This window comes from Miniopterus natalensis, chromosome 1 (assembly GCF_054644295.1).
Source record: "Miniopterus natalensis isolate mMinNat1 chromosome 1, mMinNat1.hap1, whole genome shotgun sequence".
Classification (NCBI taxonomy): domain Eukaryota; kingdom Metazoa; phylum Chordata; class Mammalia; order Chiroptera; family Miniopteridae; genus Miniopterus; species Miniopterus natalensis.
In genome coordinates, this window is record NC_142081.1 from 9,179,174 (window position 1) to 9,289,697 (window position 110,524).

General features: G+C 39.4%; 3 protein-coding genes and 1 pseudogene across 6 annotated transcripts; 3 read left to right on the forward strand and 1 right to left on the reverse strand.

The window, feature by feature from the left end:
• The first annotated feature begins 5,453 nt into the window (after window positions 1-5,453).
• On the forward strand, window positions 5,454-6,602 carry NDUFB1 (NADH:ubiquinone oxidoreductase subunit B1). The gene is made up of 2 exons (XM_016205717.2): window positions 5,454-5,598; window positions 6,493-6,602. The coding sequence occupies exons 1-2, from the start codon at window positions 5,462-5,464 to the stop codon at window positions 6,527-6,529; spliced, it is 174 nt and encodes a 57-aa protein (XP_016061203.1). The 5' UTR covers window positions 5,454-5,461; the 3' UTR covers window positions 6,530-6,602.
• A 4,487-nt stretch (window positions 6,603-11,089) lies between these two features.
• ATXN3 (ataxin 3) lies at window positions 11,090-41,225 on the forward strand. Of its 2 annotated transcripts, XM_087818520.1 has the most exons (11): window positions 11,090-11,136; window positions 17,099-17,263; window positions 17,598-17,642; window positions 18,812-18,897; window positions 19,601-19,667; window positions 22,255-22,342; window positions 25,393-25,525; window positions 25,906-26,069; window positions 27,501-27,597; window positions 32,797-32,897; window positions 36,895-41,225. In XM_087818520.1, the coding sequence occupies exons 1-11, from the start codon at window positions 11,113-11,115 to the stop codon at window positions 36,984-36,986; spliced, it is 1,062 nt and encodes a 353-aa protein (XP_087674646.1). In that variant the 5' UTR covers window positions 11,090-11,112; the 3' UTR covers window positions 36,987-41,225. The 2 variants fall into 2 exon arrangements, with proteins under 2 accessions (XP_087674646.1, XP_016061202.1); XM_016205716.2 differs by lacking the exons at window positions 11,090-11,136; window positions 17,099-17,263; window positions 17,598-17,642; window positions 18,812-18,897; window positions 19,601-19,667 and having other exon boundaries at window positions 22,277-22,342; window positions 25,416-25,525.
• A 3,285-nt stretch (window positions 41,226-44,510) lies between these two features.
• Window positions 44,511-99,489, forward strand: TRIP11 (thyroid hormone receptor interactor 11). 3 transcript variants are annotated; one of them, XM_016205711.2, is made up of 21 exons: window positions 44,511-44,928; window positions 48,889-48,950; window positions 53,972-54,082; window positions 56,708-56,986; window positions 58,923-58,991; window positions 60,701-60,866; window positions 62,502-62,864; window positions 66,459-66,499; window positions 67,092-67,175; window positions 67,752-67,964; window positions 68,558-71,575; window positions 74,340-74,480; window positions 75,093-75,286; window positions 78,646-78,809; window positions 79,915-80,018; window positions 81,852-81,951; window positions 92,381-92,462; window positions 93,516-93,630; window positions 94,067-94,183; window positions 95,257-95,401; window positions 97,450-99,489. In XM_016205711.2, the coding sequence occupies exons 1-21, from the start codon at window positions 44,790-44,792 to the stop codon at window positions 97,668-97,670; spliced, it is 5,928 nt and encodes a 1,975-aa protein (XP_016061197.2). In that variant the 5' UTR covers window positions 44,511-44,789; the 3' UTR covers window positions 97,671-99,489. The 3 variants fall into 3 exon arrangements, with proteins under 3 accessions (XP_016061197.2, XP_016061198.2, XP_087674663.1); XM_016205712.2 differs by having other exon boundaries at window positions 48,892-48,950; XM_087818537.1 differs by lacking the exons at window positions 79,915-80,018; window positions 81,852-81,951; window positions 92,381-92,462; ... (2 more) ...; window positions 95,257-95,401; window positions 97,450-99,489 and having other exon boundaries at window positions 44,512-44,928; window positions 78,619-78,735.
• LOC148094013 (dCTP pyrophosphatase 1 pseudogene) lies at window positions 64,780-65,935 on the reverse strand (annotated as a pseudogene).
• Window positions 99,490-110,524: the final 11,035 nt, after the last annotated feature.

The window sequence follows — 110,524 nt, forward strand, 5'->3', positions numbered from 1 at the left end:
GCGTCAGGGCGAAGGAGACGGGAAAAGGAACGGGAAGCGGGGTTCTGGCGGGCGGCGGGGCCGCGTTTCCCGTCCGGTGGCGGGTGGAAAGGGGACTCGGAGGCTCTCAGAGTGGAAAGCGTGTTACTGATCTCGGGGGGCCGCCCCCCCGGCCGGGCGGTGACGGTAAAGGAAAGCGCCTGGGACCCGGAGCTGGGCTGCAGCGGGGAGGGAGCCTCAGGCTCGTCCCGGTTCCAGCGTCCGTCCTCGTTACGGTTGGAAGCTGACCTCGCGCTCTCTCGTAAATCCCAGACCAGCTTGAGCCGACCATTCCACAAAATGTGCGCTTTAAAAAACCGTAATATTTACTTTGTGCTTGGTTCCTGGGCTGCATGTGTCGTTATGTCAGGTGACTTCAAGGAGGTCAGTTTCTCCGTGCATCCAGCGCTCCTTTTCCATCGGTTAAAATCGACACTTTTTGGTCAATACATATAAAATGCTGTGGAGACCAATTCGAAAATAGAAATGTATATATGCTGGAATGTGTGATCTTTATTTTTCCATGTGAATTCAGAGTGACTTGCAAAAAAATATACACACCAGATAGTTTTCATTTTAGAAGTTAAGTGGGAAAAATTGGGTTGAAGAAAAAGTAATGCGTACTAGGAAAAATAAGATAAAGTGAGGAATGATATAAATATAAATATGTACCTCTACACTTACTGTAAGAGACAGTAAGGCAGAAATAAAGAGCTTGGATCAAGCAGCCAGACCGCCTGACTATAATCCCAGCTCTGCCACTTACTGCAGCTGTGCCCTTTGGCAAGTTGATTGTACCTGGATTTCCTCATCTGAAAAAAATACGTCTACTGCATTGGGGATATGTATTAATTACTATTTGTATAGTACTGTGAGGATTACTTGAGTTGGTGACTGAAAAGCAGAAAGAATAGTCCCTTACACAGACTGCTATGAGAGTCAGCTCTTTCTAGAAGTAGGTCAAAAAATTGATCGGTGATATGATTCCTTGAGTCCATAAGATAAAAACCAACTAGTTTTGGGTTTTTTTCCAGGAATACCATAGGTACCCCAGTTCTCAAGAGCAAAACTTTTCTTAAGGGAGTCTTCATATAAAGACGACATTGATACAGGGTGGGTAAAAGTAGGTTTATAGTTTGCATAGAAAATAATTCAGTAATTAAAAAATAATATAAGAATAAACTCTGTGTTTCGCATACTCACAACTGTAAACTTACTTTTGCTCACCCCTATATGTTCAGTGCCCTCATGGGCACCCATCCAAACCTAGGCTTATCTCATTGGAGCCTGTCCCAGGTCCTCACTGCCCATCCCTTATGGTCTTGGACCCATGACCAAGAGCCTGAAAGCCTGTCTATTCTCCCTCTCCTATCCATTCTCCAAGGAATCATTCTGGCTCAGTTTTTATGTCCATAAATCTGACTTCCCTGGGCATCCACTCGAAGTGAAATGAACAGGAAAAATTATGTTCAGTGCTACTGCTTCTGAAGTCTATTAAATTGTAGATTTTACACTTGTAATATGAAATACCTCTGGGACTAAGATTTGCCATTTCCTTCTTAGGGATGAAATCAGGCTTCCTTCATGGTGGTTGACTCCAATTCTGGATTTTAAATGTACAGAATCCTTTTATCTATCAGTCCCCCTATCTTTACCTGTAGAATTTCATGAGACCTTTATTCAGCAAGAGCCTCCTCAGAGTAGAACCAGACAAAAGTTAACTTCTGGCCATGTTGAAAGAATGCCAGTAATAAGTGGTTGACAGCACACAGGTGGCCGTGGGCTTATTTAAAACAGTTTTGGGCTGAGAGTCACATTACGTTTTTGGTGTTGGTTAAATACAAACAGTATCTAACAGTTATGTTAAGAGTTAGAATTGACACCTGTTAAGAAATTTAAGGAACTTTATAAGGACAGGTGGCAGAAAAAATACCACTGGACTTTTATAGAGTCCTATATTGTCTAGTATTTTTGCAGCATAGTGTTTTCAAAGTTTCATTTTCCTGCTTGACTAAGCATGCATTGTTATTCCCATACCTGACTGGCTCAAGTTTATAAAACAAGTGGCTAACTTGGTGGCCAATGGTCATAATCACACAAAGTACCTAAGCATTTATCAAAAAGTACTTACGGATCTAAATGCAAAAAATGTTAAGAGAACCACCATCTTCTAGGAAATAAGATTAGTTAACATTTATATTCATATGTCCAAGAACTATCTGTAGCAGATCAGCTAGAGAGTTCTTTCAACTGTACAGATTTTTCCAGCCCACCCCAAAGGTAGGTAGGACCAAGGAGTAGTTAGTTTTGAAAAAGACTCCCTAGGTGATTTTGATGTATAGTCGAGCTTGAGGATTCCACCTGTACACAATAGACTAAAACGTAAAATTAGTTGATAACTAAAGTGTAAATTATATATTTTAAACACCTTATTTACTTACACCCTAATTTTCTAGATCAGTGACATTCAGACTGGAACCTTCTGTAATATTACACTTTATGAAAGACAGTATATAGTATAGCTATACCTAGCTTCACTTTATTGCGCTTCACTGGTGTTGTGTTTTTTACAAATTGAAGACTAGACCCTCCACCAGCAAAAAGATTATGACTCACTTTATTGGGATACTCACATTATTGCCTGGTCTGGAACCAAACCTGTAATATCGTCAAGGTATGCATGTAATTGTGCAATTTTTAACTTCATGCGCATTTCCTAACCCAGTGCCTTTAAATAGGAGTGATTCAGGTTTGAGAAATGAAGAATTGGAATGTGTGTGAGAACCAGAATCTTAGAAGGAGGGGCAGAAATCCAGTCTACATAATCCTAGCACAGTTCAGTGCTAAGCACTTTTGTTAGCAGTAGTGTATAGTCATGCACCATATTAATGACATTTCAGTCAGTGACATACCGTATATAGGATGGTGGAACCATAAGATTGTGATGAAACTGAATTTCCTGTAAGAAATGGAAAGAGATGTGGTTCAGAAGGAATTTTCTTTCTCTGCTGGAGTATAATTGTAGGTCTTGGCAGTAGGTTCCCTCACGGACAGCAGTTCGAGTGCAGAGATGACATCCCAGTCCGTGAGCCACTGACCTGTTTCAGCACAGAGGAGCCTGTCCCCCCCAGCACTACACGTTCAGAGGGTGCTGCTGCCCTCCCAGATCTAGCCTGATGAGAGTCTTCAGAGAACATTGTTATAAATTCTTTGTTGAGGACCTAAGACCCTGTATGAGGACATAGGTCCACAGGAGCTATCTAACAAGTATTAAGTGCCACTGCGACTTTAGTAAAAGCTTTCTGTGGTAGTGTGGGACCAGCCTGCCCCTGGACTTTGGAAATATTTTCAGGTTGTAATGATATAAAGCATAGATAAGTTATTTCTTCCCTCAGCTCAATGCCAGAGAAAGCCCTTTGTGCCAGATAGGGTCAATGGAACCAAAAACAAATTTCCAAATTCAAACTGTTGTGTCCTCAGTTCTACACCCTGTCCATGTTAAGTGCCCTTTCCATGAATACCACAAAGTTCCTTAATCTGACCACTGCTCCAGCGTGCAGTAGCCAAAACCACGTTTCCATGACAGTCCCTTGTGTTCCTTTATCCTTCCATCTTGATTTCTTTTTTTTATATATGTTTTTATTGATTTTGGAGGACGAGGGAAAGAGAGAAACATAGATGAGAGAGAAACATTATCAGCTGCCTCCTGCATGCCCCCTATGGGGATTGAACCCACAACCCGGGCATGTGCCCTGACCGGGAATCGAACCAGCAACCTCTCGGTGTACAGGATGACGCTCAACAAACTGAGCCACACTGGCCAGGGCCCATCTTGATTTCTCATTCCTGCTGATCTCAGGCAACCTTTCACTCCCTCCTGACAGTCTCTGTCACGGTGATCTGTGCCTTTCCCAGCCAGTTTCTCCTCGGTATTTCCAATCAGTCCAGCCCACCTCCCTGTTCTTGGAGCAGCATTGACAGCTTCGGGGTTCTATTTCTGACCCTGTCGGAAGGAAGCAGGGGGAAGGCTTGTAGGACAGTGTTTATAAAGCCCACAGTAGTGTCCTAGCCTTCACAGTCACTCACCACTCACCACTGACTCACCTAGAGCGACTTCCAGTCCTGCAGGCTCCATTCATGGTCAGTGCCCTCTACAGGTGCACCATTTTTTATCTTACCGTTGTGTGACAATTGCCTACTATTCAGTAGAGCAACATGCTGTGCAGGTTTGTAGCCTCGGAGCAGGAGGCTGTACCGTGTACCCTGGGTGTGTAGTAGGCACAAGGACGAAACTGACTAAGGATGCGTTTCTCAGAATGTGTGACTGTCACATGACTGAATTCTTTCTAGGGTGTCATCAATGTGTTCTCAGCCATTCTCTGTGATTTATTCATTTTAGATTCTTGCACACAGGGGTGTATTTTGAGTTCATCTTTATGTGCAAATTTTTACAGGAAATTGACAGTTCACCTATGTTTTTATTGAATTAGTGTAAACTTATTTTCCGTATGATGATTTCTAGTTCTCATATTCCTCCTCTGTCTTTGGGAACTCTTAGAACTTAAAAGCTCTTAAGTACCATAAGTATCAGTTCAGGGAGTTGTCTCTTAGAGGCACTGTGATAATAATTGAAGGCATCCAGAGCTTTGGAGTGAACCTAAGTTTGAATTCCAGCTCTGCACTTAATACCTATTTGAGTTAAGCTGCTTTCTTATTTATAAGGAGGATATAGTTATTTCATGTTAAGCATAGGACTGTATACTATGATGTCTTTGGTACCTAATAGTCATTTTATAAAAGTTCCCTTCTCTCTATGTCTTTTATAGAGTCATTTAATTGACATTCAGATCTACTGTGACATTATTGAATATGGTTTTTTAAAAATTTCAGATATTTTCATTTCCTTTCAAAAATTAGTTTTCGGCTTTGCACAGTAGCGGTATCATAGCCAATGAGATTTATCCAAGACAAGATTATTGCTGATTTAAAAATTAGTATTCAGTAATTACAGCTTTATCTAAAGAATTCTGCTTCTGGCAAAATGGTATTAGTCTATATTTTAGCATTGTGAGAGGTTCTAAAAGCTTTACACATGTAAAAGTTTTAAGTCAATACTAGGTGGGTACAGATACTCAGCTTTTGCAGGTAGAATTTATACTCTCTGCATTATATCAGCAGATCACTGATGAAACTAAGGGAAAAGTTAATAAATTGACTTTAGTGCATTATAATTCTTATACTAATCATTGCCATCTATATAATATTTATCAAGTAGATTTTATGTAGTATACTACATTCTGATGCCATGCAACTTTAGAGAGGCTTATGCTTTTAATACCTGTTCCTATATTCAGGGCTATATTCCTGTTTCAGGTTCAGTTTGAAAAGATATTTCAAAGACAGTTATATTTCTGACAATCTTCTTTTTTTTTAAGCATTCAGGATGAATTTAATTCAGCTTGTGCGGGACCACTGGGTACATGTTCTTGTCCCTATGGGATTTGTCATTGGATGTTACCTAGACAGAAAGAATGACGAAAAGCTAACTGCCTTCCGGAACAAGAGTTTGTTATTTAAAAGGTTCGTTTGGGCATTTTGAAACCAACAATTAGCCAGCTTTTGGAAGTACTCTTAATATCATATATGCCAAAAATAAATAGAAGGGCTAAATCCCCCTACCTCAAGGCCTTAGATTTAAGTGATATTATTTTGTAGTCTTGTTTGTTGTTTAGTACTTGCATAACACTGTATGGTTACATTTGGAATGTAAACAAGTCTTCAGTTTATGAACAGGCTATTTCAGATCTGTGAAAAATCCCCCTTTTTTTGGAATTCAGGGTGCATTTTAATATAGAAACAATGTTTGAAATTAAACCATTCCCACCAAAGCCTACGTTACATACAGCTTTCACATATATTATTATATACCCTGTTACTTAAGCCATGGGGTAGCTGAAATAAATGGTGCTAGTTGTGACTTGTTGCTTTGTTCTCAGCAACACAGCCTGAGAGCTTTAAGCGTGGTGGTTGAGTGACCAAGTGGCACTGGTAGCCGCCATTGTGTCTCTGTAGATGGCAGGGTGTCTGCTGCTGGATGTGCATCTGGGTAGGAGGAAGCTCAAGAGACAAGAGAACTGAGCAGCAGTCACTGTAGAGGAAGTTCACAGTCAAGGATTTCAGGAAAGATAAAATGAACAGGAAAGTGTCTAGAAACGTTCAATAAACTCATTGAGCTTTCATAGGAAGATAGGCTAAGAAATTACAGTTTAATCTGGAAAAATATAATTTAAAAAAGGGTAAAGGTTTAAAACCAGGAGAGAATAGAAGGAATATGTTGAATGAAAATAAACTTTTAAATGGGTTAATTTAATAGAATATAAAGTATTGAATTCATATTATTCTGACTTTCCCTTTTATCCCCTCATAAGTTTTATTTATACTTTTTCCTTTCCTTCCTTTTTTCTTTCCACACAGGGAATTGAGACCCAATGAAGAAGTTACCTGGAAGTAAAGGCTGTGGCTGAATTACAGAATGTTCACATTTTTTAAATTATGAGAAAAATAAAAACACTTAATTTGAACAATTTGGAATGTGGTCCTTTTAATGCTGGAGTAATCTTTCACATTTCAAGTAATAGGCACACTAGCTTTAAAAATAATTACTGAGTGCCTGATTGTGTACTTTGATGTTAACTTTACAATTAGCATTTAATTTTCTGGTCTTTTATTTTTAATAGAATTAAAATATATATATATGTATATATTTTTAATTTTAGAGGGAGAGAGAGATAGAAACATGGATGAGACAGAAAACATCAATTGGCTGCCTTCTGCACGCCCCCTACTGGGGCTCCAGCCTATAACCTGGTCATGTGCCCTGACCAGGAATTGATGGAACTGGTGACCTCTTGGTGCGTGGGACAGTGCTCTACCAACTGAGCCACACTGTCTAGACTCTTGTTACTTCTTTTAGATCACAATAATATTAACTCATGTAGCCAATTTTTTCCTCAGATGTTTTTTAGAAAAAAATTTTAAACCACGTGCTCAAAGGAGCTTTAAAAGGATGATGCTAAGATTTTATTTGCAATAAAAAGAAATGATCTATTGATACAAGAGTTGAATTTCAGGTTAATTATCCTGAATGAAAGAAGGCAAACAAAAAGAGCACACACACTACATGATTTCACTTATATAACAGAAACTGCAAACTAATCTGTAGTAACAAAGATCAGTGGTTGTCTGGAGGACCAGGGTGCAGAGAGAGGTCAGAAGGAAGAATGACAAAGGGAAACATTGAAACTTGGGTGTAGTATATTTTCTTGATTGTCATGATGTTTTCATGAATGGATATATATGTCATCTGTTATATTCAGCTACCTCTTGGGAAATTAATTTGTTTTAGGTAAGACTGAGTATAGGAGTCAAATTACAATGAAATAATACTTCCTGATTATCATTGATTCTTGTCATAACTCGACAAAAACTGACCCATTTTAGCTTTTAAAATGTCAAATGTTAAAATTCCTAAGCTACTTGGCTTTTAGTAACAAAATGCCAGTTTAAAAGGTATAGTGTTCAAGAAGACATATCTGTTCAATCTCACTTGTTAACAGTTTCAATGAAGTGGATTAGAGAAAAGCTGAGTTGTCCAAAGTGACATAGGAAGTCCCAGAAGTCCATGTATTCCACCTACCCTCTCCAGGAACTCTCCTGATTAGCTCAGTAACCTCTCTCTCCTACTGAATTGTGATACTTTTTTTACCAATCAGTGAAAAAGAATTCATGCATTTATTCACTGTTTTGTACCAACCCTTGATATACATAAGGAGCAAAACTCCTTTGACTCAAAAGCTAAGACTAGTAGCATATAAAGTAATAATTCCAGCATGATGTAATGCTTTAGTACAGGCATGTGCAAGGTGTGGTGGCGCAAAGGACTTTTCATCACAGGACTTTCTGGAAGTCAAGGGGAACAGCTGGTGCGACTAGCAGAGGGAATTCAGGGAGAAAGCCAGACAGGTGGTTGGTCCAGATCACAGTGCTTTTTAAGCCAGCAATGGGAAGTCACTGAGGGATTTTTAATAGAATATGATTTGTGCAATTAAAGGTCCCTCCCAGTATAAGCTCCATGAGGATGGGACTGTTTGTCTCTCTCATGGTTGTCATCCTAGTATTTGACATGGTAGCACTTCATTTAAGTGAAAGAAATGCTGGGGAAATTTGCATGTTTGAGAGAACACTGAGCACTATGAATGGAACATATTGAGACTGGAAGCAGAAGACCAGAGATCCTGGGACTGGAGTGCACAAGATATCAAGAGGGCTTGAACTGAGTAGCGGCAATGAAAAGGGGAATGAGTGGCTACACAGCAAGCATTTGAGGACTGACTACAACGGGTGGGGTGGAAGAGTTTGGGGAAAAAATCAAGAAATGATTTCCAGACACCTGGCTTCATTAATTCATTTGAAAGACATCAACTACCAGATAAAGTCAAATAAGACATTTATAGGGTAATGGTGAAGATGTACGATTAAACGAACTACTATGGTACTGTATGCAAGGCACCATGTATGAGAGAAGCACATGCTGGAGCTCAGAGGAGGCACAGGGACTTCTAAATCAGTTGGACAGCAGGCAATGCTTCCTGGAGGGTGTGGTCATTGGGTTTGAAGGTCAATATGCATTATCTTACAAAGTTAAAGTGTAGGACGTGCCAAATATCAAATTTGATTATCAGAATAGGAAATGCAACAAATCTAATAGCCAAATCATACATGGCTTCAGAGGCAAAGCCAAGACCAGAACCTGTATTCTGACTCCCAGGCATTGATCTTTTCACTTTACTATGCTTGCTATTAATCACATGCTCAACAGGTCGGGAAGGCCTAACAAAAGGGCTGCTATTAATTCAACATTCCTAAATATTGCCAGGCAGTGTTCTAGCTGATAAGGATTTAACAGTGAACTAAACAATAAGGTCCTCTGGGTAGCATATATCCTAGTAAGCAATCACTGTAGAAAATTGAATCATGTCCCTCCAAAATTCAGGTCCACCCAGAACCAAAGACCTTATTTGAAAATAAGGTCTTTGCCAATGTAATTAGTTAAAGATCTCAATATAAAATCACCCTGGATTTAGGGTGATTAATTCAATGAGAGGACACAGAAGAGGCACAAAGGGAAGAAGGCCATGTGACAACACTAGTAGAGATTGGAGTTATGTGGCCACAAGCCAACTAACCCCAGGAGCCTCCAGAAGCTGAAAAGCAAGGAAGAATTCTCCCCTTGAGACTTCGGAGCATGGCCCAACTGACACTTTGGGTTCAGATATCTGGCCTGAAGAATAATGAGAGAATTAATGTCTGTTGATTGAAGTCACCAAGTTGGTGGCAATTTGCTTCAGCAGCCCTGGGACATGAATACAGTCATTTTTTTTTTTTTTTTCTGAATAATACACTAATAGTTCAAAAATCAAGAATAAAACTGTATACAGTGAAAAGTCTCCTTCCCACCTATATACTCAGTGCCTTTTTACCTGTTTCCTATTTACCTAGTTCCTTTCCCAACTCAAACAGGTGACCTTTGGGTTCCCTGTATATTCTTCCAGAAATTTGTAACACACACACACACACACACACCACAATACATGTTTCTCTACACAGACACACTTTAAAAAAATCAGAAAAGATGTTTTGCATATTTTTTCACTTCATGAGACCATGATTTGTTTCCCCAGTTAGGCCACAGTTCCTTAAAAAGAACACGGACTGTTTCCCCAATACCATACAGGACTGTGGACTGCAGCAGAGGCCTCCAGTAAGTGGTAACCCAACCCTCCCCTGAGCAGCTGGTCCTCACTAGCAGTGTCCATTACCTTACCTCCCGCTGCCCATTCTGTTCCTCTGAACCCACTCACCAAAGTCACCAGTGGTCTCCATAGCAACAAAATTTAGTGGGCGCTTCTCCTTATGTGGCTGGACCTCTTGGCTGGACCTCTTGGAAGCCTCCTTATGTGGCTGATCCGTGAAACATTCCCTTTTCAGGGCCTTCATAATATTACTGCTTTTCCTCCCTTCTGAGCCAGTCTTCCTCTACTCTAAGGGTTCTAGAACCTTCTCAATCTCTTGCTTTCCCCCCTTGATGATTTCATTCACACCTGCGGTGTCAGTTGCCCTTTTTATGTCAACGATTCCCAGTTCTACAGCCAAACCAGCCTCCTGCATTCCAGACCATGTATATATCCAACCATTACTCAACATAATTACTTAGCCTGGTTTTCAAGGTGCAAGATCCCCTCCTATTCTAGGGGTCAGCTTCACCAAACTCTTCTGCCCTCCCGCCCCCAACTTTCCTGGACTTTTCAGGTCCCTCAACTAACACGACCTCTTCCGGCCCCAACACCTGTGCCAATACAAGGTGTCTGCATAGGACACTGCTGTTCATATCCTCTCTGTGCCTCAGTTTCCTCATGTGTAAAATAGGGATAACAACGCCTGCATCAAACGTTGCTGTATTAAATTCATTAATATATGCAAAGGTCTTAGAAGAGTGCCTACCCTACAGTAAACCCTGTACCTGTATAAACATTAACGACCATTTTTACACAAGGGCTAGGTATTGGGGGGCGTGCAATGATGCCTGTTTCTTAATGAGGCTTTCAGTGGGGGCGGAGGAAAAATATATTAAATAATTATAATCAGATATGATAAGTAGAAAGTACAAAGTAAAGTGGAAAACAAAAAGAACATAGAAGCCTGGAGAGCCTTAAGAATCCACAGCAATGGGTGGGAAGTGGAGAAGATCCTCCAGACCGTAGGTGGCGCTGCAGCACCGCCCCAGCCGGCCAGCTAACAGAGGATAGGAGGACGCGCTACAAAGGTCACGTGCCCCTGCGTTGAACGCCCCCGCTTTCACTGGGCTCTTCGCGCCACGTGACTCTCATCCTCGGGGGTGATTGGTCCACGCGAGACACGTGCTAGGGGCGGGCCGGGGTGGGGCGGGGCCGAGGTGGGCGGAGGGGTGGGGGCGGGGTGGGGGCGGAGCAGTAGGGGTGGTCTGTCGCGGGGGCTGTTGGCTCCAGACAAATAAACATGGAGTCCATCTTCCACGAGAAAGTGAGTGTCCGCGTTCGGGCGGAGGGGGGGGGGGGCGGCACGTGTGTGCGGCGCCGCGGCCGACTTGGGGCGCGGTATCGCCACCTTCCAAAGAGCTGGGTGGGGCCCGTGGCGCCCGCATCGCGGTCTCGCGGGGCAGGAAGCGCTTCACCGAGGGAGGGAGGGAGGGAGGGGGGAGTTTCATCGCCCCCCCCCCACCCCGCGGTGCGCACCCTTTGCCCCTGATGCCCGTGCCCGAGGTGCCCGGGTCGCCGGGGGCCTGGGACGTCCCGGGAGCTGGGAGGGAGGACGGGCAGGGCCGGGGGTGCCGCGGGCCCCGGAGCCCAGGGGGTTTGCGTCTGCGCTGCCCCTCCACTTTCCGTGGGGTTCCTCCCCCGGCCCCTTCCCTCCTCCATCCGTGGGTTCTCGCTGGTCGCCTCTCGGGCACCTCCCTCGACCCTCTCCAGCTCTCCCGGCCCTACCCGGGCGGAATTAACTTTCCCGGCGCCGGGCCGCGCCGTCTCTCCCGGGACCCGCCGCCCGCCGAGCTCCCTGCGGGCGTTTCCCTGCCCTGCCGCGCCGGGTCCGCGGGTCCGAGACGGGGAGCTTGGCTCCGTCCCGGGGAGGGCCTGCCCCGCGGGAACGCCGGGTGGGAAGCCCTGGGCCGGGAAGTCGTCACCGGCGGCTCGTCACGACAGGTGTCGGCTTCCTTTTTTTCGGGGGCCCCATCCTTCCGGGCCAGGGAGCCGGCTTTCCCTGCGGGTTCTGGGCTGCCCCGGGGCGGCCGTGCGGTCCGCCGGGCTGGGCCGGGCCGGGCCGGGCCGGGCCTGCTCCGGTCCTCCGAGGACCACGAGCTGCAGAGAAGATGCTGTTGGTGGCGTGTAGAGAAACTCTTTCCCCGCCTGCAATCAGTGATCCAGCGGGTTGGGTTTGAAACCACCTTCCTCAGGATGGATAACTTGTTTCACAAGAGTTTCGTGTTGCGAAAGGGTTGCTGGTGGGAAGCTCTTATTTGAGTAGGAGAAAAGAGAGGTTTTGATTTGTTACATACCTGTAAGGGATCGTTTATCTGTTTTAAAAGAGTCACGCACATGGCCGTCAAATAAAGCGACCAGAGACTGAAGGGGCCACAGCAATAAATCTCAACAAATTGTTCGATGGATGCGCTTCTCTGTTTGGCGCTGGGTAGGCCGATTTGCACGTGCGGGGAGGAAGGACCCCGCCGCGTCGTCAGCACTGGTCTTGATGCTTGTGATCTGTGAAACTTGGACGGGAGAAATTTAGTGGATTGGCTAAGGAGCTTGGATAAAGAGAACCCTGTGTGTACATATTTTTGTTGCTAATTTTCAGGAGCTTTGTTATAAGACCGAATGTTTCAAAATGGGAGATTAAACGTTTTTCACACCATTCCTTGAGGATTGTGCAGTGTCTGTTTTGACAATATGGATTGTTACCTGTTTTAGATAGATTTCAGTGAAGGTAACTTACTAAGCCGTGGGATCAAAAGAAGCTGGGCAATAGCCTAAGGAAAATCTATTTACGTGAAAGACGTCACCCTCAACTACCAGTGTGTTTGTCGACTTAAAGATGCTTCAGGAATATATTTACCCGTATAAAGTTATATGTTCTTAGCAAGTGAAGGCTCTTGAATTAAAGTTCTTCAGGCATATTTCAAGAGTATGTTGTTAATCTCATCACAGACCTTTCTGGGAATGTTTAATATACCGTTTTCCAGCCCACTCTCTCCCCCTTCACCACATACATTTAATCCTGGCTAGGTCCTGGGTCTGGAGAACCAGGGAACCAGCTCTGGCTCTAAGGAAGCTGTGCAGGTAGATACCTGCCTACAAAGGGACCTGCAAGCGCTTCCCCTTGGAATGTTGGCTTCCCCATGTTTAGAGTTGTCACTGTGAGTGTCCTTTTATTAAGTAAAAATGTAAACTCAACAAGTTTGTTTACTGATATACCCCCCCAGTACCTAAGACAGTGCCTGACTGGTGCACAGTAGGTGCTCAGTAAATATTTGAATAAATTGAGTTCTTTGAGCATCTAAGATGTATATAGTGCTGTTTACCTAAACAGTTTTTCTGTAACTCTTAGGCTTTGCAGGTCACATATGGTCTCACATATTCTTGTTTAGGTGTGTTTTCCCAACCATCTGAAAATAGAAAAACCATTTTTAGCTACTGGTGCAGGTTGAATTTGGCTCAAGAGCCAGAGTTTTGCCAATCCCTCACTTAAACTCTAATATTAAATGGCCACTAACTGCTTTTTTGTTTTGATTTTTTTTTTTTTTTTTTAATTCTGTTGCCTGCTTCTGTCATTTTTGTTATCACTTCAATTGCTGACTGCTCTTGGTGAGGTCACTGTGCCATCTGAATTGGTACATTTCTGCAAAGTAAACTGAGAATGGTAACCAAACTTGTTGGGATTATATTTAAAATTAGTGGAAATACTGAAAAGATGCTGAGCATTGACTTTATGACATCTGTTATGCCCTTTTGTGATTGCTAGTTCTTAGCCATTCGGGGCATATTTGAGGGTTAGTAACAACCAAATTCCACGTAAGGGGCTTTGGGAAGTGGTAATAATACAGACTTGAAGCCTCTGCCTGGGTTTGGAGCCCCGCTTTGCCATTTACTACCTGTGTGATCTGGGTAAGTTCCTTACTGTCTTTGTGTTCCAGTTTCCTCCTCCGTGGTGTGAGGATAACCCAGAGCCTGCCTCAGAGTCACACGTGCTTACAATGCTGCCCACACCTTGTGTTGTAGAACTGCTGGCCTTTGTTATTCGGGTGCATGTGTTTGCTGAACCTCATAAGGGGTGGGACCTTATTAGCCCTCTGATGAGGTGAAGTGCTGCTTGGGTGATCATGTGGCGCCAGTTGGTCAATTTCAGAGCACACCCAAGTCAGTAGAGTGTCTGGGAATCTGAGCTAGTTTGGGGTTGGTCCTGGAGACCCTGAGGGCAGTGAGGGAATGGTTTGGTGCTGTTCCCTTTTGTGGTTTTAGAAGATAGCTTGGTAAAACTGGAGATGCAGTTTCCTCATCTTCTGATCCCTAGACTATAAAGTTTGGGCCCAAAATGGAATTTCAGTACCTCTGAACTTTGACTTTAGCAGAGTGAACTTCTCTTCAGCTTTAGTTAAAGCTTGAAAAGGAAGAAGTGGCTGGGGATCGTTTATGAGGAGAGGGGGATGCCTAATCTTAAGAGGGGCCAATTGGACAATTTTTTCGGTCTATGTAGAATTTGATTCATCTTGTGACTTTAAAAAAGTGATTTTAAATTTGGACTGGACTGTGTGTTCCTTCCTTCCATTAAATCGTAGGAGAAGTACAGAATGATATTATTTCCTACAGCGATACAGTTTTACTTAGACAAGGTTTGATTTCAAGTGCTTATTTTTCATTTTTTTATATGAAATACTTGGATGTCACTATTTCTATATATAGTATTAAATATGGTAACCATAGTTTGAGAGCCCCAGACTGAGACATGTAGCTTGACAGCAGGACAGAAAGCTTGCATTAGGACTGTTCCCAGAACCTTTATTGTCTGGTCACCATATTAGGTAGCTCTTGCTGTGTGCAATAGCTGTATCTTGGCAGAGGCTTTTTGTTGTTGTTAGAATTTTTTAATTAAATGTAACTCATGTAGGGGCACACAATCATAAGAGTGCAACTCAGTGAATTCTCACTAGGTAAACGTGTAAACAAACCGAGATTGAATAACATCTGCATTTCCCTGCATTCTCTAAGTCCCCTTATTCCCTCTCCCACCCCTGCCTCCACCCCCTGCAAGGATAACCACTGTCCTGAACTCTGACATCATAGCATCAGAGACTAGTTTTGCCTGTTTTTGAACTTTTGTAAATGGAATCATGTAGTGTGTACTCTTTTGAATCTGTCTTTTGTTTAACATTGTCGGAGAGATTCATCTATATTGTTACAGATAGTTGTAGTTAATTCATTCTCATTGTTTATGTACCATTCCTTTGTGAATGTAATACAATGAATGAATCCATTTTACTGTGATGGGGTTTCCAGTTTGGGGGCGATTATGAATAAGTAGTGCTTTTTTGAACATTCTTATATGTGTTTTTTGATGAACATAGTGTTTGCATTTCTTTTGTTTGCATTCTGTACCTAGTAGTGGAATTGCTAGATCATAGGGTATGTATATGTTCAGCTTTAGTAGGTACTGCAAATAGTTTTCCAAAGTTATAATAATTTACACTGTCACTAGTAGCAAATAATAGTTTCATTGTCTCTAGTCCGGTCCAACATTTTAGCCATTTGGGAGTGTGTGTAGTAAGTAGTAACACATTGTGGTTTTAATAGACATTTCCCTAATGGTAAAGAAGTTGAGCGCCTTTTTGTGTTTGTTAGCCATTTGGCTCTCCTCTTGGGAATGCTGTTTGCCTTCTCATTTTCAGCAGACTCTAAGTAGGACCTCTATATACCCTTCAGTTTGCATTGCAGTAGTCAGTGGGAGTTGCTCTCTGGTGGTAGGAATACAGTAGAAGGGAAAGGAGGTGGAGACAAGTCCTCTCTCAGGTTATGAAGATAAACATGTCTCAGCCCCCATCTCAGACCCAGACTGTCTCAATGCTGCCTTCCTATTCCATTTTATATGTGTTTTTATATCTTTTTTTAATCCCCACCCAAGGATATGTTTATTGATTTCTTTTTTAAAGGGAGTAAGGGAGAGAGAGAGAAAGAGAAACATCAGTGTGAGAGAGAAACATTGATTGGTTGCCTCCGGTACACGCCCTGACTAGGGATCAAACCTATAACCTAGGTATGTACCCTGACCAGGGAATCGAACCCTGCAGCCTTTTGGTGCACAGGACGATGCTCCAACCAACTGAACCACCTGGCCAGGGCTCCTTATATCTTTTACAGGAAGAATGTGTGTCTTGCAAGGTGTTGTTCTTTGGGGTCAGCATCTATTGTGTACCATAGCTTAGAACAAATTGCAGGACTTCAGACAGGCTGGTTTGTGGGCTGGGACTTTACTGGGGAAAGGAGAACTTGGAGGGCCAGGGTTAACAGGAGAGGAACATGTTCTCCCGTCTGCCATCGTCCCACAGAGAGGCGAACCCCATGTCTCTGTTCACAGGAGGACTCTCATTCACCCTTGAATGTCTCTCCTTAAAAGGCAAGCTTGGGAAAGTAACATTGTCTCAGGGAGGGGGCATGAGAAGCAGGCTTCTCAGTGCCAGGCAGTCTGGATTAGATTTGGGTTGTCATATGTGTAAGAAAGCCGGCTGCCCAGCACCCGAAGGCCCGTGGGAAGTTGTACTCCCTACCCGCGTAACAGGAAGTCAGTGGTCCCATAGGGAGCTGAGCTTGGACGCAGTCCCCCTTGTCGGCTTGTCCAGAGTGAGCTCCAGGAGTGCTTTTTGTAGTTTTCCTCATTGCACCACACTGTGTGTATATTATCTTCAGATTTCCCTGAAGAAAACCTCAGCTCTGTAGCTGTAAGGCTTCATTCACATGGGACAGAATTTTTCTTACCTGTACTAGTTCTTGAGATATGAAATGACATGAACAAGCATTTAGATCAAGTAGAGATTCTCTTGTTAAAAGAACAAATGTTCTAGGGGTTAATTCCCTTTCAGCATTAGTAATTTGCTGTGGAATTGCTAATGAATTTATTTTAGTCTCTGAAAGTGAGGGAAGCTAAATGCTTAGGGAGTAATTTTTAGTAAAATAGGAGATTTGGTGTGTTTCATAGATGTTTGTTTCATGTAAATCATTCTTAGGTTTTTATCATATAGCTAAATTATTGTAATGGTAGAATTGCAAAATAAATGTTAAGTAAAAATGCTTTACCTTATGTTAGTCCTGTTTGTCTAAAGCTAGAGAGGTTCCGTTTTGACAGTGTTAAGAAGTTAATGATGAAATTCCTCTTTAAGGAAAGACACTGTACAAATCTGTTGAACAAATCACATTTGAATTTCTTCTTCTGGAAATCTTAGCAAGAAGGCTCCCTGTGCGCCCAGCATTGCCTGAATAACCTCCTGCAAGGAGAGTATTTTAGCCCTGTGGAGCTGTCTTCCATCGCGCAGCAGCTGGATGAAGAGGAGAGAATGAGGATGGCCGAGGGGGGCGTGACGAGCGAGGACTACCGCACCTTTTTACAGGTACCCCTGCAGCTCAGGAGATGCGGGTGGGACTCACAGGCGGGGCGGAGCAGGCAGGCAGCTCTGGTGGGCGGGTGCGCTGGGGATGTGGAAGAATTGAGCAAAAAAGAAAATACAGATATGGGTATTAAAAGAAAAAGAAGAAGAAAGTGGGTATTGTTTAGAAAAGAACAAGCCGTCCTTCCTGTAGAACTCTGACTCCTTAATTATGCTCTGCGCTCGACCTTGCAAATGGGAATGCGCAAGATGTTGTTTTAGATACGCACACTAATGACAGCTTTCCCCTCTCTCTCCACCCTCAACCCCGCCTCAACTACCGATCCAAATTAAACAGCAGCCTTCTGGAAATATGGATGATAGTGGGTTTTTCTCTATTCAAGTAAGTTGTCACAGCAAGTACTAAGTGTTGTTTTCATCTGTGTAGGCTCAGAGTATGGTTGATAAAAGAGTATCTTTTCACAGTGTTTTATAGCCACTATAATGGTGGGACCTTCAGAAGTTCCTCCAATAGGTTGTGTCTAAGAGTTGTACTCTAGAGGACTCAATTTTTAAATAGATTAACATGGAAATTAGGATTGTAGAATCTTCATTTTAGAGTAGGGCTTTTTTGAAAGATTATTTAACTTGCATCTGGATACTAATAACCTTAATTCCAACAAGCCTCAGTCTTTTAAACTTACTATCTCTTGTGTATATTTGAGGAAATGAAACACCTTGCTACCTTCCCTTTAAATCAGCCTACGGGGACTGGGTTCTTTTATCGTGGTCTGTGGCTTTTTTCTTTTTTAAAACATATAAATTCAAAGGAAGCTGTATTACTTGTGAGATTCTTTTATCTGTGGGTCTTTCATTGTGTGTCTAACACCTGGGAGGTGCATCCAGAGAGAGAATTCTTTCGGAACCTCTCTTGAGGGACCTACTTCTGAAGATATTTTTGTTTGCACTCCCCTTGTACTGTCCTTGACTCGTCAGCATTTCCTTTCTGTGCCTCCTTGTGAACTGTTCCGGGGAACAGCTGCTGCAGGGCTAGGAGGGAGATCTGAGGGGTCCAGTACTTGCCATTTCCTCTGTGTGTGGCGCTGCCCTTGGTGCTGATTCTCATTTGCCCGCTACGTTGCGTTCCCTTTCTGTTTGCTAGTACCAGGTTCATTTCCTTCTTTGTCAGCTACCTTGGAGGATAGGTAGTGAATTTTCAGAAATCTCCCATTTTTTTCCAGACAGTTTAAAATAATTAGGTTTACCTTTTGTTTTTTTTTTCTAAAATTATAAACCTATTATATAATCTGGATTTTTGAGGCAGTTTATCTAGGAATTGTGTGGTTCTCTAGAATACCCCAGAAACCTAGTGTTAAAAAGCATTTTTTAAATGCTATGTTTGTATGTTATAAATTTAGTATTATATCTTATACACGCATACTTTTAAAACCATAGCCTTCTGGGGAAATTGCTGTATGAAATACAAGTGTTTGCACAACTAATATGGCTTTTCCTACTTAAATCTGGAATTGAATGGTCTAGCTCATGAGAAATTGCTATTTTTTTAAACAGGTTATAAGCAATGCCTTGAAAGTTTGGGGTTTAGAACTAATCCTGTTCAACAGTCCAGAGTATCAGAGGCTCAGGATCGATCCCATGTAAGATTTTATTTTGCTTTTCCTACATCTCTTTCCCTAAATTTGATTTTTTAAAAAATTTATCTTTATTGTTGAAAGTATTATAGATGTCTCTCTTTCCGCCCCCCCCATTGGTCCTCTCCACCCCACATCTGCCCTCCCCCCCAAGGCCTTCCCTGTACTATTGTCTGTGTCCATGGGTTATGCATTTATGCATATAAATTATTTGATTCATCTCTCCCCACCACTCCCCCACCCCCACCTTCCCTCTGAGATTTGTCAGTCTGTTCCATGCTTCTGTGTCTCTGGATCTATTTTTTCATCAGTTTATTTTGAACAAAATAAACTAAATTTGATTTTTAAAGTTATAATTTCTTAAGAAAAATATATTTTGAATGTCTTTGTTTTGATGTGCCCTGTTTCATTCCCTATTTCACCCTTTTGGGGCTGTCTATGAACATGTGCCCTGTAAGCCTTCCTGGCAGCTCAGTGTCTGGCAACACAGCTGATCCTTGAATGGTGTGTGCTGCCATCATTTTACAGTGTCCAAAATCTCTAGAGAGATTCTTCTGTTTGTAGTTTAAAAAAGTCAGTGATACTTAATTGTAAGCATAACATTAAATTATCATAAGTTTTATGTAACACTTGCCAGTAGACAGACTAAATGAATGTGAACTTGAATATTTCAACTTAATATTGGGTCTGTATTTTTTTCCTTTTCTAGAAATGAAAGATCATTTATATGCAATTATAAAGAACACTGGTTTACAGTTAGAAAATTAGGAAAACAGGTAATGTTTCTCCTCCTTCCTTTTTTCTCATTTTGCATTCCATTTGCAACTAAAATGTAAAGGATTAGATGGAGAACCTCACCAGTAATGTGGCTACTATCAGTCTTAGTAGATAAAAGTTTGCTATTTTAAAAGACAGTGCCAGTTTCCCTTATAGATTTATTTGTGGCAACCATATATAGTTTAGCTGTATCATAAGAAGAATTCTTCAGGACAGTGGCAAACGTGGTTACCTTTAAGTGGGTTTTATTTGATTAATATTTTGTCTGTTAACTTTTATTCCATAAATAGATTTGTATTTAGGACAGTAGTGTCACAATGCCTGAAACAGCAGCAAGCAGGAATAAAAGTTTTCAACCATGTTTGCTTCAGCACAAGATTATTCACATTCCAAAATGTCACATCATACATATATCCACATAAAGTCATTTCTAGTTTAAAAAAAAAAATGGGATGTGTCTTTAGCAAGCCTTTTTAAAATAAGAAATGTACCTAAAATGTTGTTTTTAAAAATAATTACCAATGATCTTTGCGTACACAGTTCCATTTTTGAAACAGAAATTATTTTAAAGTCTGTTTTTAGAATTTTGAATCTTTGAATGAGTGTTATTGAAAGCAGGCTAATAAAAAGGAATTAACTAGCCAGGCTGGTGTTGCTCAGTGGTTGAGCATCGCCCCATGAACTAAGAGATCCCCAGTTCGATTCCCAGTCAGGCCACATGCCGGGGTTTTGGCTTGATCCACTGCGGGGGGCCTGCAGGAGGCAGCCGATCAATGCTTCTCTCACATCAGTGCTTCTCTCTCTCTATTCTTCTCCCTTCCTCTCTAAAAATTAATAAAAACAAACTCATTAAAAAAAGGAACTAACTATTGATACATACAACAATATGGTGAATCTTCAAATAATTATGCTGAGTGAAAGAAGGTAGATACAAAATACTACATACTATGGTGCTGTTTCTATAAAAGTGTAGAAAGTGTGAACTAATCTGTAGGGACAGAAAGCCTGTCACCTAGTGGTTGCCTGGGGATGAGGGGGGGCAAGAAAGAGTGAAAAAGGAGGGTTACGGGACCCAGGAACTTGGCACTGACGGGTGCGTTCACTCTTTCGGTTGTGGCGCTGTTTCATGGGTGTATACATATATTATCTCAAATTATACACTTTAAATACGTGCAGATCATTGCATGTCTGTTATACCTCAATAAAGCTGTTTTTTAAAAATAAGATAATACAAAAAAGAAAATGAAGAAAGTGCATTGAATTTATTCAATAAATAAACAAAAAGCATTGCTATCCTTTTTTAAGTCAGAGATGATTCAACCACTAGGTTTCATTTATATCTTTGAAAACTATGACCAGGTATTCTTTACTTTTTGTGTATAAAGTAATCCATGGACCTTTTTTTTTTCTTTTTAGATCTGAAGGCTTAGATTCCAGAAGTTCCTTTGTGTTGTTTTGCATGTAAACTTATATCATTATTTGGGGGTTTTAAAAATTTCAGTTTTTCAAAATGGAATTTTCACATTTTAAATTACTTTATCTTTGACAAATACAGAAAATGTCAAATTTTGGTTTGTTACTTTTAACTGTAATTTATATCTTTGTAAAATTGTATTTTTCACTACAGACTCTTGTCTGAGGTTCGTTATGGGTTCAGATTAGGACCCCTGTGAAGTAGTAACTAAATGATGTTAATTACATCAGTAGTGGCTTAGAGAGGAAGGGAGAGAGAGAGAGAGAAACCTCGATTGGCTGCCTCCTGCAGGCTCCCTAGTAGGGGCATCGAGTCTGCTTGTGCCCTCACCAGGAATGGAACCTGTGACCTGGTGCATGGGTCAGTGCTCAACCACTTAGCCACACCAGCAGGGCCGCTTACTGATCTTTTTAAAATAAGCTGGTGATTACAGATTCTCTTCCTGGAATAGACTAGCTTTCTCACAGTTGAAATCTTTGACCAATATTATCAGTAGTAGGAAACTGTGTAGTTGTCATTTTTCTTCCACAGCAATGTAATGTGATTAGATTAGGGTTTTGTTAGGCATACTTTGACAAAAGATTTAATTATAGCTGTCAAAGACACTTTAAAGTACTATCAGTTTCTCTTTTCTTTTGGGGGATTTAAAGTTTATGGCTTAAAGCAGACTTTTATTTTAAAAAAACATTTAATAGTGATAAATCTTCAACATTCTATTTTAAAAGGTTTTTAAAATTACATTTAATTACTTTAAATAAAAATCTCTGTTTGACATGTTTTCACTGTTTAGACAGTCATACTAAGTTTAGGTGGGTTATATCCTCTCTTTTTTTAAGATTTTTTTTTAAAGAGGAAGGGGAGGGAGAGAGAAACATCGACGTGAGAGCGAATCATTGATCGGCTGGCTGCCTCCTGCACACCTCTTCCCCTACTGGGGATCAAGTCCGCATGTGCCCTGACTGGGAATGGAACTGACAACCTTTCATTGCACAGGATGGTGCCTAACCAACTGAGCCACACCAGCCAGGGCAGTTATATCTATTCTTAACTTGGGAAACTTCCTTTTTAATTATAATGTACACTAACTTAAATGTTGGCAATTTTTTTTCTAGTGGTTCAACTTGAATTCTCTCTTGACGGGTCCAGAATTAATATCAGACACATACCTTGCACTTTTCTTGGCTCAATTACAACAGGAAGGTAAATAAAAATGGAAATTTTTATAATGTTATCTTTCAAAGAAGCTAAATAGTACTAACTCATTAGGTGTGAGTATACCAATACTATTTTTATGGCAGTGGCAGCGAAATAATCTTTGTTTTACATGGTGAACTTGAGGTTGTGATTTGACTGACACTGTTCAGGCAGCGTTCTCACTGACACATGGCCCTCCCCTGAGGGTGCTGCTGCTTTGCAGCCTCTCTAAGTAATGGCTCTCCTTTCATCCATACCCCCCATACCACAGGGCCAAGGGGAAGCCAAGTACTTCTCTTGTTCCTCCTTGCGCCTTCTAGGCCACATTCTTCCCTGAAATCTCCAGCTCCTTTCAAGCATGTCTCGCTAGATTAAACTTTATCCCCTGATTTTTTGCAGTCATCTGTGGTCCAGCTCCTTTTCCATTGAAGATTTTAGGATCGGACTCACTGTCTTCTTTCTGCTTGAACTCCTTTCATCATTCTTAGTGATTTCTATATCAGAAATCAGTCCAGTACCTTGCTGCTTACTTTCAAAGATCATTTTTTTCACTCTTGCCTTGCCAGTACCAATAATTGTACCACCTTTAAACCCTAATTGCAAGCATTGTATTCCTTGACTATTGCCTCCTGTCTCTGTATCATATTTTCTCTGCTTTGTCCATTGCAACAATTCTTTAAACCCCACCACAAGGTCCAAACATTCCCCTTACAGTCTTACCTCCTTTCTTACCCTGCTGCTTTTCCATCAGCTGTCATAATCACTCTGCATCCCTCAGTCCCTTTCTCCTCTCCCTCCATGACACTTCCATAACAAAATCCCAGGCCTGGTTAAAACCAAATCTTGGTCTTGTCCATTCCTGCACCAGAGCAGCTGGCTAAATAACATCAAGTTATGATGATCGATTTTACTTTAAATCTATGAGCACAAATTTCAAATGAGCCTTTGGGGCTCCTTGCCATTCCTACTGTTTTCTCAGTAAGTTCACTTACTCTCCATGGTGGTTATTTCACAGCTTATCTCTTCAAACCTCTAACCACTTCCCTCTCCCTTCTTGCATTTATTAGCTGTAAGTTCATTTGATAGTATCTTTCCTCCAAAGGAACTAACTGGTTGGTTGTTGTTTTCTGAAGTGTCATTGTAAACTAATGCATTAAAACATAATTCATGCATTTCAGTTCATTATAATAGTCATATGATACTCAAATTATTTCATCTTGGGCCAGTGGGAACCTTTTGAACTTGACTCCAAATTTCTGAAATGACCACTGTAGCCTTTTGAAGCCTTTCTCATATCATCAGAATTTTTGGGCTTATCTTGTATATTCCCTGCCTTTTAGTAATGTTTACAGTCTGAGAACTGGCCTTATTGCTGCTGGGTTGGTCCGCATATGGTGCTTTCCAGTTCACGTGTCAGATTATAGTATTGTAACTTCTTTGATTTTATATATGTGTATCTCTTTTCTTTTATGCCTAAAACTGTAGTTTTTAACTATTCTTCCTTTCTTGAAATGCTGTCTACACTTGGGTTCCAGGCCCCAGTGCTCTGATTTTCCTTGTATTTCCTTGAATGCTTCCTTCAGATTCCTTTTGTGGATTACTCTTTCCAATTCCTAACTATTGAAGTGGCCAAGAGTTCAATCCTTGGACAACTTCTTGACCATGTGCTGTCCTATTATTTTAAATAGCATTTCTAAGTAAGATGTATATGCCAGTAATCCCCAAACTTTTAGCTGCTGTCTCAGTAGCCACCCTGTACACCTAATTCCTAACTTTGACATCTCCACTTGGAAGTCCAGAAAGCATTTCAAGCTGAACATGTTGAAAAAGACTGATTTTTTTTTTTTTTCTCCCCACACATGCCATCCCTCAGGTTTTCCATTTCAGTAAGGATCACTTTATTGCACTCTGGTTCCCATATATTAATAAACCTCACCCATCACATTCAGTGGCTTCCCAGCACACGTAGAATGAAATCTGACATAGTTCTTCTAAATCTAGGGAGAGTTTACTTGCATAAACCATGTTAAAACATTGAATTCTGAAAACACTTGTCCTTGTAAAACAAAGTTAAACGTATTAACTTAATACTGTTCGGAGTTTTTCTGTTAATATGCCGTTGGATCCTTGTTAGTTTCATGATCTGTTTTTATTTTTTGTTATTATTTCATTATCTGATAATGCTCACAAAGGATATCCAGTAATAAGCACCATAGTTTAAGAAAATTTTAGGGTAGAAAAATGTAAACTGATTGCATAAATAGAATGACTTAGGTATAGCCCACCCTTATCAGTTTTTATGTGGAGTATCCAGGTGGGGGAGCCCTGGCTTTCTAGAATCATATTTATAAAAAATTATACAGGATCAGTGTAATTCTTCCAAAAGACAAGCCACACCTTGCATAACTTGACTAGATTTTACGTATTGCTTCTCAGTCCTTGTTTTCAGTTGTGGGTCGGGGATAGGGGTGAGGGGGCAACTCCTTCCACAAATGACTTACTTTACACATATTACACATTATTATTTATATTATATGATTGTCCTCACAGCAGTCCTCTGAGGAAGGTACCAGTACTATCTATTTAACAATTGAAGGAACCAGGACATAGATGGGCAGAGTGATTTACCAGAACCATGCAGCTAGGAAATGGAAGAGCTTGAATTAAAACCCAGGTGGTGTGCTTCCAGATTCCTTGCTCTTGCCCATCCTTGACCGCCCCTCTTTCACCATGTAGGGCGTAGCCTGCATGGTCAAACACTGCTTTAGGAGGGCTCTTTACAGATATTATTTCATTTATTTCTGATACTTCGTGAAATGACTGTTCCCATCTTACAGATGAGGAAAGTCAGCCTCAAAGACTTAAAGTAAGTAATTTGTCCTGGCTCACCCTGCCAGTACGTACAAGAATCATGATTTGAACTCAGGTTTTTCTGACTCCTCAATTTATCTTCTTTCCACTGCTGTATACCATGCTGCCTCTCTAACTGCTCTCATTTTTCATCGGTTTTTGAATCTCTTACTGGCTGGTTTAGTTTATTTTTGCCTTTTTTTTAGGTTATTCTATATTTGTTGTTAAGGGTGATCTGCCAGATTGTGAAGCTGACCAACTCCTACAGATGATCAGGGTCCAACAGATGCATCGACCAAAACTTATTGGGGAGGAATTGGCACAGCTGAAGGAGCAGAGGTAACTGAACTCTGCAGTACGGGTGGTGTGACCATGTTTCGTTGCAGGAATTAAAGTGTCATGCTGATGTTGAAGGGGTGGCCCGTTTGTTGCTGGTGATTTCTTTTAGACCCATATATTTTAGTGAAGTTTATTGGTTCAAACTTGAATCAATTCTTTGAATTACTTAAATGTATTAACTTAGAGTCACGTCGCAACACAAACTTTATATTATTAGACTTTATCTGCAAGAAAATGTGTAAGTTTCTTTAATTTTATTTTTCAATTACAGTTGACTAAACGTGTAGTTATGACTTATATGAATTCTTCAGTTTATAGATGTCTTTATATCTAAAGTGCAAGACTGATCCGCAGTTGTTACTGGTGCTTTCGTTCCTTAGAGGCCAGAAGGCTGATCCGGAGCAGGACTCGGGCCCGGACGACGGGCCGGGGGCGGCGCTGGAGGAGGAGGAGCTGCAGCGGGCGCTGGCGCTCAGCCGCCGGCAGGCGGACGCCGAGGACGAGGAGGCCGACCTCCGCCGGGCCATCCAGCTCAGCATGCGTGGTACGGCCTCGTGCGGGGGCCTCGGTTTCCTGGGGCCAGCTGTGGGGGGCCCCGCCGGAGCACTTGTGCAGGGAGCCCTGGGTTCCCTGGGGGCTAATGAGCAGTTGGAGGTTCTTTGACAGTTACTGCAGAAGCGATAGCTATGTAGTCAGCTGTTCTTTTAGTTTTCTCATAAATAACTTTTACATCCTATGTTATATTAGGAATAAATGTATATATGTGTATATATTTTTAATCCTCACCTGAGGACATTTTCACTGATTTTTTGAGAGAGGGAGGGAGTAAGGGGGAGGGAGAGAAAACATCAGTGTGAGAGAGAAAATTGGTTGGCCGCCTCCGGGGCCAGGGATCAAACCTGCAACCCTTTGGTGGCACAGGACAACGCTCCCACCAGCCCAGCTGCACTGGCCAGGACACTAGCTGTGTTTTTATTTCTGGTTATTCCATGTGGTTATAATATTGTACTAACACAGCAATAAACTGAGGCTAATCTTTGTGGGCAAAAGTGGGGGACTCTTACCCAGGCTGACTGTTTCATAAATGTATATGCTGTTGGACACAAAGGAAGGCCTGGACAGAGAGTAGAAATTGGTTTTACAAAAACCTAACATTGGTGTCTGTGCAGCTAATAGTGTAAGTCCACTGCAATGGGCCTGCTTTTATAGTGATATAAGCCCATCAACAGAGGAGAGTGAAGACACATCCCCTAGGGAGCCCAGGTGGAGGGAGATGTCTGGTTTCTAGCTCAAAGTGGCTCACATAGGAGTGTGAGGAGTTTCTTGTGGTAGTTTTGTTTTCCTCTAATTAATACGGTTTTCCTTCTACTTTCTAATGAAATTATTGATTGAGTTCCTGAAATATCTCAATAAAATTGAGGTAATGGCAGGCACCAGCTTTTATAACTTTAGATATTTTTGTGTAATTCCCTCTTCTTACCACTTTATTTCACAATTTGTACAAAATCTCGTTAGTGCAATAAATGAGACCATGGAAACATACTTAAGTTGTTGTAGGACCCAAACTTTTGAGGAGAAAGGAACACCAAGAATGGGTTTGATTTATGATCATCCACTTTAAGTTGGTTCTGAGGAATTCTGTGCCTTTGAAAGTATAGACTGATGTCTAGTAAGTTAAAGAGAGCACACAAGAGTGGTGTTAATGGCTCTTCCCACCAGCTTGGTTGTTGGACTTAAATCCTCGCATCTGCTACCACAGTTGGGTAAGAGCTTTGCTATAGTGGACACAGGTTGGATTTGAACTGCCTTATGCAGACTCCCCCAAGGCTCTTAGAGCCTTTCTTATGTTTACAGAATAGTAGCAGAATATGTTTAAGAAGAAAATTTTTTAAAAGCTTGCTCACATAAGTATAAACATATTGTTCCTTTACCTGGTAAATAAAACGTTTTTTGTCCCATTTTCATTTGTTTTCAGGTAGTTCCAGAAATGCATCTCAAGATAGTCCACAGACATCAGGTACACATCTTACTTCAGAAGAGCTACGAAAGAGAAGAGAAGCCTACTTTGAAAAGTAAAGTAGTTGGTACAATATTAAAATTGCATATTCAGTATTTACTGTGGCTATTCTCTCTATTTGTGAACTTACAGCTTTGGCTTAAACTATTTATTTTATTTAGGATCCTCTTTTGTAAAAGACTGGTTACTGCCTGACCCTGGGAACATTGGGATGGGTTTTTTTTTAATTTACATCAAATAAACTGTGAAATGAATTGTTGCTTTAGGGAAAAACTTTGCCCCAATACTAATTGAATTTACATGAAATAGGGTGAAGGCAACCCTGCAAAATTTCAGTCATCAAAAGGAAAATGGAATTGGGTCAAGGCAAGAATAGTGCCTAACAATCCTGTGAATGTGCTTCTCAGTTACCTAACCCTGCAACATCTGTCAGTTCATAGGAAACAGCATTTGTGGTAGGGGGAGCACACTCCCAGGTAGAGGTGGTGGCCGAGAGCTCTGCTCGTTGCCATTCTGCGGGAGTACTGCAGGTCCGTCAACATCAGGGATATGCGGGCAGACCATAAATCTGAATCATCAGCCCCTAAAACCTAACTTTGTGCCCAGCTTTATAAACAGTGCTCTTAAAATAGAAATTTTACCCCAGAAAAATACCATTCTTTCTAGTGACTGTCATTCACAGGTCGTCTTCCCTTTTTCTTAATGATGAAAATCCATCTTAAAGATTACAAGATCTATAATAGATATTCAGATACACTGGTCCCAGTTCAAAAACCAAAAGGCCAGCAGCTGAATCTGGCCTGTTAACTTACTGTATTTCATTCATTCTAAGATTTATAGATCTTTACACTTCAACATCTCTGCAGTGCACCTCAGAAGCATCTCACAGTCATAATTGGCAGGATTTTAGTGGTGCCTAAAATATTGGAGCATTTTACATTTGATGGTGTTATGAAGATAATATTTACCTTGTTTTCTGTGTTTGTTTGTTTTTAAGTCACAACTCAGAAGTATATGAAGGAAAGTTCTGATCAGCTGACATCCTCTTAATGTGAGATATTTCTAGTCTTTATTCAGTGATAGATTAATGGATTTAATTATATGTGACATTTCAAACTAGTGCTTATTAATACTTTTTACTTTTAAATTTTAAAATCAACTTTTATATTTTAAATATGATAAACTTCAAGTTTATATAAAAGTAGAGAAACCAGCATAATGAATCCCTGTTGCCCAGATTTAACAAATATTAGCACATGACCAGTCTTGTGTTTTTATGCCCCCATCTCTTCCACCCCTAAGCTGGGATTATTTTGTAATAAATATAAATCATCATATCATTTCACCCATATTTATTTCAATGCATGTCTCTAAAATATATGGGCTTTTTCTTTTAACATAGCCAAATGCTATTGTCACACAATAATGTTAATAATTATCATGTGATAATTATTAATGGTAATTTTATAATATCAAATATCTAGTGTTAAAAATAACTTAAAACTACTTAATTAGATACAAACTAATACCCTAGAAAATTTATTTTTAGACATCAAAATGAAAACATAGTCCTAACTTTCCTTTAATTACTGATGTTAGTATTTTGGCACATTTTCTTCTAGTCATACAGACTCACATATATATTAGTTATACCATTTTCCCGTGATGGTAAGTATTCTTTGTAAATAGGCTATATGATATTTCATAAAATGAAAGTATATATCCTCATTTACATATGAACATTTTGATTTTTGCTGTTGTAATTCATAGTGCAGCGAGTTATCCTTGTACTTTATGCCTCAAATCTCTCATCGTGTCTTCTAATTATTCTGAGGATGTCAGATTTTAGTGTTAAAGGACATGACCATTTTTAAGGCCTTGTTACAGATTTCTAAACTGCTTTCCAGAACAATTTCCAAGTGATACTTTTACCGTGTTTTTTTCAGACTTTGTTTTTTTTGCCAGAATAAAATTGTCCAAACAGACATACTTTATAGAGAATCTACAAAATTCACACATATATCTAAGAAAAGGAAAACATCTTTAAAGTGTAAAAACAAATTCCTTTTTTATTTAAAATTTTTTTTAGATTTTTTGGGTTAGAAATGTGGAACTTCCAATGCATGAAACTTTTTAGAATAACGCAGTAACATTCCGTAATGGCTAAGGGAATTCTAACAAGCGCAGTGCCGGTGATAACTAACGCGCCGTTTTGTCACCCTGCCCCCTTATGGCGGCTGCGCATCGGTGTGGCTCCTTCCTGGTTGGAGGGCGTTGGTGGGAGGAAGGTGCGCAGTGAAGGCTTCCAGCTCTAGGTCCTCATCCTCTGCTCCTGGCTCCACCTTAGAAGTACTGGTGGGAACTTGAGAACTAGAGAAGATTTGGAGTCACATGTTGCTGAGAAGACTTAAGAGCTAACTTCTTGGTATTTCTTTGTAACATTGGCTAACATTCAGAATCGTGTAGGGCTCCTTAATAAAGGAGCTGAGAAACGAATATTCTCCTTTTCACTAGAATTTCTGACTATTAAGCCTAGGTGGGTCCTTGTCTTCCACCTTTGGGAACGTGGCTATAAGGTTATTGAACTATTTCTTTCTTCTGACATTCTCCCAACTGACCCTGGTGCTAACTTGTTACTCATTCATATTTATAAGTTTGGTTATTTTTTGTGTGTGTGGAGCATTCAAAGCTTCATACTTAATGTAACCACAGTATTCATGCATGAAGCATAAAAAATACTGTTAAAAATTTACCTGTTATAAACTCATACGTGTGAGTAAGAGTTGTTAAATATTTTCACAGCCATATTTTTTTCAGTAATAATCTCTGAATCCATTTTACTTACCATAAAACCCCCAAGCAAAACTATTATTATCAGCTTTGTCATTGCAAAACCTGCCTTCACTCACATTTTATGAACATCAAATCAAGTGAGGTGTATAAAGCTATTTTATAAATGGTAAAGTGTTCACAGACACACAGCATGATTAACATCTTCTCACAGGTGTTATTCTGAAATGATGCAGATTCTTTTTTTCTGTTACCTAAAAAGTGTTTCCCAACAGGGCAGATAACAAGTACTGTTTTCATGGTCATGGATTGCTGTGATAGTTTGATTGCCTAATACTTAAGCCATACCTTTAGTGGCATGGCTTAGTCAGGGTTCAGTTTAAGAAACGTAAACTACTAGAGGTGCTTTAAGCAGCAAAGTGTTTAATATAGAAATTATGGCCTTATACAATATTAGGAAGAGCCAGAATGCAGGCTGTGGGCCAGGCCTCCAGAATTCCAACTTGTTTGAAGAACTGCGACCACTGCCCAAGTTGAGATGACGGGGAATCAGGGTATCAAGTTTAAGAACACACTGCCCAAGCTGTGATCCTGGGATCAGGAAACTGCCACCACTGTTGCTTAGACATCAGGAAACTGTCACCACGGTTGCCTAGACATGAAGACCTGGGAACATGAAATCTGGCCCCCACTGCAGAATTCTGGGCCTGCCACCTTCATGACTTGACTTGCTAGCAGAGAACAGCCAAAGCAGCAGGAAGATGGCTGTGCCTCATTTCTCATCCCTGCCTTTTGAAGCTCCTGCGAGTGCTTCATTGGTTTCCAGGTCTAAAGCAATTTAAGACATGTCGTTTTTAGCTTTCCAGACTCTGAGACAGAAGGCACATTAGAAGGCACAGTGGGAATGGATAATGCGTGCTATTCGAGTACATTCTGTCTTACAGTGTTATCACGTATTAAAGGTGTCAGAAGTGTTTCAAGGTTGGCAGCTCATTTACTTCTCACTTTTCATGAATTTAAAGTAGAATGGAAGTTACGCCTCTGAAGTCACTGCCTCACCTATCACTCCCTGGCATTATTACCTGTTTTCTTGAGTGTAGGAGGAAGAGGGCATGCAGAGATATCTGATGTGCCAGATATCACAGCCTGTCTTTCTTGTGCCATGTTCCAGAATGGAGTATGGAGTGTGCTAGTGGGAGTACATGGCCCACGATCCATCATTAGCCATGCACACCAGAGTCTCTTAAACGTGTGCAAATGTCAGTATGCTGGCTCAAAGACCAACAGGGGGAAAGGGCGATTCCCCACTGGTTGAATTTTCTTTGTTGCTCATATTTGAAACACAAGATTAAGGGGGACCCTAGAAAAATTATGCTATTAATAGTGTTATTGGTAATTTAAAAATTCTGGTTCCTTTAAAAATCCTATGCATTTTTTGAAAGCTTTGGCTTCTCAGATTGTTGTCGTTTTTAAGTTTTTTAAATTTTAGCATATATATGTATATACAAAATCATTTGAAATATACATAAAAGCAGAAATAGTTCACAGAGCTCCTGTCCCTGTCATTCAGATTTCCCAGTTGTTGACATTTCTAAACCATTTGAGAATAAATTACAGACATGATTTCTCATTGTGTCTCAGCACTTCGGTGTATATTTTCCAAGTATAAGGACCTACATATTACATCATAACCATCATGTTTAAATGTTTTATGACATTGTTTTTCCTGCTTAAAAAAATTCAGGGAGAACTTATTTTGATGCAATAGATATTACCAAACTTGATAAGGTATGTTAAATAGTTTTCATTTCTTACATTCATCAAGTTTTTGGTGAATGCCTACTTTGTGCCTGGCACAGTTTTATGCACTGGGGGACAACAAGGTGTGTACTCTTGTTAGCTTATACTCTAAAGAAGAAGACAGAAGATTCCAGATGGTGATAAGTGTATGCTGAAAATGAAAATGAAGTAATGAGATAGTGAGAATTCCAGGTGGCGACTTTAGGAGGGTGGGCAGGAAAGGTACCTCGAAGGAGGTATTTAAGCTCTGATCTGAATGACAGGAAGGATGCAGCTGGAGAGATCATGTTAACTTGCATGTTAATTGGACATGCTTTATTTTTCTTGAAGGTGCTTATTTTCAGTGACCTCCCACAACATTAAGGATCTGTAACCAACACACTTGCATAAAAATAGCTGCCAGTGAATCTTTTTGTATGATGTGTTATTTTGTGGTAAAAATACCTGCCTACTAATTTCTCTAATTCAAATTTTACATCTAGGTTGCCTAGGATTGCACTGTGATACTTTAACAAGTATCAGACTGATGCTCTTGCATTCTTCTGAGGTTCATGCCAGTGACTTTTGTTTTGTGGAACCATTTATTTTCCATGTGAATAGTGTTTCTCATGGCATATTCTTAGGTTTTGTTTTTTTAATGTGTATTCTCTTTTGCATGTTTCAGGCAGCAGCAGCAGCATCAACAACAGCAGGATCCACCAGGACAGCTTTCACCGCCGTGTGAAACACCGACCCCAAATTCAGAAGCACTTGGCAGTGATCTAGGTACACCTCTGACCGTGTATCACACTCATTACCTGCACACTGTGACACACGGGCTCTGTGTGATTTTGGCTTTATAGGCTGTTTTCTTCTCTCTTTAATTGTATTGAAATTTTGAATGAACCTATAATCTAAATTTCCCTGGATTAAGGAGCAGGAGGACTAGAGCACTCAAGGAATGGTTTGCTTTAAAATCATAAATGATACTTGCAGCTTCACAGTAATGAGTACATTCTATGCAAGTTCCTCAGAGGTAATGAATATTAATAGGTGGAAAATAAATACATCTTCCCCCTGGAAAACTAAAACCTCCTGGGTATAGTCTAAAAAACAACAGGAAGTCTAGAGTTATATGTCAGGCCTTGGTTTAATAAGTCTTACACTTTCACCAGTTACTGGGAATAGAAGTTGAGTGAGAACTGGATGACAGGACTTCCAAGCAGAATGTGTAAAGAACTCTCAAAACCGAGATAAGAAAACAGCTCAAAAAATGGACTTCACCAAATAAAATATATGGGTGACAAGCACATGAAAATATGCCCAACGTTACTCATCATTAGGGAAATGCAGATTGAGACCACAGTGAGCTACCATCACACACCTGTGAGAATGGTTTAATAAAGAAAATGGACAGTGCCAAAGGCTGACAAGGATCAGAGCAGCTGGGACCCATACACTGTTAGTAGACGTGTACAATGGCACAGCACCTTGGAAAACAGGTTAGTATTTCCTTACACACTTGAAGCAAACTGAGCCACGTTATCCATGGTCCCGCTCCTAGGTGTATAACCGAGATAAAGGAAACAGGTTCCCAGAAAAATGTGCATGTGAGTCCTTAGAGCAGCTTTATTCATAATTGCCTCAAACTGGAAATTGCCTAAACCTTGTCCTTCAGCTGGTAAATGGATGCACAGTCTGTGGACTGTTAGCAATAAAAAGGAATGACCTGGTACTTACTTCTACTCCTGCTAAGTATAGCTAATAAATGTAAGAATCTGAACGGTAGGGAGAAGACAGGCGGGCTAGGAAGCTCAGGAGCAGAGGAGTGACAGTGGTGAGTGGCCTGGGCTTCTTTTTTGCCTCATCTGTTATGGACGTTGTGCTAGAGAAGCCGCAGGTGCAAACCAAGAAAAAAGCACCAAGGAAAGCCTGCTCTGTGTAACCAAAAGGGAGCACCTAGCAAGACAGAAACTTTTTCTGGTACAGCCAAATAACCAGGCAAATAAAAACTGGTCCTGCCACCACCACACCCGCCAGCGGAGGCCAAGTGGGAGCCTAGACTGTATCCCCACCTGCAGTATGGGGCACACCTCCCCGCCCCCAGGCCAAGGTGATGTCCAAGAAAGCCAGGTGGGGAGCTGGAAGTTTTACTTCCTCCAGGAGAAAACAGGCCCCTTTGCCTCGGGGGCCATGGTCACAGGGAGCCTGGACTTGCATCAGCAATAAAGAGGTGTCCCTCTGGCTTCCTGCCTGGGTGGAGTCAGGCTTAGTGGCGATTCAGGACTGTCACCGAGGCAGTAACAAGGCCACCCCCACAGTGTCGGTGAGAGACAGTGACAAGGCATTCCTCCCCTCCCAGGCAGGTGGATTTCAGTGGAGGACAGTGGCAGCCAGAACTCCCACATGTGTTCAGCAGCTGTGATCACACACACCCTGCCTGTCTGGGGCAGTAAGGTAGCACCCTCTTCCCCCACTGGTGCTGTGTCAGGAGGCCTGCTAAAAGAGGAGATTTAAATAAAATTCAGTCTTCTACTGTCCAGATGTCTAGGAGTCAATCCAAAATCACTGTCATACCAAGAGCCATGGAAAGTTCAACTTGAATAAGGAGACAGTTAAACACCTTTGCCGAGGTGACCGACATTGGAATTTTCTGACGGTTTTAAAGCGGCCATCATAAAAATGCTATAATGAGCAATTACGGATATGCTTGAAACAGAGGAAAAATAGAAAGGGAATAAATAGAAGCTACAAAGAACCAAATGGAACTTTTAGAACTGAAAAATAACAACTAACATTTTAAAACTCAGTGGATGGCCCAGCAGATGAATAGAAGGAAAGAGTCAGTGATCTTGAAAACAGAACAAGAGAAATTACCCATGCTGATCAACAGGGAGAGTTAGGCTGGGGAAAATGAACAGCCTTTGAGACCTTGGGACTATAATGAAAGACCTAACATTTGTGCCGTGAGAATCCAGGAAGGAGATGGGAAAGAGGGTGGGGCTGAAAAGGTATTTGAAGAAATAATGGCTGAAAATTCTCCAAATTTGGCAAAAGATATAAACCTACAGATTCAAGAATATCAGAGGACCTTAAACAGGATAAGCCCAGAGAAATCCATACTTAGTCTAATTTCTGAAAATAGAAGATAAAAAAATCTTGAAACCAGCTGAAAATAACCTACAGCAATTTGCATTACAGCAGATTTCTTATCTGAAATCTTGGAGGTCAGAAAGAAATGGCATCTTTCTCAAGTGCTGAAAGAAAATAAAAGAAAATCTGAACCCAGATTTCTGTATCCAGTGAAAATTTCCTTCAGGAATGAAGGGGGAAATTAGAGAATTTGTCATAGCAGACCCACCCTAAAATACTGGCTAAAGGAAGTTCTCTGAACAGAAATGATACAAGAAGTAATCTTGGAACAGCGGGAAGGAAAAAACAATAGAAAGAATAAAATATGGGTAAATATGATAGATGTTCCTTTTGAGTTTTCTAAATTATGTTTGACGATTAAAGCAAGAATTATAACATTGATTTGGTTTTTAGTGTGTGTACAGAGAATATTTAAGGCAGTTATAAACAGGAGAGTAAAAGGATGTAAAGGGAGGTCAGGTTTCTCCATTTAATTTGAACTGGTACAGGCACTTGGGAAAATACCTGGGCAGTTTCTTACAACCCAGCAGTTACACTCCTAAGCATTTATTCCAGAGAGATGGAAATTTCTGTCCATGTAAAAACCTATGCACGAATATTCATAGCAGCTTTATTTGTCATAACCCAAAACTGGAAACAACCAAAATGTCCTACAGGAGGTGAATGGTTACATAAACTAGTCCATACACTATATACACACTATGGAATAATACTCAGGATTAAAAAGAAACCAATTGTTGATGCATGCAACAACTTGGATGCCTCTCAAGGGCATTATGCTGAGCGCAAAAAAAAAATGCCTCAAAAGGGCTTATACTGTATGTCTGTTCGTGTAACATTCTAAAAATGACATTCGGAGAGATGGTGAACAGCTTAGTGGTTGCCTGCAGTTAGGGAAGGTAACGGGGAGAGAAGTAGGTATGAATATAAAGGGATGGCAGGAGGCAGATCTTCGTGGTGCTATAACAGTTCTTGGTGGTGGTTACACAGGCCTGCACATATGATAAAATACCATAGAACTACACACAACATTGTACCAGTGTCAATATCCAGGTTTTGGGTGGAGCTATACTTCCGTAAGATTGGGTGAAATTGAGCCGAGGTGTACCCAGGTCTTATCTGAACTGTCTTTGAACTTCTATAAATAAATATTTTAAAACATTTTTTTTAAAGTAATGAACTGTGATATACACAACAAAGTTAAATCTTTCAGTTAGCATAGTGCATTTTGCCAGGGGAAGAAGCCATACTCAGAAGGCCCCGCACTTACTGTACCATCCCATTTATGTGGACATGCACGGAAGGGCAAACCAGGGCAGAGAATGTAGCGGTGGTTGTCTAGGATTAGGGGGTGGGGATTGGCCGCAAACGGGCACAAGAGATTAGCACAAGAGAATTTGGGGCGGCAGTGGAACAGTTCTGTACCTGGGTGCAATGGCGGTTACTCAACTCTATGCATTTGTCAAAACTTATAAAACGGTAAAAGAGTGAATTTTACAGTATGTAAATTTTAAAAATCTAAAAGGAAACTAGTAGTAAAAAAGAAATGCATTTTCTAAGAGTTTACCTTTTGATGACTGATAATTTTCCAGAAGTTTCTAAGAAATATGTGTATTTTCTTTCCCAACAGGTGGTCTGAGTGAAGAAGACATGCTTCAGGCAGCAGTGACCATGTCTTTAGAAACTGTTAGAAATAATTTCATAACAGAAGAAAAAAAATAATACCTTTTACAAATGTCTAAAATATTCATACTTTCCAACATTGTCCTGTGTGGTTAAAGCATAGGGTCCATTTTGGTAGCGTGTCAAAGAGAACAGTGTTCAGCAGAGGAAATGAGACTTTTAGGTGGTTTGCAAACAAAAAGAAGAGAAGGTAGAAAAATGCATCAGTGGTAGGACTAAATAACGAACCTTCAAATACTAGCCAAAGCGTCCAGCAGGTAGAGAAATTTATACTAGTTTTCTCAATGTTTTTTCATTTTTGAGTGCAATATCTAACTTGTCTAAAATTAGGGCATTTTTTTTGAGTCTTTTTGCAGACCAACTAATAAGCTCTTGCCACAGAACTGTCCCCATATATTTTGTTTTCTTTTCCTCCCTCTGTGTAGGTAGCTTGGCTCACTTTCATTACCTAATAGTTGCTTCTATGTCTGATTAACTAAATTAACTTTTTTGGACAGTGTCTCTTCTCTGTGTTGATAATGGTTCCAGTAATATTTCTAGAAGGATAAGTGTCCTCCCTTCCCCTGTGTATTGTGCACTTGGGTGTTTTCTCATGTTATTGTCTGATTGCAATTTATCTGCTACCTGGTTTTTATTTTTCTACAACTCTTAAAAGGTGGTAATCTTCCTTGAGGTTTCTCTTTTGAAGTCCTCCAAGATGGGATCATTATTTCATGATTCTGGTGCATTCCTAAACTCTGAAGTTAGCTCTGCACAAGTATGTAAGAATAAATGAGCATTTCTAAAATGTGTGAGCACATCCTTTCCCAGATGCTTCCTGAACATCATCTCAGTTGTCAGAACTGTGCAGCTTTGCCGTGACCCTCTATCCAGCACCTTTTACTTCCTCTTCTCCAGCTGAGAAAAGCAGAAGCCCAGTATCCAAGCAGGTTTCCTTCTGTTGTAAGACAACATCTAATACCCACCATGAATGTGTGATAGACAGAATTTGGCCATCAATTTTAATAGCAGGTTCATTTTATTTTTTTCCCTTGCGATGGAGCTCTCTGTTCTATTTACAGCTGAGCCATGGAATGTGGATGTCGGCTTCTGCTGTACATCTAATAGGTATAGCTCGCCAGGGATCTGGAACATGAAAATAATTTACTAACAAAATGTATTTAAATTTACACTGTGATTTAACACTTGCATCATGTTGAAAATAGCTTAAAAGTTATAGAAGTCACACAGTACTGAATGGGTATGTAAATAAGAAAGTCTTTAGTTTTGATAAACATTCTTTAATTGGGATGCCCAGTGTGTCTTGCTAGGTCAATACAATGGTATTTTAGGTGAAAATTAACCATGTCTCATTGAAGTGGATGTTTTAGATCCTGTCACCTACTCCACATCCCTTATTTTCCATCCCCCTTTTAAAGCCCTTTTGAATGTTGAATTGTTCATAAGCTAAAATTAAGAAGACATTTCAGCCGACGACTTAGAAAATTAAAGTATGGTATATTGCCATACTGTCGTGTGGCTGCACACATTATCAGGGAAATTTTTTTGATCTAGGATTTATTGCTAAGTGAAAAGAGATGAGAAAATGCTTTTTATTTATGATTATGATATAGCTTTTTCTTGGAAAGAGACAGATTTTTTTTAGTTACTATTTTGTGCCAAATGAAGTCTTCTGAAGTTTCCCTTAAAAAATTAAACAGTTGTACTTTAAAATCTAGTTTTCTTTTGACAATTGAAAATGTTTCAGAAGAATTGTAAAACTTTAGAACTGTAAGTGATGTTAGAGTTAGTACTACTCTCTCAAGACTTACAAATCAAAATACTTGGCCTTTACTTTTTCCCATTGAAAATTTACATAAAACTTCATACACTTGATTAGCTACCTGATATAAAAATGAGAGGACGAATATGCATAAGTTTTAACCTAAAGTTTATAAAGTTCTTATATTAACCACCCTTGTTGAAGTCTTTAGGGAAATATGGTGTGTTGTCCTTCATTTGTTAGGGATTTTTTAAAAGCAAAGCTGAGCACACACTGGATACATTTGAATGTGTGTAGTTTGTTGTGACATTGTTATATTTGGCAGGCAGATCCAGAATCACTAGTAAGCTGCCATCTTGTTTGGATTGGCTTAAGTTTAATTGAACATTTAAATTCCATTCATTGGCCAGTATAAAAAGATGCCAAAGCTCATAACCACAGTATCAGAAAATTTAAAAGTTACAAAAAGCTATAGATCACATATCAGGAACTGCTGTTTACTATAAACTACCTGCAAGAAAGGAACAATAAAATTCACAACTGTCCTGCTAACAAGTTTATATTAAGATTTCCATTCTGTTTTACCAATTGGGAACACCTTAATGTTTAATATTTAAACTATTGGTATCATTTTTCTAATGTATAATTTGTACTACCAGGATAAAATACATACAGTGGCAATACTAGTGTTATAAGTAAAGTTTAAAACAAGCTTTGGAAATGCCACTTTTATATTTTGAGATGTCATGGATTTAATAAATATTTATTTATGTTTTAAAATTCAGACTAACCTCTGGATCTAAAACCATCAATATACATTTTTACAGTAATTAACTTACAGATATTTCAGTACTGTAAATTGTTTGAAGCGGTTGCTGTAGTTAAGCTATATTTTAGCTCTAAGATCTTGGCCAAATAATTTACAATTCACAGAATATTTGAGGTGCTTTTTTCTTTTAACTTGATTTTTCTTAATTAAGACTTTATTCATGCCAAAGTTAATGAGGAAAAAACCTTAAAACTAGTTAAGACTCATTATAGGCAAAACTACCAATAGTCTACATTGTTTCATTTAATATTAAGTTCAATAAAGTAAATTTTATTTCAATCAAAGCCTGAATCACATTTTTAATGTGTGCATGTTTGATATTGTATTTAATAGTATCATGCTACTGCCAAGATTTACTAAATGTCTTATAATTGGCCCATTGGACCTGTGCAAATTCAAAAAAGAATTGATTCAGTATATAAATTATAATTGAAATATCTTCGGTTGAAAAATGTTGATGTTTTAAATTCTTAAGATTCAATAATTAATATGGATGACTTCCTATTAAAAACGTGACCTACAATTAGAGAGGCCTATGACCATTACTTCCAAAGTAAATTGTTACCTCTGGGCCCTCACAAGTACAAAGATGTTATGTATGTGATCTTAATTAAGAAAAACCAGATTGGATCAACTAATCTCGGCAGTGTAGATCTTTTTTTTTTTAATCCTTACCCAAGGACATGCTTATAGAGAGGAAGTGAGAGCGAGAGAGAGAGAAACATCGATCGGTTGCCCTCTGTATGTTCCCTGAATGGGAGTCAAACCCGAATCCCAGGCACATGCCCCGACTGGGAATCAAACTGGCGACCTTTCAGTGCACAGGGTGATGCTCAACCAACTGAGCCACACTTGCCAGGCTAATATTTTAAAATAAAAGCTTTCCTTCATTCCTGGTCCCTTTATAACCAGCATCTTTTGCTAAAGAAGTAAACTCTTGTATTTTTTAGTCTTATACATAAAAATATTTTTGTTCCATTCTGCTTTCATGGATGAAAAGATTATTGCGTGGTTGGTTAATTCTTGAATTTTCATTTTTTTTTTAATTTGAAGAAAACCTTTGCTGTTTTCATTTTTCCCAAAATGATTTGGCATTTTAAGAATTAATACTAGCAACATCACTTGTAAACTCACAGTAATTGGCATGCTACATTAATAATATATCAATACTACTATGGACTCATAGGCAGTGGGGAGCAATAGTGAAATGTGTTGAGGAGGCACTTCAGTTTTCTCTTGCATAGTTCAGAGGTGAATGTTTCTGGGAATGTTTTTAGTGCTTTTTTTTTTTAAAGAGGAAAATGTACATTTGAATGTGGTTATCTAATTTCTATAACACTGGATTACTAAGAATAACTTTTTAAAGGTCACTCTTCTATATAAAGAAACTATTTGAAATTCAAGTACAAAAAAACATCTGAAATAAAAAGCATTGTGTTTTGGCCATGATACAACTGCACTGTGACGGTGCCATTTGCTCAGGACTGGACTCTGCAGCCCTTCTGTGTCCACCCCTCTGAGTTCTTTTGCTGTTGTTACACACACAGGCCTTCCTGTCTGGTCCTTAGCAAAGCTGGGCTTCCAAATCACTGTTGAACACTGAGGATTCTATTGTTAATGTGGATGTTCTATAAGTTGTATTTTAAATATCAAAGATTATTAAATAAAGGTAATGTTTGCTTTTTTATTTTTGTTTTTATTTGTATTTATTGTTAATTCATAGCCTTGCCATTCAAAGTTTGGTTGGAAGACCAGCAGCATCTGCACCACCTAAGGACTTTGTAAATGCAGAGTTTCAGGCCACACTCCGACCTACTGAGAACCTGTGTTTTTAACAGGGATTCCCGTGCAGAGTGATGTTGGAGAAGCCATTTTATGGACTGCAGAGATGAGTAAAAGCAGGCCAGGGGAGCCCACTGATAACTGTTCTAGCTAACTGCTGCCAAAGGGCCCAGTATTACTGGAGCCTCTGATCTTTTCTAAGAAGCTAAGAATCCCACATTTTTATTTGAAATTGTTTAGAATGTTGGCTCAGTTTTTTAACCCTGAGGGCCAAACTACATTAGTAACAATTTTTAAGAGTGCTGGTTTTTCCTTATTTTATCCAACTCTGGACATCAGAGTCCAACTAATAATTGGACTCCACCTGGACTGACAGGATTATAGAATCCTCAAATTTTATAATGAGGGTTGTATATCCATTTTAGGCTTAATTAGGGTTCAGCACAAACTTTGAAACAAAATTTTTAGATTGATTATATGATCTTTTTAACTTAATAGCTTGGTGCTTAGAAGGGCCAATTCATTGAATTTGGATGCCACCAAATGATCTCTAGCACTCATCTGTGGCCTTTGTGAAATATAAGTTGATTTGAAGTCCTATTTTATGTTTTCTAAAAACATCTTTTATAAAAGGGAATTTTGGGGTTGTCCTTATCCTGAAGATTTGCATGTTTTAGGATCCTTTTAACCATTTTGTATGGGTGTCACCAAATGTTCAAAATTCATGGGTCCAGCTGACCTCTTCAGCCTGTCCTTTTGACATTTCCCCTTTTTCCACTGTAGTCCCAGCCGGCCACCTTACAGAGCTTCAGATAAACTGGCCCTTTCCCACCTGCAGGCATTCTGTAATATTCCCTGCCTCCTTTCCTTTGCACCTTTTGAGATCCCTTCTCCTACAGTTCATTTGCCATCCCCTATTATAAGGATTCTCTTTCAGGGGGGCTACCACTCTTTGCTGTGACCTCCTCTCCCAAGATTGTTCCAGTTTTCTCTGTCTGGAACCCCAGCCACCTTTGTCTCATGGTCTGCTAGAGAGAAGCAATTTCTGTCATTCATTCAAAACACTTGAGCACTTGACTGTGCAAGTATGGTTCTGGAAGCTCAGAAACAGCCATGAATAAAATAGTCTGCTCTCATGGGCTTGTAGTCTAGCTGGCTGTTCGGTAGTGAGAACATTTAATGACCTTGACTTCATAACGTGTTAAGAACTATGCTTGTTCTGTGAGACAGGAAGACAAACAGGATGATGTGACAGAACGTGATCTGGAGGGAGGGCTTCTACAGAATGGGTTCAAGAAAGGCCTCTGTAGAGGTGACGTTCAGACAGACACCTGAAAATGATGAGAGCCATGCGATGTGGTGACACCACACCTGCCTGAGGAGACAGCAAGCATGATGGCTCTGAGGTGAAGGGTGGTGGCTTGTTTCTGACGAACAGAGAGAAGGCTGAAGAAACTAGCAGGTAGTGAACAAGAGATGAAATTGGGATGTAGCAAAATCTTACCGTGTAAGGTTTCATAAACAGGTAAGTATGGATTGTATTTATATTTTATTACACCAAGCACTCTGGTTCCACTTTCTAGAATATTCCCAAGCCTTCATTTGGAAAAAAAAACCAAAACATTTAAAAGGCTCATTAGCCCAGCTGGCCTGGCCCAGTGCTTGGGCGTCAACCTATGAACTGGGAGGTCACAGTTCAATTATGGGTAAGGGTACATGCTCAGATTTCTGGCCCGATCCCCAGTCGGGGAACTGCAGGAGGCAGCCAATCAATGACTCATCATTGATGTTTCTATCTTTCCCTCTCCCTTCCTCTCTCTGAAAACAATACATATATTTTTTAAAAAGTTAAAGGCTCATTAACTACAGCTACCAAAGAGCATGCCAGTGTCCACCTTAAATAACTCATAAAATTGGCTGAATGTTTAACACTAAAGATACTGTTTAACCTATCTCAGATTAGAATTTGTCAACTCCCACTACCCACTCGTCCATTTTGTTTTTTTGTTAATTCTATGCAATTATTTTCATCACCATACGTACGACTATAGTTCAGATTTGAAACCTTAGTATCATATTTGGTTGTTAACCCACATCATCAACTATAAGTGATTAACATCTGGATCTCCCAGTTACACCTTTTTTGTACTCAGCCACTTCCAGCCCAGGACATCATCCTATCAGGTAGGGGCAAGTGCAGTAATCTCTTAGCTGTTCACTTGGCCTTCAGCCTCTGTTTCGAGGCCAGCCTTCCCAAAGCTGCTATCGCCACTCCAATTACTTTCCAGTGAATCTTCATTACTGTCAATGTTATTACAGGCAATAATGTGTGTAAACATTGGAAAGGATGGTGCCAAACCATTTGTTGAAATGATTGTATTCCTAGCCAACCTAAGGAAATGAACTGAAATGCTATTGAATACATAAGGGAGGTCATTTTACAAATAAGAAACTGATGCAGAGAGAGGTTAAGTAGCTTACAAGCTAACAGGTGAAAGATCCAGGCAGTCAGCCCCCGGGGGCACATCTAACCCGCAGGCAAATGTTTAGTAAACACTCCCTGGAAGAGATGCAAGTGTTCTTCTAAAATCCCAGTTTCAGGGAGAGCTATTGCCTGGTGCCATGACTCCAACTAGTGGGCGCCCGGCCACGTCCCATGCACAGGCAGCCCCACCTGCGGACCCCGCCCGAGAGGCGGTCTGACCAGCGACAGCGACTGCGATGAGCGGTGAAGGCCGCTCCCTGCGGGCGCAGCGACCCGCCGAGTCTCCCCGCGCCAGTGCCTTCGCGGGTGTCAGAATTAAAACGCTCAGGTTCCACCGTGTGGGGTTCCCGGGCCACGTCGGCTTCGGGAGCACACCCGGCAAGGGTGGGCTCTGCCTGAAATACAACCAGCGTCCGCGGACAGCGCTCCCTCCCTCCGGGTTCCCGCGGGGAGTCCCGCGGCCAAAGCCAGGGGACAGCCGGGAGCCTAGGCCGGCCGCACGCGGTCCTCCGCGATCCCACGCTCCCTTGCGCCAAGGACACGTCCGACAGCTCCGCAGGGCCCTTCTACGCCACCGCGGCGCGTCTCTATGGTGCGTTGCCGCGTAGAGAGCGGGTGTCATGGCGGCCGGCGGCGAGTTGGCAGGAGTTGCCCACGGGACTGGGGGAAGTCACTAAAGCAGAGGAAGAAGTGGCCCGACTGGACAGTGGGAAGTCGCGGGAATGAGCAGAGGCCCCGCGAGGGCGACTGTGTTACAGGAGGCGGGCCCCCGGTAAAGCCCCAGGCCAGGCCTCTGTGCAGAACTGGACGTTGGTGGGAGCCCCCGAAGCCGGCGTTGCCTAGGAACCCCTCATTGTGCGGTCGAATCCTGAGTGTTTAGATTTCGGAGCGAAGGCAGCCGTTCGAAGACCTTTAGCGGGATCGTCTGACGGCGCTGGACGCTTTTTTCCGGAGCGGACCCGGTCGTTCTCTTAACCCGCAGCGATGTCGTCCTGGTTGGGGGGCCTCGGCTCCGGCCTGGGCCATTCCCTGGGTCAGGTCGGGGGCAGCCTGGCTTCCCTCACTGGCCAGATTTCAAACTTTACGAAGGATATGCTGATGGAGGGCACGGAGGAAGTGGAAGGTAACAGCCGGAGCGACGGGGGAGGGCTTTTCTGGGACCCAGGGAGCGTCCGTTTGGTCCCCACTCCCATCCGTCAGAGACGTGGCTGGGTCGCCGAGGAGTGTCACTCCGCCCCCTTTTTCTCTACTTTCCTCCTTTTGCCGCTTCTCAACCGGTTTTCTCCGATGAGAGACCCCTGACGCCCGGGGCAAGAGTTCTGGTTCTCCTCCCTTTAAACCCTCGGGCTGGCTCCGAGCGGCGCGAAACTGCTCCTAAGTTGAGAGTTTATTTTGTTTGGTTCATCCACGCCCACCGCTTACTTCGTCCTTAACGGGGGGGCGGAACTGATTTAGAATCTCTTCCTTTACACTGACAGTTAAAACAAATGGTTTGTGTAGGACACGTAGTCACTTTTTCCCTTGGATTTATGTAACAGTTGTAGTAACTCACGAAGTATTTCGTATCGCTCACCCTTGTCTGACTTGACTATATAGGGTGTCCCCCCAAAAAAAGTACACACGCGCTTTGAATAATTAGGAAGGCAGTGTTTATTAAAATACATTTCCTTTTCAGAATTGAGCTCTCAGCTGTTAAAGTGTGTGTATACTTTCTTTCTTGAGACACCCTGTATTGTGAGTGAAGCATAGCTATGTTTTTCCTATTAGTTATTTTCTATTTTTGCGTATTCCGGTGACAGTGTTCCCATTGAAAATGTATTTTTCTGCCTAATTGCTCATTGCCCCAGTAGAACAAAGGAGATTCTCTATTCTTTGGGTATCCTTAGCAGCCTTCACTCATTTTTGAAGTCCTTCTTTTGTTTTACTGATGAATAGTGACTCAGAGTTGCATGGTAATCAATGGTTAAGTTAATTACTATTTTGACTTTTTAGTATTTCTTTCTGCAAGTAGTGTTTAGATCAAAAGAGTTCTTTTTTTATAATTTATTTTCTTTTATTATTTATTGATTTGATAGAGAGAGAGGAAGAGAAGCATCAATTTGTTGTTTCACTTATTTATGCATTCATTGGTTGGTTGCTTTTATGTCCCCTGACCAGAGATCCATCCCGAAACCTTGACAAAGTGGGATGATGCTCTAGCCAACTGAGCTACTGGGCCAGGGCTCAAAAGAGTTCTTCAATCTTAATCTGGGTCTACCTCCGGAGAAGTAACGAGCTGGACTTTTGGATAAGAGCAGTTCCTTTGACAGTTTTATTTTTTATACATTCTGGTGTAACTTTTTAAGTCCTGATTGAACTGAGCATTCATGTTTATTTGGCTGAAGTAAAGTTAGTTTGATAAAAAGATAGTATTTATATTTAGAATTTCTGTGGGTCTATTTAAAGGGGAGGAAGGTTGGTGAACTGCCCAAGTCCATTTTACTGCTTGAGGTATCCCTTGGGTAGGAGGCACATCAGGTGGGGCAGGTTGGGAATGGGAGTGAAAAGGATTCTTCCTGTGTTCTGGAAAGAAAGGGTCATGTGAACTCAGAGGTAAGTCAGAAGCAGATAACATATATAACATGGAGAGTGACTAATCTCTCCTTGTATCCTACATTGGGGAAAACAGTTGGCAATTTCTTTGACTCTAAACCAGAAAGTATGCATACCCCCAACCTGCATGTCCTGCAGGCTTAAGGTGGAATTCATTTTTTTCTTCCCACGAGATATGTTCCTACATTCTCAGTCTTAATGATTTCACCATCTACCTAGCCTCCTAAAATGGAAATCTTTGTCATCTTTTCTTTGCCTCTTTCATCTCCTACTTCCAGTTGGTTACCAGATCATCCTGTGCCAGGAGTGTTTCTTATATCTGTCCTTTCCTTTATCACTCCTGTTTATTTGGTTCATATCCCCATGATCTTTCCCATGCACTGTTTCTCTTTCCCATCCTGTCATCCACTTCTCCCTACTCCACTCCATTTTTGGTTGTGTTGTCAGTTACTCTTCTAAAAACAAATGTGCTTTAAAATCTCTTGACCCTATTACTTACGGGATGAAATCCAAACCTCTTAGTGTTGGGAGACCAGAAACCTATCCTATCTGGATTCAACCTGCCTTTTCCAGTCTTACCTCTTGTTCCCTCCCCTTTTCCTCCAACTGCCAAACAAATGTGCATTCCATACACGTGCATGCTTGCACCCAGAGCTTGTGAGCTTATGCCACGTGGACTTTGCGTATCTACTTGAGGCCTCTGCATGGAAAGCTCTTCCTTTCCTACTTCCTCCTCTGTCCTCCTTTGCCTAGAAAACAATTTTTCCTATATGATCCTGCTCGCATGTCAGCTACTTGGTAAAACCACTCCATGGCAGGTTGAATTGATGGCAGGTGATGTGTGTTCTAACAGAACTTTGTGGATCTCTCCCTGACAGCACTTAGCATATTGAGTTATAATTTATCTCTTTCCTTGATGCTCAGGGTAGAGACTACTTTTTATTTTTCCTTATGTTACCAGTATGTGGCATCTTTCTTGGTACATAGTAAAGGCTCAGGAAAATTTTACTCAGTGATTCAAAATCTTCAAAGTTGCTTGATGCTTTTGTTTTCTTTTGTATGAAAATAGGACTTGCTTAACACCTAATTACTGGTTTTGTAAATCATTGAAAAATAGGGTCAGAGTACAGTTCATTTATTCACGCAACAAGTATTTATTGAGTGTGCGTCCTGTGTCAGCAGTGAACAAGATAATAGTCCAAGAATAGCACTGGTAGTACAGCTTGAAAATCACCCATGTTTACAATATCAGAAAGTTGCTGTTCTACCAAACAGGCACTGCACTGATTTATTCAAGGTTAGGAGCTTGGGGTTTTAAGTCAGACATGGGTTGAAATTCTATTTCCTTGCATTAAAAATTGTGGGATCTTTGACTAATTATTAAGTACTTACCCTCTAACAGGCAGAGTTTCCTTATCTGTTAAACAGGGATGCTCATACCTGTTATGAGGCTGGGAGGATTAAGTGAAACCATGAGTGTAAAGCGCCTAGCACAGTGCCTAGCAAGCAGTGAGCACTAACAAAGGGTAGCTGTTGTTTCTGTTTTCCCTCGTTGAGGAGGAGTCTTTTGGTCTGTATAACATCTCCCCTTTATTCTTAAAAAGGCCAGGATTTTTGGGGGGAGGTGAGAGCAGGAGGTTTGCATTAACCATTTTTTATTCCTCTTTGAAATGATTGCTGCTTCCATAATTCCTTTCCTAAACAGATTAGATTTAATTTTGCTTCTGAGTAGCAATTAGTCCTGTCAGAGTTTTAAGCAAGATGTATAAACCACCACAGAAGCAACCGCACCTGGTGATTTTCAAAACAAGTAGAGTGGGTTTGTCACTTTTATGGGATGCCACTTGTATTTTCTTTTAATTTAAACTAATTCAGAGAACTTATTTTTCTAATATTAAAGTGGTGTGAGTAATGAAAATTACGAGTATACTTAGGAAAAACCTAACTGTGGATGATAATTTTCTGGCCGCATCAATGGTGCCATTTTGCCACCTCTGGCCTCTGAGTCTTCTCTTAAATGGAAATGTACAAAATCAGACTGAGCTATTCCTACTTTAAATTGTGTATATTATTTGAAATAAGCGTTATTTTAGTGTATTTTCATTCTTTGTTTATAGGTCATTAATTATTTGAGTACTGAGAGCAGAAATTAGAAATAAGACCTTAAGCCCCAGTTGCATAAATTTCATCTAAACAGAGAGATTGAATTTGTAAAACTTGATTTTCCAAATTTTAATGAACAGTTCCAAGGGATAAAGGTAGACATCCTAGGGTGTAAGATAGGCAAAAAGAATGACTTCTCTGACAATGAAGAACATTTGTGGCAGTAGGAAGTTGTTATGAAACCAAGTGATATTTATCTTCTGAATGTGTTCTGGGATCAGCATACCATTCTGTTTAAAGCTCAGTGCAATCTATTTCCCTTACAATGCCTGTTTATCAATTTATATGGTGTTGATCAAATATTCAGTATGTGCTGTTTCTTTTGTAGCAGAATTACCTAATTCTAGGAGAAAGGAAATTGAAGCCATTCATGCAATCTTAAGATCAGAGGTAAGGAAAATTAAAGACTACTATTGAACTTAGGTTTTTTTTCTTTTTCAAAGCCATGAAAGTTATTCATGCTTTATTTCAGTCCTCTCTTTTTAATGCACTCCTTACCACTTTTTATCTCTTGCTCTTTATTTAAGTTTTTTAAAGCATTACCATCCTTTAGATGAAGAATATATATATATATATATATATATGTTATTGCACTTTGCTGTTTAATATTCCCATCTCTGCTTCTATATGCTGGGAGTAGGAAAACTGCAAAATGTAGAAATAATAGTGCCAACAATTTATCATTGTCAAGGATTTACTATGTTCTGACAGTGTGCTAAATTGCAGTATCACATTTAAGTATAAATTCTTTTAAATCTAGAGCTTTTAAGTTCCCTAACATTAAAAAAGTATGATATTTGAATACCAGGAAGTTAATAATATAAGAATAGCAAATTAATTTTATCATCTTTTTCATTATTAGTGTCTTTTGGTGACTAGCTCTGCACATTGTACATACTTAATAGGGATGAAGAAAACTTGGAAAGGGTTCAAAGGAAAGCCACAAAGAACTTGGAAGGATTTAAAGTGAGATCTATTGTAAAGTATGAGACATTTCAATAATTTAGTCTTTGGATAAGAGCAGTGAGGGAACACTTAATCATATTTCAGCAAAAGATATTTTTAGAGGACTGTGGTAAGCATGTTTTCCTATCTGTTAAGCCCATAAAAAGAGAAAATTGAATTTAAATATAAAAAAGTATTTACTTACAACAAGCATTTTTGAGTTCTGGTCGAGATTACCAATGTGAGATTGTGGAATTTGAAAATAGGGGGACCTCTCAAGAGGAATTACAGTAGTCTGCCTCAAGAGAAGATGGCAGTTTGGTGGTACTTAAGAGACATTAGCTGCAATTACCTAATAAATAGGTGCTTTAGTGACAGGTGAACTTAATGGCATCTTTGTTTGTAAGGCTGAGATAGGAAATTGTTCCTGTATTCCTTAGAGAAATCTTTAGTACAGGCCCACCCAGAAAAATTATATGGCAGAGTTGTGTGCAGTGGTATCACTTTAGGCAAATTCGCCAGTTTACATTTTGGGGGGAAAAGTAAATAGGGTTAACCAGCTTAATGAGCATCTGCTCTGTATTGAGCTAGAGAAGGGAGATAGAAACCTTCTATCCCTCTTTGATGTCAGGTTTAATCTTTCATAATGTTATCATTGGGCTACATGGCAAATATGATTCTAGTGTTTAGAAATATATATTTTTAGTAAAGCACATCCCCAAATGAAAGCCAGCTTCTTCATTTGGTGCTTATGCAAAGTAATGTGAGCTCCTCAAGTACTAGAGGAAAACACACCATTGGACTTCCCAAGGGCTTTATTTTCTAAGGTGATTTTAACTATACATGATTCTTTCCTTAGGTCAGCACATAAGCATTTCACACCCTAAGCCCTTATGTGACTGAACAGTGAGAGAATAAAGCGAAGATATGATTGAAGCTGTCAGGAAACTTACAATGTAAAGTTCTATTTAGAAAGTTGTAGTTTAGACAGAGGGCAGTGTGTTTTCCAGAGGAAATTAGATTTGTGTACAGATGTTAATGTTTGAAGGAGACTGAATAAATTGGGGTTCTTTCGTTGCAAGTAACAGCAGCCAACCTAAGCAAATGTAACCCTTTATGCCAAGAAAAACAGTTATCACATTTACCGTCTGCATCCAATGGGCTCTTTTAATTTTTTTTAATATCAAATCATTTTACAAGTAATTTACAGAAGTAAGAATAAAGTCATAGTGAAAAACTTTATTAGACATTCTAATAAGAACTTATATATAGCAAATCCAGATTTCTATATGCTTCTGGTTTTAAAAACATATACTCAAAATAGGCAATGTTCTTTGAATGCAATTTCCTGCTTATTAGCTCTTAATGCATGAACTGGAATGTATCTTATTTTGTAAATCCTGATTCTACATTCACTTACATTTCTAATAGAATTTAGCTTATCATTATTTCTGGTTCTTATTTTTACTTGTATTATTAGATACAATACTTTTGAAAACTCTAATGGTTCATGATTTTGTTGAAGAGACAATGGGTTGTCATCTTTGATCCATAATTACAAAGCATTTTTATTCTTAGATTTATAAATACCAATTTAAATGATCAATCCTTTGAATTTTTTTCATTTTTATGTTATCTGTTTCCTCCAAATTACTTGCCTTCAGCATTTGTTCATGTATGAACTGTATCAAGTAAATGTTCAAATGTTCATATGGAAGAATACTGTCACATATCCATTTAGCACAGTAGGCATGGCTCAGGTCCTTGTCAAAAAATATTGTGAGCCCTAGCCGGTTAGAGTGTCAGCCTAAGGACTGAAGGGTCCTGGGTTTGATTCCTGCCAAGGGCATGTACCTCGGCTGCAGGTTCGATCCCCGGCCCCATGCAGGAGACAACCAATGGATGTGTCTCTCTCACAACAATGTTTCCCTCCCTCCTACCCTCCCTTTCTCTCTCTTTCTCTCTCTCTTTTCCCCACTTCCACACTCTGAAAAGCAATGGAAAAAAATTATCCTCAGGTGAGGATTTAAAAAATATATATATTGTGAGATAAAGTCTTTTCTTATTGAATGACTAATTTGATGAGAACACCATTTCCTTTTTTTTCTTAGGCATGTATTGCTCACCTATCAATTCTTGAGTTTGAGAAAATTTACTTAGGAAATTGTTATATGAAGACTGGTCTGAGATTTTGCTTCTACACTCAGTTTCACTCTAATAGTTAGACTCTAGAGTGCTGTTTTCTATATCTTTGCATTGATCTTGGTTGTGTAATAATTGTTTAATATTTTTCTCTGTTCTCTTTGTTGAAAAGTGAAATTTTTGAATTTTCAACTGTGTTCAATGAAAGCAAAAAAAAAAAAACCACCAAAACCCTACAAGATATCTCCAGATAGCTTTTATCTTTTTAAAAGATGATGCAATACTTTGCACAGTGCAGTCAGAAAACTGGTTATTTCACTATTGCATCATTCTTTTATGTGATTCCATCAGTCTTTCATTTTCTTATTAAGTCTTTTTTAGCATAGTAAGGAATAATTGATGAATAATGATAAAATAATTCTTCGGATGATAAAATAGCAAAATGTTTCAAGATACAGAAAACACAAGATCATTATGATCCCATGATTATGCTTAGACTTATAAAAGGGCTCAGTGTATCCAGTGGTAATTGCAAGATAGAATGAGTTTTATTCTGTTAAAAAAATAAGTGAATTTTCTGTGTTTATTAGAAGACCTCTAAAAAAGAAGAAAAGGCTTGCATATCCTTTTAGATAGTTAGGACTACTGAGAAAAGAAATTCACAAGCTAAAATTAGTCCCAGGAGATCGTGATGGTATAAGGATGAAGCAGGATGGAGTAATTTAAGGATAAGAGTAGCTCATGGATTCCAAGGGCAGAAATTGTAGCCCGTCTTTGAGAAGGATCTGCAGCCAGAGCTGGAAGCCTTCGGGAACCTGTCTCTCTCCCCATTGCTCTTCTCCTCTTTGTGTGTATTTATTGTCTCCTTTCAGACCAGCCCTCTGCTCCATATTCCACATAATAGGAAATGGCCCATACGCTCCTGGTGTGTCTCAAGTCAGCACGTGAAAAGAGTCTGTCCTTCGTGTGCCTTCTCAGCCTTCCTGAGTGACTCACATGACCAGGGAGATGGCCAGTTAGGTAGTAGCCAAATCGCAGGTTTCTGAGCTCTAGTTATGAGAGTTAAACAACTAGCTTTAGGTATTGTATGTGAAAAGGCCTAGAGTGACTTTCATGATGAGGTTTTGACTTCCTGTTGCTTCAGTTATGTATGGTGTTTTCCATGTTAACAGAAAGTCACGTAAAAGCACCTGATAGAATAGAAAGTAATCAGTTGTGTGACCACTGGTCCTGTTTCTTATTAATATTTCTTCAGCATAACCAAGGTCTGTGTTAGATTTCTGGAGATAGTGTCCCAAACTAGGATTTTTGTGTGTGGTAATTTTTCCATTAATTCACTCCACTGATTTTCTGTGGGAATTAATATAATCTCCCTGGATCATAATTTTCACATTTGTCAATATTAGAAATTCCTAGAATATAAGAAATAGATGACATCTGCAAAGTGAAGCCTCCACCTTCTAGCAGCAGCTCTCTTTTCCACCATCAGTCTCCTTATTCTGTTATTGTTAAGCTATGTTTGTAGATATATTAGTAGAATTCTTAGTGAATTATTATCTGTAATAATGTGTAAATTCCTTTTTGTAAAAAAAAGTTTTAGTGTCCATTTCTCTTACTCCATTATGTATTCATTCAGATTTCAGAGAATGATAATAGGTCAAGATAATTTAATATTTAGGTACATAAAATTTAAGTAATTTTTTTCATACATGTCAGCATCTTAAAACAAAGGACTATGATACCTAGATTCATTGAATTATACTTAGAGTGTTTGTGTACTTCTAACTGTAGTTTTTTAAACCAGGTAGTTTTCACATCGGGTTTTTCAGAGGTGCCTCAGGAGCCTCTCGGGTTCAGGCAGACAAGTGATATGAGGCTTTGGCCTGATCTGTACTTCAGCCAGAAGTATTTTTAAAAGATTTCTTTTAAAAAGTTCTGTTTGGAGAGAAAACAAAAGTTTAAACATGTAATCTAGTTCATTTATACCAGACATTTGCTGCCTACTATGTGCTAGACATTGGTTATACAAAGATGGAGAAAACATTGATCAGCAGCTTTTTCTTAGCAGAAAATCAAACTGAACAAGATTTATTTTTTAATTTTGGCTCAGAATTATTTATAGTCTGTAGAAACATGCTTATTGCAGTAGAAACTTTAATGAAATGTGTATTTTAAAGGCCAGAATTCTGTCCTCTATGAATTTTTTAAATTTTGCGTCTTTTTTTATATGAAGCAATGTTTTTTATAATGCCATGCATATAACTGTTACTAACATATTTCACTTTTTAGTGTTTTTGTTAAAATACTTTTTTCTTTGCTTCTAGAATGAAAGACTAAAGAAACTTTGTGCTGATCTAGAAGAAAAGCATGAAGCTTCAGAGATTCAAATAAAGCATCAATCTACAAGTTATCGAAATCAACTACAACAGAAAGAGGTAAAGGTTATTACAGTTACTTCATACTTATTTCACTCTAAGGCATTTAGGAAGTTTTTAAGAGCTATAATATAAATCAAGCTATATTTAGATCCATAAAAATATTGAAAGAGTGTTGAAGTTAATAATTACCAATTCAGTTGATATCACTAATTTAAGAAGAACTCTGTAAGCCTTTTTTATTATGCTTGTGTTACATAAACTCACCTTTGTGGAGTTTAATTTCTGCTTTCCAAAAGAAGGAAAGTCCCTGTATAAAATATCTTTAGGCATCTGTTGCTTATAATTTCTCATTTTATGAAACCTATTTTCTTATCTGTTTACTTAAAATTGTTTGAAATAAGTGTGATCATTGCTAATTTTAACTACAAGTGCTAATATATGCTATACTGGTATTTACTTGATTTTCCATGGAAAAACAGAATATTAAGTATTTTATAGTGGACTTATACTGTTCTGTAAATTTCTTCTCCTTTAGTTTGATAGAAATAGTTATTTTGGAATTGGCTTATCTTTTCTTTGTAGTACTGGTAATGGATATTATACAATATAACCAATGTCATGAATCCTTAAAATATAGACTATGTCTCTGTTTTTCATTCTGTTGTCGAATTCTCTTTAGTGTTCAGTACTAACTAGAATTCGGTAATACTTCTATTGAATAGAACCATTTCTTGTTTCATTATCTAGATCATTTGGGTGTTCTTCATTTTGTTGATGAAATGTTCATTTCTGCCATAAATTCATATTTGGGTTTTTAAAATTTAGATGCACTGATTTCTAGTTCCTTTAGTGGCATATTAAGATGAAAAATTAAAACAAACCACATTAAAGATAAATATAAACACTTAAAGAAGAACTTAATTTCCAGTCTGTTGGGAATTTCTTAAAATGAATTACTACCAAAAAAAGAATATAAAAAAGCATAACTACAAGTACAAATTAAAGTTAAAAGCCTACCTTATTTTAAAAGGCTCAACTGATATAAAATTACTCTGTCACATTGCTTTAAAAGTCTCTAAGCCTTACTTTTTGAATTTATGTACTTTCCATGGACAGGTAGCAAACATTCATGGCATAAGTCCGCACACCACACTTTGAGTAGCACTGACATAGATATTACAGCAGAGCAATAGTTCCCACCCAGGGGTTTACAGCTGAATCATAAGTGACACTTAAAAAATACACAGGCTCATGTTTTCCAGGAGATTCTAATTTAGCATACTGAAAAGAGGCCCTGGGATTGGTATTTTTTGAAAACTCCATAGGTGGTTTCAATGCTTACATCCTAGTTGAAAACATTGCTGTGGAAAATTTTTTATATTAGAGGGCAAATTAAGCATTCAAGTTTAGAGATGCCTCTTTGTTATTAGAGCTTACGCTTTTTAACTCTACAACTTGATATAAGTGTTTGGTGTATAATGAGAACTTTCTTTGTATTATAGCTACATTTGAAAAACATTGTGGATTTTAGTACTTTTTACCAGAATGGAAGATAATATATGAATATACTTTATCAGAATCTATTTGCTGTCCTCACTGTGATGTTTATATTCCCTAAAGATGCAATTTACCTCGTATCATATATTGGAAAATGAATGAAATCTATGAACTACTATTGGAACCTCCATTAGAGAAGGAACTCTGATGTGAAAACCTTGTTTGTTATGACATTTGACATACTTGTGTCTGATTTTTGTTTGTCTAGTTGCTTGACATGCACATTTAGTAATACTGTATTACTTGTTGGCTTGTCTCTTCAAGTATCCAGTTTTCCTCAGCTGTGGCAGGGTGTCTTCTGGACTAGCTTGAATGTTTTAGAAAGCTTATTTCAGTTCTTTCTAGCCTACTTCTATGTTTTGTCTCAGAATGGATTTGACATTATGGTTAAGTCCTCTGTTCACAACTTCTTTTGGACAATGACTTGTCAACACTCTGCTCAGGGTTTTAGAGTGTTTAAACTGTTCTCTCCCTGAGTAGAGTCAAATTTTCACTGGCCCTTCTTTGCCAAGACTAAAGCCAAGGTGTCTGTTAGTGCACAATTTCCTCCTCAGACTCACAAGCCAGTAACCACAGACTCACTGTTACCTTATCTGAGGAGACTTGATTAATAAATCAAAGCATTCTACCTGCTGTATTGTACAGACCATTACAAAGTCACTCCTGATTCATGGTGCATTTTAAGCCTAAATCCAGCCATAATCAGTTACATAAGACTCTTCCAACAAATGTTCTCAAGAAACTTTCCAATGCATAGGCTGACACAGCTTCCACTCTCTCATCTTTTGAAATCTGATAATCACACACAGAACTCTGAGGAATTGCCTATCCTACCTGATACATAGAAGCTAGTAAACTCATGTTTAACTGAGGAATTCATTGCTTTGGTTACTACATGAGTGAAATTCTGATCTTCATACTATTCAAAACATTATCTATGCTTTAAGTCTGGTGATTATGTTTGCTTTTTAAATAAAAATGTTGTGGTTGGGATGTTACAGAAGTCTTGGATTCAGTTGATAAGTGTATCATCATTGGATAATGTTAAATTATTATGACTTTTAATATTATGAATCTATGGTATGTTAAAGTACCTTCTCTAAAATATGGATTATGAATATATAGGTAGAAATCAGCCATCTTAAAGCAAGACAGATTGCACTACAGGATCAATTGCTGAAGCTGCAGTCTGCTGCTCAGTCTGTAAATTCCGGAGCTGGCAGTGTACCAACAACCACTGCATCATCTTCATTCAGTTATGGTGTCAGTCATCATGCTGCAGCTTTCCATGATGATGACATGGACTTTGGTGACTTAATTTCATCACAACAAGAAATAAACAGATTGTCAAATGAAATTTCAAGACTTGAATCAGAAGTTATACATTGGAGGCATATTGCTCAGGTAGGTAAACTTTTCATGAATTTTTAGAAACGATGAGAATGAAAATACTGGTGCTATGTGTAGAGCTTTTGGTATCAGAAAGTACTCTGGATTAGGAAATTGAAACCTATATTCTAGTTCTGTCAGTAACTTTCTAAGTGATTTTAATCAGGTTATCTTTCTCAGCTTCAGTTTCCCCTTCTGCACAACATTGGGAAGAAATTTTCAAAATAAAAATGGTGTTTCTACAGTTGAACCAGCACCTTTTCCCCTGGAGTTCGTAAGGCTTCACTGCTGGAAATCAGGGCTTCAAGGCACGAGATTTGAAACTACTTGCTTAGATATTGTCTGAGGTTTCTGTTTGCATTAATTATATGTAAAATTAAAGTCTGATAATTGGTATTATAAATATGTTAAACTATTTTGTGTTGTTTCCTGTGCACTAGAAATTAAATACTTGCTATTTTGGGCTGCAAACTTTCTTCCAGGTAATGCTTTTTTTGTCTTACATATCAGATTTTGTATATGCTACTAAGGTTGTCAATAGACATGAGATTCAGAATAAACTGGGACATTGTTCATATGGATTTAATTTCATCAATGTAGGGAAAAATAAAGTATTTTCTACCTTTTTGTGAGTGTAACTTAATTATGTAAAGGAAAAATCCTCCCAATTAAAATGATCTTTTTGCTCCCCAAGTTGCTAGACATTTCTGATACCCAGAGTAAATCTAGAGAGAATAATCTGTCCATTTTATCTCTAAAAAGTAGTTCTTGAGCTTTATATGTGTAAGAATAACCTGGGGACTTGATAGCATTGTAGATTCCCTGCCTCCCTTCAGAGATTAGGATTTTGTAGCCTATTTTGAGGCGTTGAAAACTGCATTCCAACAAATAAATATCCCAGGTGATTCTGATAATAGGAGTAATACACTTTTAAGAAACATTGCTTAGGGTCAGATTTCATAAGGAAGAGATGGATTATTCATGTGTTTACTTAAGCATACCTTGAATGCCTACCAAATGACATACCTGTACTGGGATATAAAGGTAAAAAGACATAATTGGGACCTTTCAGGGAACTTAATTTTCTAGCAATGCATAATAAAAGTTAATATTTGTATTATACTTTTCAAGATGTGATTAAGTTGTGATGCAAACACTTCTTTCTACTCCAGATCCTATGTTTTTTCCATTATACTGTGTTCCTTTTTCTTCCTTTCTTTCTTTGTTTTTTTGAATTTTTTAAAAATTGATTTTTTGAGAGAGAGGAAGGGACAGGGAGAGAGAGAGAGAAACATTCATTGGCTACCTCCTACATGCCCTCTACCGGAGATTGAGCCTGAAACCCAAGCACGTGCCCTGGGACGATGCCCAACCAACTGATGAGCCACACTGGCCAGGGCTACTGTGTTCCTCTTAATCCAGAGAGCAGCTTTTGGTTCCATAACACACTATATAATAAATGTTAATAGAAGTAAATGAGCAGCATACAGCTTTGAATGAGAAGACTCCAAAAGTTCTTTTATTGTCATACCAAAGGTTATTCTATATAAGGGTAGAGATCTTCTGGGTAAAATCATTTAAAAAAATTTTTTATTGCTATTATTAGCATTAATATTGGATAACTTTTTATTTTAAAAATTACCTTTTAGGAAACTGATTATCATCAAATATACATTTTTTTTTAAAGTAAGTAGAATATTCTATGGTGTTTTCCTTCTTATTTTGTAAAACTGTTGTCTCCCCAATTAGCTAACATACTCTTGAATGGTATCTTTTATGTAGTATATATTACTCACTATTGGACTAGGTTTCTTCAAGAGTGTTTGGCATTCTTTAATCCAAATTTGTCTTGGAAATGCCCCATTTTTGAAAAGTATCTTCTACTTAGTCTGTGATTCTCTTTTTTATAAGAAAATCAATGTAATTTTCTAATTCTGTTTTTCTAATCTAGGTTTCTAAAGCACAAGGATCAAACAGCTCTGATCAAAGTGAAATCTGCAAATTGCAAGATATCATTAAAGTAAGGCAGATTGTTAGAACAATGATTATTATACACTTAAAATTTGCTTATGAAAATTACAAGTTTAAATTAATAAAAATTACAAAAGTAACTATATTGAATATGATACTCATTTCTTTTTACTGTCTTGTATCTTTATTTGATAAGTAAGGTATATAAATATATCTCTCCAAAACCATTTGTTTTGAACATTTATTTATTAGATAGTTTATATTCCATGTCTCTGTTTTCTGTTGTATTTCACAAAATTGTCTTTATTAAAACAGAATTCCAAGGTTACTGAAGTTTCAAGGTTTGGGGTTAAAGGATGTTGACAAAATAAATGCTAATGTTATTTGTTACAAGTAATTATTTTCTTTTAATGGTGGGATTTTGCTTGTTTGTATCGATTATTTCCTGTAAGAAAAGTCTTAATTACATATACTTATCATGGCAATGAATTATTTTTAGTGTGTGTAGAATTTTTAGTTTTTGGTTTTAGTGTTATTACAGTACTAGTGTGGGTGGGTTCCTGAGTCAGACCTATGTTTGAATCCAGGCCCTACTCTTTACAAGCTGTGCTTCTTTGGGCAACTTCCATTTTATTGTCGGTAAAGTAGATGTCATCATAATACCTCCTTCATAGAATTGTTTTGAAGAGTAAATGTAAAGCTCCTTCCCAAGTGCTGGCACCTAAGTGCATAGGAATAAAGAATAACTTCACCTGTCTTCTCAGGAAATAGAAGATAATGTATATTTATTTATTTATTTTCTTTTTAAATTGTCTTTATTGATTTCAGAGAGAGGAAGGGAGAGGAAGAGAGAGAGATAGAAACATCAATGAGAGAGAATCATTGATCGGCTGCCTCTTGCATACCCCTTACTGGGGATCAAGCACGAAACCCAGGCATGTGCCCTAACCGGGAATCGAACCTCGATCTCCTGGTTTATAGGTTGATGATCAGTCACAGAGCCACATTGGCCAGATTAGGATTCTTCATTATAAGCAACAAAAACGGTCTCTGGCTAAGTAAAGCAAAAGAGGATTGATTGATTGATTGAATGAATGATTGGAAGAACCCAGGGTAATTTGTTCACAGGATTGAAGGAAAAGTTGAGCATTTTGGCCTCAGAAAAGACAGGAATGGGACTAGCATCAAGGATCTAGGTAGTGGGACACAGTAGATGGACTCTTTAGGGTGTGGCTGTCATGATGCTTCTAGTTTAAGCAGCTTCTCTTTTTGAGAGACTCAGCCCAAGATCTAGCTTTCTAGGAGAGAGACTGGTGGTCTCAACTTGGGTAGCAAGGCACCTTGGTTGACAGTCTTGGGATTCCCAGCAAGACTGATGGAAGGAAGAACTGAGTAGGAGGACGGGGTATTAGGACAATAGTCACACATTGGCTAGAAGATTGACATTGATATTGGTGGAATGTCATTAGTAGGAGAAGTTCATGCTCACAGATGCCAAGGAAAAAAGATATCTTTGCTCACTTTTTGTTTCAGTTTTTTTCTTGCTGGTATTCCATCATTAAAAGTAGAAAAACTGTTTTTAAGGCTCAAGAAAGGAAAGGGTGGAGTCTCAGAGTTGTCCAAATTTTGGGCCTGTGTTTAAATTTTTTTCAGCCTTAGCACATTCGGAGAATTATTTTTAATAATACAGATTTACAAAAATGAAATAGGTAAGTTCATTGATTATTAATGTGGTTAACTTTGTTTTTATTTTTTCAGGAACTTAAACAGAACCGAAGTCAGGAAATTGATGATCATCAACATGAAATGTCAGTATTACAGAATGCACATCAACAGAAATTGGCAGAAATAACTCGTCGGCATCGAGAAGAATTAAGTGATTATGAAGAACGAATTGAAGAACTGGAAAATCTGTTACAACAAGGTTCTTAATTTCATTAGTTTAACATGTTAGGTGACATAATTAAATGAGAAACCTAGCACTGTAAGATCAGGACACTGATGTAAAGCTGGACAGAGTTCTAAAGGAGTAAATGACTAGTTCTGCTCATCGGCCAGCAATTGGCATCATGATCCTGCAAGAATGGAAAGGTCCTTTGTCCTTCGTGATAACAAGTTATAATACAGAGACTTTTTTGCATTGTTTGGTGCATTTTCACTTTCTTTCAAACTCAGATACATAGGCTTTTTTAGTATTTGTTTCAAATAATATCTTTCCTCAACTATTTTTGAATGCTTTGCTTATTGTAGTTATTTGTTTTTTTAGACTTATTTTTTTTTTTAGAGCACTTTTAGATTTACAACAAAATTGAGAAGGAGATAACGGAGATTTCCCTTATACTCCCTGTCCTCCCTCACCTGCCAGTGCATATTCTCCCCGACCATCAACATCTTTCAGCAGGATGGTACTTTTTTATTTTTTTTTAAACCAAGGATGAAACTACCTTGACACATAATTGCCCAAAGTCCATAATTTACTTTAGGGTTCATTCTTGGTGTACAATCTATAGATTTGGACAAATGTATAATATACTAACGTGTCCATCATTATAATGTCATACAGTCTTTTCACTGCCCTGAAAACCCTCTGTGCTCTGCCTCCTCATCTCCCTCTTTATCCCCTGCAACTGATCTCTTTATTGCCGCCATAGTTTTGCCTATTCCAGAATTGTTATTATGGTTGGACTCATATAGCCTTTTCAGATTGATTCTTTCACTTAGTAATATGCTTTTAAGTTTCATTCATGTTTTTTCATGGCTTGATAACTCCTTTTTATTTATTTTATTTATTTATTTTTCATTCTATTATTATTTTTTTTAATTCTCACCCAAGGATATTTTTCTGTCGCTTTTCGGGGGGGGGGGGGGGCGGAGAGAGAGAGAGCAAGCGAGTGAAACATTGATATGAAAGAGACACATTGATTGGTTGCCTCCTACATGCACTCTGACCAGGGCTGGGGATCGAGCCTGCAACCAAGGTACATGCCTTTAGCTGCAATCGAACCCGGGACCCTTCAGTCCGCAGACCAATGCTTTAACCACTTGAGCCAAACCAGCTAGGGCTCATTTCTTTTTAGCACTAAAAAATATTCCATTGTCTGGATGTACTACGGTTTATTAATCCATTCCCCTTCTGAAGGACATTTTGATTGCTTTCAAGTTTTGACAATTGTGAATAAAGTTGCTGTAAACATCCTTGTTGGGGTTTTTTTGTGGATTTAAGTTTTCAGCCCCTTTGGATAAATACCAGGGAGTATGATTGCTGGGTCATATGATAAGAATATGTTTGTTTTGTAAGAAATCACTAAACTATCTTTCAAAGGGGCTGTACCATTTTGCATTCCCATAAGCAGTGAAAGAGAGTTCCTGTTGCTCCACATCCTCACCAGCATTTGTTGGTGTTAGTGTTCTGGTTTTTGATCTAATAGGAGTGTGGTGTTACATCATTATTTTAACTTTCAGGCCTCCAAGTTCTGAAGTTTATGAGATCTTAGTTGTATATAGCAAGCTATTTACCTCCTGTACAATTGTTGTCCTTGATTTTATGTTTATGTTCTAGGTGGCTCAGGAACTGCGGTAATTGATCACTCTAAAATCCATGAGATGCAGAGAACTATTCAAGTTCTGCAAACTGAAAAAGTAGAGTCTACAAAAAAAATCGAAGAACTTGAGGATCAAATAAAAGATTTAAGTAGAAAATTATCTTCTTCAGAAAATGACAGAGAAGTTTTGAGGAAGGAACAAGAACGACTAAATGTGGAAAACAGGCAAATAATGAAAGAGTGTGAAAGCTCGGAAGTGGAGTGTAGTACATTGCAGCTTTGTGCTGTGAAGCAGAGTGAAACCGCGAAGGAAGAGGAAGGCATCCTTCCACAGGGGGCGGCGCTGGACGAAGTGCTTAGACTGCAGCAAGCACTGTCGGGTATAAAATGTTTGGAACTTATTCCTGATTGGTGTTTCATTGCATACTAGTGTTTTTAGAGACAACTAGCACTTTGTGTAACTGAGTATTTTGTGGAAATAGAATATTCATGGAAATGGCTGGAATTTGAATGGAATTGTTTGGTTTAGATTCACTGCCATAATAGATCACAAATAGGAATTTTCTACTAAAAAGGGTTAAGTATTGGCTAAGGTGTCTGCCTCTTAACCTCTTTTCCTCATCTTTTAAGTATTTACATGGAACTCATTGACTTAGGAGCCATGTAGATTTCTGAGAAATGTTTGTACAAACATTTGTTGAGGGGAGCAATGGGTCTGTTTCTGTTAATCGACATAGAACCAAGTGTTTCCTATAACTCACTAGGGCCCGGAACCTCCAGTTAGGGACTGCAGCCTACCTTCTTCAGAATCTTGTGTGACCTTTCGAAATGACCTCCAGAATCTAAGCAAACCTGAGTGATAAAACCATAGGTCTTCTACCATTGTCCATGCTCCAGGTGATATTTAGTTTCCATACCAGTGTTCCATGTTACAAAAAAGAAGTATTAAATGAAACAGGCCAGCCCAGCTGGGCGTGGCTCAGCGGCTGAGCATCGACCTAGGATCCAGGAGATGGCTGTTCGATTCCCGGTCAGGGCACACGCCCGGGTTTTGGGCTCAATCCCCAGTTGGGAGCATGCAGAAGGCAGCCGATCAGTGGCAACTGTCTCATCATTAATGTTTCTCTTTCTCTCTCTCTCCCTCTCCCTTCCTCTCTGAAATCAATAAAGATATATTAAAAAAAAATAAAATAAATAGGCCAAGCAGCAGTATTCATTGTATGCCAGGAAAACATAATGGGAGCTCTTTGGCTGAAAAGATGCATCTTATTTTCCACTGTGTCCTCCTCTCAGTACAAACTCTCGCTGTATGAACTCATACGTTCCTGCTCTGGACGCCCCCCTCCCCCCCCAGATCTGTATTCCTTGTCTAGTTGTTTATCATGAATTCCTGACCCGGATGGCCAAGTCTGTAAGTTTAAATTTGTTAGGTTCAAGGTAACGTCTCCATGTCTTCTCCTTTTCCTACCTTGGTAATTGGTAGCACTTACCAGTCTCCCAAAACAGAAAATTTGAAGTTAACTGTAGGTTCATAGTATTTCAGTATTGTTTCCCAAAGGAGCTCTAGGGTTTCTCACAGGTACTTTAGTCCTGGGAGCTGCTATGAAGGCAAAGGGAAGGCTGTGCGGTTAGATTCTGGACTTCTTTCTCACTTGACTTCAAAGTAGCTCTGGTCTTTTCAAAATATATTTATTTAATGTGTTAGGTGGTACATATGAGTTTATTTGCTTTAAAAACAAATCTCTTGCCTTAGGCCTTCCCTTTCTTTCATTTCCACTGCCAATGAATAACTTTAGCCAGTCATAACTTTTTTTGTGTGACCTGGTTAACTTTCAAAGTCTCCGAATGAGGCAGGATAGCTTAATGGTTAAGAACATGATGGAGTTGGAATCCAGCTCCTTCACTAACTTGCTGACCTTGGGCAAGTTAATTTTTTGTTTTTTCCATCTGTGTAGTTGCGATGATATCTTCATAGCTGTAGTAGTAATGAGGATTTTACGAGTTACTAGCTGCAAGGTTCTCTTTAGGATAGTTTCTAGCCCACAGTAAGCATTATAAAAATGTTAGCTGTTATTATTCTCTGGTCTCCATGATCACTCCTTCAAACAATTTTGTTCTTTAAACTTTTATTGAGAGAGAAGAATACCAAGGGGCCGTCTACCAGAGGTTCTTTAGCCTCAGACCTCAGGATGTGGGGCCCCCAGGCCCGTGACCTGTTAGGAAAGGACTAGTATAAGGTTCCATGGCCAAGCCACCTGGATGCCATGCTGAGCTGCAGATCCGGGGCCCATGTTTCTAGGTTGAGGCCCGACCGGTGGACTCACAGGCAAGGCTTGCAGTCCCCACAGTCTGGTCTTCAGGGGTGTTCCCCATGGAGCAGGTCTATACTTTCTGGAAGAGCCACGGGGCAGATGTACTGTGTAATGTCGCTGGTTGGTGTCTATCTTGGAGAGCACTGCTTGGGGAAGATCCGCATGGCAGTGGGCTGCTAATGCTACCAGGCAGATGAGGACATCACTCAGCTGCTCTTGATGTGCTGCCCATTCCTTGGGGACCAGGCTCCTCCTCAGGCTTCCACTGAAAGAGTTCTGCCAGTTCCCCATTCCCACCACCAAAGCCAGGAGGAGGTTCCGAGCTGGTGGAACTGGTCCCAGTCCCTTTCAGCAGCAAAGTCTGCATGGAGGCGGCAGATGTCCTCGAGTGTGGGCTCCAGGCTGAAGCTGAAGGGGCTGGCAGCATCAGTGCCCTCTCCCCGTGTCCCCACGCTTCTCCCCGCCCACAGTGGACGTGTCGCCCACACTCAGCTTGGAGCATGCCTCAACAATTTTCCTTTTGCAGCCAGAATGATTTTTCAGAAATTCAAAGCAGGTTACTTTCCTAACTAGTACTTTGTGGCTCCCTGTGAACTTCAGGATAAAGTTTAAACTTGATCAGACATGTAATGTCTTAATGCTCCGTTCCCTATCTACCTCTTCAGTTTCAACTCTTCCTATTCTAACATTCTAAGTGTTAGCCGTTTTGAACTTTCTGTATAGCTCCTTAAACTGGAAATGGTCTCTTAGCTCTGTTGCCTTTGCATTTACTGCTTTCTCTGTGTGGAGTATCTTTCTTTTTGCTCACTCTTTACATACTAAGATTCAACACAGGTCTTGTAGTCACTCTGAGCCACCTGGCACACCTGCTTCCCTGGCCCCGCATGCCACCATCCCCCGCCCCACCCCACTGTCTGCCAGTCTGGATTAGGAGTTTGCCCTCTTTGCTCTAACAGCACCTTGTGCTTCCTGTACTACACTGAACTGTAATCAGGTGCTTACTTGTCTTCCCCTCTGAATTGTAAACCTGAGAGCAAGCAAGGACTATATTTTTCCATTTTGTTGTCCAGCAGCTGACCTCAGTAAACGTTCAGTATTTCCTGTATGAACACTGAATGAATTACTTCAGCTGGACTCATGGTATTCTGTCTTTGTGTTCTAGAACCCCTTCTATTAATGGATATATCCAGAATACCAGATTGAATGGTGTTTTTATTAGTAGTCATGTCTAAGTCGCTTAAGAAAATGGATAGATTATTGTATTATTGTTGTATAAATATACATTTGTGTTTTAAGTTTTTTCCCTGGTCTTAGTCCTTATACTATTTCCTGCTACAAAAACTAATCAGCTCACTTTGAAACAGTTGTTACTGTTTTTATCAAGGCAATAAATAATTTATGACTCAGAATACAATTATAATTCTTATGTTGTTTCATAGAATTGGGTTTTAACAGTTTGTAACTGGCATTTATATTATGACTTCTTTGAAACAGTCAAAATAGAAATATAAAATAGCAAAAATACGTTTTACCTTAAGAACTCTGAGGTTGCTAATTGTGCTTCTAAATATACTTTAATTGGGTTTCATTTCTGAGTTTAATTTTAGGGGGTAATTATTGAGTTAAAGAATTTTAATGTCAGACCCATTGTTGTTTTTACAGATGCTAAAAGTGAAATAATGAGACTGAGTCATTTAAACCAGGTAAACTCATTTTAAGAGAAAGCTTTTGGCATTGGTTTACCAAGAAAAAGTATTTTGATCATTATAGTTGCTTATTTTGTGGTGTTTTTTTTGTGTGTTTTTTTTACAAATTCATGTGAATTTATCCTAGGAACTTTGATATTTGGAATTTTATGTTTGCTGATGAATAACAAACTTTTTGCATCATAAATTGACATTTTTAAAAGTTGCATAATTGAAAAATGCAAGTATATCTCTTTGAAGATTAATTTGACAAATGTTAGATTTGTAGAGATAGTAGAAGCAGATCCTTTACCAAAGTGAGGAATGCGTTTTGGTTTCCCTTTGTGATAGTCAGGGAATTGTTTCTTTTTCTGATGATCACAGGTTATTTTGTAAATGTATTTATATATATTTTTCAAATAAGGAAATCCTCTCTGCAAATGTCTGTAGAATGAGTGACGGGCTTTAGATGGTCCAGTGTTGTATGCTTATACTTTTTATATGTCACTAAAGAAATGCTGAGGAGAAATGCCTAGTTGTATAGCTTACCTGCTTTCTTGTAAACTCAAAATTTCCTGTTATCTGAAAACTGTTTTTAACATGTTTATAGGATAATCTCGCTGAAGACAATCTGAAACTTACAGTGCGTGTCCAAGTTTTAGAAAAAGAGAATTCAGTATTGAGTCAAGAAAAGGTGGGTGCAGTAAAAACGGGGGCAGAATTAAAATGGCATGTGTTATATATGGATCACAGCTAAGAGCCAGTTTATATCAAAATGCGTGTTTAGTTCTTGAGAGTCCTGAGGATAAAGCTGATCTCATTAATGCTTGTTAGGCCAGGTTGAAGTACTTGGGCAAGGTTCAGAGTATGAGAGGCTGGCCAGAGTTTATGTTTAGAGATAAACCAGTAAGCATACAGATATGAGCAGAAAAAATAGGTAAAGGTTCTTCTTTGGTTTCAGATGAAGTCCTGACATCGGCAGCATACACAGGTGGGTTGGGAGCCTGGTGTGGCATACTAGTCACTATACTTAGTGCTTATATGGCCCGGAATGTGTCTAGTGTGTAGACAGAATTTCTGAGTGGTGAGGGAATGTCCCACCAAGAGGGACATTTTTGGTGGTAGAAATGGGGTCTCTTGGGTATATTGGTAGCAGGGATAGAGTAAGATTCTATAATGAAATGTTGGGTTTTGTTTATATTTTTAATCTTTTAATGTGTCTCCTTTAATTGATAGTATGTGTTGTATTTTTTCCCTTTTATCATTTAAGGAAGAACTTCACATATCACTTTTAAAATTAAACAATGAATATGAAGAAATTAAAAGTACAACCATGAGAGACATGGATTTGGATTCAAAATTACATGATTTAAGACTTAATTTGGAGGCAAAGGAGCAAGAACTCAATCAGAGTATTACTGAGAAGGAGACGCTGATAGCCGAGTTAGAGGAATTGGATAAGCAGAACCAAGAAGCTACCCAGGTAGTAAATACTGTATTAAAGACGGTGCGGCAGCACATTCTACCCAGTAGACTGAACACTAGGTTAACAAGCAAAGGTGACTGGTGTTATTTCATTTTGGGTTTTAATTAATATTTTAGTTCATCGACGCTCTAGTCATAGACTTTGGCAAACTTTTTCTGTAAAGTGTTAGATAGTAAATATTTTTGGCTTTGCAGGCCATATAGTCTCAGTTGCAACTGCTCAACTCTTGTTATAATATGTAAACAAATGAGCCTGGCTCTGTTCCAGTAAAACTTTATTTACAAAAACAGGCAGCAGGCCTGGTTTGCCCCATTACTGCTGATTTGTTGACTCCTGCCCAGTGTTTAAGAGTTGAAAATAAACAAAATGTGTCTTTTACCTTCTTTAGTTTTAAATTCTAATCTCTAAAATGATAAAATAGAGTTTCTGTAAAATATTAGCAATTTTTGGGGGCTTTTTAAGAGTTTTAAGAAGGATTAGAAATAGCTGAGGATTATTATTCTATTGTGTACGACATTTTATAAAATTTCCTTAGATACTAAAATGAGAGCATGTTTTAAAGTTAACATGCAAATTAATTTTTCTTGCAGCACTTGATTTTGATAAAAGATCAGCTATCAAAACAGCAAAATGAGGGAGATCACATCATCAATAAGCTGAAAATAGATCTAAATAATGAAAAAAAGAAAGTTTGTCAACTTGAAGATGATAAAACGAACATTACTAAAGAGTTAGATGTGCAGAAAGAAAAGTTAATTCAAAGTGAGCTGGTCCTGAATGACTTGCGTTTAGCCAAGCAGGAGCTAGAGGGTAAAATAGAAGATTTAGGAGATCAACTAAATAAATCACAAAACAATAATTTAAATATCCAGGAGGAGAACTTTGAACTTAAGGAACATATTAAACAAAAGGAGGAGGAACTTTCTAGAGTCAGATGTGAATTAACTCAGCCTCTTAATCAAGACTTTAGCAGTAATTTTAAGGATGACCTACTTAAAGAAAGGGACACTGACATCAGAAATCTAAAGCAAAATCTTTCAGAAGTGGAAGAGCTCAATGACAATTTAAAGAAAGTTGCTTTTGATCTCAAAATGGAAAACGAAAAATTGGTTTTAGCTTGTGAAGATTTAAGACATCAGTTGGAAGAATCTATTATTGGTAACAATCAGATTTCTCTAGAAAAAACCACTATTTTAGAGACTCTAAAAACAGAAAAAGGACAGTTAGAAGCAGAATTGTGTCGGGCTGAAGAGAAGCTGTTGGAAGCAGCAGACAAGTATGAGCGGACCCTTGGAGAACTGGCAGAGGCCCGGAACACAAGCGCCTCTGCTTTGCAGCTGGAACACGAGCGCCTAACTAAGCTCAGCCAGGAGAAAGACTTTGAAATAGCGGAACTCAAAAAGAGTATTGAGCAGATAGATATTGATCGTAAGGAGACTAAGAACATTTTGTCATCTAGTTTGGAAGAGCGGAAGCAATTGACACAACTTATAAACGAGAAAGAAATTTTTATTGAAAAACTTAAAGAGAGAAGTTCAGAGCTCCAGGAGGAGTTAGATAAATATACTGAGGCCTTAAGAAAAAGTGAAAACTTGAAGCAAACCATAGAGGAAAAAGACAGACTTCTCGGATCCATGAAAGAAGAAAACAATCACCTAAAAGAAGAACTGGAACGGCTCCGGGAACAGCAGAGCCGAACCGCCCCTGTGGCTGACCCTAAAACCCTCGACTGTATTACAGAACTACAATCTGAGGTGTCTCAGCTGAATATAATAAAGGGTAACCTTGAAGAGGAAATCAAGCAGCACCAGAAAATAATTGAAGATCAGAACCAGAGCAAAATGCAGCTACTTCAGTCGTTACAGGAGCAGAAGAAGGAAATGGACGAGTTTAAATGCCAGCACGAGCAGATGAGTGTCACGCACACCCAGCTTTTTCTAGAGAAAGATGAGGAAATTAAGACCTTGCAAAAAACAATTGAAGAAATCCAAACCCAGTTGCATGAAGAAAGGCAAGGTATTCACACAGAGAATTCTGATATTTTTCAAGAAACAAAAGTTCAGAGCCTTAACATAGAAAATGGAAGTGAGAAGCATGATTTATCTAAAGCTGAAACGGAAAGGTTAGTGAAAGGAATAAAAGAACGAGAGCTAGAGATTAAACTTCTAAATGAAAAGAATATATCTTTAACTAAACAGATCGATCAGCTGTCCAAGGATGAGGTTGGAAAACTGACTCAGATTATCCAGCAGAAGGATTTGGAGATACAGGCTCTTCACGCTAGAATTTCCTCAGCTTCCTACTCCCAGGATGTTGTTTACCTCCAGCAGCAGGTGCAGGCCTTCGCGGTGGAAAGAGAGCAGGTGCTGGCTGTTTTGAGTGAGAAGACCAGGGAAAACAGCCACCTGAAAACAGAATACCACAAAGTGATGGATGTAGTTGCTGCCAAAGAGGCAGCCCTCGTGAAGCTGCAAGATGAAAATAAGAAATTGTCCACTAACTTTGAAGGTACCGGCCAAGAAATGTTTCGAGAAACTGTTCAGAATTTATCACGTATCATTCGAGAAAAAGACATTGAAATAGATGCATTAAGTCAGAAATGTCAGACCTTACTGACAGTTTTACAGACGTCCAGCACTAGTGATGAGGTCGGAGGTGTTAATAGTAATCAGTTTGAGGAGCTCCTGCAGGAACGTGATAAGTTAAAACAACAAGTAAAGAAAATGGAAGAGTGGAAGCAGCAGGTAATGACTACGGTACAGAATATGCAACATGAGTCAGCCCAGCTTCAGGAGGAACTCCATCAGCTGCAGGCACAAGTGTTGGTTGACAGTGATAATAATTCTAAGTTACAAGTGGACTATACTGGCCTGATTCAAAGTTATGAGCAGAATGAGACCAAACTCAAAAATTTTGGGCAGGAATTAGCCCAAGTCCAGCATAGCATAGGGCAGCTTTGCAACACCAAAGATCTTCTTTTAGGAAAACTTGATATTATTTCACCTCAGTTCTCTGCCAGGTCATCACTTACTCCCCAGTCTGCAGAGTCTCTCAGAATCGCTAAGTCTGAAACATTAAGTGAATCTTCTCATCAAGAGATAGAAGAGCTAAGAAAGTTGCTGCAGGAGAAAGATGCAGCAATTAGAACCCTCCAGGAAAATAACCACAGATTGTCTAATTCGATTGCTGCCACCTCAGAGCTGGAAAAAAAAGAGCACGAACATACGGACTCAGAAATTAAACAGCTGAGGGAGAAACAAGATGTTTTTCAAAAGTCACTTAAGGAGAAAGACCTCTTAATTAAAGCCCAAAGTGATAAGTTACTTTCTTTAAATGAAAATTTCACAAACAAGGTGAATGAAAACGAACTTTTGAGGCAGGCCGTAACGAACCTGAAGGAGAGAATATTAAATTTAGAAATGGACATCTGTAAGTTAAAAGAGGAAAACGAAAAAATAGTAGAAACAACCAGGGAAAAGGAAACAGAATATCAAGCATTACAAGAGACTAATATGAAGTTTTCTATGATGCTGCAAGAAAAAGAGTTTGAGTGCCATTCAATGAAGGAGAAGGCTCTTGCTTTTGAGCAGCTACTTAAAGAAAAAGAGGTATGTCCTGGGTGGCGAATTAGATCTAGAGAGTGGTGGGTGTGGAGGACATTTTTAGTGTCACTTTATTATTATCTTTGAAGGGGAGTATGAATTCATTCATTCAGAAATACTTATTTCAAAGTGTTGTATTGCATTCTAAATAAATATTCTTCAAAGGCATCTGGAAGTTTCTTCCCCAAATTACTAGGTATTTCCAAATATTTTTTAATATTGGGTTAATCTTTTAGAGCCTGGTAACTAGAAAAAGTTTAGCGGTAATTAATATTTTTCTTCAGAAAATGGAAATGTGTTACAGAGAAAAATTTGAAGTCAGTACAATTTAACCAAATTTTGGCATATTTCAGTAACTGCCTAGTGATGGTTAACATTTCAGAGGTTTTCATATGTAATGAGAAGCTCTGTGAAATACACGCTCCATCTTTGATGATCTGCAGTAAGAAATACGCTTTACGTTATGACACAGTAAGCATGTGTGTGTGTGTGTGTGTGTGTGTGTGTAAAACTGAGAAGTTTCAGAAATTACCCTTAACTATATGTGATGCTCTATGAAAAAAAGTGCTGCATGACCCATTCAATTGATTTTTATGAATCAGTCACGACCTGGTGTTTGAAAAATGTTAGTCATGAGTAATGCTTTTCACACAGTGGGCTCAGCTCTGACACTGGTGTGACTTTGGGTGTGTCATAAAATGGAGGGTTGTAGCGATTACATATATAAAGTATCAGTAGTTTTTGACATATTTAAGTTCTTACACGCAGTTGATTTTGATTTTAATAAGAATGTATTGAAGACCTTCTAGTACATCATACTGTGTATGGTAGGTGCTGTGTAGGGCTTTTCGGTGGTGCTTATTACTCTGATGTCTATACTTTTAGTAGTAGAAGTTTGGAAAAGAAATGAGCATATTCAACAAGTGCTTCTTGAGCATTTACGTGCTGCCAGGCACAAGATACAAAATGATTTAACTTCTTTTACCAAATAGGTTCTCTCTTAGAGTCTTGGACTAAAGTTTGGGAAATGCTTCCCGTAGCTTTCGGTTTGGGAAGAGAAGCCTTTCGTTTTGCCCTTCTTTGCCACCTGCTGAAGTCGGTGCCCTGAGCTGTTCTTCCTTAGGTGTAAGGCCTTAGCCTCCCGTGGGGCGGGTCTGGAATAGGTGAGAAAGAGACTCTTAGAGGGCCGCAGCTGTTTACCGCTCACTAACCCAAAGTGGGTGTAGTGTCTTAGGGCTGTCAGATTATAACAGGAGTGTAGAACAATGAAGTATTCTTTTTTAATACATTTTTTTCCTCTTGTAGTTTTATCATACTGTACAATTTAGTTCTATTTCATTGATATTTATGGATCTAAAGTGTATAGATTTAAGTAAGACTTGCCTACCTTTCAGGAAGCTCCCTGTTAAGTCATACTTAAGTACTGTATTACTTGAAGGTAATTAGCGTAAACTAATTTTTTCCAATATGCTATATAATTGAAGAGTGCCTTTATTATAATAAATAACATCTCTTTTTTTAGGGAGAAAGGGATATTCTCAATAGGAGATCTTCAACTCTTTACTTTTCAACCATTGGTTCTTTCTCTGTAATATGAAAAAAATTTCACCTGAAAATACGCTGCTTGGAAGCTGTTGGCCTCACTATCTAGGAGGGGGTGTTGAGATTAAAGGAACAGATGGTTTTGGTTTTATGTTTTGGTTTAGATAATTTGGTTTAGATAATTATATATTAAAGAGATGGAAAATTTATATGAAAATTTAAAGTAATACCTAACTATAAAAATAGGGTTTCCCAAAAAATGTATACACACACTGAATAATTATAAAGGCAGTGTTTATTAAAATACATTTCATTTTCAGAAATGAGCTCTCAGGTGTTAAAGTATATATACATTTTTTGGGGACACCCTGTAGATTCTTAAGACATGCATTTTTAAAACAGGCTGTAAATAGCCTGTCACTTTTTTGTGCTTTCTAGAATTCCAGCTAATGTCTTAATTTCATGGCCCTATTTTTGCAGTGGTCACATTTTTTCTGCTGTCGTTAATATATATTTTACTTGTATGGAATGCAATCAAGAATAAAATTTCCCAACCGTCTAGCAACATGTCATTCCAGAGTCACTTTCATTCATTAAATTGTTGCCAAAATATTCTTTTAAAATAGGCTGTGCATATGAAATGACTTCCCTATTTCTCCTCTGCCAGCATCTTGACACTTTCTCCAACAACAATTGTGAATGCCTGATGAGTGGGGACACACACACACTTTTTTGGAGTGATTTTGGGTTTGTGAACACTGTTGTTTAGGGTAAATTTGAAGAGATTGTCTTTTGAGTTCTTTTTAAAATATTTCTAATAAGCTTTTTCTTTTAAGAGTCGTTTTAGATTATTAGAAAAGTTGCAAAGATAGTGTAGAGTTCCCATACACCTCACACCCAATTTCCCTTATTTTTAACATGTTACATTACTGTGGTACACTTGTAACAACTAATGAGCCAATATTGATACATTAGTATTAACTGAAGTTCATACTTTATTTGAATTTCCTTAACTTTTACCAAATGTCCCCTCCTGTGCCAGGATGCCAACCAGGATACACATTGTGTATAGTTGTCATGAGTCCTTCAGCTCCTTTAGACTGACAGTTTCTCAGACTTTCCTTCTTTGATGACCTTCACATGGTCAGCTATATTTTAAAGTGAATTAATGAAGAAATGTCTTTTTAAAATATTTTTATTTAAAGCTAAAGTTCTTTCTTTCCTAAAGGGTGAGACTGGGGAGTTGAATCAGCTTTTAAATACAGTTAAGTCAATGCAGGAGAAGACAGTTACATTTCAGCAGGAGAGAGATCAAGTCATGTTGGCCCTGAAGCAGAAGCAGATGGAAAACACTGCTGTGCAGAATGAGGTACACTTTCCCTTTAGAGAAGCAGTGATTCAGGCACTAAGTTTAATGATTATTAAGTAGGAAAACGGTAAAGATGAGCATTTAAAATTAATTTCTCTCATCGGTGATTTTTTTCTTAGTCTTCCTCTCTAACGTGCTATGGTAAAATTTTGATCTCCCAGAATGCATTTTATTTTAATTTTCAAAAGTGAAAAATCATGATCTAATCATTCATTATGTTGTACACCTGAAACTAAATTGTACCTTGATTTTTTAAAATAAAAAAGTTAAAACCAAGGCATATCTTGGATATAAGAAAAATTTTCCATTTATAAAATATGGGTAATATGAGATTTACGGAAAAGTGGTCTGTGACAAAGGCCTAGTCCTTCGTATGATTCTAGTTTCCATCATAGCCACAGGAATGAGGCCTTACAAAGTAAAACTTCCAAATGAATATTTGGGATGATTTCAGGAGACTTTTTTCCTAGCATAAATACATCTTGCAGTATGAGAAATTAGTATATAATTAATACACTTCAATAATTGGAGGAAATTTGATAACAGTTGGTGGCTTGTGGGGGGAGAGGGAACATTACATAAAAGAAAAATAAAGAAATGTCCTCTATCTAGGTTCAACATTTACGCGACAAAGAATTACGCTTAAACCAGGAGCTGGAGAGACTGCGGAACCATCTTTTAGAAACAGAAGATTCTTATACCCGTGAAGCTTTGGCTGCAGAAGATAGAGAGGCTCAGCTAAGAAAGAAGGTCACAGTGTTGGAGGAAAAGCTGCTTTCATCTTCCAGCGCCATGGAAAATGCAAGGTACCTTCCTCCATTTTTAGCCTTAATGTTAACCGAGCACTTCTTGAGTATAAGACTCAATAAGCATTTTTCATATTTTACCTCAGTTTGTTCTCACAAAGCTTATTATCTCTATCTTACAGACAAAGAAACTTAGAGTTAAGAGGGTTAGTAAGCTTCCTGAGGTCAGGCATGCAGAGTGTGGGGGCTTTGTACTCAGGTCTCACAGTTAACCAGATCTGGCATTCAAAGTGAGGTTTCTTGGAATCTTAACCATCACCTACATAATTCTCATCATTTCAGAAGCTTTGGCTTAAATACCAGCTGCTTTAATTAGCTCACCAGATTCCCAAAGAACTAATTTAATTAAATTTTGTGGTTTTATTTTTAGTCAAATGATCTAAGGTTGAACAAGGTTTGGCTCTAAGAAGGGAGAGAGGAAAGGAAGTAGCAAGGTGAAGACATAGGTCAGTATGAATTAACTCTTGGTTTCTTAGAACTTTTGAATAGCCGGGCCCCTGCTTATATAATTTTAAATTTTATTTCTCTCAATCAAATGTCTTTTTTTTTTTTTTTTTATTACAAAACATTTTATTTTTCACTTCAGGAAAACCACATAAAGCAAAAGAACATAAAGCCATAGTGCCATCCATCCCGGAATAATTGTTTTCTGGTGCCTTTATATGCTTTTATGTGTCTATATATCGTGTATTTTTTAAAGCAAACTAGACACCATATATTCATACTATTTTATAACCTGCTTCTGCTACTTAATATGAGTATCAGTACACATTGAGCCATGTGTTTCTGCAATATTATTTTATGGCTACAGAGTGTGCCGTTATTTGGATTGCCATAATTTATTTAATCCAGTCAATTATTCTTGGACATGCAGAGTGTTTCAGTTTTTCAAAATTACTAGGAGTGCTGTCATATCTCAAGATAGGTATTTTTGTGTTGTTGACAGATTATTTCCTTGGTGTAAATTTTTAGAAATGGAAGTTTGGTTCAAAGGGTATTTTTGAAACTTTTGAAATATACTGCCAAATAATCTTACGGGAAAATCATGTCTGTTTTATATTTCCATAAGTGATATGCACATCTTTTAATTTATTTTTTACTGTGTATGACACTGAAGGAGATAGTAGATATATCTGTTTGCAAAGAGATTATGGTTCAGTAGAGATAATACTTCTGAGGGTGAGCTCCTCCCTCACATGGTAGGGTATATTATTACGCCTTCAGACTGAGAGGGAAAACTTGTTTAAAACAACGAGAATAATAGATGATCATTGGTATGTTTCGCATCAGCAGAAATGCCAAAACATCTCCAGGCTATGAAATTGATTCTTTCCTTTCGATTTTTAGGCCTTTGTTTTCTGGAATTAAAATAGTCTAGTCTCTGCCCCTTTCACTTACCCTTCATAGTAATCGCCAGAATAACCTCTGTGTTTTTAAAATATATATATATACCTTTATTGATTCCAGATAGAGGAAGGGAGAGGGGGAGAGAGAGGTAGAAACATCAATGATGAGAGCCCGCAACCCGGGCATGTGCCCTGACCGGGAATCCAACCCCTATCGCCTGGATCCTAGGTTGATGCTCAACCGCTGAGCCATGCCCAGCCGGGCCAGAATAACCTTTGTTAAATAGAGCTGTGACCTTGTTACTCCTTTTCCAAAGCCAGGGTAGACCCATGTTTTGGCCCCAGGCTGTCTGCCTCCGTGGCCTTATTTCTCACTGTCACCTCCGGCCAACCAGCTGGATCACTCAGTTCTTGAGGTGCGGCTACTCTTTCTGTTTCTTTTTCTCCTGCTTCTTCACTCCATAGTCTTCCTTCTGCCTGGAAGTAGGCCTGATCCTAACACTTTCTGTTAATCCCACCTGTTCTTCAACTAGCTTCTCCTTCATAAACAACCCTTTATTTATCACCCCACTCCTCAAATCCCAAACCAAACCATGGTGTGATTTTTTTCCTTTGAACCTGCTTGACAGGAGCCTTTGATAGGGTCCTTCTATTCTACTTTAGGGTAATTGTTGACCTGTTTTACACTCTCTCCTACTCAGTGGAATGTAAGGTTACTGAGGGTAGCAGTGATGCCATTTATTTTGTACCCTTCCCATAAGCATATATTCTCATATATAGTTTAATAGATCTTCAGTAAATATTTGTTATATAGGTACAAACCAGATTATGGTATTTGAGTCCTTACCTAACAACAGTAATGTGGTAATCTGTTAACTTCTTGAGTGACTTCACAGCTCATTTAATCTTTACAGTCACCCGTTGAGTGATTTTCTAACCAGCAAAGTTGAATAAAACTCCAGGACCTTTGAGGGCAGTTGTCTCCTGTTTATCAATTTACTGCTCTTTCCACAAGAGGGTGCTATTGGGTAAAGTTTCTTCAAAGTAGCTGCTCTAAATGGGCTTTGATGGGCTGCTCTTGACTAAGAATTTAACTGGATATTAAAAACCCAGAAAAGACTATTGCAGTATTTTCTATGTAATAATTATACATTGAGGAAGTACATCAATGACAAGCCTGGATAGGTGCGATATAAATCTCTTAGGGAACTCTGATTTATCATTTGGGGCAATTGTAGGGGTTATTTAATACATGCTGAAGGATGATGGTAAAAGATAATTAACTAGTAATCAGAGCAGCTAATCAGTGGGCTAACCTTAGGAAAGCTGTGAATTCACCATGATTTCACATGTTAAAAGCAAGGGGATGACATAGAATTCATTGCTCACTGGGTTGGAAGCTGGGCAAAATTACTTCCAAGGTCCCTTACAACTTATAATTTTATGAAAAATTACATCTTAGAGTTTTAGCCTGCTATTTGTAAATTTTTCTTATGGTGACATTTCTTGTTTAGCCCAATGCTGTCTTTAAAGTCACTGCCACTTATTCTGAGTCACTTTCATAGGAAGGACGGGTGGATTAACAGAAACAGGGAGAACAAAAGTCAAAGCATTCTTCAAGTTTCCTTGAGTTCTAACTTGAATTTAATGCAGTAAAATGTAGGGAAGGTCAGATTCATGGAGACAGAGGGAACTATGGTTGCTGGGGGAACGGGAGTTTCTGTTCAGTGAACATGGTGTTTCGGCTTGGGAAGATGAAAAATATCCTGGAGGTGGGTGGCAGTTACAGTTGTACAACAATGTAAATTACTTCGTGCCACTGAACTCCACACTTAAAAGTGATGAAAATGGTAAATACATATATTTTACCACAATAAAAAAAGTAGTAAAGACACTTCATCTTGTTACTGTGAAATCTAATTTGCATTTAATCCAATAAAATGTAGGAAAGATGTTTCATCTTGTAAAGTACCTAAGGAGAAACAGTTTGACTTTTGCTCTTTTTGTTTGAAGCCACCAAGCCAATTTGCAGGTAGAGTCATTACAGGAACAATTGAATGTAGTCTCCAAGCAAAGGGATGAAACTGCCCTGCAGCTTTCTGTGTCTCGGGAACAAGTGAAGCAGTATGCTCTGTCACTCTCCAACCTGCAGATGGTACTAGAGCATTTCCAACAAGGTAAGCTATATGGTCAGTTTTTCAGTGAAGAAAAATTGTTGTAGTTATTGGGAATTTTGGCTTATTTCAGTGCCATTTTAGATTAGGCATGGGGATATGGATATCTTTGAAAGGTTACCCACTTGTGGGGGGAAGATAAGTAGCCATCAATAAATTAATTTAGACTGCTTTTATAATTAAGACTAGAGAATATAAACTCTACATAGTCATTATTAAAAATTTATTTTAGTATCATATCATGACCAAGTAAGGTAAGTGCTGGGGAACTAGAAGGGTAGCATAGAAAGGGTGATCCTGTGATACAGGGGCATATGAAGGAAGAGAGGCACACGTAGGAAAGATGGTTTTGAGATCGGTTGGAGGTTGAACCCACTTGAAAGACTTAGTCATCAGTAACTGCTGTCCTTTGCATATGGATGAACCTATTCTTAGCTCTTCATCTGTACATTGAGGTAACTGTGTTTTCAAGTCCAGGTGGAAAATAATATTTTGGAGTCACAATAACAGTGACCAGAGCAGTTTTACCCTGATAGCCGAATATGCTTTCTCACGTCTATCTCCCATCCTTAGATTTACCCTAGATGATTCACCCATCCATTTGTTTATTCATACATTCGGTAATTATTGGCAATGAGTTAACTGCTAGAGGAGGACATGTGGATGATTAGGCTAATGAATCAGCAGGAATTATAGTTTTGTGCCTAAGTTAAACTTTAAATTTGTACATTTGTAGACCTTCAGAGTTACTCATATGGTTGAAATCTTGAGTTTTAAATATAAAAGATTTCTCTAGATCTATGCTGTATAATACTAAAATGAACATGTGTACAAAGTAGTAAGATACTGAGGCCGAAGGGAAAGCTTTGCCAAAGAGGAGTGGAGTTCTGGAGAGAGGGAGGAGTTTGCAAGATGGACAAGATGGAGAAAGATTTAGGCAGAGGAAATGGATCTCGTTACCTTAATTGCAGTTAACACCATCATTAAGGGATGTGTAATTGTTGGGACATATGAACTGTTTTTGTTGAATTACTAAAATTTCAAGTGGTTTAGAATTCTGATTTTATTTCACAATTGCAAAATACTATGTAACTTTTTTTGTCTTTAGAGGAAAAAGCCATGTATTCTGCTGAACTAGAAAAGCACAGACAGCTTGGAGCTGAATGGAAGAAAAAGGCAGAAAATCTGGAAGGAAAAATGACGTCATTACAGGTTGGTTGAAATAATTTCCCTTGTAAATATTATTTTTTATGAAGCAGTTTCTCGTAGAATCTTCGTCTTGGAAATAATCTCCTGAACAATTAATTTAGTACATATTGTTTGAATGACTAATCTGTACCCCATGTTGTGGCACAATAGTGAACAAGACTCTGAGGATTTTCCTCATGTGACTTAGTAGACAGCAAATACGAGATGGCAGGACATTTTATTCTTTCGGCACAGATGAGTATTTTAGAGATCACGGAAGAAGAGACAAATTAATCCACAATTTTAACTTTATAATTTTCTCTTTTCAGCAAAATATATTGGGTACTTTATTTCACATGGATTAAAATAATGCATATTAACTATCCCATTAGATTTTTTTGCAGCATAAACCTTTAAAATATTTTTCTCTTTATTATTAAGCTATATTTCATACATACAAAAGTTATATATAAGATATAAATAAAATGAACCTTTATGAAGAGAGATGACTCCATAGTTACTTGCTTTTAGATTTAAGATAAACTTTTCTAAGTTATAAGTAGGCTGGTGATAGCTGGTGGAAAATAAAATTTGTTTACCTGTCATGCTGTTCAGGCACATTAATATTCCAAATAAGTGAAGCCGTATTTCCTGTAAAGTTCTGAAAATATTAAATATTTAGTGGCTGGAATATTATGTATAATATTTATAAAATATAAGAATAGCAATACAGCAAATACCCACGTACTCACCACCCAGTGTAAGAAATAGAATGATGTCCTTTGAAGTCCCTTATGTACCTCCCCTCATCTCATCCCGTTCTTACCACCTCCTATTCCAGATTCTTACGTTTATCACCCCCTTGTCATTTTTTATGGTTTTATCTCATAGATTTGTATCTCCAAACAATATATTGTTTGGTTTTGCATATTTTTGAATTCTGTATAAATGGAATTTTGAACTATATATAAATTGAATAATTTTTCTGAGACTTGCATTTTTGCTTAGTATTATGTTCATGAGTTTCAGCCATGTTACTACGCGTTACTGTGTGTAGATGGTTCGTTACTTTTACTGCTCTATTCATTACGTGAATATATAATTTACTTATTCGTTTTGTTGATGAAGGTATCTTCATTATCTGCTACACAAACAGTGTGGTTAGGAACTCCCTTGTCTCTGTCGTCTGGTACACAGGTACAGGAGTTTCCTTCAGGTGTGTATCTTGATCGGAACTGCTGAGCCATGGGCTATATGTGAGCAGTGTCAGCTTATCAGATGATGTGTGAAGAGCTTTTCACAGAAGAGCAGACCTGGGTGTCCTGTAATCATGAAAAAATGCTCAGATTCACTGGTAGTTAGGGAAGTAAAAAGTAATAATGAAACATCACTTTATACCCATCAGGCTCAGGAAAATTTAAAAGAACATTTGTTACTATCTTGACTTTTTTATCTGCTTTTTGTAGCTTTTATTCCCTGTTGTCACTTTTTTTTTTTTAACTTTTGTCGCCGCGTTTTCTTTAGTAGCCTCCTTTTCTGATTAGTTCCTCTGAAAGAGACAGTTTGTGTTGTAAACGGTGAGTTCTGCCTTTGAAACTTAGTTACCTGCTCTAGCCCCAGGTCATCAGCTGAAATGAAAAGGGTCAATTGACTCTAAGACGTTTCTAGCCCTGTAGTTTGTGAGTTTTCACATGCTGCTTTTTACTTATTTTTATTTATTTTTTATTTATTTGTTCTCGTATGTGCCCTGACCAGCGATCGAGCCCACAACCTTGGCGTATTGGGATGACGCTCTAACCAACTGAGCTGCCTGGCAGGGCTTTACATGCTGCTTTTTAATGAACTTTCCTTCCTCAGGAGCGTCTGGATGAAGCAAATGCTGCATTGGATTCAGCATCAAGACTCACAGAGCAATTAGATTTAAAGGAAGAACAAATTGAACAACTTAAAAAACAAAGTAGGTTTTTTTCTTTTCCTTTCTTTTTTCTACAACACTAGTAGTGTTGAGTCCCATGTAGTCTTCCCCCACCTGATGGTGCAGTTGTGTGAGACCAACTTCCTTTGGTGGTGACTTCTGTTTCTACCTCCTGTTAACCAGCTTGCTTCTGTTCGAATGTGGTCCTAGTGAAACCAGACTCATGAGTTGGCCTTGCTGTCCAGTCAGTCTTCTTGGTGGTGAGGCTGCTGACCATCAAGGGGATCAATTTGATTTACCTGATTTTTTTATGTTTGACTTCTCCCTAATCAGTCTGTGTTCATCCTACCTAAAGCCATCTGATGTGTTAGAAGGGGCAATATCGTCAGGTAAAAGTTACTTTTTGTGTAATGAATGTCTGGGCATAACTAGCTTTTTATGGTTATAGATGGTGCTTTACATAAAGGCCATTCATCATGTATTTTTTGATGCTTATAAGGTTTCTCATAAGCCCTGTCAGTTCCGTAAGTTGAGTCCTGTGCTTAGGATTGTGAATTGGGCCTCAGAAAATCAGGCAGTTCCTAAGAACTTTGTTGAATCTGATCTCTGACAAAGATGGCATGTCCTCATTTAATCTCTGATTAAAGGGTCCCCAGGAAGTTGAAGCTATTCTAGGGCTGCATTTAGTAGGTAACGACTTACGGTTATCAGACGGTGATATGGGAAGCTAGAAGTGCAGCAACTTTAGGCGTCTGAGTTAGTCACAGTAGCACCATGGCACATAATTAAGGAATTAAGTACCACCTAAAATAAAATAGAAATTAGAAACAGGCAGAACCTGAAGGCGATGGCATAGCAGAGATACTATCAGACAACAGAAACAGTGACTTGGATGCTAAGGAGGTAAGCAGGCGAGACCCTCTGCAGCATGGATACCAGAGGACAAGCCAGAGTAAGTGGGCCTAATCCAGCAGGAGACAGGAGATAAGAGATTTTAGAAATACAAAAGATAAGGTAGGTATGTTAGGTAATTTTCCTTGAGATAACTTGATTCTGAGGCAGATTACTGGCCAACTAAAAGTCCTCTGTTTACTTTGTAAGACTTGACTAGCCTGGGAATTCTAAATCTCTTAGAGGGCCTGGACATTGGCAACAAGCGAACTATTACATATTGAGTATCATGGACATTTTATGTAACATTTACTGTATATTTAATCTTATTTCGTTTACTCTTTATAGCAACTTAAAGTAGGCAGTATTAGTTCCATTTTATAAGATAAAGAAGCTGAAATTTGAACTCTGATGTTTTACCCTTGACCAAAGTTCGTGTTTTTCCCATGTTACTGTCTTTCTTCCTGTCAGGAAAATGGCTCTTTATAGTGTGACTTCTGTATGTTCTGTGTATCTCCATCTCCTCTGAAGAAGAACAGTATCCTCTCTGTTGTACCCTCAGTGTTGAAATGGTTGCTCTTATCTGGAGGCGTGTTCGTTGGAAAAACAGTCTAGTTAGGTTGAAGGCCAGCGCAGCTACAGCGTTATCTGAAGACACGAGCAACTCAGAGGGAACACACTGGCACCTCAGGCACTAGCCAGAGAATTGCTATCTTGGGGTAGGGCTAACTAATGGAGGTGAAAAGGCAGTATTCTGAACCAGCTCCTCGGTCTGTGACAACTTAGTGTTGTATGACATGCTATTAGAATGTCTGAGGCCACATCTCCTCTTAGACATCCACCTGAGTCATTCCCAGTAGATAATGGTAAGACAAAAAATTCTGTGACTTACTGTAGTTGTTAAATATTATCAGAGTCCCTGCACTACTTACCCCTAGTGGTATTAGAATATATTTAGGTTTCGACTATAAATGACAAGGCTTAGGTAGGTCCCTATTCATGTAAAAAAAATTACACTTAATATTCATTATAAATGTATAGCAGCTTTGGACTTATTTTGTAGAGTCAGTATTAGCTATATTAAAAGCCCTAATTATGCTTATACAACTGGTATTTGAAAGGGCAGGCAAAAGGCCAGTGTTGCATAGACAGGAAGGGGAGTAGAGAGAGTTCTGTTATATCTTTAAGCTGTTCTTGCCGTTTACAGCTCTTCTTAACATTCTGTTTTCTTTTATTACCTAAGTGCTTGATACTGCTTTTATATCTCCAAACACAAATGTGATTTTATTTTCTCAAAGCTACTCTTGATTTGATAATATAACTAAAAGTTTGATTGGCTTGGTTGTTTGAAAAGAATCATTGTATATTTTCTCTCATAGATCATTAAGTACTTTAAATGTTGATTGATGTTGTAATACTGTACTTTATTTTTAACACAAAACTTGGCCAGACAGCAAAAATATTTGCCAGGAGAAACAATTTTGAAAAGGACAGATTGGCTTTTGTTGCAAGAAAGTACAGGGACTTGAATCATGGAGGCAAAGTATTGTTTTATTTCTAAGCATCTGTAGACTGATGATTAGTTGATATGCAGTTTCAACATTTAAACAATATTAGGAAACTCATTTTAAAAAGTGATATTTTACTCAAAATGCTGATTATGTCATTGCTACCAGAAATGAGATGATTCAGTCCGGTCAAACATGAAAAGGGAGCTATTGTATATACTACCAGTATTAAAACGGCAGATTGATGATTTCAGTTGTTCTTAGAACACATAATGGTTAGTGCCATATACATGCGACTGTGCCTGTGAGTTCAGGGTATTTACAGGCCCTGGTGGAAAGTAGGAAGATGCCCTATCAGGCATTAAATACTTGATGAGAACCAACTACTTGGCTTCATTGTCGATGCTGCGTGAGATATTAGATAGGATCCCTTTTTCAGGGAAGTGACACAGAGTATAGGTACACCACAGGTTCATAATTTCAGACACTAGTGCACAACAGTGCCCCTGAGACAGTGCCTATTTAGTTCCTCAAGAACCCCAGTAAGGGGCAGGAGCAAGGCCTGCACCAGTAATGTCAGGCTTTCACCCTGACAGTGGAAGAACTTCTTTCTCTCTAAGGGAAAGTAACAAGGAAAGAAGACCCTAAGGTGATATCAGTGCTGCTGTATTTTACTAGGTAATGTTGGCTGGTAGAAGACTTAGTGCTTTCCTTCCTTTTAGAGATTATTCTTGCAACATTTTACTGGAAAGTATTATTTTTCAGTATAGTTCCAAAGACTGACTTCATGTCGTCCTACATTTTTATTGATTTTTTAAAATGAAATAGATATGACAGTGTCTTTTCATTAACTTCTGAGTTGACCAGTGCCCATAATTTCTGTGGAATTGTCTGTCGTTCATGGGAAGACACACCTGTGGGACCAGGACTGTGGTGGGCCTACTGAAAGACCGTCACCTTGCTCCGTCTGCGGCCAGATTGGGCGTGTTCCTTCTTCCATGTCCCGTCCTTCACTGTCATTCTTAAAACAGGCTCCTGCTTAGGTGAAGGTGGTGGCATAGAATTGAAGTAGAAAGTACAAAATGGTTTCTGTTTTGATAACTATCATTCCAAAGGGTGGTGAATTTCGTGGTACACAAAGAAAAATACGTTTCCATAAACAATACAAGTTTTGATTCTAGCATCGGGAAAATCTTTTGGCCTGTCTGCTAGTTTATACCCATATCTTAAAGGGCCCCATAATTGCTATTTTCTTTTTTTAGGGAAAGTTTGGTGACTGCTTTTTAGAAAAGTCTTCTATGAGTTGAGAATGGAAAATTTCCTTAGAGTGTTTTTTTAAAGAAAACCTAGGACGTAAAAATGAGACCCAGTAAACCTGCTGTAGTATGAAGTATAAAAACAGGAGTGAGTTAAAACTACAAATATAAGAGAAGTTTAAAATATTTTTTATGGAACTACTTTTTGGGTGCTGGATGCTAGAGTTTTTATTTTAAATAAAGACATTCCGTTTTCCAGGACATGATTTATACAAGAAAACATATAATGTCCTGTTGAACATAGGCCAAATACATTCCCAGACGCTTTGTTACCCAAACCTTTTGAGGGATTTCTTTATAGATGTTTTTGGCAGAAGTGGTGATTTTAGAGGAAACATATAAGAAATACCAGATGCAGTTTTCTGAATTGCCATAAATGGTTAAAAACATTATTTGTGACGACATAAACATCTGGGTATACTGCACAATGCCAAAATTTTAGTTGAGAAAAAAAGGTTATATCAGTTAGATAAATAATTAAGCCCTTTTCAACTTAATGGTTATATTTTCACATGTGTGTTTTATTAATTCTTATAAGTATAAAGGAAAAAGTAGATTATGTAGAGATGAGAATGTTTTAAATTAATATATTTTGTGTATTTTCCTTCATATGGATGAATAATTCAGAACATAAATCATTTATTTGTTTTGTCCCCTGTTCTGTTCTTCCCAGATTATCTCCTTTCCCAGAGAAAAATCACTCTTTCGTTTATTTATCAACAGTTAATTGTTTGCTGTTGTATACCAAGCACTAAAATAGGCACTAGAGATACAAAGATAGGGGACAAAGGTCCTCCCTTCAGAAGGTTTACAGTCAGGCATGAAGGGGAAGACTGCATTTAATCACATACATTCGCCACATTGTTTAGAAAGGAAGGAGCAATCCATTCTACTTGGTAATGGTGGCATGAAAGGGTAGAAAAGGCTAGTGAAGGGTATACTTGGCCTCACTTGAATGATGAATAGGTATAACTAAGCAGGCCAGGAGCTGGGGAAGAACATTCTGGACTGAGGACGGAATTCATGTGAAACTATGTGATATAATATGGAAACTGGCTGAAGATCTGGTGAACTAGTAATGACCAAAGGAGTGTGGGGGGGTTGGGTATGTTGGTGTGGAGTACTAATGGACAGAGGTGGAAGTGGGTTGCCATGTGAAGAAATACTGTAAGTGTGGGTCACAAACACAAATTGTAAACTGAGGCCCAAACTGTGATACAAAAGAGCAAATAGGACCAAGTAGAGACTATGGTGAATTGGAGAGTTTCTTTTAGGGGGCAGCAAATTCTCAGCTCCTGTCAACTACTGCCATGCAGGAATGTGGGCCCAGTGTTGCCAAATCTTCAGCTCTTTCAAGACACACTGAAAATGTAGACTTTTATGTGAAATAGTCCAGTTTTTTTTTATTGTGACATCTAATTCAAGTTTTTCCAAAAACCCTGTGTGGGTTGAACATAACCTTTTGGGGGCCAGATTTACTCTGTACTGATTTGCAACTGGGAGTTTTCAGGAAGGAGGTAAGGTCCAGTCTGCAGCTTAGAAAGCCTTTGTCATTAGTATATTTTCTATAGTGATGATGATATTCAATAAGTGGCAAAATTATTACAATGACTTGATTTTTCACTGACAAAATTGCCATCATTTTCGGGGGATGTGGCTGGGCTATGTGAATCTTTACAAATTAAATATATAACTTGACTCACATTTTTAAAATGTTTAATTTGATATAGAAAATGCAGTACAGCCTGGCCGGGCGTGGCTCAGCGGTTGAGCATCGATCTAGGATCCAGGCGATCGGGGTTTGGTTCCCGGTCAGGGCACATGCCCAGGTTGCAGGCTTGATCAATGACTCATCATTGATGTTTCTCTCTCTCTCTCCCTCTCCTGTCCTCTCTCTGAAATCAATAAAGATATATTAAAAAAAAAAAAAAATTTAAAAAAAGAAAGAAAATGCAGTACAAAATATGCCATACAGAAGTCATACTAAAGGATTTGAGGGAAGAGGGTGGAAGGAATAAATTTGATCTGGTTACATTAAAAATTTATATAAAATCTCTTTCAAATACACATAGTAATTCTTATTTTAACTGTACAAATAATCCAGTAGACCTCAATATTGCTATTTCAGTTAAATCGCTGATTCTGATCTAGTAATAATTATAATTATGGAACAAGAAAGTATTCAGCATGCACTCTACACCTTAAAATTCTATCTGATATGGTTGAAAGAATTGAGTTAAAAGACAAAGCAAATGTAAATAAATATAAAATGTCTTTTAATTTTTTTTTTCTTTTTAATCCTCACCAGAGGACATGCTTTAGAGAGAGGGAGGGAGGGAGGGAGAGAGAGACATCTATCGGTTGTCCTCTGTATGCACCCCTCCTGGGGACTGAACCCACAACCCAAGTATGTGCCCTGACAGGGTATCAAACTGGGAACCTTACGGTGCGTGGGATGATGCTCCAACGAACTGAGCCGCTCCAGCCGGGCTAAGATTCCTTTTAAAAATATTATTTGGTGTTATAATGAAAGTCATCTTGTATAAGTTGAAATTCTGTGATAAAAAGACCATCTAATTTCTAGCTTTTGGTTTGATTATATTTAATTAAATAAAGAAGCTAAATTTTCTTCTATTAGATTTAAATTTATTTTTTAGGTAACCAGTGCAAGTAAGACACAAGACCCAGTTTACGGAAATATCTATAAATGGAATCTTTCTAACATGTTTTCTTCCTTCTTTTGATTCCTTTGCCTTGGTTTGTAAAGATTACAAAATGGAGGAAAAATTATCAATGTTAATGTTAACTAAAGTAATATGTATTATTGATATTGTTTAGGGCTAGATTGAAAGATGATATTTTAAGAAATCAGATGAATGAGTACTAATGCTTTATATAGTACTTTCCTATTTAGAAAAGTCACATTTAATCACTCAGACTCTCTAAAAATCTTTTGAGATAAGCACACTCATTTTATAAAATAGGCAACAAAGTCTAGTCTTGGTCGCAGAACCATGATTCATATCCAGGTCTCGTGACAGGGTCATAATTCTTACGCAGTCTTCTGACTCTCAAGTCCTGCTCCAGCCACCATTCTTTTCTCAGTCAGGTGACTGTTAAAACTGACTTGAGTCTAGTCCAAGAGAGCTTAGTCATGAAATAGCCAAATGACTTTGTAAGGGGTGTGACTTAATTTACAATGTTCTGTGAAAATGGTATTATAGTGCATTGTTCCTAATCACAAATAAAATGTAAAATTATGATGTGCTAATCTGTTGTAGTCAATCACATTTTATGTTCAGTTTTGATGTTAAACCAAGTGGTGAAGATCATGGTGCCATCGCTAGGCATTACAGGGAAGAGGCTATGATGTGGTTTTAGGATGTCGCGTCTTCAGAGTAACTTCCCTAAACTAGACTAAATCTCAGTTGCTTTATTGCTCAACCTTAAAGTGTACCCTGCCTCTCTCCCTCTCCCTCCCTCCCTCCCTGCCTCTCTTCCTCCCTCCCCCTCTCTCTCTCTCTCTCTCTAACTTCCAAAGTATTTTTTTGGCATGTTAGAGTATTTCACAGGGATGTTGTATTTGGCTAAAAACCCATTTCTGAATAACCGTATTTTTGCCTGCCCATATAAATACAGTTCTGATTTCAAATTGTGGTTTGAATTAGGGTTCAGGTTTTGTGGAGAAATATTCAGAATCTGATGGGAGGAGAGTAAAGATGTCTGGAGAGAAAGAAAGTCTGTAGGGACCTTTAAGTCAGTACTTGACTTTTACTTTTTTAAACCTTTCCTAGTTCATACCAGCCTTCTAACCTCTTCCCCCAAATTCTGAGGATTTTTTCTAGGCTCAATTATCAGAATACATTTAAACTACTTCTTGGATTTGAAACAACCCTGTGCCAGCCTGCAAGAATATGCAGTTATCAGTTCTCTATCACATTAGCTCAGGACTAACTTGCATTCTGATAGTGAGTTTAAGAAATGTTTACCCTGGTATTTTGGCCTTAAGGATGTTTTGACCCTACCTTTCAGAACACAGAGACTTTAATCAAGTTTATGTCAATATTAATGAATTTTCATTAAGAAAATACTTTTGACAGACTTTATTAAGACAGATTTTCTAATCAGTTTTTCATAGAGCAAAGTTATATTTTTCTAATTTATTTTACTAAAATCATTTTTATCAGAATCAGCTCTTTGCTTTGTGACTTTTACTCTGAATATGTCTACCATTCAGTTTTCTCTTTTCTTTTTTAAGAAGAGACAGTATAGCGTGGTAGTTATATCCTGGTTATGCTTCAAAGCAGTGCTGTCCAAAAATAATGCAAGCCACGTGTATAATTTTAAATTTCTTAGTAACCACATTAAAAAAGTAAAAAGATACAGGTGAAATTAATTTTCATAAATATATTTTATATAACCCAATATGTTAGACATGTCATTTTGACATGTAATCAACATAAAAATCATTAATTTTAGAGGAAAGTAGATAGGAAAAGGGAAATCTCAGAGGAAGGAAAGGTAGGGATAGGATAAGTTTGGCCTGTTTCTCTGCTACCTTTCTGGAGCCTTGGGGAGGAGAGAAAGAGAAGACTGCCCATCTGTACTCTGGCTCTGCCTTTAGCTCATGAGTAGAATGGTTAATTCAGCATGGTTCATTTATTTGCTGTTTTTCCTCTGAATCATTGAGAGTTCTATTTATATTCAGAATGTAGTGCTAGAAAAGGCCCAAAGAGTACCATGTGTTCATACTACATATGTGCACATTAAGAATCTAAAATGTATTTTACTGGCTCCAATTTTAATAATAGTCTTGTTCTCATTCTCTCTCTCTACCTCCCTCCCCCCTCCCCTCTCCTTTCTCTCTCTCTCTGTCTCCTCTCTCTTTCTGTCTCTTTTTATGTCCAAGCATAAATTTTGTACTGGAAAGACAGGAAAGGAAACTGTAGTAGATTTTCCAAACACAAACCTCACTTTTATAATATGGTTATGGCAACCATCTCTATTTTGGTAAAGTTAGACTATTATATGAATTACATTTTGCAATTTAGATTTTTGCAATTTAGAAAACCCATAAGCCATTGCAAACAGTTAAACTGGATATTTTCTGTATACATTTAGTACTATATGTAAGTCAGAATTTTAGGCATTGTCCCGACAGAATGAAAACATAAAGCAAATGGATCTAAATCATTCTGTAAGATTCAGAGAGAACTTTTTTGAGGGAGTGACCTGGGAACTAAGACGTGAAGGGGGGACTAGGAGTTGTAGGTAGTGCCAAAGGAAAAGTGCTTTCCAGGCAAAGAAAAATCATTTGCAGAAGTTCTTGCATTGGGAATTGAAAGTCCAGAATAAACTATACCTTTATAGTCAAGATTTTCAACAAGAATGCCAAAAGAATCATTTTTCAACATATGGTGCTAAAACAACTGGATTTCCACATGCACAAGAAGCACATCGGGCCCCTACCTCACACCATGCACAAAAATTAACTCAAAATGGGTCAAGACCTACATGTTATAGTTAAAGCTGTAAAACCCTGAGAATAAAGCATAGGAATAAATCTTTGTGATGTTGAGTTAGGCAGCAGTTTCTTCACTATGACACTGAAAGCACAAGTGACAACAAAAATAAATTGGGACTTCAACAAAATGAAAAACATGTACTTCAAAGGGTACCACCACAAACGTGAAATGACAGCCCACAGAACCGGGAGAAAATATTTGCAAGTCATATATCTGATAAGGGAACTTGTATCCAGCTACTACTAGGAAAATGCAGCATCACTCAAAGAGTAGGTTTGTGGAGATGTCCGAGTGTAGAGTATGGAGGTGTTTCCTGATTTGCGAAATGGAGCTCTGCTGCAGTGCAGCCTTCCTTTCTCTGAGAATGAAAGTTGTAACCTAGCTTGAAGTTAATAAGCATCTCCTTCAGCCCAAACTGTTCGTTTCTGAGGTAATAGGTGCAAACTTCATGGGTTTGGCTGAGAGTTCCTTAGTCTAGGAATCCTTGGCCCTGTGGCATGGTTGGATTTATGAACAGAGCATTTCCTTTTGAAATCTAGACTTTGCTTTTAATACTGCTTAAATTCGAACCATTCCACCAAGATTTTACAGATTTTACTTACGTTTTAAATAAGAATTTTAAAATAAAGTAGTCCAAGCATCCTTCTGAATCTGTCACAAATTATAGTATCTCAATTAGTTTGTTAGACTCGGTGATATAAATTGTGTTTTGCAATATATTTACCCCAGAATTTACCCTATCAGCTACATCCTGAGCTGTGGTCTTAGTTGTGTTAGATACTTTTCTTAGCTCACCAAGAATCAGAGTCCAGCCAGGAAAATGGAAAAAGGAAAATCTAAAATTATCCTTCCATTTCTTCTACTAAAGAGGGCTCTGGAAATGTTTTGTGCAAGAAAGCAATAGTGAAAATCTCCTCTTTGCTATTAAGTTTCTGAAGCAAATGAAAACCTTTTTCTTTGGTTTTTACATTTTCTGCCAAAGAATTGATTACTTTATTGGGGGTAAACCATGTGAATTGATGCATACTCTAGCTTCTAGGTAAATTCTGTACCAGCAAACCTAGTCCACTAACCCTAAGAAGAGATGAGATGGAAGTAATTGAATATTCTTAATTAGAATAAGTATATATATTTGAAATTCACAGTAAAGATGTCTTAAATCTCATTACATATTCATCCAGACTATTTTAATCAGTTAATGACTATCTTTTATTCACATGTTTTAAAACAGATGAGCTCCAACAAGAAATGCTGGATGATGTACAGAAGAAATTGATGAACTTAGTAAACAGCACAGAAGGAAAAGTAGACAAGTATGCTCTGCCTTTTATATATTTTATGAAGATTACTTTTATGGTAAAAACTTGTACATGCTACATGTAGATGTTTATATGTGATTAGGTTTTTTTAAAAACTTTTTTATATAGTGGTGAGATGTAGGTAGTTTTAATGAGGGTCAGTAATAATTTTTCTTCATTTGGCTTTTAAATAGATTTTTCCAGCTCAAATTCTTTTTCTTAAAACCATATGGAAGAGTTAAAATATCACCACACTTAGAAAAGAAAGTTTATTCTTACCATTCTTTCTTGCTGTTTTTTTTTTTTTTTAAAGATTTTTATTGTTATTATTGAGAGAGAGAGGAAGAGAGAGAGAGAAACATCAATGTGAGAGTGAAACACTGATCGGCTGCCTCCTGCACACCCCCTACTGGGGATTGAGCCCACAACCTGGCCATGTGCCCTGACCTGGAATCAAACCGGAAACCCTTTGGAGCATGGGACAATGCCCCATCAACCCCAACCAACTGAGCCACACTGGCCAGGGCTTTTTTGCTCTTTTTTACTGTCCTTAAATGAACATATTTTGCTAAAATGTATTAGATCTGAAATCTATATATGTAGTATATAATTAATATTTTAAAGATTTCCATATTATTAGCAACTTTTTAATAAGTGTGAATGGGGAAATATAAGCATAACCACTAAGCATATGAACTATCATCACCATTTAAAGTGGGGAGGGAAAAATCTGAAGTTTCTCCTTAGGGTTGACATCAGTGCAGACAGGTGCTGGCTATTGCTCATGGTCACCATCTCAGTTGATTATTTGGTTGAAGAAAGTGGGTCCCTAATAAGTGCTGTTTTCTGGGTACACGTTTTGGGTTGTTTGAAATACTCTTAATTAGACATGACAAGATTGTTTTAAATGTTACTTTAAAATATATTACTGTTTAGTATTTTTCACAATTAAGTATTTAAGTCTAATTAAATGTTTATATGCTTAGTACATATTTATTATTTTGGTACACTAAATATTAGGAGAGCTTGCTGAGTGAGCTTGAGCTGCTTCTGCCTTCATTTTCATAGAACCCTGATGAGAAACCTCTTCATTGGACATTTTCACACACCAAAAAACCAGCGTCATGAAGTGTTACGATTAATGGGGAGCGTCCTGGGCATCAAAAGGGAGGAAATGGAGCAGGTAACTGAATAATGAAAGTCATTCTGAATACATTTATAACTAAAAAAGGGCATCAGATAAAACTTTCTTTTACTCTATGTTGTATAACTTTTCCTGAATACAACTTCCTCAGCAATTTGAAAGTGGAATCATTTCCTACTACAGTGAAGGGGTGGACTTGTGCAGTTTGTATAATATTAACCTAAATGTTTTGTAACTTACACACCACCTCTCTTATCAGAAAAGAGGAAATTTTAAGACATGACAACCCTCCACTTTTATTCAAGATAGCGTTTGGGAGGACACTTCATAGTATTTGCAGCCTCTCAGTAGGAAGCATTTACTAGGAATTGGACTTGAAAATTATGTTTTCAGTTGGACTGAAATTATGTAAAACTTGTTTTTATTTTTCTTTTCTTGTACTGATAACACTTTTCTGTTTTAAAATAATTTTCAGTTGTTGAATGAAGATCAGGGTGGAGTCACCAGATGGATGGCTGGGTGGCTGGGAGGAGGGTCGAAAAGCGTCCCCAACACACCTCTGCGACCAGACCCGCAGTCTGCGTTTAACAGGGTAAGGGCCGATTTTATTTTTGCTGAATGTGAATAGTTAACTGATTGTTCCTCCCATTCATTTGCAAGAATCAGACTTCTCTTTTAGGTTAGTTTATACAGCCCTTTTATTTTGAAGTTGTAGAAGCTGACATCCAAAGATGTATTAGCTTAAGGATCCTAAACCAAGTTTAATAAGTTTATTGCATACAGGTTTTATTTTAGCTTTTTATTTATATAGTACTTTTACTTTTCAAAGTATTAACTCTACCTTTATTTGTATTTGATCATGATGCTACAGGCATACTAAATTAAGAGATTCGTAAAAGACAGAGGCTTTGTTTTATGCATGTTTGTATCTACCTAATCATTGAGCCAGTGAGTACTTATTGAGCACCTGCTGTGTACCCAGCTGTCCTGAGCATTGAGAATGTTAAGCATTGGGGATGCAGCAGCAAAGCAGATACAGTGCCTGCCTTCAGCGAACTTCCTCTGGTAGGAGGAGGCAGTTAATAAACACAAAAAGTAATGCCTGTTATGTAGTGGGCTGAAGATGAATACCAGTTGAATTGAGTAGCACTGTGAGAATGTGGAGCTTACTTCTTTATTTTTTCATAAAGAGGAAACAGAATAGGTGACCTACCCACAGCTTGCCAAAGATAAAGCCCTGTTTTAAACGGGATGGCGTAAAATTTAAAGGAAAGGCCTATACTACATTATTTTAACCTGATAAATTACTGGTGAGCTTTTGCTGTATTTGTTGATTGCGTGCTAGGGTTTAATACTTATTTCTGTTGGTATAAGTTTTCATGTGTATGTAAACAGTTATGAAAATGATTTAAGAAATCTAAATGTTAGCAGGTGACTAATTCAGACTATAGGTTTATAAAGTGTTGTCATCAAAGATTATTAAGTTAAAGTTTTTACTTGATACCTGTGTAAAGTGCTAGCACTTATTCATAAAGCTTATAAAGAAATGAGTCAGATAGCATGATTAGTTTTTAATATTTAATTAGAATAGCCAGTATATTTTCTAAGTTGTAGTGAATACAATTTTAATATCTGCCTAATATAACCCAAATTTTTTTTTCTTAGTCTTTTTCAGAACTATTCGTTAAATTTCTAGAAACAGAATCTCATCCGTCTATCCCTCCACCGAAGCTTTCAGTTCATGATATGAAACCCCTAGATTCACCAAGGAGGAAAAAACTAGATACAAATGCACCAGAAAGTTTTAAAGGTAAAACCAGATATTTATCTTTTTCTACAATTTAAAAAATTGAATGTTTAATTTATGATCATGTTTTATAGTGATATTAACTATATTTTTAATGTTTTTGAACATGTGTAATGAATTCTTCCAAAATTCCCATAAGACATCATATTTTGATTTCCTATATATTCTTGTGGTAACCTGCTGTTTAATTAGCGCAGATTAATTTAAATGACAGGAAGCGTTTCCCTTTGTGTGCTGCTGTCAGTGTCCTCTCTCTGTGTAGGCCGCTTTGAAGTATTCTTGGAAGAGGGGCTTAAATGGTCATCTGTTTGCCTTTCTCACTGGTGCTGCTTGTTTCTAATTGGAGAAGTGTAGTTTATAGTTAGAAAAAGATTTTTTTCCCTGTGAAAATCTAAGTGTTGTGCTCAATACCCAAACCCTGGTATGTTAATATTTATAAGAGTAGTTTAATAGACTGGCTTAGACATCCAAGAATGTTAGGAAGCGTTCTCATATGTTGAAAGATCTGCCTAGAAGCAAATGGTTTGGTGGTACTATAGTATGTGTACATAATTTTTTATTCCGCTAGTTTATAAGGGTCTTGTTATAATCATATCCCCTATATTAGCATGCAGTAAAATTCCTTGAGTTGAAATTTAAGTATATCCTTTAAACTACAAACAGATTCTTTAGTGTAAGGTCTCTTTTTTTCCTAAAATCTTTACATTTTAATTCAGACTAACTTGTTTGCTAGTGGAACTGTAAAGGTAGGTATATGTTACAATATACTCTTAAGTTTATATCACATGTCAGATACTTAAATTTGGATAAAATATTAAATAATTTGTATTCTGAAATTTTAAAAACTTGCTTAGTCACTTAGACAGGTATATTTTCCTGAACTCTTATAGAAAGTGGTAAAATTTATTTGTTTAGATAAACATTTTGGCTGCTAAATTTAGTGAAAAGTCTTAACTTTAACAAGTGTAGACTATACTAAAAACACTTTTTCTTGTTACACTAGGTGGTAGCATCTTAAAGAGGATTCAAAAATTCATTATGGCAGGACCCCCCTTGTTCTCCCCCTCAGTCCCTTTCCCTTCTCCCTCTCCTCCCTCGTCCTACGTCCCCCATTCAGTGACCAGGCCCTGTGTGCAGCTTGATTTGAGCTGACCAGAGACAAAAGCCACTGATGTTCTGAGTTGGTCCCAGGTTTGCAGGATTAAAGTTTAATCTTTAATCCTGGATTTGTTGTAGTGTAGGAGCTAAAAAAATACGTTTTATCCCACCTTCTAAGTTCTATCTGGGCTAATAATCAAGTTAACAGACAGAATAACAGGAGAAAATCAAGTTTTTAATATGTGGGGGGGGATTCACATAAGCATGAAAATTCCAAAGACAGACAGCATTGGGTATATGTGAAATTTTGGACGACAGAGAAGGGGGACGGGTAGGGGTCTGAGATTTCCAGAGTGAGCGGGCTGTTTACAGTAGTCGAGGAAGAGCGGAGCACACAGGGCAGGAAAAGCCTTGCTCAGCAACTCAGGTACATTGGGCACATGGGCATCGAGCCTACAGGCCCCGCCCGAAGCCCTCCCATGGACCAGACTCAGTTCCAATCAGAGCGGTAAGGCAGCGTCCCGGGGCCGCCTCCCTGCAGAGGTGGCTCCCCCGAATCTCAGACGGGAAGGCGGGAGGCTCCGCGTTTCCTTCTGAGTCCTAATCCCAGCTTAGTATCAGTGTCCTAAAACGCAAAACTTTTGTTCCCCTTCAGTAGTAAATCAAGTTCACCAGTTATAGAACTTGTATTTAAGTACAAAACGACAATATTAATGTGTTTAATGAAGTATTAGTTACACCTTCAGATACTCCGCTCTCCTCTTTGGCCCATTTCCTTCTCATCTGGTCCTCAGCCTTCTGTTTCTGTTTCCTGGACCCTGCGTGTCGGATCCAGGACCCAGCAGCGTACGAATTAAATTTACTTAGGAGCCAAATCTGGGAACCTCAAACACTTGTATAGTGTTGATTAAATAACACATAGGAGACTAAATAATTCACATTTTGTCATTTAGATACGACAGAATCCAGGTCTGGTAGAAGAACAGATGTGAATTCGTTCTTGGCTCCCCGCTCTGCAGCTGTGCCTCTTATTAACCCAGCTGGACTTGGACCTGGTGGGCCTGGGCATCTTCTTTTGAAACCCATTTCAGACGTGTTGCCCACATTCACACCTTTGCCAGTGTCGCCTGACAACAGTGCAGGGGTTGTGTTGAAGGACCTTTTGAAGCAATAGATGACTCTCGAGCTTGAGACGACACGCATAGCACTTTAGAGAAACCACGAACACTAAGTGTGTGTACTTTATCACAAAGTGGCCTTTTGGAAAAAGTCATGTATTTGTTTGCAGTTGTACTTTCTTGAAATTTAATAAAAATATTCTTAATGTTTTTAGAAATTGCAGGTGTCACAGGAGGAAGTGTTTGCTATATTGCTGCTTTTGTTCCTTCTCTGATTTGACCTGATTTAGGCTAGAAACATTTGATTTTTTTATCTTAACTTACAAAGATAGGTAAAATTGTCTTATCAGCTTTCTATTTCCTTCTCTGATTTTCAAGCTCATTTAAGCTAGTAGAGACATATGGCTTGTCTTTTAAAGACAATCAAGAGATTTACCAAAAAAAGAAAGAAAAAGCAAAGGAAGAAGGAAATAGTGGTGGCGACTTATCTGCATGGTGCCGAAAATTGGCCTGAGGAGTGTATCAGTCATCGTTAGAGGACCTCGTGCACACAGGCCAAGAACAAGGTTGTCTGGGAGGACAGGTGTCCTGACCTGGAATGTGTGTGTATTTGGTTCTATGCAATTTCGTCACATGTATAGACTCGTGTGTCCACCACTACGGTACAGGTACATCAAGGACCCCTCAGGCCACCCATTTATAGTCATAGCCGCCTCCTTCCCTGGCCCCTCCCTTCACATCTGGCACCCCTAACTGTTCTCCTATTTCTATGATTTCGTCATGTCAAGAGTGCTATATAAATGGAATCATACAGGATGTCACTTTTTTGAGACTGACTTTTTCACTCAGTGCAGTGCCCTTGGGCCTGTGCAGATTGTTCTGTGTATCGGCAGTTCTCTTTGTTGTCAGGTGCATACTGTGGACGTATGATTGGTTTTAAGAGCTAAGGTATCTTTTAAACGTATCATCTCAAAACTAGTTGTTTTCTTACGCACACACACAACTTTCATGCAAGTGTTGAATCGCACAGCTGCACTTGCGGAACTGCAATGAGCAGTATCGCGGACCACGGCACCCCCGGCCCTGTCTGAGATGTCCAAGCGGAAGGTGCGGCAGTCCAGGGGTCGTCCGTTCGCATCCTTGTGGTCGTCGCTGGGGCTGTGGAATCACTTCAGCAACACCAGCACCAGGTGTTTGGAATTTGGAATAAGGGAGCATTTCTTTAATTTTTATAAGCCTACCATAAAAATCCTGACTTGGAACTTAATCAGGGTGTTCATGTTTGTATTAGTTGTTGAAGTTGTACATTTAAAGACATTTCTTGCAAATTTTGTAAGTTTCAATATGCCTTTAAAATGGAAACGTGTATAACAAGGAGAGGTGAGCATGATACTAATCCAAATATGTAAATAGTCTGGCTCTGGCCAGGGCTAAACTTGATTATTTGTAAATGTTGCTCTGATTAACTGTATACTTTCTACTGTATTTAGAAGATTGGAAGTCTTTATGTGTTGATGGGTAAAACTGGTTTTCCTGAGGAATTCAGTAACTGAGACACTGCTGCTTCTCAGCGCCCCGTCCCCTTAGCTAACTTATTACATTGCCGTTCTTACCTAGTGTACTCTAATGGGAGGTGTCGTACAGTTGGTTCTATATTAGAACTGCCAGGCTGCCTCCCGTCTGTTTTGCTCATTTCCCTTATGAAATTATTACCCTTGGGTTTTTAGATGATTCTTTCAAAGATACTTTCCCTTGACTGTCCTAAATTATTTACCGCTTGCCATTGAAGTTTCATTTCAGTGTGGAGCATCTGAAATAAAATTAATAAGTTAAAAAAAAAAAAGACATGACCCTTCATTTCGGAGAAATAGAAAATGCAAAAAAAGTTTTCTCTTAATTTGAAAATTGAAATTTAAGTAGTGAGTATTTAAGTAGTATGTCATCATATTTTAAATGCCTTTTATGACATTTTAAGTATTTCCTTCCCTACTCAAAACAGATTGTCCCCCTTCACCCCATAGTTTAATATAAGTTTGAAAGCTGTTTGGGTGGACAGCATGACCTTACATGGCTGCTATTTAATTAAGTATGTGACCTTGAACTGAAACTGTAGTACCTAATGTTTCAGTGGTATCATCATTGGAACTATAGCTCACTGGTATGCATACCAAGTGTTTGTTGATCTAAACCAGACATAACTCATCTACTTTTCTGAAACTAAGTTGTGTCAGAGATGAACCATCTGCTTAAGGAATCTTCTTAGTAACCAGCCATACAGTGATGAAGCATATAATTCTAATGTCAGCAGTAGGGCACTGCTAACAGTAATTTACTGCAGTAGTTTAACTACGGTAATTTTACTGTTTACTTCTCTGCAAACTTACTAGAATTTGTGGTTGAATTTTGCTTTAGCTGCCACAGTTTTTCACAACATTCCTAATGGTTTTCAACTGCTAATACTATAATAGAAAACCCAGCCAGACACTGAATCGATTTTAGTACAATTCTGTATCATATGGCTGTTTGAATTTTAGTTCCTGCCATTATTGATTTAAAAGGGAAAAAATGGGGAAAAGAATTTACTTCCTTAAAACAAGTAAAATAAAATATTAAATATCCCCTCAATAAAGCCTCCAGTTTATTTTAACCTTTTAGTGGTTAATCGAAAGGGAGAAAAAGATAACTTATTTAATCAGTAGGAGGCAATTTTAAATTGTCCTCAGGGACGGGAGCTATGAGAATTATTTAGAAAGCGCTATTATGCATCACACTTTTGAATTTGATTTCTAAAGCTAATGAAAGTATTAGCTTTCATATATCAAAGTATTTAAAACGTCTTCCATCAAAATTAATTTTGTAAATATCAAGTCAGTTATACTTGATATTTATTTTATATATTCCTATGGAAAAAATAACGGCACTTTTAATGTTCTGACATTTGTGATTATTTGCCAGTGTTTACTTTTTAACTTATTAAGGTTTCTGTACTTAAAATTGATAAGTTGTCTTGATTTTTTAGGGAAACAACTAAATGCGGGAAATTTACAATCCAACCATAATACTGGGTTGTGTTTTATAGAGCTCAAGTCAATGCATTTCTGAATTTCTCAGGAGCACTGCAAGGCAAAAAATACTCCAAATAAAAATGATATATGTGAGTTGGCAATGTCTTCATCCACAATAAAGAAAGATTTTTTAGCAAACAGCTGCTGACTTTTTCTTTAGAAGGGGGGAGAAATGACTTGCACATGTTGTTTATAGCAGCCGTTGATCAACTACTGGAGCTAATGCCTTCAAGTGCTGGCCGGATGTCTGCCGCGGGGATGCTGTGGGGCCCTGGAAACGTGCCGTGCGAGCGGTTCCATAGACGCTGAACGTAAGATAAGGCATGAGAAGCGGATGCGAGAGGCTGTAGCCAGCCTGGGGTTTAGTGCAGAGGTGATGCTATGCGTCATCGGGCCCTCGGTGTTTCTGCAAGGTAATCAGTCCTGTCTTCATTTCGTCTGAGATGGGGAACCCGCGTATTGGTGCCTGTTCCCGTGATGGCACCATCGGAGGGAACACGGGCTTAAAGTTGCGAGGGGATCGGTTTGACCTCTTCTGCACGCCAGCAAGTGCAGTGTCGGCCTGCCCTTGCCCTAACCAACTTTCGTGGAATACAAAATGTTATAACCTCAACTTGTTTGGCTGTTGAGGACAAGTGAGTTTAACAAAATCGCTTTGACTGTGGGACTGATTTTTCTCATCGCTGAAATATCCAGGCCGTACTCGGATGGGGTGGTAAGGATCAGGTGACACATTCATGGACAGTATTTATTAAATGATAAAGGGGCCACTGGGGAGAATGCTCCATAAAATCTAGTTCTATACTGACGTCAGGAGGAGAGGTTATCACTGCCAAAAAGGGGGTGAGAGTGTCAGGTGGGGGTGCTGCCGAAGCCAAGAATTGTGCGGAGGAGGCAGGGAGAGGCCAGGAGCGCGGCTGCCTGCTGCTCCGCGGGCAGCTTTGGGGAGGCGCCCTGGACTCGGACCCGCGTAGGCTCCGACCTAGAGCAGGGCCGGCCGAGGGCGGGAGGGAGCAGCGGCGCTCCGAGCCCAGCTGGGTGACTGGTGAGCAACTGGAGGTAGTGTCGGTGGGCAACTGAGAAACCACACTGGAGGGGACAGGACACTGGCAGGAGAGGAAGGAAAGGGGTGGAGGTGGAGGGACACTTGGTTTAGGTTGGGAGCCTTCGGTGGCTAAATGCTCAGGGGACGGAGCGGGTGGAGAGCAGATCCTGGGGAGGGGGAACACAGAACCCAGACAGCGATGGAGGCGTCGGCCTGCCATGGGACCCCTTTATTGGCACAGGAGCGACGGAGGGAGAGAGATGCAGGTAGCAAGCGGGTTTGGGTGGGGGAAGTTGTGGGAATTTTCTTCTGTGAGTCTGGCGGGGAACTTGATGGGCTAAAGATGAGGGTCCCGGGGAAGGTCAGGCTGGAGAAATTCACAGTCAAGCGGGAGAGACAGGCTCAGGCCCACAGAACTAGGGAAGTGGGAGAAGGGCTGGGGGCCCGCCTGGCCTGCAGGCAGCCGGAGGGGCCTGGTGGGCAGAGGAAGCGACACAGCACCAGGAGGAGGCCCGCGAGCGGGTCAGTGTCAGAGGGCCCTGGCCCTAAGCGGGTCTGATGGAACACAAAATGTTACTAACCTCAGCTTGTGTTCCTGTCCTTGGGACTTAGGTCACGTGAATATATGACACGGCTGAAGGTTCGACAGCATGTTGTCATAATTTAATACAACCAGTAAGTTAGTAATCCTTTATAAACACACCAATATTTGTTTTGGAGTTAAGGAAAAATTCAAGAATGTTAATAAATGGATCACTTAAGGCAAATGTTTGACCCCTTAGTTTGTTTTCTGCCTTGGCCACTACTGTGCATCAAAATTTTAGCCCTTCTGGGGTTAAGAAATTAAGAATTTGCACTCTGATGATGTTTTAACTGTGATCATTTTCAGCTGTGACTTTTGACAGGCATACTCCCCTTTTCAGCCCTAACAGGCCGGCTTCAGTGAACGATTTCTGACCCTCAAAATTAAATCTCAGGGATTGAAAATATTTGTGAACTTAATGCAAGAGCTCGGTCAAGTTGTTTCCCAGGTATCCTTGGACTGTTAAAAATGTAAGGTAGATTATTCTTTTTTGTAAAATATAAGGCATTTAAACGAGAAGGGTGTTACACTGTGAGAGGTTTTCCTATCAGTGCATATTCTTGAATGAATACATTTCCCAGAGGGCAAGGTCCATTCCAGATGGTGAAGGGAAACATGATTTCTTTTAAAGAAAAGAATTGGAAGCAAAGTAACATAACTTTGCTGCAGGTTTCCAAGCAGCTCCTTCCACGTAAGTGTATTTAAAGCGCCATGGTGTCCTCTGAGTTAACACATTAATCCCCTTCTAAAAGGGAGTTTCAGGCACTTTCCCTGAATAAAAATGGGGCGGTGGTGATAAAGTTACAGATTCTAGACTAATGAGGTAATTTTTTATTTTTGAAAACATATATGGAATGTGTAGTCTTTGAAAATGTTTGGAAGCGTTTCAAAGTCGTCTCCCTAGAGCATCTGGCTTGCCCCGCGCATGCAGGCTCCCTGCTGGAACAGTCTGGATGGATGTGTTCAACCCGTGTCGCTCTCTTTAGGATCCCGCTCGCCCACTGCAGCGCCTGTGTTGAAATATTGATGGTTAAAATCAATTCTCCACAGAATTGCTACCTGAGAAATGGACTTCCATTTTTTAAAGCGTTTTCCCTCTTCAGTTTTCCCTTTAAACGTGAGCTTTCCCTGGAAGTCGTTTTACTTCTGCTGCCATCCTTGAATCTGTGTGTGTCGAATGTTTCAATCACGCAGGAACAGACAACGCGGGTATTAGGAGGGATGGACATCTGGCCACGGCAGTGCGAAGGGGTCGGCCAGGCCTCCCTGCGAAAAGCAAGTATATAAACCAACATGGTCAAAAACGACCATTTGTGGGCTCTGGTAATTGCCTTTGCAGACAAGAAATGGAAAATTGTTGATTTCTGAAAAACTTCTAGACCTTAGGTAAGAACCACTGGGGTCTGTAGCCTTCCTGCCTGGGACTCCCCCAAACCCCCCAAGCATCCTGGTTTTTCTAGCACCAGCCAATCTGAAAACCAGCAGCTTTGTTGCCTGGGGGAGGGGTGACCTCCACGGAGGGGGCTGGGGCTGTGCAAAAACCATGACTTTGCCAGTTAAAGTGGTGAACTTGGAAGGAAACCTGGAGAAAAAACTTTGCTAGCCTGAGGTTGCAGTTCCAGGTAGAGCAGTGCTGGCCAGTGGAAATGTAACGAGGAGCCCCTGGAGCGGAGAAAGCCCTGGGCAGGGGGAACCCAGAGCGCCGGGGGGGGGGGGGGGGGGGGGGGGGGGGCCTCAGCCTGGAGCCTGGCCTGTATTTCTCAGTCTACACACGCCCGCAGCGACCACGGGAGCCACGTGGGCTCGAGGTGTTTAATGAGCACAGCCTCCTGCTGACCGTTCAGCCTGCAGCAGCAACCTCGGGAAGCCAGAGTAAAGGATTCAAATAATATAAAAACGGCAGAGACCTCAGCAGCCACACCCTCCTGCGGGGAAGGCGGATTGCTCAGTTTAAATCCAAATTTTACAAAACCAGAGGTATACATCACAATCCATAGTTGCTATATATGATCTACACCGTCCAGATTTCAACCAACAACTATGAGAATGATGAGAATGCAAAGAAAGTGTGAACCATGCTCAGGAAAAAGGCAGTCAAAAGAAATGGTGGGCCTAATGGTTGGAGTGAGCCCGCAGGAACTTCAAAGCAGATCGTAAATGCAAAAGTTAAAGGGAAGTCTGCTCAAACGATACAGGATAAACGCGTGTATGCTCCTTACCCAGCTTTATCAAGTCTTAACATTACACTGTATTTTCTTTTTTTAAATATATCCTTATTGATTTCAGACAGAGAGGAAGGGAGCGAGAGAGGGAAACATCAATGATGAGAGTCATTCATCAGCTGCCTCTTGCACGCCCCCTACTGGGGATGGAGCCCGCAACCCGGGCACATCTCCCTGATGGCGAATCGAACCGTGATCTCCTGGATCCTAGGTCCACACTCAACCGCTGAGCCATGTGGGCTGGGCTATACTCTGTTTTCTTTAAAAAAAAAATTTTTAACTTTTTACTAGAGAAAATTTTGAACACAGACACAAAAGTAGAGAGAGTAATAATGAACCGAGGTGCCCATCACCCACTTCAGCGATGAACAACTCCGGATTGGCAACTGTCATTTCATCCTGAACCACCACCCACTTCCTTGCTTTATTTTGGAAGCATTTTCACGTAACATGTCTTAACACTGTAACAAGGAGCCAATCTTTGTAGGAGAGTAGAGAGGATCAAATAATGTGTACCTCTCCTGTCCCTGAACTCCAGGAATGTTGTTGAATTTGATATCCCACCTGGACACATGGAGAAGCTTACATGGTCTGTCCTACACGTGGTGGTAAAAGTTCTTTCTTTTAGGCAATATGGTGACATGCTATATGATAGTTGTAATATTTTTTATTTATTTGGCAAAATTAAAAGTTGACAGCATAGCCCTGGCTGGTGTGGGTCAGTTGGCTGAGTGTCATCCTGTGCACCAAAAGTTTGTGGGTTCAGTTCCCAATCAGGGCACATACCCTGGTTGCAGGCTCGATCCCCAGTAGGGGGTGTGTAGGAGGCAGCTGATCCATGTTTCGCTCTCACATCAATGTTTCTCTCTCTCCCTCACTTTTCCCCTCTCTCTCAAAATCAGTTTAAAAAAAACTTTTAATAAAAAAGAAAAGTTGACCACATAATATTGTTTCCTCTAATTTTTGAAGGTCTTGACTTTATTGGTCTGGTAAATTCAGGAATCTGGTAGCCACTCTCATATGTGTATTATAAATAGGAAATGAGGTAACTTGAATATCATACTATTATAAAGTTTTATTAAATATATTAACTTCGGCCCTGCCGGGCATGGCTCAGTGGTTGAGCATCCACCTAGGATCCAGGAGATCGCGGTTTGATTCCCAGTCAGGGCACATGCCCGGGTTGTGGGCTCGGTCCCCAGTCGGGGGCCTGCAGGAGGCAGCCGATCAATAGTGACTCTCTCATCATTGATATTTCTCTCTCTCCCTCTCTCTTTCTCTTTGTGAAATCAATAAAGATATATTTAAATATATATATACATTAACATTGCCCCAAACCCTAATACATATTAAGCGTCAGAAAATTAACAGACAAAAATGAAACAGAGATGGCAAATAGAAGATTGCCAGTAGCTATTTTTTTGAGGGGCTCCATGGCAAAGAGTGTGTTGGCCTAAACTAAAGTCTTTTCGATAGTAGAGCTCTCATATTTTACACATGATTATATGTTAAAACCACAGCCCGTTAAAACGAGCCATAGGAAAAGCCCAGGTGTTTTCATGATTCGCTGAGTCTCCTGGGAATTCCAAGTATGTGCAGAAAATCCTGGCATCCTTGAGCAAGCTGGTTGCAGTGAGTGCAGTTAGAGACCAAATGTAATAGGAGAAGGTATCCTGGGGCAGAGGCTCAAAAATCCGATTCCAAGCTCTGTTCTGCCTCTAGGGATAGGATCTTGGGTATATTACTCCCTCTGGGCCTTAGTTTTCACATTTGTAAAAATGGGGTCCAGCCCGGCCGGGCGTGGCTCAGCGGTTAAGCATCGACCTAGGATCCAGGCGATCAGGGTTCGATTCCCGGTCAGGGCACATGCCTGGGTTGCGGGCTGCAGCCGATCAATGACTCTCTCATCATTGATGTTTCTATCTCTCTCTCTCCCCCTCCTTTCCTCTCTCTGAAATCAATAAAGATATATTTTTTTAAAAAATTTAAAAAATGGGGTCCAGTAAATGACTTATAAAGTTCAGGACTCAGTCACCTCCTCCAGCAATGTCCTTTTTTAACATTCCCAAGACTGGTGCAGGCACCTCCTTGGGCCCTCCCTTGGCCTATGCACACCTCCTTGCACTATAGGCTGACCAGTGACTCATGGTAAAGATAAGACAGCTTAATGTGCATTGGCACCTGCTGGCCGCTTTGTGCACACCGTTTCCTTTACAACACCATGATGGTATTTTGGCCCCCCTTTTATAGCTGAAAACCTGCAGCTCAGCAAGGTTGAAAACTTGCTTAGGGTGCTGTTTTTGTTGAGATTCTCCAGAGAAACAGAGCCAATATTTTTAAACTTTACATGTGTTTAACATAAGCATGACACAGAGGGCAGTAACCATGAAGGATGGGATTAAGACATCTAAATACACAGACATGTAAAATGTATGCATTTCCAAAAATGCCATAGATTAAAAGGTAAAAAAGACAAACCGAGGAAAATATTTGCAACATAGATGACAATGGAGAAATCTCCTCGCTGTAGAAAGAGCACTTAGAAAAGGAAGTCATGATCTCTAGGAGCCAGAAGGGTCACCTAGCAGCTCATGCTCAACAAACCTCATTTCCCTTCTTAAAACAGAAATGCTGGGTCAGGAAATGCTATCGATAATGTTCGTTTTTATGGTAGCAGGACATCTGGTGAAGTCTCCCACCAAGTCTCTGTGGTCAAGGGGAAGTGTAAGCTGAGTGAGAGAAGTTGGTGGCACTCTAAGGTTAGACAATCAGCAGTGGCCCCGACATGTTGAAGGAAGAGGAGTGATCGGTGCCAACCTGGACAGAGGGCTTCACTCTAGCACCTGTCCTAGGACATTTTTTATTGATAATGTTGATGAAGTCAAATAATGTCACCATCAGCAGATCTGTAGTTGTCAAAGCTGGGAATGATACTTAATGCTTTAGAGAGTAAAATTCATGTTGAAAAAGCTCCGGAACAATGCATAAAAATTTAACAGGGACACATGCAAAACTTGGTTCTCTGTTAAAAAAAAATAAATCAGCAATCCAAGTACGGGGTGGAGGAGATGGTGTTAAGCAGCCTGGGTACTATGGACTGTTATTTTGGGCGCGAGTTCAGGACTTGGTTCTGTTGGAACCAAGAGGCTCATGCGGCACTAGGAGAGGCTGCCCAAGGCTGCAGCAGGGTCCCGTGACCCACAGGGGACCAGCGGGTAGAACTGGGGTGTTGAGCCTCGGAAAAGGGTGCCAGCTGGGGCAGGAGGTGGGACTGTTCTGACAAAAGGAAGCTGGTTATGTGGCAGCAGGGAGAGTAGCCCGCGGCTGCAGAGGAGAGAACTGGGGCGCAGGGAAGGTAGCTGCGCCCAGGGAAGCAGGTTTGGGTTCAACTCAAGACAATCCTCGAACGAGCTGAACTGCGCAACCGTGAGTGGGGCTCTTTTTGTGAGGTTATGATTTCCCGTTCATGAAAGTGGGGAATACACTAGACACTAACAATATTTTGAAAAGGGTCTAACTTGTTATGTCGGGGCGGGAATTTGGACACAGTGACAGTCACGAGGACGACAAACTTACTTGATTCCCACAGCAGCCCTGAGAGGTAAATATTATTTCCATTTTGCAGACTAGGAAACTGAGATGCTGAGAGGATAAGTGACTTGCCCAAGGTCACCTGGCAGGTAAGCTCATACTGAAGTCTTTCGTTGCAATCCAATTTTGTCTCTTTTATTCCAGCCCCACGGTTTCGAGATGGAAACAATCTCGGGGCCCCAGACAGTTTTGCTCTCAGGTTCTTCAGTTGCGCCCGGTGGGCACACTGAGTCCTCTCCGTCCTAGCCTTTAGGAAGGTTGAGAGCGTGAAGTGCATAAGGCAGTAAGTCACTTAAACCTCTCCCTACTCCACCAAATAGCCCTACGTACATAGAGTATATTTTTCAGTAACTTAACCTCATGTTTTGAATAGGTAATAAATACATGCTTGTGGTACAAAATTATACCAAATGGTGAGCAGTGAAGAGCGATTTTTCCTCTCACGTCTCTTCCCCAACCACCTGCCCAATTTCCTTCCTGGGAGACAGACGATGCTGACAGTTAATCTTGTTTCTAGACCTTTACAAGCAAGAGCTTGTGTATATTTATTTTCTCAAATAGTGGCATGTCTTACACACCGGTCTACAATTGCCTTTTACACTTGTTACTACAGTAGGCTGATTTATGTGAAATTACCAAGTCTACCATTTTGACCCACAAAATATGTGGGAAATCCTTCAATATCAGCACATAGGGAGCCGCTTCAGTGTTGTTGTTTTTAATAAAGTGTAACATACAGAGGACCTCACAAATCCTTACTGAACACTTCCCTGGGGACCAGCACCCAGGTCAATGATTAGAATATTACCAGCACCCAGAGGGCCCCTGGGGCCCCTCCCAGTCACCACCCCATTTTGATTTCTATATAAATGGAGTCATCCCATATGTACTCTTTATGTGTCTAACATTTTTATTATTGGTTGAACAACAGTCCATTTTTGGAAGTCCTTTACTGTACTTTAAACTCTACTGGTGCCCAGCTGATGGATGTCAAGGCTGTTTGCAATCTTTTGTTATTATTACACGTGTTGGAAGCGACGAACCGCCTCATAAATACCATATATTCTTAAAAATGCTTTATGATGGTCAATTTCCAACACATAGGAAGTAAACATTCTGCCGTTCTTGTTAAGTGCAGTTTGAGAGTACTGTGCGGGCTAAAAAAAATTAACACTCTTCCTCCCACCTTCTAGATTCTTCCAGCTGGGCTAATCAAGTTCGCCCACAGACTGACATAGGAAGCGCTCACGGGGAGTTCACAGGATCATGAAACACTGTTCCGCGCGGGGCACCACTGGGCACCTATGGCATTTTGGACAAAGGAAAACGTGAGGATGGAGAATCCGATTTCGCAGGTGAGGGCGGGCGGCTGCCGGCGGCGGTGGGGGCGCGGGGGGCACGTGGCTGGTGCGCTCTGCTCGCCACCCGCACACCCGGGGCGCGCGGGCCAGGACCCCGCCCCTGACCCCGCGCGCCCTGAGGCTCCCCTGCGCCCCCCGGACAAGGTCCCCGCCCCCTCCAAAGCCGGGAGGGTCCAGTCTCTTTCCGAGTCTTTGCTTAATTACCGCTCTTAATAACCAGCATCCCCGAGGGCGGCGTCAGGCGGCGACTCCTAGGTTCCCCGCGGCACGACCCCAGCTGCGCGCCCACGACGTGCCCGTCGGGGGGCTCCACGTGCAGGCGCGGAGCCTGGGCGGGGGGCCCTGGGGGGCTCCCGAGCTCCCTCTTCGGAGCTGTAACTCGCCCCGCGGAGCTGCGGGAGCAGAAAGGCCCTCAGCGGCCCCCGGCGGGCTCGGCCTTGCGGGGGACCCGGGGAGATGCAGGTGCGGAGGGAGGCGCAGGACGCTGCCAGCCGCCCGCGGTTACAGAACAGGGTCCCCGGAGAGATTTCGTCGGATGGAAAGGCTTCCAATGCATTAAAAAAAAACGCGGGGGGGGGGGGGGGGGCACGTTTGAAACCACCGGTACATCAAATAGGACCTAGCATTGTGCTCTCAGGTCGGCACCCTGCTGTCCCGCCGTCCCGCCTTTTCAAATCACCTTTTCTCTTATTAAAATCACTTTGCAGCCAAGGGACACCTTTTTCTCTTTTTTTAATGAAAACAATTTTGTTTTCAGGCTTTATTGGGATATAATTGACACACAGCGTTGTGTAAGTTTGAGCTGCGCGACGTGTCCAGGGGACGCGCGGGCGCTTTTAAATTAAAGCAGGAACGTGCCCGCGAACCCCCGGGCGCCGCGGGGCGGGGCGCGTGTCCCCCGCGAGCCTGGCGTCGCTCAGGCCGGTCCCCGAGCTGGCGTCGGCCACGGCCCGGCCTCCGCCCGTCCTGGAAGCCCGCGGGTTCCCGTCGCTCCCCCAAGCCTCCGCTTTCCCGATAAATCCTGCGCTTCCAGCCCCCGTCGC

Excerpts from the sequence above, each read along its gene's own strand:
- ATXN3 (XM_087818520.1), top strand. The coding sequence starts at position 11,113 with ATGGAGTCCATCTTCCACGAGAAA. Across the intron at positions 19,668-22,254 it reads TTAGAAAATTAGGAAAACAG|TGGTTCAACTTGAATTCTCT; the intron begins GTAATGTTTCTC and ends TTTTTTTTCTAG. Across the intron at positions 22,343-25,392 it reads GGCTCAATTACAACAGGAAG|GTTATTCTATATTTGTTGTT; the intron begins GTAAATAAAAAT and ends CCTTTTTTTTAG.
- TRIP11 (XM_016205711.2), top strand. The coding sequence starts at position 44,790 with ATGTCGTCCTGGTTGGGGGGCCTCGGCTCCGGCCTGGGCCATTCCCTG. Across the intron at positions 74,481-75,092 it reads ACACTGCTGTGCAGAATGAG|GTTCAACATTTACGCGACAA; the intron begins GTACACTTTCCC and ends TCCTCTATCTAG. Across the intron at positions 78,810-79,914 it reads ACTAGAGCATTTCCAACAAG|AGGAAAAAGCCATGTATTCT; the intron begins GTAAGCTATATG and ends TTTTGTCTTTAG.
- NDUFB1 (XM_016205717.2), top strand. The coding sequence starts at position 5,462 with ATGAATTTAATTCAGCTTGTGCGGGACCACTGGGTACATGTTCTTGTC. Across the intron at positions 5,599-6,492 it reads AAGAGTTTGTTATTTAAAAG|GGAATTGAGACCCAATGAAG; the intron begins GTTCGTTTGGGC and ends CTTTCCACACAG.